Here is a 144179-nt window from a genome sequence, read left to right as displayed (position 1 = left end):
CCCGATGATGAGTTCCAGCATTTCTACCGCTGGACATCTCCACCGGGCATCCTCAAGATCATGGCCATCATCGCCATTGTGATGTGCGTCGCCATATTCGCTTGTGTCGCCTCCACTCTGGCCTGGGACACTCAGGGAGGCCTGTCCGGCTTTGGCGGAATCGGCGGCGGCGGCGGCTACGGCGGAGGTTACGGCGGAGGAGGCTACGGGACCAATTACGGGGCTGGCTCGTTTGGAGGAGGTGGGTATGGCGCTGGAAACAGCTACGGCTACTCGAACCTCGGAGGCAACTACAACGACCCCCGATCGGGCAAAGGGTTCATCATCGCCATGGCAGCCATCACCTTTATCGCGTGCCTGGTCGTCTTCATCATCATCGTATCCCACCAGAGCCTCTCTGAGAGCAGGAGGTTCTACCTCGCAGTTGTGATCATCTGTGCCATCTTAGCGCTGCTCATGATGATCGCCGCCATAGTCTACTTGATGGCAGTGAACCCTATGGCCCAGTCTTCGGGATCAGTCTACAGCAACCAGATTGCTGGACTGTGTGCCCAGTACCAGCGCCCACAGCCTTCAGGCATGTTTGTCAATCAGTACCTGTACCACTACTGCGTGGTGGAGCCGCAGGAGGTGAGCACTCGCACATTTGAATCCCAGAATCTAAAAAAACAGAGAGGTTTTGTCCTGTTTCTAACCCAAGTCACATTTCAGGCCATTGCTGTGGTCTTGGGCTTCCTGGTCGCCGTCGCTCTGATCGTCATGCTCGTCTTTGCTCTGAAGACGCGCCAGAAAATTAGGGGCTACGGCAAGAGCAACATTCTGTGGAAGAGAGTGAAGGTTATTGATGAGACGTCGCCACCTCAGGATGTAGAGGCATGGGTAGGTTTATCGTTAATGATTGACATTTCTATATTGTTCTTCTAATTGGATTCATCTAAAGCAAGTTGTGTCTGTCTGTGATGGGCAAATCTCGCTGACCGCTAGTCGGAACACCCTAAGACTTTGGATATGGCTTGAGCATGGCCTGATGGTGTGCATCCTTGATTTTCATGTTTTTTGGAGTAATTTTCGCTGATTTATCACGCTACACCAAGTGGTAGGCAGCGGCTCATCAGCAGTAGCTGCGCTGTCTGGAGCGGGGAGTTGGGAGTGAAGAGGCTGTGCTCGCGGTGGGTGAGACATTTTCACACGGTTCACCGCAGAACATGTATTCTGGTGTCCATTCACCAATACGCGAGCACATGTTTATGTAGCATTAGCATGCTACTATTTAGCGGATAACTTGGCGAAACTGTTTCCAAAGGTAAGCTAGCGAGGCCAGGATTAGCATTAGCGTGGGGTTGACATAATACAAACACTGTGCAACCTCATGTGGCACAATGCAAAGTTTAAAAAAAAAAATTTGATTAGCGTAGCGAGCTGTTTTATCGTGCATTTTCATAACTTAAAAATCTTCTTCACCCACTATAGGAATACATACTTCCTGGGCACTGCGCTAGTTATAATAAATTGATGTAAAAGAGTGGGGTCACAAGGCGGAGTAAAGGCTAGCACTGCAAAAAGACCTGGGTTTGCGACCCAATGGCTTTTTTTAGCTACCAGCCCTTCAATATACCTTGAGGTTGTTTTGGGCTTTGCAAACTTTATTTCCCCCCCTTGGTGTGTCCAGAGTGAAATGCTTCTTCTCAAATGTTAGATATATTTGGGCGGGAGCTTGTTAAATCCTCCAATCTACTGCAACTGCTGTTCACTGCATGTGCGGCTCCCAGTAGAGATGGGTAGAAAGTGAGATGTATCACTACATGTAAAAGAAATTGTGTCGGTGATACCTTTCACCCAAGGTCAGTTGCAGCGGTGATGGCTCTTAATGTGATTTCCGTAGCAGCTTCCTCTTTAAAAACCAGCTGCGACTGTTTTGGGACAGCACAGAATTTTTTTTTTTGCTCTGGACAGAGTGGTTTGAAAACTGAAATTAAATTCACCGACTTAAAATGTAGACATAGCCGCAGAAAAGAACCGGTTAGCTAATAAGACAAGACGGAAATTGACCGAACACATTTTGCAAAATAACCTGTAGATATATTGATCATAATAAGCTCCTGTCAGTTAAATTTTATGTCGTCAAAGTCATGGATTAATCAAGTCTAGACACAGATTCAATTTCACAAGCATTTCAAAATCAAAAGGCGCCAACTTTAATAATCCTAAATACTTGTTGCAGTTGCAGTGAAAAGCTGTGTGTGTGTTTTTTAATTGTCCTGAAGTTGTAAAACCAGATTTTCAGTGTGGGAGGGGGATGTTTTGAACAAGAATCTCCTTCTTTATAGAGTGCTTGGTTTCAGGGCGCGGCATGCACTCTTCAGTGGTAAACGACAGTTTCAATCCCATGCTGTCCTGTCACGGCGTGGGGGGGGGGGGGGGGGAGTGCTGCAATAAAAACCTGGTCTTATCGCTGTCACCATGTCCCTGTTTTTAAAGTTTAGTTTCACTCACTTTAGATGACTCACGCTCTCTGGAGCTATTTTAAGAAGCGTTTTGCAACAGTTACTCTCATAGTTGACCCGACTGTAGTAACGCGGTGCAATAGTCGAGAGCTGGTGTGAGTCACTGCATGTGAAGTTGACACTCGGGCTATGCCGTGTTCTCAGAGCAGGGAAAGAGGAAGAGCAGGTCGGACCGGCCCGCGACTCAGCACACATTCAGCATGATACTGAGAAGCACGGGCTTTTGTCTCACTGCAGCCTGTGAGAACATGTCTGAAAGTGCTGAGGCAGTGAGTCGCCCCGCAGCACATGCATGAAGATGATGATGTGATGTTGTGTTGTGTTGTGTGTACACTGTGCGGCAGGGTGTAGGTCGCTTCATGTGCCGTGTTTTCAGAGGACAAGTCCGTGCAGGCAGATCATAGCAGACATTGTTGACACCAGAGGAAGCCACTAGTCTGTCAGTGGTCATTATTGTAAGAAGTGTGCTCGTTATCTTTTGTAAGATTGTGCTTCAACAAACGTCACAGGTCGCTTAGTGAGAAGATCTTTATCATTGGAAATTAAAGGCACAGTAGGTGGGATTTTCTGCGAGAATGTTTTTTACACAGTTGGAGAATTGTCTTTGAAATGGCACCTTCATAGTTTAAAACAGTGGTCTCAAAGTTGCGGCCCGCAGGCCACATACAGCCCCCAAATCAATTGCATGTGGCCCGCCACTTAACATCAACTTATAATGAGTTTAGAGCTGAAACGATTAATCGATTACTAAATTAATCGTCAACTATTTTGATAATCAATAATCAGTTTGAAGCTTTTTTTTCATGATTAAAACCAAATTTCTGATTGTTTTAGCTTCTTAAATGTGAATATTTTCTTTGTTTCTTTGCTCAACGTAACAAAGAAATCATTAAAATTCAATCATTTTGGTTTGTGGACAAAACAAGACTTTGGAGAACATAGTCATTTGCATCTCTAAATGAGTTATTTGTGCATGTTTTTATTACGATGTTAAATTATAACAATATATACGTTTATATTGTCAACTTTTTTTTCGTTCCATATCAAAACAATCACTTTTAATGTGAAATTATATGAAAAATCATCATAAATATTATTGTTTCCATGTCTTTTTCTCAAAAAGTTGGCCTTTTTTGACTTCACCAGCCCCTTACTGACCAAACTAGGCACTCACTAGTCCCTGAGCTCGATTTCGTAGTAATGCCATCAATAAAGAAAAAATAGGCAGTGTATGTTAATGTATTTTTTTATTTATTTTTTTTCTCTCCTGAAGGTGAACAATGTGTCTGTTCCCGCTGAAGAGCTCCCAATGGCAGAGTACCCCGATAAGCTGAGAGGCTCCAGGAGCCATCTGGATGACGAGAGCACAAACTATGACAAACCCCCGTACAACTACACACCACAGTGAGTATGCAGTACGCAGCTGCACCGACAGCGTGGGATTTACACAAAAAAAAGTCAGTCAAATGCAATAGCCTGGTTTTTGTAGCTTGTTGGCTTGAAAACTGGTCTCAAAATATGTCCATTCAACAAAAACTTTATTTCTTGTCGTTTCAAATGGAAATGAATCAGTGGGGCGACAGTAGCTCAGTGGTAGAGCGAGTCGTCTTTCAACAGGAAGGTTATGGGTTTGATTCCTGGCTCTGCTAGCCTACATGCCACTGTGTCCTTGGGCAAGACGCTTAACCCCATGTTGCTCCAGTTGCTCTGAATGGGTATGAAAAGATGAGTGATAGAATAGCTTTGAGTGGTCACCCACAGTTTCCTTTCATAAAACTATGAGGTTATGAGGCCACTGTTGAAATGCATAGCCTATTTAACTTAATCCGTTAAACGAAAATATAAAGTATAAAGCATAAAATCACTCTGAAACCCCCCTAATTAACCTACTCTAATGTTTGCAGCATTAACAGCCTACATGGGAGTTATGTAATGGGAGGTTTAAAAAAAAAAAGAAGAAGAAAAAAAGTCAGGCTTGATTCAGGTTCAGGCCTGAAAAATCTGAAAACCTGTTGGGCCAGACTCGAGCTCCGCCCCCTATAGCCAGGGGCCAGATTCTTGGCCTGTGCAGACCACTAAACTATTTAAATAACACTAATAAGGCTCTGAGATACTTCTTTTGGAACATGATGTCTTTTTTTTTTTACAAATCCCAATTTTTATTCATAGGTCATGTGATTTCACTCTTTTTGGTAATAAAAAAATAAAGCTAACAGAAAACCTACATGATACACACAAAAATGAAACTTCTGAAAACGTTTGTATCATCAACAATTTCTAAACTGGAAAGTCTGGTATCGTTTGGGGAGGTGTGAATGCGCAACCGAACTCTGATCCGCACCAAAAAAGTGAACTCTGGTCCTCCTAAAACATAGATCTCTGTTCGCTTCAAGTGAACCAAATAAAAGTGAAAGCGACCTGACTGTGATCGTCTTTTGTCCCTCAGGCCTCCAGTGGAACACGACGTGCCTTTGAATAACGGCGTTCCTTACAGCAGTAACTCTGAGGTGGCCAGCTCTGCCGGACGGCCCAAAAAGAGGCGCCCGGGTCGACCTCGTCGCACCGACGGTCAGGACTACGACACCGACTATAACTCGTCAGGAGACGAACTGGACGACGACGAATTTGACGGGTACAAATATAACGGAGAAGATACTTTGATAACTGATGGAGGCAGAAGTTGATCAGTGTGTATATATATATATGCATATATATACACATATATATATATACACACATATGCATATATATATACGTATATGTATATATATATGTATAAAGTACTAGTGTGTCCACCTCCTTTTCATCTTGTAACAAGTATCAGGCTGTTTCCACTTAAACATGCGGCTGGTTGCTGGTTGTCAGACTCGATAATAGCCACAAATGTCAAAATTAACATGATAATAACCCATTAACACAGATTAATTTTAAAAATACGTCAGCCATGACCAGCGGGTGATGCCGCAGCTCACCTGCCCAACCCTACAAACGATAATAATGACAGATCTAAACATTTAAGTACAAATGAAGTCCACTAAATGACTTCAATTTCCAGGATATTGTACCTCGCCGTTCACGGGAAACTGGACGCATTTGTCTCTTACATGTCGAGCTGAAATTTCAAGTTAAAATTGTTTTGCTAATTTAAATTACCCCTCTCACCGCCTCCAGTGAATTTCCTCCAATAACAAATGACGCCGATCGCAACGACTACAAGCGCGAATTCGACCACGAACACCAGGAGTACAAGGACCTGCAGGCAGAGCTGGACGCCATCAACAAGAACCTGTCGGACGTGGACAGAGAGCTGGACGGACTGGAGGAGGGAAGTCCACAGTACCTGGTGAGAGCTGACGACACACCACTGCATCCTTCTGTCTGTTCAACATTTGAACGTCTGCATCTCTGATCATTTGTTGTTGTTGTTGTTGTCGTCCGCTCTATCAGGATGCCTTGGATGAGTACAACAGGATAAAGAACTTCAAAAAGGTCAGTTCGGTCAAGAATGTATCCAGATTTGCATGATAAATCGTTCTAAAAAAATCCACGTAGGAGACACAATATAATCCTCACCATGTCTCATTTATTCCTCTCACCCTCACAGTCTGCAGATTACCAGGTGAAGAAGCGCAGGTGTAAATATCTGAAGTCCAAGCTGAACCACATCAAGAAGTTGGTGAGCGACTATGACCGCAGGGCCTGAACAAAAATAATCTGGGAGGATTATATTCCCGTCTGAGTTTGGACTGATGTGTTTCACCACTGTGGGTGTGAGGGTCGGAGCCTTTTGGGACCACATCGAACACAGGAGCTACATGGGTCTGTTTGAGCTGTAGAATATTTAGCTTGTTTGGAAGGACGCGGTGTCGACACTCTGTCTCGTATTAAGCCGCTGTTTGTATTATGAGCCTCGCACGACATGCATTAGTTACTGTTCTATGTATTTATTTTACTAAATGTGATCTTAACGCAACAGTAGACGACTTGTTCTACTTTTGTTGTGGAGTTTTAAAATTGCTCTTATTACTCTTTTTAATACACTCTTATCGTTTATTTTTTTTAACCAGCGACATAAACATGTAAATATGTGGGAAACACTTTGTTTTTAATGTTTTTAGCCGTTTTTGGAACTCAGTTGACCGTGTCTTTCGAGTGTGCATGTTTGATGAATATTGATGTACTTTGACAGTGATTTGTAATGTTTTTATTAGAATAAAATCATTTCTCATACACTTTATTCTTACACTAGTGTCGTACACTGTCCCAAAACACTTGAGACACAAACACAAGTTTACAGTGGCCTTCACATAGAAAAGGATGCGGCACATGATGGCAGTGTCTGTAAAGCTTAGTGTAAATGTATTGCACATACTAATAACACCAACATACACTGGACCTACAGTATAAGCCAATAGTATGGCATTTTGCTGACTGTGATCAAGCCGTGTCTTGCCAATATACCAATTTAACCATTGTGAGTTAATATCGGTCATTGAAAACCATCTCATTGTGATGTTAAATCCAGGTTTTTATAGCTTTAAGTAACGAACCAGACAAAGCGCAGAGTGCAAACCTCCGCTACCCTTACCTATTAAAGCTGTTTAATAGCAACCTTATTTAAAGGGGTCATATTATACCTCATTTCCACAAGTTAACCTAGTTCCCTGGTGTCCAAATGAACATGTCTATGACATGCTTTGGTCAAAATACCATAAGGATGAAGCACCACAGCAGTTCAATCACCCTGCCAGAACAGCCCCGTTCAGAACGCTATGTTAAGTAGCATCACCACCTTAAAGATCCACCTTAAAAAAAAAGGGACAGGAAATTACATGAGCCACAGAGGCTACTGGGAGCTAACGGCAGTTAGCATTTGGAAAAGTGATCATTTGCTAGCTCTAGCAGGCCCATTGCCGTCGTATATAACATGTATCCACTGGACAGATAAATCCTCTGAGTCTGGAAGTTTGTGTAGAACTCTGTGCTGCACTGTGGAGACAAGAATAGAACTTCAGGTTTTCGGATCGCGTGTTTTACGAATTGTGACGTTCCAATGAGTGCGGAAGTCAACATTGCGTGTTTCATCTCCTGAGGAGGACCACAAAAACACGAGTGAGTCATCTTTTTTCACACTTTGCCGACTGATAGGGCCTCCAGAGTCCCAAATATAAGGATTTAAATGACTAAAAAGTTGATTTTGCATAATATGTCCTCTTTTAGTCCTGGATCCAAAAGGTGTCTTTTACTTCTTGAGTTATGTTGCTCATTGGCAGACAATAGCTAAGGTTATAACTACTGAAAACCAAACTATTCAGAAACTTTGGTTGGAGAAGTGACTTTATACTGCAACCAGCCACCAGGGGGTGATCAAGATATTTTGTTTAGGGACAGTCAAAGCACCAAGGTACATGGATGTATGCAATGCAGATTTTGAAAGAAAAAAGTTTAAGGATAAAAGACAACCAAAAAAATGTACAGATTGAAAGCGTTAAGTGTATTTGTTACTTTTATGTCTGCTTAACTTTTAAAATCAGCATAATTCAACAAATAAAGGACAGATTTTTGTGTAAAGTGTAGATAAGTATTCATTGATTGAGTAGCTACCACAGACCTTTCTCTTTAGTTTATCTCTTATCTTAACATGTTGCTTTTGTTTTGACCCTTCACAGTTTACGCTTATTTACCCTGTTTTTCAATAGAACATTTAGTATTTACCTTCAATATCTCCCAAATGAAGAAAAGCCTCGTCCAAAATTGTACACACTCGACCTTAAAGTGATCTAGGAGCATGAATAATGGATCTACATGCAGAAAGGCCCATAACACAACACAGACACCTTGATACAGTATGTTTTTGTGAAGGTTTTATAGCTATGAAATGTGCTTTCTGCTTGTTTTGCTGCCCCCTAATGGACAAAAAACATATTTATGCAACTTTAAGGAACGTCACAACAACACATTTCACATGAAGGTCTCGCTCAGATCTGGTATAAACGTCCATCCTCAGAGATCTGATTCCTTAGCACTGTTTGCACCTGGCTTTAAAAATTATATATGAGACCTGCTTTAACCTGTGATTTATTCTACTTTATGTCATGTCATGTTAGTGAGAACACAATGATGTTATTGATTGTTCATATGTGTCTGATGTCGACGTGTGAGGCTGTGTGAGTGACTGAGACAAAGCTCTACTTGCGCTGCTGTAACATTAAATTATGTTGTATACCATTAGAATAATATAAATTATGTTACAATCGGGGTTAATGGTGAAAAATCTCAATTCTGATTGGTTTTCTTGTCGTTGCATGAGAAGAAGTATTCGCCAATTTGAGTGATTGATGCAAAAATGTCCCAACCAACATGAAATGTGCACAAATAAATCTGCACTGCATCCGTTGAGGCCGCAGATGAAGCTTTCGCACCTGTACTTGGCACAATCCAGATTAGATTGTATCACTCAGGAAGGACCTTAATACCAGGTCTAACCAGGGTCGATAACACATAGGTGAACTGAATTTCAGACGGTGGTTTTAAACTGCTCAGTCTGCATGGAGTGCCTCCTCAAAAGCATCTTCCTGGTCAGCTCGGTCGGATGTCCAGGTGGAGCAGAAGGAAGGAACTTGTCCTCAGAGAAAGCGCCTAAAGCTCCAGGTCCAAAGTTGTAAACGTTAAGGTTGGGAGTGTTGGTGGAGTTGATGGTCAGAGGTGGCAGAGACCTCGGCTTAGCCTGAGAGCTGTGGTCCAACAAAAAGGCACCAGAGCCTCGTCGCTCGTACCTGGACAGCACTCTGCTGCTTGGACCCAGGGCCAGCGATGACTCCCTGGAGCACAGTGTGCTCGAGCGATGCAAAGAGGCCGGCCTCTTGCCGTCTGTCGGGGGATTCGGGATGTCTACGGTCAGCTGGGGGTCGGAGTTGTAGATGTCCGCACCCAGCTTGCGCCTCTGGATGATGCTGTGAAGGCTTGACGAGGCCATGCTGTGGAGCGAAGTGCTGTGGAGTTTGGCGCCCGAAGCAGGTGAATCTGTTCCCAGGTTTACCGAGTGGAGGTTAGGATGGGAGACGGAGTGAGGTGATAGAAGACTGGGTAAAGATATCTTTTGTCGGGCATGTTTTGTGCAGTTTTTCCTGTCTTGTCCTTCTACTCCATTTTCCCTTCTTCCTTCATACCATTTGCAGCTGTTCGAATGTGCATTGATGTCCCCTTCCAGTACGGGAACACTCACGGAGAACTCTTCGGGGTGGTTTGAGTCGTTCTTTGAAGGCGAGGCTGCGTGAGGCGGCTGCTGACCGAGCTGGGAAGTCGGTATCTTCAGCCAGGGCTCGGAGTTCAACCTCAGGAGAGGCTGCTGCAGTCTGTTCGCCGCCTCTTGGCTGAGCCCTCGTAATCGTGATGGGGAACATGGGTGGGAGCTTACGCCGCAGGACTTGACTTCTTTGAAAGAGAACATGGGTTTGGGGGGACACGAAGAGGAGGAGGTGGTGCATTGGGGCGAGGTGATGAGCTGAATTTCAGAGGGCGATGCAGGAGCTGCTGAAGCCATTTTGTCCGTCTGCTCAAGAGGACCAAGGGTAGGTGGAATGCTGAGGTACCGCTGGGCTTCTAGTCTCCCATGAGGGAATTTATCAGTTGCAATAATGATCACTTCCTTCCCCTTGGCTTTGCAAGTGTCAAGCAACAGCTTCAGGACGGTCCAATCTCCTGCCATGACCGCGTAGACCAACGCCGATGTGCCGGATTGGTCCTCCAGGCTAATGTCTGCTCCGCTGGCCAGGAGCGAAGACACGACCTCGGCACCAGCCTGCTCCTGGCAGGCATGCATTAGAGCAGACTGACCCTCCTTGTCCTGGATGTTGGGGTCTGCTCCTTTCTCTAGCAGAAACTGGACCAGTTTGACTCGACTGGCGCTCTGGGCGTCAGTGTGCTGGGTCCTGCAGGCCACCATCAGGGGGGTCTGGCCTTGGCTGTCGCTCTCATTGACGTAAGCTCCGCCCTCCAGGAGCAGCCGCGTGAGTCTCAGGCGACGGAAGAAGACCGCCCTGAGTAAGGGATTCGCTGAGTCCATCGCCACCCCAGGATTACTGCCTTCTCCTTCCATCCCTCTTGTGGTCACTTGGGTGGTTTGGGTAAGATGCCACCTGAGGTTGTTGGCCAAGTTTCTGAAGATAGTAACAAAACACACATGAGTCATTTTGTAAAGGTAAAAGTAGACAGCAATTAGTTTTTAGCCTGGCTAACACCAGACTACCATACTCATCATTGAGTACACTCTATAAGGGTACAAATAAGGGTTCCAGAAGGGTCCTTCTACAAGGGCTGAGGTTCTACCTGGAACCATTTGCTTCTGGAAAAACGGAAAAACCCGTAAGAACCATTTTGATCCAGAGAACCCTTTAAAACCCCTTTCCTGGATAAATAATTTTAAAAGGGTACTTGTTGGAACCCTCCAAAAGGGTTCTTAGTGGAACCATGATAGAAAGGTTCCACCTGGAGCCAAAAAGGGTTCTCCTATGTGGACAAGCTGAAGAACCTTATATGGTTCTACTTAGAACTTTTATTTCTAAGAGTGTAGGAGAACCCTTTTTGGCTCCAGGTAGAGCCTTTTTATGAAGGTTCCACCTGGAACCCTTTTGGAGGGTTCCACCAAGAACTCTTACAAAACCCTTTATTCTGGAAAGAGTTTTTCAGAAGCAAATGGTTCCAGGTAGAACCTCAGCCCTTGTAGAAGGACCCATTTGGAACACTTATTTCTAAGAGTGTAGTTTGTTGTAGAACCTCAAGCCAAAAAGAGTTATCCTATGAGGACAAGCCGAAGAACCTTATATGGTTCTACCTAGCACTTTTATTTCTGAGAGTGTCTCTGAATCACAATAATAACCATAATTCAAATATGACCTCTAACCTTAACCACAACCTCAGAAATGAGGTTCTGCCTCATTAGGACCAGGATTTGGTCGCCATTAGAACTACAGGTCCTGGAGAAAAGACGGTGTTTATGTCAGAAAAGGTCCAAAAGAGGTCACAATTGTCCTGCCTCACCACGCATGAAACAGATAAATTAGTCATTTGCAAGTGAAAAATGAAGTATTTTGTGATTTGAAATAAAGAAGCACCACCAAGTTCTTGTCTCCTATATATAGTGCAGATAGGATCCATTCAGCGGTTGTGTTTTCGTGGTGCGACTGTCCTCTGCAGCACAGGCAGACACTTTCTATCAGCCTTTGTTCTGTTTGTCCTTGGTTTTCTCTGTGAGAGCTGATAAGGTGGCACTTTCTAATGTCTGAGACAGTAACATAACATTTTCCTGCATGAGTCACAGACTGCAGAGCTGAAAAAAAAAAAAAACAATGACAACCACTCGCATTTATAAAGGATGGAAATGATTGTGCGTTGTAAGTTGTTGTATGGGGTGAATCTATTTGCATTTCAGGTTGTTGTTCTTGTTTTTGTTGCCTCTTCAGGACACTTTTCTGTCACAAACACTGACCTTGTCAGGACCAGTAGTCCTTATAGTGTGGCAGACTATCATTTCTGAGGAACTGGCTGAGATTTGTGGTTAGATTAAGCTTAGGATTGGTCATTATAGTGTTCACGCAGCATGGATCTGTGCCGCAGGTGCACCCATGGAAAATTGCCATGGGAATAATACACAACTCCTTATATGGACATCCTGGGGTGTGTGTTTATAGGTCATATATTCAGGTGTTTTTTTTTGTCTTCTTATGTGTTGTTGAGTCAATGTTATGATTCATAATTTCATCCACAGTCGGAGTGCGTCATCCTCTTATCAATAAAATTGTAAATATACAATTCATTTAACAGTTTTAAAACGTTTTTAAAGATGCCAAACTATCTCAAACCATCCACAAGAGCAAATTTGCGCATCATGTAGCTACTAATATACAGTCATATTTGTAACACCTAATATTTTGATTTGATAAATGAATCAAAATTTTATTTTGCATTTTTTTGTATCCATTTTGAAGTTTAAAACCATAGTTCACTAAAAAAAATATAAGTGCTTTATAAATAAAATTAATTATTATTATTATAATAATTATTGTTAGTCCATTTATCTTTTATATTACTGTTTATATACTTTATTTTGTTACTCATTCATTCAGTTCTTGCACATTATGTATTGTAGTAAAGTAAAAAATCAGGTTACTAACCCTGTGTATGTTATTTAGACACCTTTAGTACCCCCTGTAGGGGGCAGTGTTCCCCAGAGAGTTTCCCCGTGAGCTTGAATCAGGTGTCACGTGATTCTAAACCTGTGTGCAATGACATTTCCGGTCACGAGGGAGACGATAACAAACAACAACACCTGCAGTGCAGACCCCGGTAATCACAGACAGATCACAGGATAACTCCCCTCCTATGAGAATTCGTGCTTGATGAAAACTCTGGTGAGTTAGCACATTGTTAGCCGGTTTTTCACTAGCTGCTATAAAGGAAAACACGCATATATTGTGCTATTAAAGTTAGTCTACATGACTCAGTACTTGTCATAAGATATTTACCAATGTTTTTCCATGACTTTTGTGCCCTTAATATTGTAGTTTAATCGCTAGCTAAATGCTAATCACTAGCGCGAGTTGCTAATTGCTTCATTGTTGTTGTGCTTAGCTCATGCTAATGGTAAGTTAGAACTATGTTACGTGTTTTGCAATGAGAATATGTATTTCATTTAGTTCTTATGCCATTTGAATGATTCATTTTGTGTTATTAGCCCCTGCAATGGGTAATGGTGCCATTAAGGTGTGGTATATTTCATTTTCTATTGAAAAATTGCCCTATTATGTATAAAAAATTGTGGTTTAATTGAGTTAAACATTAAAAAGGATATGCATAAATTATGTATCAGTTTGAAATACTATGGTTACTATAATAGTATTGTATTTCATGAATAATTGGTTACATTTATGGTTAAAACTAATTGTTTTAATTCATAATAATTCTTATTTTTTATTAGGGATGGGGCCGCTCTGCTTGGGACTGCCCAGGAGGCCCTACCACAGGGCTTAGCATGTTTTCTGGGGGAAACCCTGAACTGGCCCTGCGATGGACTGGCGAACTGTCCAGGATGAACTCCGCCTATCGCCCTATGTCAGCTGAGATTGGTGCCGCTCCCCCCCTCGAGGAGGATAAAGCAGTAGAACATGGATGGATGGGTAATTGAATACTTTTATATGTGGATACTTGTTTTCTGTGCTTGGTTGGAGACGCTCCAACACACCTGATTCACATGAACAGGTCGTTTGCAGAGCTTGACGACAAACCGATCGCCTGGATCAGGTGTGGGTCTCCAGGATTGAGAAACAGTCATTATTGACATAATGAGTCAACAGATGACCCATAGAAGGATTCAAGTATGCCCCCCCCCCCCTCCCAATAAATGACGAGTCATAAATTAAACCACCCCCACTTCATGTGTTAAACACGGTGCAGGTGGTGTGTGTGTGTGTGTGTGTGTGTGTGTGTGGCTGCCAGCTAAAGCAGCTCAGTCATGTTCAGTGATGACGTGTCTGCAGCAGCAGCAGAAGCACGGTGAAGCAAAAGCAATGTCATACAATGACAGTTACCTAAGACTGTAAGCACATACAGCCACACACAAATGAGTGACTTTTAACAACACCTTAAAGAAGCGCTTTACGTACCTGTAGGTACACATTTGGAGAGTGCTCTGTCATGGGTACAGTATTGTGCTTGGAGATGCCAGAAATTAAATTTTACATTTTGACTATCAGAGAGGGTACAAGGGGAATTAAGGGTACATTGTCGACCGCTGTATCCTCCACATGAGGGTCACTGGGCTGCTCGTGCCAATTTCAGCTGGCATAGTGTGAAATATAGTTCTAGCACAACGTGGTTTGGTAGCGATAGTAGCTGGTGTTTTTTTGTTTTATTACCAGCTCTGACGAGGTTCCAAGTGAGCTGAGCCAAAAATGTGACGTCAACAGACTCAGGAAAGAGTCTTTCAACAGACTCATGATTGCGACGTCCGACACAAGAATCGAAGCGAAAAAATGGAGGAAGTGCTGAACAAATCTTTTTAATTAACTGGTTCTGATGATTCAGTTACATCGAAAACAACTGCTTTACAAGTCACTAGTTTGTGTGTTTGTGTCGGTTATAATAAGACGTCACGGCAGTTTCACGCAGCCGCGATATGACGACCACGCTCACATTGAGGAGGTTCTATGAAGTCATGGAAAAGTGTTAAATACCGAACCAATTAGAGTCGAGTAGAGCTAGAACTGTATCATGGATAAGTGCCAATCAAGACGAACAACCATTGACTATCACGCACACAATTGTTTATTTTTGTCTCTTTAACAAAGGAACAGAATTGTACTCCTCCAGTGCATTTTTGTATCGCAAAGTTATCGTGAAGGTACTAATGGCGCGTTTCCACAGGCTTGACTCGCCTCTCCGCGGTTATTTTGCGTTTCCACTAGCGATAGTACCTGGTATTTTACTACCTGAGGTTCCAAGCGAGCTGAGCTTGATACTATGTGTGACGTCGTCAGACTGCCGGCCACCGATTGGTCACTGAGTGTACGGTGGCAGGAAGAGGCGTGATCCTGACGTCCGACACAAGAAGAATCGAGTCAAACAATGCCAAACTCTAGATCAGTTATCTGGACAGAGACGGGAACGAATCGGTTCACGAAGCGATTTTTAATTCAGTTAGTTCGCGTAAAAGATCTGTTCGTCTGAAATACAGAACACTACAGTGAATAATATCATATGGTATCGTATCGTGAGTTACCCTGTTCACACCCCAGTTGCATTTCTCAGCTTCTTAAATGTGAATATTTTATGGTTTCTTTGCTCCATAGAGCAAAGACATCATTAAATCCGAATCATTTTGTTTTGTGCAGTGCATCCCTGTTTGTGGTTACATAATTATAAACCATTGTGTGGCTAAATAAACAGCATCACAATGTATATTTCTCATATAGAAGATAAAAAAAGCCAATAGTATATGTTAAATGTAGCACATTAGCACATGACTGACCTAGATACAGCAGATTTCTTCACTACTTATAATTATTCGATGTTTGTGTATTCCTACACTGCCCCTCAGGTGTGCACGTTACCTGTTGTTGTTTCGAAGCAAGGTCCTAATATATTTAATACGTGATACAGTATATTACATGCTACATCCAGTCGATTGGACTGTTTTGTTTCCACGCAGCCTGCAGAGAGAAGATAGAAAACTCACTTCATCTCAACAGGCTTACCTCGGCACTCATCGTTCACAAGAGCTCAATAACAATCACTGTGTGTGAGTGTGTGTGTGTGTGTGTGTGTGTTATTTTATCTGTGGACTCTTTTGGACCTTTTCTGACATAAACGCTGTCTTTTGCCCAGGACCAGTAGTTCGACCAAATGGCGACCAAATCCTGGTCCTAATCAGGCAGCACCTCGTTTCTGAGGGTTGTGGTTCAGGTTAGGGGGTCATATTTGAATATATTATTTATTTGTTATTAGTCATATTTGACAAAGGCTTTGTTAAGGCTGCCAAAATGAGTGGAAACCAACGGTGTGTCCTCTCAAGAATAGCCGTGTGTTCCCTCAGAGCACACGATCAAGTCACAAAATATACCATCACAAAGCAGAACATCGTCCGTACGACCCATACAGATACCGATCACATTCTCCCGCGGTATAATATCACAGAATGAAGTTGCAAACTTGATGATTAAGTGGCTGATGATGATGATGATGATGATGATTTCCCTGCTTTGTGTTTGTATAACTCACCAGTCTTCGGTCGGGATCAGTCCTCTGCTGTAGACATTTATGTTCCTGTAGAGGAGCTTGCCACTGATGTTCTCGGTGTCCAGGCAGTGCCGAGTATGTGTGTGTGTGTGTGTGTGTGTGTGTGTGCGTGTGTGTGTGTGTGTGTGTGTGTGTGTGTGTGGAGACAGGAGCTGCAGCAGTCAAGCTTCCTCAGATTGTTTGCTCTTTGTACAAAGTATGTGATGAGAGGGAGGACTGCAGGCTTTGTTGTCAAGCAATTCCAGGAAACGGTTAATCCGTCGCCGCCGCCATGTAACAGCAGCAGCAGCAGCAGCTGAGCTCAGGACAGTTACTGAGGGTGACCAGGAAAGGTTTACAGAAATTAATGCACACACACACACACACACACACACACACACACAGTGAAGCGCTATAGCAACCTTTTGCTTTTCGGTAATTAAAGACGCTCTGATTCAGCACCAAGTCCATTAATGACACAACTGCCTCGCGGCACTTTCTTTACTTGTGCGAAGAAAGGGAAATAATTCAGTGTGCCTTATCAATGACATCTCCATGGCAACCGTCAAGGAGGCCGAATGACGGCACATGTTGTAATTGTGCTGGAGGAACCGTTCTTTGTCGAGTGCTGAGTTGTGTGTGGGGGTGCGTGTGCACCTGTGTGAGAGGAAGAGTCTGCTCAAAGACTGCTGCACCTTTATGAATCAGCTGATCATAACAATACCAAGACTGACTTAAATCTCAGCAACGACAGTAACCGCAGGTATGACTGTAGAACCGTTTGTCCATCCTACAATGCAATTAATTAAAAAATAATAATCCCACAGTCCCACAGTGCAATATGGGGATTAGGTAAATTGGTCACTCTAAATTGAACGTGTGAATGGATGTTTGACTTTATATATGGCCCTGTGATGGACTGACAAACTGTCCAGGGTGTGCCCCGCCGATTGCCCTATGTCATCTCAGCTGAGATTGGGCAGAGCGCCCCCCCGCGACCCTCCTGTGGAGGATAAAGCGGTAGAAAATGGATGGATGGATTATTACCCCAGATTTCCACCGGGCGTGCCGCGGCACGTCTCAGCAGCAGCAGCTTTGCGTGCCGCAGCGCTATCAATCCTTAGTAGTTCTTTTTTTGACGGCGCTTAATCGCGTTAAGCTCAACATCGTACCAGACTTCCGCCCCCTTTCAAAATAAAACGCAATGTGCGGGTCATATAGCCTATCGCAACTTCACATCAACATTACGTCATAACCGGTGCTACCAAGTCAACAGTCGATTGATCGGAGGGTCTCGAAGAGAAGGCGAGAGACTGATTGTGTAAGTGGAACAACGCAAAAAAATGTATGACGCAACAGATCCTTCCATGTCAGCGAATAAAATAAGCTTTGTTGTTGCGGGAGCAAAACTGCGGCGCTGACGCTCCCGGTGGAAATCCGGGGTTTAGACTCGGAGTGTATGGTCATCTGCCTCGACTGGTCGAGGTTAAAAGAGGAGAGAAATAAGGGGGAAGGGAATTTTGTCAATTTCAAACATTACCCACAATCTGCTCTCCACATACGTTGCGTTTCCACTCGCGCGAATCAACTCGCCTCCACACTGTTCTGTATGGTCATTTTGCGTTTCCATTAGCGATGGTTAGAGTTCAGACCGGTCCCGGCATCACAAACAATTGTTGGATTGCTGTGTTGTCCATGAAATGGTGTTGTTTGATTGTATAGTATTGTCTGTCTCATCTGTAAATAATTATGAACCAGTGTAATAGGTTAGATGATTCGGGATGATTAGAATAAATAACATTACATTATTTTTATCATGAAAAAAGTAATATATGATTTTATAAAAGAAACATGAGTAATAAATGAATGACAAAGGCTATAATACAAATTTTATTTTTTATTTTTTTACTCAACTCATAACTGCACAGGGTTTCCATCATTTTTCCTGTAGCCATAGAAACACCTGTGGTTTCACAACACAGTTTGCGACTCCGACCACAAGGTGTCAGCATCTGACAATAGTTTTCATCATCTATGATCGCTGTGATGTCTCAACAGTTCTCACAGTGTCACATGGTGTCATGAAGTTTGGAAAGTGATTTCGAATACAGGTGAATTAACGGCATCCTTAAATTGCCATGGGAATAATACACAACTCCTTATATGGACATCCTGGGGTGTGTGTTTACACTGTAGGTCGCATATTCAGTTCATACAGAGTTCACTGCGTCCCAGTCAAGAAGTCAGAAAAAAAACATGGACTCACATGTATCTTGGGCTAGCTATTAGTTAGCAATACCAGTCAACTAGTCTAACAACACTCTACCTGGTATTGTGTGCACACAAACAGTGTAGCACAGTGTCTACGGTTAAAAATCAAACATTACTACGTGAACGACTCATTAACAAATGCGACAGAAGTGCTATAATTGTTAAAAGTAACAGTGTTTTGATTTCGGCAGCCATCTTGGAATGCCTTGTCGGTTAGCATTTGGAAAAGTGATCATTTATGTATCCACTGGACAGATAAATCCTCTGAGACTGGAAGTTTGTGTAGAACTCTGTGCTGCACTGTGGACCACAAAAACATGAGTGAGTCATCTTTTTTCACACTTTGCAAACTGATAGGGCCTCCAGAGTCCCAAATATAAGGATTTAAATGATTAAAAAGTTGATTTTGCATAATATGTCCCGTTTAAATGGTTTGTTTTGTACTTTCTGATGTTCTAGTTTGTCTGTAATGTTTTAGTGTGTGTATTTTATCAGCACTGTATATTTGTCTTATAATTGTGTGTATTTCACTATACTTTGTAGTTGATAGGAACGCGCTTTACAAATAAATGTATGACTATAATTAGGGTTCAAACACGACTGTGCAACCCTATTGCAACTGAAGGAGTTATTCTTCTTCTTATTTTTATTTTTCCTCAAAGTAAATTGCGTTTTTGAGGGCCTGAACGTACCCCAAAACTCATGGATTTTTGCAACTTCATCAGACCTGGTGTAACTTTACGTTTGGAAGTTGTTCGGGGAATATGCGTAAACAATTGGAAGTGTGAGGGGCTTATGAAATGAAAATCAGCTTTCATTAGGTGAATTTTTGTTGTGTTTCACGTACATTAATGAAACCTGGTACACATGTTAATCATGTCAGGACGGTCCAAAAAGTCAATGACGACTTTGCCGTAAGTCCTACTGGAAGGCCACCATCTTGGGCTGAACGGCCATTTTTGGGCATTTTCCTGCGAATTTGTACCAATGCTACAAAATCTATCTAGTTATTATTATTATTATTATTATTATTATTATTATTATTGGTGTCCCTGTGATGGACTGGAGACCTGTCCAGGGTGTGACCCCGCCTATCGCCCTATGTCACCTGAGATTGGCACAGCTCCCCCCCCCCCCAACGACCATCATGTGGAGAATAAAGCGGGTTCGAATATGGATGGAAATTCCGTCCTACAAAACAAAGGGACTGTTGCATAGAAGAACAGCCTGTATAAATAACCACGACGGCTATATTTGCAAACCACTACACTGGAGCACCGCAGCGCTGTGGAGGAGTCGAGGGTCTCCTTTGACCTTTGCTCGATTCCACATAGGCGCTCTCTCCAAAAATAACACGACAAAGAGTCGGTTCGTCACATGGATGCAACAGATGCAGAGGCAGTAGTTGAGCAATACAGAGATCGCCCAAGGAAAATAATCTATACCGTGAAAGAGTCTTATATATTTATATATATATATATAAAACAGGGTAGATCATGGTCAGTGTTTAGTGAGTCGTGTGTGTGGCAGACACACAGTAATAGTAATCCTCTATAATCCTTTGCTGGTTATATCTCCAGATGAAAGCACTGTTATTAAAGCGCCTCACAGGGCCACACATTATACATGTGTTCTTAATGTTCTTCATCGCATTTTGAATCAATTATTATTACAGTGCCCCCCCCCCCTCATCGAACCTTCATCACTCATACATATCTTGGAAAAGTAGTTTATGTCTTTGGTTCTTCTGACCGTTGTCCAGAAGACGATCATCAACTCCCTTCACAAAGAGGATAAGCCCAAAGCAGAGGCGTAGCTTGTGAACAGGCAAGGCAGGCAACTGCTTGGGGCCCCGAGCTGATAGGGGGCCCCCATGACACTCGTAGCCTGAGGGCTGTTTTTACTGAAATGTGCAGTGACCAGCCGCCTCCCCGTCCCCCTTAAAAAACAATGACATCTCAGTAGGAAACCTCCCTAAAGGGGCCCCACCTCACTTCAACCTCTGTGAAGTTATTGTTCTGCAAGTTGGAAAATGAAGAGGATTATTTACAGTGTAATGCACATCTTTTTTACTCAGTTTATATATGTTTTTTTCTGTTATTAACAGTATTTTATTGTTTTATAATGTGGGTTCTTTACAGTGTAATGTATTTTTTTTAATAAGTTTATATAGTTTTATATATAGTTATAAAGCTATTTACAGTATTTTATTGTTCTTTACATTTATATTTTCACATACTTTTTAATTACAATTTTTTTTTTCATGATATTTCATTCATGTTGAAAAAAATATATTTTGAAGTCATACATTTTTTTGTTGGTGTCAGATTATTTGTAACATAATGGTGATGAACACTGGTTGGAAGGAAGGGCCCCCTAGGAATTTTTGCCTAGGGCCCCTACAGACTCTAGAATCGCCTCTGGCCCAAAGAAGAGTGCTGTATCCAAGCATGTTGAGTGGAACGAAAAAAAAGATGCACAACCAACCGAGAGAACGTCAGCTTTCAGAGGCCTTGTTGAGCAAAAATCGATTCAAGAACTTCACAAGGAATGGACTGAGTCTGGGGTCAAGGCATCAAGAGCCACCACACACACACACAGACATGTCAGGGAATTTGGCTGCAGTACAGAGTCGTTTTCCTCATAATATGCCACAAACCTGCCTTGTATGCCAACTTTTTTGGGGGGTTATTACTTTGTCCGTCCCTCTTACGCGCTCTTGCGCGCACCACTGCGCCACAGAGACGCTCCTATACGCTCGTGCGTCCCAGCGTGGCAGACAGACAGCAGCGCGTGCCTGGCTCACTGACAGACCGACAGACCTGTCTCTTTAAGTTTTAGATCAAAGCCGATTATCGCTGATCTTCCGGCGCGATTCTCCCTCCACCGTCTGTTCCCTGGATCCGTGTTTGTGCCGCGCCGCTGACGCCGGTTTGTTTGTTTTCATTCTTCTTCACACAGTCTCGCGGTTCGGATCGCGCACAGGTCGCGTGGGCGTGGGAGCGTGTGTTCCACGGTCTCTGCAGATGTGGCGAGGTTAGACGCGCGCTGCGCCGCCGACACTCCACAGCCTGGATTACCTTCCTCCTGTAGACAGAGGCATTACGCGCGTTCTCTGCGTTAACCATCCGCTCCAAAGGAGCAGCGAGACAGAAAACAGGACGGGATGTGACTGTTTTTGAAGTTGGCACGAGAATAATAATTAAAAAAAAATTTGTAAAATGCAGAAGAGCGTTCGTTACAACGAGGGCCACGCGCTCTATCTGTCGGTGGTCGCGCGTAAAGAGGGAACCAAGCACGGCTTCCTGAGCAAGAAGACCACGGAGAACAGCCGCTGGACGGAGAAGTACTTCGCCCTTCACCAGAACGTGCTCTTCTACTTTGAGAACGAGCAGAGCGCGAGACCCTCCGGTATTTACCTGCTGGAGGGGTGCACGTGCGAGCGCGCAACGGCGCCAAAGGTCTCCGCGATCAGCAAGGAGCCCGCGGAGAAACAGCAGGTGCGTCTCACACTTTACTGCGGCCACTCATTAAACTTACTCAGCGATGCACTTTTTTAATGTTTATTTATTTATTTGTTTATTTATTTATTTTAGGCTTAACGAACAGATGTGATGCCACTTCTGATGTGATATCTGGGTTCTTTAAGGACCTTTTTTTGAAGCATTGTTTTTCCAGGCTTCCCTCATAGGTGTCCTAACACACAACAAACTACACTCTTAGAAATAAGGGTTCCAAAAGGGTTCTTCTACAAGGTGCTGAGGTTCTACCTGAAACCATTTGCTTCTGAAAAACCCTTTCCTGACTAAAGGGTTTTAAAAGGGTTCTCCTACACTCTTAGAAATAAAAGTGCTAAGTAGAACTATATAAGGTTCTTCAAATTGTCCTCATAGGAGAACCCTTTTTGGCTCCAGGTAGAACCTTTATATAAAAGTTCCACCTGAAGCCCATTTGGAGGGTTCCACCAAGAACCCTCTTAAAACCCTTTATTCAGGAAAGGGGTTTTAAAGGGTTCTCTGGATCAAATTGGTTCGTACTGGAAACATTATGCATCAGGTGGTGACTTGAGTGTTCTTCAGAAAGCGATGTATCCCAGAATGCTTTTTTTTTTTTGATCAAGGTATTTTTATTTAGTTTTACAAGTTATAGTTTACAATTTAACATAAGTTCAACAGAACACACAGGAAGAAAAAACAAACAAAACGTAAATCCCATCGCCCAATCCCCCACAAATACCAGACATACAAAGTACACAGTGTGAAATACATAGTTCAATATACAGAACTCATATAGCCAGATAACAAAAAACAAACAAACAGTAATTATAACAAAAAAGAGATACAATAATAAAGATGACTGAGGACAACAACAGAGGATTACAGTACTATATTGTCTGCTTCCATATCTTCAATAAACATTAAGAAAGGCTGCCATATGTTATAAAATTTTCTAGTAGACCCCCTGATTGTGTATCTGATCTTCTCCAACTTGATATGGGACATGATTTCCCGGACCCAATGACTGTATGTTGGAGGTGCTGGATCTTTCCATTTCAATAATATCAGTCTCCTAGCTAGGAGAGAGCAGAAAGCCACCATAATTCTTTCCCACGTCTCTAGATCGGAGTCTATCCGAGTTACACCAAAAAGTGCAATAAATGGAGACGGTGCCAGCCTTTTCGCAAAGATCTTAGAAAAGGTCTCAAAGATGCGCTGCCAGAAAGTGCCAAGCTTTGGACATGTCCAAAACATGTGTAGGAGAGTGGCTGGATCTCGCCCGCATCTATCACAAGTGGGGTCTATATCAGCATTGATCTTAGAGAGTTTTACTTTAGACCAGTGCAGACGATGTACAATTTTAAACTGAATGACAGCATGTCTAAGACAGATGGAAGATGAAAAAATTCCCTGTATTATTTTGTGCCAAATGTCGTCTGTGATTTGCTCATTTAAGTCTGTCTCCCATTTATTTTTGAGGAGGTCCAAAGGCATCAAGTTATGAGAATATAGTATTTCGTATATTGTGCTAATAGTTCGTTTTCTGACTAGTTTACAATCAAAAATTGAATCCAACAGGCCAGCTGGAGGACGTAAGGGAGAACATATAAAGTTTGAGAATACAAAATTCCGAAGTTGCAGATATCGATAAAAATGTGATTTGGGAATGTGATATTTTTGTACCAACTGTTCAAAGGAGGCAAAGCTGCCGTCAATATACAGATCAGACAGTGATACCATACCTCTTCTGGACCACATATCAAAGACCCCATCTATTAATGATGGGACAAACATATGATTCAGTGTAATTGGGGCAGTCTGAGAAAGATCTGTAAGTGCAAAGGATCTTCTGAATTGGTTCCAGATCTTGATTGAGTGCAAAACAACAGGGTTAGAGGTAAAGTTAGAAATGGGCTGTGTAAATGGCAACTTAGAACACAATAAGGCTTTTAAAGATGTGGAATTTACAGATGCCCCCTCCAGATTTAGCCATTCAATGTCAGTGTTATCATTATCGTTATCCATCCAATATAACAGTACTCGAATGTTAACCGCCCAATAGTAATACAAGAAATTAGGGAGTGCCATTCCTCCCATTGAGCGAGGTCTCTGAAGTACACTTCTTTTTATCCGGGGCGGTTTTTTATTCCAAATGAAACTTGATATCTGATTATTTAATTTTGTAAAAAAAGATTTAGTTAAGAAGATGGGAAGACACTGAAATATATATAAAAACTTGGGCAGTATATTCATTTTTACTGTATTAATTCTTCCACCCAGAGATAGAGGCAGGGGATCCCATCGTTCGATATTCTGATTTAAGTTTGATAACAGGGGCTGATAGTTAACAGCATAAAGATCTTTATGTTTATCTGTAATCCATATGCCGAGGTATTTGAATTTTTTGGGGCTAATTTTAAAGGGGAGTGAATTTAAGGATGTCTCATCATTACTAGTGCCAACAGGCATCAGCTCACTTTTTTGAACATTGACCCTGTAGCCGGATAGTTTGCCAAATTCTTTTAGTAAGACCATTAGCTTAGGAAGACTCAAAAGGGGTTGTGATATATATAGTAGCATGTCGTCCGCGTAAAGCGAGACCTTGTGCTCCTCCCCTGCTCGGTGAATTCCTCTGATATCAGTATTTTGCCTCAGAGCTAAAGCTAGTGGTTCCATTGCAACCGCAAAAAGAAGCGGTGACATGGGGCATCCCTGTCTTGTACCACGTTTAAGCTCGAAGAAAGGGGACAAATTATTATTAGTACGAACAGCAGCCACCGGGGAAGTATATAAAAGTCTGATCCATGATATGAATTTATTGCCAAATCCAAACCTCTCCAGTGTGCTGAAAAGGTAGCCCCACTCCACCCGGTCGAACGCCTTTTCAGCATCAAGTGAGAGGACGACCTCTGGCACACCAGGTGGAGAGGGGCTATAAAGGATGTTAAAAAGGCGTCTGACATTGAAAAAAGAGTAACGGTTCTTAATAAAGCCTGTTTGGTCAGGCGATATAATGGAAGGAAGAACCCCTTCTAGTCGGCGTGCCAGAACCTTAGCAAGGATTTTTGCATCCGTGTTAAGGAGAGAAATTGGGCGGAATGAATTGCACTCTAGAGGATTTTTTCCTTTTTTGAGAATTACAGAGATTACTGCTTGGCGCATGGTCAGAGGTAACGTCTTAAGTGAAAGTGATTCTTCAAAAACTGACAATAGTAAAGGTGCAAGTTGGCCTGAGAATTTTTTGAAGAAATCTGTCGGATATCCGTCCGGCCCTGGGGATTTGCCGCTTTGCATAGATCTGATTGCAGATATTATTTCCAGGGCCGAGAAGTCTTTCTCCAATGAATCAGCCATGCTTGGGTCTACGGATGGAACATGTAGGGATCTTAAAAAATCCTCGAACACTGAGGGTGCAGTTGGACATTCTGATGTGTATAATACTTGATAGAAATTTTGAAAACAGGAGTTAATTTTGAGGCCATCTGTACACTTTGAACCTTGTTCATCATTGATTGCAGGTATAGTCTGATTGGCAGTTCTTTGTCGTAACTGATGTGCGAGAATAAGTCCAATTTTTTCCCCATGTTCATAGCATCCATGTCTAGATTTGGAGAGGAGATATTCTGCCTGTTGCGTTGATAGGATATCAAATTCGGTCTGCAAAGACAGACGTTTTTTCACTATGTCAGGAGATGGTTGATGGCTATATAACATATCTAGTTCCAGGATTTGATCTGTTAGTTCTTTAAGGCGTACTGTATTTGTTTTCTTCTTATTTGCACAATAAGAAATGATTTGGCCTCGTAGATAAGCTTTTAAAGATTCCCATATAGTTAAATATGACATTCCTGGCGTTTGATTAATTTCAAGAAAAAATTGTATTTCAGATGAAATGAAGTTGGTAAAAGACTCTTCTGATAAGAGAAGGGGATTGAGTCTCCAAGGGCGGTAACTATTTTGTGTGTTAGGAATGCTGATTTTCGTGGTTAGCGGACCATGATCTGAAATGACTATGGCATCATAATCACATTTAGTTACAGAAGATAGAAGTCTTTTATCCAGGAAAAAAGTATCTATGCGAGAATAGCTCTTATGCACTGGGGAGAAAAAGGAGTACGCTCTAGCAGTGGGATTACGAAATCGCCATACATCCACTACACCATATGTTTTAAGAAAAAGCTGGATTGCTTGTGCTGATTTAGACAAGGACGTCTTTTTGGAGGAACTGCGATCTAAGGTAGGGGAAAGTACACAATTTATATCACCACCAAGGATAAGATGGTGTGATGTCATGTTTGGTAGACGAGAAAAAAAATTTGAAAAGAATTCTGGATTGTCCCAGTTTGGTGCATAAATATTGGCCAGGATGACCGGAAATGAAAAAAGTTGCCCTGTCACAATAATGTAGCGCCCTGCAGAATCAGAATCGACATTAGCCATTGTAAATGGTATATTTTTATCAATGAGGATGGCTGCCCCCCTAGTCTTTGTGTGGAAATTAGAATGATAAACTTGTCCTGACCATCCTCTTTTTATTCGGAACAGGTCCGTTGTGCGCAAATGCGTCTCCTGAAGAAACACAATATCGGTCTTAAGTTGTTTTAAGTGTGTAAATACCTTTTTTCTCTTAATTGGATGGTTAAGTGACTTCACGTTCCAACTCACTAAGTTCACTGATGAGAGTCCATCCAGCCCTCTAGTAGAATTAGGATCAGTCATAACCTACTGAGTAAGAGATTTAGTGCACTTGAAATTTACATCTGGCTGAGCCAATAGAAAGGAAGAAAGACATACATAAAATAAATCCAAGAAGTAAACAAGTCTGGTATAATCCCACCCTCCCCCACCCCACCTAGTGCCTAGAGAAACAAGGCGAACATGGTACCCCTCAAGAACAAATCCACACATATGTGTTTGTGTTGGGGAACTCTATAGAGCCAACTGTTCAGGCTCACATCGAACGCTTCATGAAAACCAATTCAGCGCATTGTTATTGTAGTATTACAACATCTGCTATGTGTTTAAGTAAGAGAAAGGAAAAAAAAAAAAAAAGTAAATTTAAACCCCACATCTCTTATGGAATCAATAGTTTAAACACTTTGGATTAGCCCTCATATAACATTTAAAAAATTAAATTTTGTAATCAACAGAAATATATTCAATCCGACAAACCCTTTCACTATAAGGCAACCTTTAAGTTGTAAGAAAAACAAAGAACTATTAGGCTACAGTAAGCCTATGAATAAAGGTAATCAGCATTGACAAAGAAAGGAGAGAGAGAAGGGGTCTCTTGGTCCAGTCATTTTACATTTGTTTTCCACTTTGAACATTGACAGCAGAAGCTGGTGAAACTGTAACAGTCTAACAACAGCGACATTAGTCCACTGGGTGCAGCCAGTTTAGTTTAGTTGCCTTTCCACGGATGAGAACAAATAAAGTATTGTCAGAATAGTTGAAAACACGAAAACAGTCTCACTCACGCTCCTCGGCGGGGATGATGTGGTTCCTCACGTAGGTCATCGCTTTTTCTGCGTCGGTGAATTCCTTTTCTTCCCCGTTGTGTGTGACACGGAGACGGGCTGGGAACAGTATGCCAAACCGGACGTTTTGGCGGTTGTGGAGCAGCTTTCTGACCTCGGTGAACGCGGCTCTGGCTTTGGCGACTCTTGTAGTATAATCCGGGAAGATAGCAACTGACTCTCCGTTGTACCGAAGTGGAGCACGGGTGCGCGCCCGGTTCAGTACCTCAACACAGTCTTGGAAATAGTGAAGTTTGGCTATTATCGCTCGTGGTTTCCCGCCGGGTTTTCTTGGAGCCAGACTCCTGTGTGAGCGATCAATGAGCACATCCTTGTTCAGCTGCAGCGCCTCTCGTAGCAGCTTTGAGACCGATGACGTTGAGCTTGATCCTGGCGTCTCAGGCAGCCCAAGTATTCTGATGTTACACCGCCGCGCTCTTCCCTCCATGTCCTCGCACTTGTCTCGGAGCTCCGCCACCTCCGTCTTTAGGGTGTTCACCGTGGTCTGCAAAGTCACCACCTCGTCTGACCATGCTGACAATCCGGTCTCCATGTCTCGGACTGTGGTTTTCACTTGGTCGATCTCCGAGTGAATCGCCGCCGTGCTATTTTTAACTTCTGCTTTTAATGCCTGCAGCTCATTTTTAAGGAAGTCGAAGTCGTCGGCAAGTGCATTTTTCATTTCTGATTTTATCACCGCCGAAATTTCTGTTTTCAGCGAGAGAAGAATCTCCGACTTCAGGGACTTGGCGTCCATCTCTGGTTTAACGTTAGCTGACCGTAGATGTGGTGGAGATGGTCTTGCCGCGGTGCTAGTAGCAGTGTAGCTCCCGGCGGTGTTGGGCCTCGTGTTCGCTGCTCCAGTATATTGAAATTTTTTCAGCTTCAGATTCGTCGCCATTCACTCTGCTGCTGTTTCTCAGCTTCGGAAATGATTTCAGAGCAGATTAGTCGATGTTTTAATGTACTGCGCGCTTATTAACTTAAAATAAAAAAGAAGTTCGACGGGAGCTCAAACAAACACGTCCTACTCCATCGCCAGCTCAACAGCGCCCCTCCCAGAATGCTTTTTGCCGGAACAAAGCAACAGAGAAAACAAATATAAACTGAAATATTTGTGTCCCAGAATGCAGTTTTAAGATCATTTGAGGCAAGAAATGTGTCATTTAGGATTTCATCATGTTCCTGTATCTTCACTGATGTCCATGAACAGTCAAGGAAATTAGTGGATTTAGCGATTAATAAGTTGACAGGCAACTATTACTAATATTAATACTTTTAAAAACACTATTTGGGATAGAAAGAAGACACAATGGCCAAATAAAAGTTATTGTAAATAAAAAGCTGTTCTACAATCAACTACTCATTATTGGGTTTTCTGACAATTTCAAGGTTCTATTATAACCTTTGAAAGATTAAGAAACCAATTGATGACTAAATTCACAAGTTGGACAAAAGACAGCAGAACTCATTCTTTGAGAGAATATCACAAAGAGTCTACAATCAAGTTATCAATAGTGCCAACACATTCAACCTTTTTATGGAAATATTTGTTCTACAAGATCTGATGCTAATTTTTAAATGAGCCGTTTTTGCTGCTGCTACAGAATATAAAGGCCTGGATTACAAGAGTTAAATCTGATCTCAGGTAATCTGTCAGGCCTTGGTGGACACATGCCACCCGTGACACCATGACCCAGTCACCACTTCATACACTGTGTTAACAGATGTGTGTTCACGCCTTCAGTGTGTGGTTACTGAACATCAGGTCGTTTCTCTTATTGAACACATTTAGTCAAACCTCTGTCTTTCAGAGTTGTTGTTATTTCTGAATGCCTTGGATATCGTCAGTCATTTCAACTGCAAATTGAAATGATTTTCATCTTTTTGGAGGAGAGGTCATCAGAGGAAATAGGGCTGGGTGTTAATCGTATAATTGCTTTGAATGATTTCCAGCAGGTGACCTGTTTCTCTGCTAAAGTCAAGTACAGTCAATTTTATCTATGGAACCAAACATCACAGACACAATTTGCCCCGTAGGGTTTTACTGTCTGTACAGCAAGTAAAACGCAATGAACTGGTTTATTGAAGGTTCAGAGTGCTGGGTAAACACAACCAAAACATACGCACATAAACCCTTTCTGCGGGGAAAGGGTTTTTCAGAAGCAAATGGTTCCAGGTAGAACCTCAGCCCTTGTAGAAGGACACGTTTGGAACCCTTATTTCTAAGAGTCTACATACCCATATACGCTGATATCACCTGGGGAAAAAAGTGGTTTAGGACACTTGGATGAGTGATGAAACTCCTCAAGTATCTACAAACACGTCCAGCTGCTCTGGATTCAGCTGTTCAGTTTTCTTGGATAAACAGGACGACCTGAACATAAAGTAGGGAAGTTAATGTCGTAGTTTCAGTCTCTATTAAGCACCATTAGGATAACTCACTTGACTGTGAGCTCTTTAAAATATCAGGTCATATACATATACATATACCTAAACCATCAACAATTGATTGTAGACACTGATGAGTCGTAGAACATGTTGTGACCAACACACGATCACATCCTTAAATCTATGTAGGATGATTTTTGCCTTGATAAACATCCAGCTAACACACCAGTCCTGTTTCAGGAAACCCGAATTATTGCAGTGCACCATCTGTTTCCACCAGCTGCTGAACTGGCTCCACAGTGCAGCACAGAGTGCTACACAAACCTCCAGCCTCAGAGGATTTATCTGTCCAGTGGATACATGTTATATATGACGGCAATGTGCCTGCTAGAGCCTGCAAATGGTCACTTTTCCAAATGCTAACTGCTGTTAGCTCCCAGTAGCCTCTGTGGCTGATGTCATTTCCTGTCCCTTAAGTTTCGTTTGACTTTTTTTTTTAAGCTGGACCTAAAGAGATACTACTAAACAGAGCGTTCTGAACAGGGCTGTTTTGGCAGGGTGATTGAACTGCTGTGGTGCTTCATCCTTATGGTATTTTGACCAAAGAATGTCACAGACATGTTCATGAGGACACCAGGGAACTAGGTTAACTTGGAGAAACGGGTCATAATATGGCCCTTTTAATAAAAATCAGAGAGCTTGTTTTAATTACTGACACACTGATTAGTTACTGTAGTCCTAGTTTAATGTGTGAAGGCTGAAAATGTGATGATCTGTGTTTGTCAGTTTGTATGTAACGTGTGGTGGTGGTGGTAGTCTCGGTTGATGCTGCTGTGCTTGACTAAGAATAGCATCCTTACTGGTGCATTTGCCTGCAGTCACAGTCTGAATAACACAACCGCACTTTACTTACAGGCTCTGCTACACACTTCTGGTACCTGTGCTGTTTGTATGTATTCTACTGTACCTGGTACTGTACATTCACAGGACAATATAGTGGATCCCAGGACTGTCACTATTTACAAAAATCTAAATCAAACAAATATTCAAAGGTGGAAAGAGTACTGAAATATTCCACTCAAGTAAAAGTACTACTATTTCGGTCAAATTGTACTTAAGTACAAGTTAAATTACTGGTCTAAAAATGTACTCAAGTTAAAGTTTAAAAAAAAGTAGCTCGTTTAAAGTGTATTAACGTAGCTCTGATGTGGGCTTAAAACGAAGTGGAAGATGAAATTACCCACGATGCTTTTGCGAATTTTTCAACAAAGATGGCGGCCACATCTGCCGAGGAACAATTTCGTTGTAGTATATTTTCGCAAATAAGCACGTTACGATGTCGAAGTGTGTTGGAATATGTTGATTTTATATACATCCAGAGGACTGTTGAGCTTTGAACACTAATGTAAGAAAAAAACCGACGGTTTAGGAAAGCTAACTAGCTAGCTGGCGGCTATTTGCCGAGTGCTTCGAGAGCGTATGCTACATGACGGGCATACAGAATTGTTAGATTTCAATCGCATTCACACAAACACAGCTAACGAAACAGGCAACACAACAGTAGAATTGTCAACATGTGACGTAGGTTAGCACGTTCGTTACGTTCACTACGCTAATTTGCGTATAGTGGTGTCCCAATTCCATAGGGAAGCCACTTTCCTCAACGAGGGGAATTTAGGTTGAGGACACTCCAAACCAAGTGGAAATTTTATGGGGGAAGTATTGGGACGGGGCCCTAGTCTACAGTAGTGTAAAGCAGCTTTGAGTGCAGAAGTGCTACATACTGTAAATACAGAAGATTTACCATTTACTGTACTTCTTGCCCACTGTTCTCTGTAAGTGAAGAAGGAGAGAAAAAAAGAAATAATGCAGATATAGTACCGTCGTCCTGCAGGTCATAAGTCCCTCTGAGAGCTCAGGCTGTAAGTAGGAACATACCAGACAAATTAACTGATTTTTTTCATCTCTGTGATGGGACGTAATGATGCTTTGGTGCAGGGCAAAGCTTAACTCTCCCTCTGTCTGTTTCTCTGTCACTGTCGTTATGTTATCCTCTGGCTTTAAGCAGGCTTGTGGCCAGGGAAGCCGCATTAGCAATGCAGGGAGAAGAAGTACAAGCCCTGGTGGTTATGTAAACCCCTCATTCCTTCCCTTCCCCCAACACACACACACACACACACACACACACACACACACACACACACACAAACAAGCCCTTAAGCTTCTCCCGGGTCCATAGCCGGGACACGCAAGGAAGCGTCTCTTACCCGCTTAGCGTTACATCATTACTATACAGGCCTTCTTGTGTGTTGTTGTCATGATATGGTTTTTGGCTGAACTTCACCAACCGCGCTGGCAAAAAAACATGCCACCGTTCCATGAACTATCCTTATCCCCCGGATGCTTGCTGTCACATAGCTGCTATCAGAGACACTGTTTAGCCACTTAACAAAAGGTTCACCTAATGAAATTTCATCATCTTCATCTCACAATTAGACAACTTTTCCAGGCTGGAAACTCAAGTTTGTAGTAGGAACATGCAGAGTGGCTGGTCCACTGTGGGTTTCAAACTTACGACATTGGAGCTCCTCTACAGTTATTGGTGGCTGGCCAACCAGGGTGGAGTTGATCTTGTGACCATGATGTCGCTGCACACAGGGTTCCGGTCTTAAAGGTGCCATATTATGCAAAATGAACTTTTTAATCATTTAAATCCTTATATTTAGGAGGCCCTATCAGTCGGCAAAGTGTGAAAAAAGATGACTCACTCATGTTTTTGTGGTCCTCCTCAGTCTAAGTACAGGAGATGAAACACGCGATGTTGACTTCCGCACTCATTGGGATGTCACGATGCTTACAACAATAGTACTTTTACTTTATTTACATTAATTGCTGAGCAGAAAGTAGTTTGTAAATTCAACACTGATTGTTGTTTTTTGTGTGTTTTGTCTGACACAGCACCGTTTCCTGATCGTCTTCGGCCATGATGGACAGAAACCGTTGGAGCTTCGGACAGAGGAAGAGTCGGACTGCAATGAGTGGGTGGAGTGCATCCAGCAGGCCAGGTACATGATATTTACCTTTGTGTCATTAAAGGCATTAGAGGCGTCTTTTCTTATGTTACCTTTGTTACACAAGTACATTTAACCATATTGTGATGGGGCATATCTCTTTTTTTTTTTTTTTCAAACATTTGCGTTGCGTGCCTAATGAGGTTGCACAGTGTTTGTATTATGTTAGCCCTACGCTAATGCTAACCGTAGCCTCGCTAGCTTACCTTTGGAAACAGTTTTGCCAAGTTAGCCGCAAAGTCGTAGCATGCTAATGCAAAATAAATATGTGCTCACGTATTGGTGAACGGACACTTCGTCGTTTCAGTATAACACCATGTTCTGCGGTGAACTGTGAGGACACCCTCTTCACTCCCACCCCCCCCGCTCCAGACAGCGCAGCTGCTGCTGATGAGCCGCTGCCTGCCTGGTGTAGCGTGATAAATCAGCGAAAGTGCCGCATGATAAATCAGCGAAAAATTAAAAGTCCTCCAAAAAAATGAAAACGGGCCATGCTCAACCCATATCCAAAGTCTTAGGGCGATCTGATATCAGCGAGATATGCCCGTCGCAGACAGTAAAGTAAATAACCTAAAAAAAAACTGAGAAAATCAGAGACTAACAAGAGCCTCAGAGTGTTTTTTGTGCTTTTGACACAGCTGTTCTTTCTCTTCCTCTCTGTAGCTTTTGTGTGTGTTTATACATGGACGTGTTCTGCTCACAGCGGTTCACATTTAGGTCACACCGGTGCTGTGTTGCCACACTGATTACATCACGCAGACTTGATCTCACCACGCGACCTCTATTTCCCTCAACTCTCCTCTCTGTTTGTTTGTTTTTTTTCTTCCCGTTTTCGTCGTTTAACTCTTAACTTAAAATATGATGCACCTCAAACATCTCTGTGTCACCTTCAGTTACTCTGACATCATTATCGAGCGCGAGATCCTGATGCAGAAGTACATCCACCTGGTCCAAATCATGGAGACCGAGAAGATCGCGGCCAATCAGCTTCGCACTCAGCTGGAAGACCAGGAAACCGAGATCGAGAGGCTTAAAGCTGAGGTATGCATGAGCGCATCCCACATTTGTGTGTGTGTGTGCATGCATGCGCGAAACCACCTACTGTCCCTCACACGTGCACAGGTTTTATAGATACTCGCATGCAGATCAAAGCATGCAAATGCAGCTGGCATGATGGGAAAACACTCGAGTGTTCGAGTGCTTGTTCCTCTCAAATGAAAGCACTGCTGGGATCTGGTGGCTCCGAGACCAGTACTTCTTTATCATGCAATGAGATATTTGTCGTTTTTAACCCTCTTAAGTGGTGTGATGAATATTTTATCCTCTGTGCTGGTGTATTTACATGGAGACTATTGTTGTGGTTGTGCCAGATTGTAATGCTGAACAAAACCAAGGAGAAGCTGTGGCCTCACCAGAACAACCAGGAGGAGGAAGACCCAGATATTAAAAAGATTAAGAAGGTAAAGTTGATAATGACACAGTATGGTTGCGCTCTCCCACCTCACCAACTGTCTCCTTGAAATAAAAATCCTGGTTCACCTCAAACTTCTTAAAATCAAACGTTTTCAGCGTTTCAATCCATTTTATCCCAAACTCCATAGTTCCTCCATATCCATCCTCCTCCCCTCAGGTAAAGAGTCTCTACTAAGTGCACTCATGGTAATTTGTTGTGTTGTGTTGTGGCCGTGCAGGTGCAGAGTTTCTTGCGTGGCTGGCTCTGCCGCAGGAAGTGGAAGATCATTGTCCAGGACTACATCAGCTCCCCTCACGCCGAGAGCATGAGGAAGAGGAACCAGATCGTCTTCAACATGGTGGAGGCGGAGACGGAGTACGTCCACCAGTTGTCCATTCTGGTGAATTGTTTCCTCCGGCCGCTCCGCATGGCCGCCAGCTCCAAGAAACCGCCCATCAGCCACGACGACGTCAGCAGCATCTTCCTCAACAGGTGCGAGGACCGTCTTCTAAACTTTGTGATTTAGTAACTCTGGGGTTAGCTGTACGTGCTTCATATGGATCAGTGCAGTGCTGGCACTTCACACACTGGTTATAGTTGATTGTGAGTTTTCTAAAACTGGTTCTCCTTCTCAAGTGAGACCGTCATGTTTCTGCACGAGATCTTTCACCAAGGTCTAAAGGCTCGGATCGCCAACTGGCCCACTCTGGTTCTGGGTGAGTAGCTGCACAGAGTTTACGGTTCGATCGAAAACATACGCTCAACAAAAAAATAACACCACACCAGAGCCACTTCATCCACTACTTACTCAGCTATTAGCATAACCATTAGCAATGGCTGTTTTTAGTGCACCTTTCCTTCTCTAACAACTGAACTTGGACCCAATTGCAAGACTCAGGCGACAAAGTAAAAAACAAACAATCTTTTATTATGGAAGTGCAACTAAAAACCACTCGTATGGGGAAAAACTACAAACAAAAAAGAGTGCTAAAGCTAACAAACAAGACCACTCTTTCGAGGAACGCTAACAGTCAAAAAAACACTCTTTCAAGGCAAAAACTACTAGCGAAAAACAAAGGATTGACAAAAGTAGCAAACAAAAGTTCAAACCTTGACAAGATGATGGCACGGGGTTAGGGTTAGAGTGAAATTTCAAAATAAAACAGGAAACCACAAGACAACTAAAGACTACCAGCTTTCTTGGTCATGACACCTCTGATTTGTTGGTGACAGACCAACTACTACAACTAATGGGAATCGGTTTTTAGCAGGTTCACCCAGGTGATCTTTATTTTTTGATTATTATTTGATAATAAATGAAAATATAAATCGTAACACGATAAAAATCTGTGCAAAACACTCTAACATTTCTGTCTTTTCTGCCATTTCTGTCAATCGCAACTGCAATTTATGCATTTTGATAAAACAAACTTACGAGTCTGTAGGAATGACTGGTAAAAACAATTAAACAATAATAAGATATTCATTTCTCAGTTCATTAAAGCAGCTGCAGCTCACAGTAACTAATTCCAAATTCTGACTTTAATTTCAGAATTCATGCTGTTTTATTTTATTTTTAAATATTTATATATGTGGCCCGAATACTCTTCCGTAAATACCAGCCACTACTTTGCTGTGATGTTTTTTCTTTTGGTCATCTAAAGTGACATGTTGTCTTTTCTGTTCCGTACCCAGCCGACCTGTTTGACATCCTGCTGCCCATGCTGAACATTTACCAGGAGTTTGTCCGAAACCACCAGTACAGTCTGCAGGTGCTGGCGAACTGTAAGCAGAATCGAGACTTTGACAAGCTGCTCAAACAGTACGAGGCCAACGCTGCCTGTGAGGGACGCATGCTGGAGACGTTCCTCACTTACCCCATGTTTCAGGTAGTGTTCGCTGTTTGTTAGGGCTGGGCATCACCAGAGGCTTCATGATGCAATGTTATCATGATATTATGTAATAATGAAAATACTCTCACACTTTAAAAGCTACTTTATATAATGTTTATTATATAGGTTATGTATTCATTGGCATGGATTTATCTGTCATTTTAAAAACTTCCTGTCTACAGTTTTTGACCGTTCAAACTGTAAAGGATTAAATAAGATTCAACTTTGGTCGGAAACTGATGATGTCACCAAAACTATTATATATACTTGTTATTAATCAAGTTTGTTGACTATAAATAGTAGTGCTGTCTAACGTTAACGCACAACACGTTTCCATGACGACTGATGGGAAAAAGACGCGCGTGAAGTCATGTTTACGTGACTCCGGATTGTTAAAATGAGTCTCTAAAGTAGCGCTAAACTTTAAAAACAGAGGCACAGATACACAGTACACAGGTTACGCTGGTTATTTGTAGTGCTGCTCTTTTAGTTTAATAAACAGACCGCTCCAGTTCCACTGTAGGCACGCTAACGGCGCTAAAAGGAGCTAATGCAGCTAACGGAGCTAGCTGGTAAACGGTGCCTGGACTCGGGTGTTGCGGAACGTAAACATGACGTCACTTTTCACGTCTTTTTCCGGTCAGTCTTCATGGAAACGTGTCATGCGTTAGCGCGCGTTAACCTAGTGCACAGCACTCATAAATAGTAATCAAAGGCTGAAACTAAGTTTCACCAAATTTCACGAAACCAAGATGAACCGAAACATCGACTTCCTGTTGGCCTTAACTCGACAGGAAGTCGGCCATTTTGAATTTGGAGTCCATCTTGGCAGTTTCCTAAACGAACTCGTCTGAGCACGTTAATCACACCAAGATTAAATAGGCGTCAATTCGAACTAGATGCATCAAAGATGAAGATTTTTCAAGAAGTTACGCAGATTCAAAAACGGCGTTGCCACGGCAACCATCGGAAATTTGGTTTCCACCATTCGCCACCATGATAAAAGGAAATGGCCTATAACTTCACCATACATTGACCGGTTGGCTCCAAACTTCATAGGTGACACGAGACCGACCCTGAACGCATCTGTGAACATGACCCAACAGGAAGTTAGCCATTTTTAATTTAGCTACCACCAGAGACCTGGCCAGAAAACATCAGCACATGAAAACTGAGTATAGTGCCAACTACTGGTGGCTGTGGGGGCCCGCATTGCTGCTTGCACCTTTTAATTATTTTATTTTATTTTTTTTCAGATTCCACGTTACATAATCACCCTGCATGAGCTGCTGGCTCACACACCTCATGAGCACGTGGAGCGCAAGAGTCTTGAGTTTGCTAAATCCAAACTGGAGGAGTTGTCGAAGTGAGCAGATAGATGGATATATGACACTTGTGATGACGATGATGATGATGATGATGAAGGTGTTCACGATTGTTGGTTGTGATGATGTCAGGATGATGCACGACGAAGTGAGCGACACGGAGAACATCAGGAAGAACCTGGCGATAGAGAGGATGATCGTTGAAGGCTGTGACATCCTGTTAGACACAAGCCAGACCTTCATCAGACAAGGTGAGCGTCCTCCACGACGACAAACGTGTCCACCCACTGTGACATCACTGACCCCCGAAGCCTGAATATACTTGCCCAACATGTTTGATCACTGCAAGGTTAAAATATTGTGTGTATATATGTATAAGTGAAAGACGATTCTTTTCATAAAGTTGTCCTATCGCACATATATGCGAGTTATGGAGGTCTACTTACATACATTAACTTGTTTTCGCTGTTTTGAGACAAATATTGTCAATATGTTTTATACGTATACAAATTTAACACGGAAAATCTGTTTATGTACAACTGCACTGTTTTCATTTTGAATTGTTAAAACAGTATTTTAACATACAGTAAATTGTAAATAGGAAGTAATACTCTTTTGCCCATCACACACTCTGTGTGTGTGTGTGTGTGTGTGTGTGTGTCCAGGCTCTCTCATCCAGCTGCCGTCCAGCAGTGAACGCGGCGTGCTCAGTAAAGTCCGCCTGGGCTCGCTCTCGCTGAGGAAGGAGGGAGAGAGACAGTGTTTCCTGTTTACCAAACACTTCCTCATCTGCACTCGAACATCTGGAGGAAAGCTCCACTTGCTGAAGGTCAGTCTCACCTGTCCACTCGTGTTTATCATGTCACTCCACTGGAAAAATCACAGCTGCTTTATTGTCCTCATGTTCTGCTGCTCTTCTGAGATTGTTGTAAATATTGAGAATATTTTAGCTTATACATTTAAACTTATAAGACTCTTCTGTATGTTTGATATGAAATCAGTGCAGAAATACACCAAAGTATTACAGGGTTTTGGCTCTGACATGAAAAACGTGTGATAATTTAGACATAACTTAAGAGGTTTGCAAATATTTTCAACGGATCCTTGTTCAGGGCGATGCCGACTATTATGATGGTAAATTTCAAGTCATTCCGAGATAGTTTTTGTTTTTGAGATAAAACTCAGCTCACTGTCAAAGTGCATCAGGGCAAATGGATCATTTCCTGAATTTCAAAATTTCATTGAAATTATTCCTTAAGAGGTTTACAAATATTTTCAACAGATCCTTGTTCATGGCGATGCCGACTATTATGATGGTAAATTTCAAGTCATTCCGAGATAGTTTTGTTTTTGAGATTAAAGTCAGATCACTGTCAAAGTGCATCAGGGCAAATGGATAATTTCCTGAATTTCAAAAATTCATTAAAATTTTTCCATGAGTAGTTTGCAAATATTTTCAACAGATCCTTGTTCAGGGCGATGCCGACTATTATGATGGTAAATTTCAAGTCATTCTGAGATACTTTTTGTTTTTGAGATTAAAGTCAGCTCACTGTCAAAGTGCATCAGGGCAAATGGATAATTTCCTGAATTTCTAAAATTCATTAAAATTAAAATAAAATAAAACGAAACAATCTTTAATCTTTTCTATTGTCTCATTTTTTTATGGTCATCAGCAAGGAGGAGCATTGTCTCTGATTGAGTGTACTCTCATTGAAGAACTCGATGCCAACGATGAGGACTGTGCGTATCCTTATATCTTATCAAGTTTTACCCTGAACTGTGATGTGACATATTTGACATGTACTGTATGTCCTCTGTTGTGTACGTAGACAACGCTGCCGGTCAAGGTTTCAGCCATTTGGAGTTTAAAGTGGTGGTGGAGCCCCCTGATGGTCAGCCCTTCTCTGTCATCCTGTTGGCGCCTTCTCGCCAAGAGAAGGCTGCGTGGACCAGTGACATCAGCCAGGTAATTTAAAGCCGTACGGTCATCTGTGGCTACGTTGTTCTAACGGCACATTAAGAGACTAACTCAATTCTCTCGCTCTGCCAGTGCATTGACAACATCCGGTGTAACGGCCTGATGACCAGCGTGTTTGAGGAGAACTCCAAAGTTTCTGTGCCACACATGATCAAGTAAGCATTTTTCATCCTGCAAACACTAACGTATGAAAGCAGTGGAGATGGTAGAATCTGATTAACCCTTTATTTTTCCACCTTAAAAAAAAAGTAAAACGAAACTTAAGGGACAGGAAATGACGTCAGCCACAGAGGCTACTGGGAGCTAACAGCAGTTAGCATTTGGAAAAGTGATCATTTGCAGGCTATAGCAGGCACATTGCTGTCATATATAACATGTATCCACTGGACAGATAAATCCTCTGAGGCTGGAAGTTTGTGTAGAACTCTGTGCTGCACTGTGGAGCTAACTTTTTGCGGACTTCCGGTTTTCGGATACGTTGCCCACCAGCACAAAGTAAAAGAAACTTCGAGTGCTTTTCTAGTTTTTCATTGAAATCTGTTTTTACAGATACAGGTTATCTCCTGTATAGCTCAACATCGTGAATCACGGTTACCTTTCACCCTCAGGTCCGATGCCCGGCTGCACAAGGACGACGTGGACATTTGCTTCAGCAAGACGCTCAACTCCTGCAAGGTCCCGCAGATCCGCTATGCCAGCGTGGAGCGTCTGCTGGAACGCCTCACAGACCTGCGCTTCCTCTCCATAGATTTCCTCAACACCTTCCTCCACACGTACAGGATCTTCACCACGGCCGCCGTGGTCATTGACAAGCTGGCCAACATCTACAAAAAGCCTTTTACTTCCATACCTGTCAGGTACGTCTCACAACTGTAGGTGATTTATGTCAAGGTGATGGTTCCAGCTTTTTCAATTGTGCTTTGACACAACACATAGTCAGAACTGAGCTGTTCACTGAGAGGTTAAGTGTTTAACTTGTACCATTTTTATTAGTTTGGATGGACCCTCCACCACTATTATGTTTTAAATATTTTACCTGATACTGGAGGAATTGGCTGTATCTCAGACTGACCGTTGGTCAGATCGCCCTAAAACTTTGGATATGGTTTGAGCATGGCCCGATGGTGTGCATCCTTGATTTTCAAGTTTTTTGGAGTAATTTTAATTTTCACTGCTTTATCACGCTACACCAGGCAGCGTCTGACGGCACGTCAGGATTGTCAGTGTCAACAACGGGTTCGGCGGAGGCTCATTTCACACAGTTCACCGCAGAACATGGTGTTATACTGAAACGATGAAGTCGGTGCCCATTCACCACTAAGCTAGCACATATTTATTTAGCATTAGCATGCTACTATTTTGCGGCTAACTTGCCGAACCTGTTTCCAAAGGTAAGCTAGCGAGGCTCTGATTAGCATTAGCGTAGGGCTAACATAATACAAACACTGTGCAACCTCATTAGGCACAACTTAAATTTTTTAAAATTTTCGATCAGCATTAGCGTAGCTAGCTTTCTTGTGTTCATATAAAACTGCTTAAGCTTCTTCTTCTTGCAGAATTTTAATCCACAAATGTAAATTCTTAATCTTATCCCTGCTTAAATAATATAAAGAGCTGTGTAAGTCCCTGTTGATATTAATTAATTCAAAAGTTTCTCTCATTATGTCAGAATTATATCTTATTTTTTTATTTTAGACTTTGGTATACAATTATTCAGGCTCAACCAATGCTCTGTCACTGGCACATGGTCTGTGTCTCCTTTACCATTGAGCAAATTCAAAAGCTGTGATGCATTTTGACAACGTCCAGATGATCAGAAGACACCTTTTGCGTCTCCTCTGCTTCACAACTTCACCTCAAACGGCCTGAACCATCTCTCTAATGTCATGTTTGTCCACACTCACGTCCTCCTGCTCCTACTATCATCACTCACTCCATCTCACTATTTGTGTTTTTCGACTCTTCTCGTCACCAACTTCCTGTCTTCATCTGTCGTGTCACCGTCCCAGGGTTGAGCAGCATTCTTGTGATCGTCTGTCCATCATGTCCCTCTGTCCTGACTACAGTCTGAAGATTACGCAGCTCGCTCTGGACCAGTCCAAGTAAACATGAGTAGGAGACTCATAACCAACTTTTTGCCTGAGACGGAGCGATGCATCAACTCTTCTTTTATTTCTCTCTCTCTCTCAGGTCTCTGGAGCTCTTCTTTGCCACCAACCAGAGTGCGTGGGGAACAGACCCATTGAACACCAAGTCGCCGAGGCTCTGCCGCAAGTTCTCCTCCCCTCCTCCCCTCTCCATTCCCTCTCGCGCCTCCTCCTCCTCCCCCGTCCACTGCCGCAAGCTCTCCCTCAATTCCCCAATCGGTGCGAAAGCGGGAGCCTTGGACCTGACCACGTCTCCCTCCTCGTCTACAGCCAACTCCCCCACCTCCAGCTACAGCCCCTCCATCTCCTCTCCGCCTCCCACCTCAACCAGGCCGCCCTCTGGCTTTTCCTCACCTCCGCCCACTGCTACGCGCTCACCCAGCCTCCCCCAGGCCTATGGGGTGACCTCGCCGCCGCCCGTCGCTACCAAGGCCGCGCTGGACCTCAGCCGCGGTCCCAGCTCCCAGAGTCCTCCACTGAGCCCGGCTGCCGGGGACGACGTCAGCGGGGAGCTGCCTCGCATCGATGCCTTCTGTGGGAAACTGAGGCGAAGCATCCGCAGGGGTAAGTAGCTAGAGTTTATTTTAACTTCTAATCTATTGTGGTTCATTTTCACAAGTCAGCAACAGGTGGAGATGGAAAACTGACAGTGTGTCTGCTTCATTATAGCCATGGATAATTATCTCACAATAAGAGATGAGTGACAATGAAGGACCGTAGAACAGTTCTCTGTATTTTAATGCATCTCCACGACAGATATCTTGTTTTTTTTCTTCTCATGGCATGCGATCTTCGTGGGTACAGGGGTTTTTATTTAGATTTCTGTTTTTCTCTGTCCTAACAGTTGTGTTAGAGTCGGTATCTCTGGACAAGTTCATACCTGAATCACCATCCAGCAGTGAGCCAGGGGACACGTCTCCCTGTCGCTCCCCGTCCACGCCCAGGCATCTCCGCTATCGACAGCCTGGAGGTGCGACATGGACACGTGCTTTTCACACAAACAATGTTTTTCTCCGTCTATGGTCTTTTATGTGTTTTTTTTTTTTTTTTTTTTTTTTTTTTAATGTCATGCAGTCACACCAGGGGAGAACTCACGCTGTGCAATGTCGCCGGCGTCTGCTTTCGCGATTGCCACTGCTGCTGCTGGACACAGCAGCTCCCAGGGTGAGTACAGCGAGCAATGTGAAGGTCAAATGACTCACAGCTGCAGGAGAAAAAAAATGTCTTTGCTGTAACACCTACTATTATGTTTCTGGAATTATGTTGCAATCAAAAGTGCATCACACCTTAAAGGGGACATATTGTGCTAAATCAACTTTTTAATCATTTAAATCCTTATATTTGGGACTCTGGAGGCCCTATAAGTCGGCAAAATGTGAAAAAAAAGATGACTCACTCATGTTTTTGTGGTCCTCCTCAGTCTAAGCACAGGAGATGAAACACACGATGTTGACTTCTGCACCCATTGGGACGTCACAATGCGCTAAAATCCTGGAAATGTTGTCTCGCGGAGCTCCGTAAAACAGGCTAGAATGCTGACGAGGGCAACTGTATCCCAAAACCGGAAGTCCGCGAAAAGTTCTATTCTTGACTCCACAGTGCAGCACAGAGTTCCACACAAACTTCCAGCCTCAGAGGATTTATCTGTGTAGTGGATACATGTGATATATAACGGCAATGTGCCTGCTAGAACCTGCAAATGATCACTTTTCCAAATGTTAACTGCTGTTAGCTCCAAGTAGCCTCTGTGGCTGATGTCATTTCCTGTCCCTTAAGTTAGGTTTTACTTTTTTCTTTAAGGTGGACCTAAAGAGATACTACTAAACAGAGCGTTCTGAACAGGGCTGTTTTGGAAGTTGTGATTGAACTGCTGTGGTGCTTCATCCTATTTTGACATTATGTTCATTAGGACACCAGGGAACTAGGTTAACTTGGAGAAATAGGGTATAATATGTCCAACTTTAAGAGTTGCGGCTGTTTCCTGGCCTAATCTGCGAATATTATTTTCCCACAGGATTCACTAATTCTGAAAAAGTCTGCGACAAAGAATTCATCATCCGCAGAGCTGCGACGAACCGAGTTCTCAACGTGCTGCGACACTGGGTTTCCAAGCACTCGCAGGTGAGTTCGTGGCGCCGGGTTTCTTCAAAAAGTATTGCAAATTTTAGCCACATTTTGTGTTTCCATCAACTGCGTATTCCATTCAAACAGCTGTCTTGAATTAGCAACCGAGCAGCCAATCAGAAAGTCCCTATAATGTAAATTATTACACTTTAAGACAACAAGTCATGTTGTATGGTTAAGGTTAGGGTTAAGCCAGTAGTAGTGATGGTTAAGGTTAGAGGAAGTCTTCAGGAAATAAATGTTAGTTCATGTAATGTCTGAAGTCCTGGAAACCAGACTCTCTCTCTAACAATATTGAGTGTATGTCTTATTAAAATGTTTATAGTAGGAGGAGTATGAGTATACTGTAAATGTCCAGCAGAGGGCATCATTTTAGAACTATACATGATACTCTGTAGTATGCGTTTTTGCTTCAGGACTTTGACATGAACAGTGAACTGAAGATGGGTGTGATCGGCCTCCTGGAGGAAGTGCTGCGTGATCCAGACCTGCTGCAGCAAGAGAGGAAAGCCACAACAAACATCCTCAGGTGCTTTTTTGTTCATTCAGTAGTGATTGTGTGGTTTATACACTCTTAGAAATAAGGGTTCTGAAAGGGTTCTTCTACAAGGGCTGAGGTTCTACCTGGAACCCTTTGCTTCTGAAAAACCTTTTCCCGAAGAAAGGGGTTTTTCAAGAGTTCTTGGTAACACTAATGGTTCCAGTAAGAACCATTTTGATCCAGAGAACCCTTTAAAACCCCTTTTCTCAATAAAGGGTTTTAAAGGGGTTCTTGGTGGAACCCTCCAAATGGGTTACAGGTGGAACCTTTATGAAAAGGTTCTACCTGGAGCCAAATAAATACAAATAACCAGCATACCTGTGTTCTGCGTATGTGTGCCTCGGTTTTTAAAGTTTAGTCCGTAGTCACGTAAACATGACGTTACATTTCTTTTTCCAGTCAGTCGTCATGGAAACGCATCATGCGTTAACGCCGCTATCGCGTTAGTGTGCCCAGCACTAAAATAATTACATTTTATACTGATTTTTAACTGTTTTATACTGTTAGAAACAGTATATTATTGGCTATATACTGGAAATTGTACTATAGCCCATGGAAAGCAGTGAAGGAAAAGTAGAATCTAATAATTATTTTCATAGTTGATTAATATAATAAAATATATTCATGTAAAAAATCCAAATTTATTCAATATACCGGCAGCAAATGTTGACATTAAAGAAGCTGAAATCACAGAACTATGACGTGATCATTCGACAACATTGATTTTTTCTTGGCTGGAAAATGAGCAAATAATGCTAACGTGAATATTAACGGCGTGTCTTTCTCTCAGTGCCCTTTCTCCAGACGAACAAGACGATGCTCAGCTGAAGATAGAGGACATTTTACAGATGGTCAGTATATGTCAGACGGAACACCCGGATTCTTTCAATCTAAAAACATAACACTATAACATAAGTTTAAGCAGTCGTTGAAATTGTTTCTCTCCTGACGTCGGAGCAGAAAAGCTGTCCGCTGCTTCACTTCATCGTGGTAAGAAATTGTAAATATTGCTTTTGTAGAGGGCGCTGTTAGTTACTATGGTGATCTCTGTCACAACCCTCAGCAGTTAGTTAGCAGAGTTGACGCCCCACTGTGTAAATGTGTTTATGTGGTGGTGCTGTTGTTATTCGCCGACATAGAGCACTGTGCAGAAGTCTTATGGTGCTTTTCCACGACATCGTCCCAACACGACTCGGCACGTCTCGAATGACCAAAAGTCTTTGTGTGTGTGTGTGTGTGTGTGTGTGTGTGTGTGTTCTAGGCAGAGAATCCTAAAGCAGAATGTTTTGAGTCTCTGTCAGCGATGGAACTGGCAGAGCAGATCACTCTGCTGGATCACATTGTTTTCAGGAGTATTCCCTATGAGTGAGTTCTTCAACAGCACAATGTAAAACAGCAACATGTACATGACAAAAACATGCAGTTTAGAGATGAATGAACACTATCAAACATCTGGAGGTTACAGGTCCATACAGTACGTATTTTCATTAGAATTTCCAAAAAGAGTGTTCTTTGCTCATAACACTAGTAAAAAAAAAGTACATGCATACATTTAAAACGTCGTAGAACATTTTCCTAGGGGAAAATATTCACTTTTCCACATTCATTTTGTGCTTTGTAGCAAGATTGTGGCAACTTTCAGTACTTTATAAAGAACCAGTTTTTAAACAATTAAAGATGAATGAATGCGTGTGTGTGTCCTGCAGAGAGTTCCTGGGACAAGGCTGGATGAAGACGGACAAAAGTGAGAGGACGCCGTACATCATGAAGACCAGTCAGCACTTTAATGACGTAAGTCCACATTTACTGACCTGACAACAAGACCTTATATATTAATATAACAATAATGATAGAAATGTGTTCATTAATACTACAGACGTTAAAGTAGTAGTAGTAGTGGTGGTGGTGGTGGTAGAGCTATTTAGGATTATGAGTTTACATAACACGGAATATTATGAATAGTACGGAATAGTATTTGGAGCACATGTAAAGAAAATATATGTATATACGTGTATATATGTATGTATATGTATACATATATACACATGTATATATACGTATATGTATGATGTGCATATGTATATGTATACATACATATATATGTAGTTAGTGCTTGGCGCGTTATCGTTAACGCATGATGCGTTTCCATGAGGACTGACTGGAAAAAGACACGTGTGACGTGATGTTTACGTGACTCCCGATTGTTAAAATTAGTCTGTAAAGTAGCGCTAAACTTTAAAAACAGAGGACACATACGCAGTACACAGGTACGCTGGTTATTTGTTATCTTTTCGTTTAATAAACAGAGCGCTCCAGTTCCACTGTAGGCAAGCTAACCGGAGCTAAAAGGAGCTAACGCAGCTAACGGAGCTAACTGGTAAACAGTGTCTGGACTCTGGCGTCGCGGCACGTAAACATGACGTCACGCGCATCTTTTTGTGCGTTAACCTAGTACCCAGCACTAATATGTATATGTGTGTACATATATATATGTGTGTATATACACATATATGTGTGTATATACTATGTTCTGAACCCTGCGTCTCCTCCTCCTCATCCTCTCGTCACAGATGAGTAACCTGGTGGCGTCTCAGATCATGACGCACACTGACGTCGGCTCCAGGGCCGGCTCCATAGAGAAATGGCTGGCGGTGGCAGACATTTGCCGCTGCCTCAACAACTACAACGGCGTGCTGGAGATCACCTCTGCTCTCAACCGCAGCGCCATCTACAGGCTGAAGAAGACCTGGGCCAAAGTGTGCAAACAGGTGCGTATCCGCCCCCTTACTTTATCTTATAAGTAGTGTCATGTACGGTGTATCATTTTTTGTGTGTTTTGTAGACAAAAGCTCTGATGGACAGACTGCAGAAGACCGTGTCATCAGAGGGACGGTTCAAGAATCTCAGAGAAACGCTGAAAAAGTAAATCCTGCTTCTTAAACATCATTTGGATGTGCAGTGATACAGTGCAGTGTGTTAACCCACTCTAATATTTGTCATGTGTGTGTAGCTGTAACCCTCCATGTGTGCCATACCTGGGCATGTACCTCACTGACCTGGCTTTCATTGAGGAAGGAACACCCAACTTTACAGAGGAAGGCCTGGTCAACTTCTCCAAGATGAGGATGGTAATTATGAAATATCCCTCAAGTTCTCCTACACTCTTAGCAATAAAAGTGCTAAGTTGAACCACAAAGGTTCTTCGGCTTGTCCTCATAGGAGAACCCTTTTTGGCTCCAGCTCTTTTGGTGGGTTCCACCAAGAACCTTTTTAAACATCCTTGATTCAGGAAAGGGGTTTTAAAGGGTTCTCTGGATCAAAATGGTTCTTACTGGAAGGGTTTTTCAGAAGCAAATGGTTCCAGGTAGAACCTCAGCCCTTGCAGAAGGACCCTTTTGGAACCCTTATTTCTAAGAGTGTATAGACCTAATATGAACTTGTTGGTTGTAACTAAAACATTTTCTGTAATTAGCTCTGGAACAACCTGTCCCAGGAATTGAGACCGTGTCATACGTTTATGTCTCCTTCTTGCAAACTTTATTCCTTGTCTAACTTTTAGCCCTTTAACAAAATGCACACTTAATACAATATTATGCCTGCTGAAGTCCACGATACAGCGTCTTAAGCTAACGTTTGCTCCAAAGTCCATAAAGAATATCAACGATTTTACATAGCGGCACTCGTGAGTTGTTGATCCACTGTTTGCCTCCATTCATAAAGTTGAAATGTATTATTCTGTAAGTTATGTGTTTGAAATCTTTAGAATACAAGCATAAACTGTTCATGTGATCTGGTTTTGTATCTTCTCCAGCGCACACGTTGTCTATCATCTACTCATCTTTGTTTTCTCAGATTTCTCACATCATCCGCGAGATTCGTCAGTTCCAGCAAGCACCTTACAGAATAGAGCACCAACCTAAGGTGCGTCCATTTATTGCGCTTTAACCTTTCAATAGTGTCTCTTTAACCCTCTGTTATTTCAGTAGCTGCAGTCAAATGTGACCAGCGTATTTTAACTTCATCATCATCATCATACACTACATTTTGTGTCTAGCTTTTTAAAGCAATAGTATCTCTTTAGGTCCACCTTAAATGTCCACATTAAAAAAAAAAGTAAAACGAAACTTAAAGGGACAGGAAATTACATCAACCACAGAGGCTACTGGGAGCTAACAGCAGTTAGCATTTGGAAAAGTGATCATTAGCAGGCTCTAGCAGGCACATTGCCGTCATATATAACATGTTTCTAATGGACAGATAAATCCTCTGAGGCTGGAAGTTTGTGTAGAACTCTGTGCTGCACTGTGGAGCCAAGAATAGAACTTTATATATATATAATAAAATAGATTAGTAATAGTAAAAAATGAGTGTGCACCATGAAGTGACTGTGATTTTTTACCCGTCGTCTCCCTCCAGGTGACTCAGTTCCTCCTGGATAAGACGCTCGTGATGGATGAAGACACCCTCTATGAGCTGTCGCTGAAGATTGAACCCAGAGTTCCACCTGGCTAATTCCAACTGTATCTCATCCACAAACACAAACGAACATGTTTCCACTGTAAACAGGTGGAGCTTTTCTTCATGGAACAGCAACCGTGTCTGTTACAGGGTTTTGTGTGTCTGAAACTCAGGAGAATTTGTGCCTTGTGTGATTATGTTGTGTATATTCAGTGTGTCTGCCACACACTCGTACTGTAACTGTAGAAACGACCCTGTTGGCGACTGAACCTACTACACTGTAAATAACAAACAACGTCAGCGTGGCTCAGCTCAACCTACTATAGGGAAAAATTACCCACTGTTTATTTGTTAATTAATTTATTTTATTTATTTCCTAATCCGCTCTGTGTGTTTTGTACATTGTCCATATGCTGCATGGTATTAGGGTTGCATTTTGTTTTCTCATAAGCAGACATGGGCTGTTAATTCCTTCATTGAACAACAGTAACATGAATAGTAAGGAATATTTTACACAATATTAGTTAACTACAGTAGTTAACTAGTTACAGTAAAATGCAAGCTAGCTACCTGAAATATGATGCTATTTATTCTGCCCCCTGCTGGACGGTTTTCTATAACCATACAAGAAATGATACCATTCCATTTGTTTTTTCGGCTAACTGCCATAAGCTAGATGTAGATAAATAGTTATACATATCTTTCTATACAAATGAATGTGTGTGTGTGTATGTATGCTATCATTTAGCATACATGTCTGCTTATAACAACAAAATGTTCATATTTGTATGTGACTCACATGTACCTTAGCTCATGCTGTACTTATTTCTTATAACCGCCCCTCTGGTTCCAGCTCAAAGTCCAAAAATAATTAATTAATTCACCGCGCTCGAATTTGACTGTATAAAACGTGGATGTAGTCACTAACCCGGGTGATGAGGTATGGCATAATGACTGAGCTATGCTTAAGGCTAACAACAGTACAATATAATGCCTGCAGTTATGGGTTAGAGATACTGTAACTAGGCGTATTCATATTGAAATTGTACCGTATATTGTTTTTCTATGTTTTAGCTGGATAACTGACGTTATGTCGCTGTTCTGGTGGCTAATTATAGTCAATAGCCCAGTAGTACTAACCTGCTGAGGCCATGATACGCTATCAATGATTGCGCACCTTGTTGTTGCTAGCCTCTCACAATTTTTACAATTTTTCTAAAAGTTGGAGACTACTCCGCCGTGAGTCTCCTCACTTCTTGAGGGTTCAAGCATCGCAAGACGGGAGAATGTTAGTTTTTGCTGCTAAGTTTGTTTTCCGTTGTCATCCTCAATTTGCTTTCTTTTGGTTACTAGCTTAAAATTAGCGATGCACCACGCTAGATTATTCTGATAAATTAGTACTTGTTCTATTTTTCGCGAGGTAGACGGAATTTTTGGTTTCGCACACAAAGTGCACTTAACTATAATTCTTATCCTTCGTATCCTTGTCTCTGACTAACTGAAAATAATGAGCGCATGTCCAATCTCGCGAATGTAATAGTTCTCTAGCCCTAACAGGAAGTAAACGCGTGACCCCGCCACGCCATTGATGGAAAGCTTAGGAATCACACTGTCGGAACCTCTAAATAACTCTAAATGTCCCTGAGCCGACTTGTTCCTGGTTTTTTCAAAGCCTGTATAGAATAAACTTGTTGATAGCATGCTAATAACACAAGCTCCTCCTCTTCCCTACACATGACTGTGATCCTGCTATGAAACTGTGACTCTATCTTAGGTTTATTCATTTATTTTTATTCACACACTCATGTGACAGGAATCTTCCGAACGCTGCTGTATTTGTTTGAAATTCCAGTTGTGCTTTTTTTCCCTTTCAGTTTTTCGGTGTACTGTACATATATTTATTTACACATTGCAGGTTTAAAAATAAAAACTACAATGTGACTTTTAATGTAGTTGCAAGTTTTCCTTACAGCTGAAGAAAACATTTACTAACACAGAAAATGAGCTGGGATTAGAAAAAAATTATATTTGTATTTATTTATTTATTTATATATATATATTTAGTATACTGAAAATCAACTGTTTTTCTGTTGTATTATTTATCCAGCCCATTTACACCTTTGAGTTTCGTTTTAGTTTGTCCTAGTATGCTTTCCGTACCTACGTTACGTCATATCCTCTTAGCAATGCGGTATTTCGAGATGTGGAGAAACTATGGTGTATATCAGCCGTGTGCGTACATGCTGAAACGTGAGTTTACCTGCCTTGTTTGACAGTGAATACTGTCAAAAATAAGTTAATAGTCTTGTTTTCTTACTGTTTGACTGTTTTATTTTCGCTAGTTTTAATATGTTAATGCAGAAATTCGTGTTTTGTTTCCCCACCTGGTCGTCTCGAGTACTGCAGTGATTTATTTTGCCCGCTAGATGGCGACATTGACCATAAAACACTGTGTTATTGTTCAAGCTAGTTAAACTGGTGATTAACCCAGGATGTTTAAGTCAAACTTTATTTGTTTATTTTTGGTGATTATTTAAGATTAATAATCATGTTATTAGTAGATTACGATGACTGGATACTACAATTATATATGGAGAACCCGGAGAAAACCCATGCAAACCACCATCACAAATACAATTTGCCTCAAAGGATTTTTACCATGGATGTATTATAAGATCTGGATAGATCTGGATCACCTCGAGTTGATTAGTATGGTCTGACTCAAAATTGACCATAAACGTTACTCCTCAGCTGGTAAAGCTCTACAAATTCAAATTCAAAAAAACTTTATTTGTTCCCAAGGGGCAATTGAAGACAGACACGTAGAGCAGCAGCATTAGGCCTACACAGGACAAGCATAAGTGCAACATAAACACAACACAAGTGTTGTTACTAACAAATAAAACACAAGGCATAGTTACGTACAAATATACAGAGTAATATATATATAAATTATTTTTTATAAATACGAAAAGAGGAAGACTGGAACTTTTGGTCAGAAGATGGAAGACGTTTTAAAGGCATATACGGAGCAGGTAAATCAATGTTTTTATTCATTAAAATGATGGATCTTTTGTTTTGTTTTTGCTGATTTGTTCACCAAACAGGACAAACAATGACATCACTGCAGCCAGAACAGCAGCCCTAGTCACTATTTACCTTTATACAGGTGAAATACATTCTTTTGTTATGACCACTAGAGGGCAGACTAACATTTGGCTTGGCTGCCAATAAACATATTTAAATATGGCAGCTATGTATATTTTAGCATGCATTGAGCATCAGAATAGGCAGAAAGGTGTCTTCAGTGACTTTAGTGAACATGTCAAAGTTGCTGGTCGGAGTATTTCAGAAATTGCTAATCTACTCAGATTTTCCTTTACAGAGAACGATCGAACAATCAGCGAGGGTCAGTTCTCTTGGAGGTTGGAGGAGAATCACCAAACTTGTTACAAGGACTCAGATATTGTAATGCTAATGTAAATATCAAGGTCAAACTGGACAGTGACATAAACTGGAGAGTGATATCTGACCCACTGGTCACCCTGGCTCATCACGAGTGTCACTGTGCCACTACTGTGCAGCTCATTGGTTTATAACGGTGTGGGTCTGACCTTGTGATTGGCCTGAAGTTTTTAATCCCACGTGAGGAGGTGGAGCCCCCCCCTCCCCAACACCACCACCACCACCATCCACTCCCGAGAGTGAAAAGCTCTTTACAGGAGACCTTCAACAAGAAGCCAGAGCAGCTTCCCTACAGGTAATGTGGTTTCTTTTTTATTTCGCTTTTGCAGAAACACCTCAGTCGCTTCCAGAACTTAAAAAAACATCAGTACCTGAACATGTACTGAAGAAGATATTATAGATCATTTTATGCATTGCATGACTTTTAACTGAAACATTTCTGACTGCATGTTTGAAAATACGTAACGTACTATATCAATGGTGCTGAATTATTTTTTTTATATATAGTGGTTTTATTTTGACAGGATGCAAATTGCTTGTTTCAAATAGACCGATGGTGGTTTTTACGCATCGCGTTAAACCATTTCCTCAGGTGTTAAAAGGTCACACAGGTCAGAGGAGGAGGAGAAGGCCTGTGAGACGTCTGAGTCGATTTAATCCTCGGCCTTTAAGACCACACGACTCGCAGAATCAGTTCTGTCCTTGATTTTCAAATGTCCGTCGTTCTCCGCCCTGACCCCTGTCCCCGTTTCCGTCCGTCCCTCCGGCCGACTCGGCACTCACGAGGGTCTGGGGGGGGTCTTGTGACCGGATCATAATGTCACCGAGAGCTGAACCAGAGACGGCTCAGGTCTTGGCAGTGGATCCTGGCAACTCCAGCGATCTATAAATAATATTACCACTGACCCAAAGCAGTGCAAATGACCGACTCTGGCTCTGTTTCACCTCTGACCAGGATTAACGGGGCGTAGTGATGTCCACACAGCATGGTCTCCGCCTCCCTCTGCGAAGGAGACGTTGGAAAATGACCTTCCAGTCACAAAGAATAAATGATTCTATTTCGAATATCAAATTGAAAGCAAATCTTTAACCCTTAGAACATGTTTTAACATAGTAATTCAGCATTATTATTCTGTTTTCTGTATTCTATTACATGTAAGTCGTGGTCATGTAAAACCCGTGCTTCTGCAGGTTTCTGTGCTGTGCTAATGCTAATGCTAACGAGAGGCTAAAAGCACCTGACTCTACACCGTCTACACTTTAATCTCGTTACTGTGTTGCACAGAAAGCTGCAGCAGTGGGAGGAGGGGTGACGGTGTTACTTTAATCAGTGCTGGAGGAAGTACTGAGTCTCAGTACGCAAGTAAAAGTACAAATAACCAGAGAATTATTTACTTTAGTAAAAGTACACTCTTAGAAATATAAGTGTTAAGTAGAACCATATACGGTTCTTCGGCCTGTCCTCATAGGAGAACCCTTTTTGGCTCCTTTTTATAAAGGTTCCACCTGGAACCCTTTTAAAACCCTTTATTCAGGAAAGGGGTTTTAAAGGGTTCTCTGGATCAAAATGGTTCTTACTGGAACCATTAGTGTTACCAAGAACCCTTGAAAAGCAAAATGGCAAATGGTTCCAGGTTGAACCTCAGCCCTTGTAGAAGGACCCTTTTGGAACCCTTATTTCTAAGAGAGAGTAGAAGTACCAAAATGACAACCATACTTAAGTAAAAGTAAAGTACCTGATTTTAAGTGTACTTTATTAGTATTAAAAGTAACCGTAACTTACGGTTGCTATATCATGTCAAGAAGATGCATTTCGCAGGGTTGCAGCATAAATACCACCAAAAAAAAGGGGTTTTCAAGGGTTCTTGGTAACACTGATGGTTCCAGGAAGAACCATTTTGATCCAGAGAACCCTTTAAATCCCCTTTCCCGAATAAAGGGTTTTAAAAGGGTTCTCCTACGAGGACAATCCGAAGAACCATGTACGGTTCTACTAAGCACTTTTATTCACTAAGAGTGTATAAAAGCGGGACATTAACTATCACAGTACTAACTTAGCTAACGTTGATGTTAGATAGCTAGCATAACAACAAGCTAGCATAACAACGTGCTTCAAATTTGAAGGAGAGTTCTTGAAGGCCAGCAGCTCGGTTTTTTTTTCTGGGAAGGTATAATTTGCGTTGGTACCTCCACGAGTCGTTTTTTTTTGCTCCTTTAATTTTCGAATAATTCTTGTAAATACGGCCACGGGTGACTTATTGATTCAGACTCTGACTCCATGCTCTAGAATCTTTGCTTAGCAGGATCATACCTGATAGCTTTCCATATCTATGGCAACCAAACGTCACATGTGAGTCATATTATATGTGCTGCTGGCCAGGGGGGAAATGAAAAATGGAATTGTGCCTAACTCTGACTCTTTCTCTCCAGCTCTTCTGTTACTGACATAGACTCCCTTGATAATCTGCGAGATGGCGAGCTCTTTCACACGTTTGCTCTCTGGCCGCAACACGGCCGTGCTGTTGGCCAGCCTTGGTGCGGGATCCATGGCAACCGGCTACTTGTTGAGTGAAAACAGCTCCCTGGTTGCTGAGGCGAAAAAGAAGCTCTATCCTCCCAGGTAAGAGACGTGTTTGTGGACCCCGGAAAAATGTTGTGTGCTTTTGCCCATTTTTCAAGAATAATCATAAAATAATTGAAAAGACATTTAAAATAACATTTGTTTGAGTCCGAAATCAGGCCAAAAAATCCAAACTACGTATAGGTCTTTTTTCTAACTCTCTCCTCTCTGCTGACAAATACACTGATTCGCCAGCTTCTTGCACGAGTGCAAGTGAAATTACCGTAATAACCACATTTTGACGTGGAACTTCTCGGCTTTCGGGAACCGCGGGAATTCTTCCTCTAGCAAAAACCGCAGCGCAAGTACGGCGATGCTAAGTGTCGTCTGCGATAAACTTGGTGTTAAAGAGCATTTTAATTTTTAGTGAATCGTAGCCAGAACACGCGAGAGTGCTGGCGAGGGCAACGGTATCCTAAAACCCGAAGTCTGCGAAAAGTTCTATTCTTAGCTCCACGGTGCAGCACAGAGTTCTACACAAACTTCCAGCCTCAGAGGATTTATCTGTCCAGTGGATACATATGACAACAATGTGCCTGCTAGAGCCTGCAAATGATCACTTTTCCAAATGCTAACTGCTGTTAGCTCCCACTAGCCTCTGTGGCTGATGTCATTTCCTGTCCCTGAAGTTTTGTTTTACTTTTTTTTAAGGTGGACTTATAGAGATACTAAACAGAGTGTTCTGAACAGGGCTGTTTTGGCAGGGTGATTGAACTGCTGTGGTGCTTCATCCTTATGGTGTTTTGACCAAAGCATGTCACAGACAATGTTCATTAGGACACCAGGGAACTAGGTTAACTTGGAGAAATAGGGTATAATATGACTCCTTTAAAGCTGCAGATAAAGATAACAATTTTTTCCCTCGTAGCTCTGACTTCCCAGACCTGAGGAAACACAACAACTGCATGGCCACCGCTCTGACGCCGGCCATTTATGCCAGACTGAGGGACAACGTCACCCCCAACAACTGGACCCTGGACCAGTGCATCCAAACTGGAGTGGACAACCCTGGCCACCCTTTCATCAAAACAGTGGGCTGTGTGGCTGGAGATGAGGAGAGCTATGAGGTAAGTTTGTGTTTTGTTTTTTTTGTCAGAGTTCCGTTTTACCTTTAGGTGGTTGGAGAAAGGCATTTAAAAGTGACTTAAAGGTTTTAATGCCATTTTATAACACCATTAATTAATGTACCGTTATTGTAAAGTGTTACCATCAAAAACTATTTTCCAAAACGACCTTTAACCTTCTGCCCTTGACGTCGATTTTCCTGCAGGTGTTCGCCGACCTCTTTGACCCCATCATCAAAGACCGCCACAACGGCTACGACCCCAAAACCATGATTCACCCAACTGACCTGGATTCCTCCAAGGTGCCCGCACACACGTCACAGCCCCCCCCCCCCCCCCCCCCACTGCAGTATACGTCCACCAACTCTGCTCCCACACCTGCAAAACTGTTTCCTTTTATCATTTCTTTATCTTTATTCCAGATTACCAATGGCGTCTTCGATGACAACTACGTCCTGTCGTCCCGTGTGCGGACTGGCCGCAGCATCCGCGGCCTGAGCCTCCCCCCCGCCTGCTCCAGGGCCGAACGTCGTGAGGTGGAGAGGGTGGCAGTTACGGCCCTGGCTGGTCTGAAGGGAGACCTGGCCGGACATTATTACAGCCTGGGAGACATGACAGACCAGGAGCAGCAGCAGCTCATTGATGTGAGTCACAGCACTTTAGGACTTTTAATTTGAAAGGTGATGGTCGGAAGTAATTGTATCTGCTGTATGATTTCTGACCACTGTGAGTGCTGAACATGTGGTTGGTTGTTGGTAGATATCAGTCTCGGTGCAGGTCATGGTGGTTCACTTTCACTGACCCTTTGTGCTCTGACCATTTCACGCTGCAACCACACAAGGATCACTTCCTGTTTGACAAGCCCGTGTCTCCGTTGCTCACCTCGGCCTTCATGGCCCGAGACTGGCCCGATGCCAGAGGGATCTGGTAAGGTTGACGTGTTCAGAGAAATCCACGTAGAGACACATAGAAGAGAGAAGTATTTCCACTTTTTGACATCATGACCACACCCTTTCCCTGCCCCATAGATCTGTGAAGTGTATAGTGGTAGTCTGAGTTTGGAAGTAAGAAAGTCAGAGCAACCTCACCAAGCCCTACATGGGATTCCAAGATGGCCACCACAACAAAGATTGAATGTGTTCAGGAAGGAAGGAAGACATTCGCTGCCAAAGTTACCGGGGCAGCAACCCATGCAGCACTGCAGATCTCAGGCTCATAACTCAAGAATTGGGATTTCCAACTTGGAGCAACCTTATGTACCCTTACGAGTTAGGATTCCAAGATGGCCGCCGCCGTACAAACACTGTATCGTTTCACATAGTACTGTTGTTCAATCTTTATCTGTGGGAATGTTGCTAAATTATGCAAAATCCTATGCAGTATATGGGGAATGCCGATTGTGAAGTTGCGCATGCTAAAATAGACGAAACTTTTTTTTGCCACATTTAGATAAAAAAACATGTGAATTTTTTTGAATGTTAGTTTTGACCAGATTTACAGCAATATTTGTAAACTTTGTAATATATACTAATATCACACATTTCAATGTTTCATCTGAATAAAAAATCTAAATCTAAATGTTAAATATTAATGTTAAATTTAACTATAAATGTTATAATATTATATAATATAATATTAATATAAATATTAAATGTATCAAAATATTAAATGTTAAATATAAATATAAATGTTAAATCTCAATATAAAAGTGCTAATTAATTAATTAATTATTAATTAGCACTATAAAAGTGCTAATTAATTAATTAGCTAATTGATTGATTAATTAATTAATTAATTAATTAATACTGGGCCACTTTTGTGATTTTACTGCCCTTTTAGGGTAAAAAAACCGATGAAACAATGAAACAAATGATGATGTTGATTTAAATACAAACCATTTACTCTGAAGCTGTTCAATTAGTTCCTGCATAGTTCTGCTTTAACATCATATCCTTACCTATCTTCTTCAACCTGTTCCTCTCTCCCTCCCTCCCTCCCTCAGGACCACTTCCTGTTTGACAAACCTGTCTCTCCATTGTTGACATGTGCCTTTATGGGCAGAGACTGGCCAGACGCCAGGGGCATCTGGTAGGGTCTGCTGCATGTGTGTGACCACATCATACTGACCCATGCCCACTTTTCAATATCTTTCCGTAGAAATATTCTCTTACAGCATGTAACATACTTGCACAAATGAATTCTGCACTGAATGTGTCCTAATGTACAGTATGTGTCTCTCTCTCTCTCGCCCTCTTCAGGCACAACAATGATAAGACCTTTCTGATCTGGGTGAATGAGGAGGACCACACCAGAGTCATCTCCATGGAGAAGGGAGGCAACATGAGGAGAGTGTTTGAGAGATTCTGCCGAGGTCTCAAACAGGTAAGAGTATTTTTTTTTTTATTTTTTTTTTTTAAAGAAAATCAACTTTAAACAAATGTGAAGAGATTGATCGACTCTTATGATCACCCCCCATAGGTGGAGCATCTGATCCAGGAGAGAGGCTGGGAATTCATGTGGAACAAGCATCTCGGCTACGTCCTCACATGTCCCTCCAACCTGGGCACTGGTCTCAGGGCTGGTGTGCACGTACGCCTGCCGAAGCTCAGCAAGGTAACGCACGCACACATGCACTTACACATGCACGCACCAGTTTAACAGCTACAATTTAAGCAAGGAGACAAGAACAGGGTCACCTGCATTCATTTCACATGATCGTCAGCAAAGGCAGCCAACTCATAAAACTGGTGGAGGTGAGGAATTTTGACCGGATTGCATAGCGCAGACCTCCACCAAGGCAGCTAACCCTCAATTTCATCCAAATCCGTCGGTGACTTTTCGAGTTATGTTGCTAACAGACAGACAAAACAAACTCTGGCGAAAACGTCACCTTATCTTACCTTATCTATGATGATATTTGAGTTTTCTGCTCTTGAACACAATGTTCTTTTAACCCTTTATTGACTGAAAACAATCCACAGGATCCACGTTTCTCAAAAATCCTGGACAACCTGCGGCTGCAGAAAAGAGGCACAGGAGGAGTGGATACGGCTGCTACCGGAGACACCTTTGACATATCCAACAACGACCGTCTGGGCAAATCTGAGGTGACGATCGGTCGGCCATATTGTCTTCTACATCTGTTTTTTTTATTGCCCCCCCCCCCACTCCTGATTGTTGGATTCTGTTTCTGACCCTATGCAGGTGGAACTGGTCCAGCTGGTCATCGACGGCGTGAACTTCCTGATCGACTGTGAGAAGAAGCTGGAGAAGGGCCAGGACATCAAAATCCCAGCTCCCATCACTCAATTTAGGAAATAAAAGCTCCCTCGGTGTCATCGCTGTCAGCAGGAGGTCAGCGCTAACTCTGAAGAGTCTGAAGAAAAACCTCAGAGAGATGTCTGTGGTTTCTCTTTAGAGTATAGCTCAAACTTAGACATGGTTTGCTGTTAGGAAAACTCTACCTCATGTGAAGGTTCTTACTGTAACCCTGAATTTTCAATAAATCTAACATAAAAAAAGTACTTCTCATTGTGTTTGTTGTTCTCAAGACCAGACTAAAGCCTCTTTCAAAATAAAATTAGCACCAAAAACAAGACGAATAGAACAAACACATTTGGCCCTGTACATCGAGAAGTGCAACGCTGCCCTCCTCAGGAGATCGACGGTCAGCTTCCTCCTCGGGTTCTCTGATGATGCACTTTTTGTTCTGTAGAAAAATTGATTTAAAAGGCAGATCAAAGGAAGGAGAGGTGTATACAACACACACACACACACGGCATCACCTCTAAACAAACCAGAGATCAGAACCACAATGTCTGGCACTAAGAGGCTAGCCAAGGTTAAAAAAAATTCTACTCTATATCAAATAACTGTCCAACAATTCACTCGACAAGCCTCAAACTTGGCAGGCGACTTTCTAAGGACACTAGCGTACGCAGTGACAGTGTTCAGACGAAAAACTTTAAGAGATATCGGATAGAAATGAGACGTATATATTGCTAAATTATCCACTTCCACACAATCTCATGTGGCGAAAAAGTGTGGATGGCAACTTTGATCTGTGTTGTACCACTTCAGGCTATGTTTTTGGACTTCGGGGTGTCGTTAGGAGCAAAATTGTGCTGTGGGGGGACAAGAAATTCAAGAGATATCGGTAGACATGTGGCAGATATCTATCTATAAAGCAAGTTGCGTCTGTGTGTCTGTGACGGGCATATCTCGCTGACCGTGAGTCAGATCGCCCTAAGACTTTTGGATATGGGTTGAGCATGGCCCGATGGTGTGCATCCTTGATTTTCACATTTTTTGGAGGAATTTTAATTTCCACTGATTTATCGCGCTGCACCAGGCAGGCAGCGGCTCATCAGCAGCAGCTGCGCTGTCTGGAGCGGGGGAGGTGGGAGTGAAGAGGCTGTCCTCACGGTGGGTGAGACATTTTCACACGGTTCACCGCAGGACATGGTGTTACGCTGAAACGACAAAGTCGGTGTCCGTTCACCAATACGCAAGCACATATTTATTTTGCATTAGCATGCTACTACTTTGCGGCTAACTTGGCGAAACCTGTTTCCAAAGGTAAGCTAGCGAGGCTACGAGCATTAGCATTAGCGTAGGGCTAACATAATAACAAAACACTGTGCAACCTCATGGCTGACAGTCACAACATCTAGCTACGCTAATGGTAGCGCTAATCGAAAATTAAAATATTTGCGTTATGAGGTTACACAGTGTTTGTATTATGTTAGCCTTTATGTTCCTTATCATGCATTACCATAACTGAAAAATCTTCTTCAGCTCCCACTATAGGAATACGTACTTCCTATGGGCACTGCAGTAGTATTGCTAAAAGAGCCTTCCTATGATCAGTATGCGGGTTACCGTAGAAGCCTTGGTAGAAACTTCAATGTGGATGAAATTGTCAGGAAATGTCCGCAATGGGGCCAGGAAGAAGTGACGCCATCCCTGTTTTTATCGCTATTTTGTGGGGGGGGGGGGGGCTGAGATGCCTTGGCGGAGGCCTGCGCTCTCCGAGTGCTTTTCTAGTTCTATTTTAAATCAGCTTGTGTTTTCTGTCGGTTCTTGTAGGAGCTCGATGAAATCCACAGCAATGAGCAGAAGCATTTCCGCATCGTTGAAGTAGATGACCAAAACATCTCCACATGGCAAGGGCTCATCGTTCCTGTAAGTATCAAAGTGATGCTAACTGTTGTGGAAATGTCTCTGCTGCTGGTGAAGAATGAAATAGAGAACTTCTTATTTTCGTTGCAAGGAAAAGATCAACCTTCACCGGCGTGATCCTTGCTGGAGAAAGGCCTTGAGCAAAGAGAGCCCTCCACATTTATACCTGAGCAACTCCCCTTTTGCATTCCTCCAATAGACAAAGAGTCTGCCATTGAAGGCGCTGTTTTCGCACCTCTTTGTCTACTGGAGGTATCGGGGATCCGACTCAGCCGACCTGCAGATGTTGTAGGAATGTGTCAGTTCAGGCTAGACACAATACAAAATATACAATACACTATACACAAAGGACCTGGTATTCTATACTGGGCAGGTATAGGGTGATGGGCAGTTCTAGCTCTGAGCCAGAGAAATTGAATGTACCATTACACTACTTACACCTGAAACTGAGAGCACAGCATTAGCCCATGACCTTGGCCCCATGAAACTATTCAGTTCATTTGTCTCAATGTCTAAATTGAGTAATTTAGTTAGTTTTTTTCATCCAAGGACCGTGCTCCATATGACAAAGGAGCATTCAGGATTGAGATCATCTTCCCTACTGAGTATCCCTTTAAGCCTCCCAACATCATCTTCAAGACAAAAATCTACCATCCCAACATCGATGAGAAAGGTCGGGTCTGTCTGCCCATCATCAGCGCGGAGAACTGGAAGCCAGCCACAAAAACCTTGCAGGGTGAGCTTTTTACGCCCCTTGGGTTTTGGGTTTTCTTCGAGGCCAAACAATTCAATGAATGGGGAACTTTTGTGTAACTAATGAACTAAATATAGTCTCTTCTCTCTCCTAGTGATTCTGTGTCTCATTGCTCTGGTCAACTGTCCTGAGCCCGAGCATCCACTGAGAGCAGACCTAGCAGAGGAATACACCAAAGACTGCTCAAAGTTCATGAAGAACGCAGAGGAGTTCACGAGGAGACACGGTGAAAAGAGACCCGTGGACTAACACTGACGCTCTGCAACCACTCCTTAATAGAGATTTCTGTTTCACGTCAACTAACAAGTGAAACACTGGCGTCTAGGTATCACTGACTAGCGCACTGCCCGTAGGAAGTATGTATTAGCATGCTAAGACCACGCTAAGACCACTGCAACGTCTAAAGCTAAATCTCCGCATTAGCATGCTAACGCCTGCAGCGGTACGCACACCATCCAGCACATTGAGCGTTGATATTCGCTGGAAACTGTTCGAACATCGAACCACTCCGCAAGCTAGCTAGGCCAAATAGACTTACAGGTGAGATGAGATTACTCAGGCGCGGAAATACCGATAGCGCTAGTGTGTTCCTCTCGAATATTCGGATATTAGCATATGAGATGTGATTACTCAGCCGTGGAAATCCAGAATTGGGTTACCGATCGTGTATTCCTGGCGTGACGATCACCAAAGTGAGACATATGCACCGATCCGCCCAACTAGACATGAGGTGGAGCTCCCCTGAAACGTGTCCCCTTGGAAACAGCGAAGTGCTGCGATACACGTCCTACGTAAATGAATTAAAAAATCAACTGTCGAGCTATTTGGGCTAATGAAAACTGTCGGGTTGGCTATGACACACGTCAGTACCAGACAATGCTATTGTCTACAGAGCAGTAGGCTATTAGCGACCTGTAGAACCGTGTCTTTTGTGGCCAGATCCATGCATTTTTCCAGCACTCACTCACGCTAAAACTATGTTTTGTCACAATAAAATACTCATCAGTCCTTAAAGTTATCAAAGTCATTTTTGCAGTAGTAGTACATTTTGACACACCCTCCATACCAAATGGTGGCGCTAGTGCACCAAGTCGTAGTTAAGCTAACCGCCATAAAACCTCAAAAAAGAGGAAGTAGAGCAGATATTCTTTAAGAGAAGATCTAGTTATTGAAGTGAAACACTTATGATTAGCTAATATTAGCTAATGTTAGCCTTAATTCAACACTGCAATTATTAGGAAAAAGCGATGGTCTATGTATAGAATGTAAAATTAAGGAAGATGTTGAGCATGTATTATTGTACTGCACAAAATATGATGTTTTCAGACAGGAATGGAGTGAACAGGAAGTATAAACAGGAATACACAACATACTGGATGAACATGGTATGCAGAGGAAAAATCCCTTACTTAAAGAATACAAAATTTACCCTTTAAGTTACTACTCAACCATTTGGTCGACCACACTGTAAGTCACTATATCTCATTGAAAAATGCATCAAGCTGAACTCACTAACACTAAATCAATGTGACTTGATCTGAATGTTGTACTTTATGAATTATGCAAACCGGGTTTATTAGGAACAGACATCTCAACCGTTAATGGAAATAATTAAGTTAAATATATTTACTTATTTATTTTTATTTTTATTTATTATTTTTGCGTTATTTTCCTTAAAAAAATGAGAATGTGTTCTAGTCTATCCCATTCAGTCCCTTTACACACTCCTCCTGTACAGTAGGTGGCGGTATACGCAAACATAAGCTGTAACCAACCACCGCCATGAATAAGAAAGACGAAGAAGAAGAAGAGCGGACAGAAACAGGAAAAAGAAGACGGCATCGGTACCACACCACAATGGCTGCGAAGAGGCTAAATAAGGTAAAAGAAACAATATTTATAACGTAATACGATTCAGTTGTTGTCCCTAGAGGTGGTTCAAACTACTTTTTGTTGTTGTTTTGTTTTAAATGTGTGTCGGTACAGACCGTAGAAGTCGGGACATTTGCTTTTGTGACAGCATATTTGACGTCCGACAGACGGTGACTGAGGTGTAACTAGTTAGTCGGAGTGATTCAGCATTTAACCGCACAGCAGTGAGTCAGATAACGTCTCGAAGGCGGTGAAATGAGCCTCCTGTCGCCGTTTGAAGGAAGCGGCGCTTCCCCGAAAACATGGAGACTTTTTTTACGCCCGGGGTGTGACTTCACAACCTCAGTGAGATAATATTCAATCCTCGCGAAACCAAAACTAAAGTCTATTCATCGAAAACGGGAGAATGAATCGACGTTGAAGTCATTATTCAAGTGAAATATTACGATAACATATTTGAGTAGATTCGTCCGCGCAATGTTATTTCAGGTCTCTAAATGCTTCTATTATGGTAATAACACATTCATTGATTAATACGTACGTAACATACACCCGTTTCGATAAATGTAGCATAGCAGGGTTGTTGATTAAATATGATATACTGAATGTTTTTCAACGTTAAAATGTATTTTAAAACGTGTTTAATGACTGTGTGCGGCTACTTTCGGTTTCACTGAAACACAAGGATTTGCTTTTGGTTCCTCTGCGTCGGGAATTATCGTCATTGGTCAAGCTATCCGGTTAGCACTTCGGCATTCTCCTCCATGCAAACAGGAAGAACAAGTGTTTGGACAGACGTGCTCCTCCCCCTCCGTCACTGAGCCTGAACTAGTTCTTGCTCGCATACTTTTAAATGTCATATGTCAAATAACAAGCTGAATTGATATTTGCACCTGCCTGAAACAGGGTTACAGCCTGTGTTTTAAAACATTTGACATCTTAGTAGAGAAATAATAATGTACTTTACTCTGATTTGTATTATTTTTTATTTTTTGCAAAACAGTACATTTGAAAATCATGGATAATATCATTATATTTTAGCATTAAAAATATAATTTCGGTTTAAGAGCTTCTTCGTACTGGTGTATTAACCATTACAGAAACATAAAAAAAATATTTTGTTACTAGAAAAGTAGAGCTGAAACGATTATTAACCGATTACTAAATTAATCGGCAACTATTTTGATAATCATTTTTTCATTATTAAAACAAGATTTCTGGTTGTTTTAGCGACTTAAATGTGAATATTTTCATGGTTTCTTTGCTCCACATAACAAATAAATCATGCAAACTGAATCATTTTGGTTTGTGGACAAAACAAAACTTTCGAGAACATCATCATTTCCAGCTTTGACAAACACTGATCAACGTTCTTTTTAACATTTTCTGACATTTTCTGGACCACACGATTCATCGATTGATCGAGAAAATAATCGACAGATTAATCGATAACGAAAATAACCGTTAGTTGCAGCCCTATAGAAAAGCACTCGGAGAGCACAGACTTCCGCCAAGGCAGCTCAGTGCCTATAAAATACACCCTGCCGGCATGCAGCGTGTTGTATGGATCACACTCAAAATTCAATCACTTGTTCCTGGTCCCATTTTGGACATTTCCTGAAAATTTCATTCAAATCCGTCCGTGACTTTTGGAGTTATGCATGTGGTGGTCTAATACATTTTTTAAGCACTGTATATTTAAAACAACAATTTAAAGAAACACCATAGAAACAACACAAATACATGTGCAACCATTTGAGTAAAAAAAAGTTAAGAAAGTTATTAAAATAAAGCTACTAACTACTAAGTTACTTTTTCTTTTATTTTCTTAAAATATTTTTAAATGTAAAATGGAGACAATCTGGCTCAGCAGGTCATACCAGAGTGACAGGGTTTCCAGAGTCAAACAGAGCAGGAAACACTCATCCATCAACAGAACATCAACCTGCTGCACACATACAGTGCTTAACAAATGTTTTAGACCAAAAAGTAAAATACTAAAAATATTATTGTTATTTATTTGGAAAATAAACTGAATTCATCTTTTTATACCAACATTTGAGCTGGCTCACTATATATATATATATATATATATTTCACTGCTGTGAAAAAGGTAGATTGGGATGGAATAAACATGGAAACAGGAAAAAACTGACAACAGGAGAAAGCACCAACAGCTTTTATGTTAATAGTCAAGGCACAAAGCCCAACTTTTCCACATTCTGGTTTTTGTATACCAGTCTTGCTATATTTGAAAAATACGTCCATCCATCCATTATCTACCGCTTTTTCCTCCACCAGAGGGTCGCATAGGGTGCTGTGCCTATCTCAGCAAACATTGGGCGATAGGCGGGGTACGCCCTGGACAGTTCGCCAGTCCATCGCAGGGCCACATATAGAGACAAACAACCATTCACTCACACACTCACACCTACGGTCAATTTAGAGTGACCAATTCACCTAATCCCCATATCGCATGTTTTTGGACTGTGGGAGGAAGCCGGAGAACCCGGAGAAAACCCACGCACACACGGGGAGAACATGCAAACTCCTTGCAGAAAGGCCCTTGTTCCGAAGTTGTTCCAAACGGGGCTCGAACCCAGGAACCCGGGTCTTCTTGCTGCAAAGGCAAGAGTGCTAACCACTACACCAACCGTGGGAAAAATATGTATCATTTAAAAAAAAAAAAAATCAGTCGACATTCTCAGTAAGCACGGTCATTACGTTGAGCTATATGCAGACTACCTCAATGACCATAGCGGCTTTAGGATGTAACAAAATGTTTATTTGTGTGTTTTTGTAGGAGCTCCTTGAGATCAAGAAAAATGACCAAAAGACATTACGCATTGTTCAAGCAGATGAATCAAACGTACTACTCTGGCAACTGCTCATAATTCCTGTAAGTATCAACATTCTGCAAGTAACATTCCTGCTGAAACTAATATTTTGTTTTGTTTTTGAGAACACAGCATTAACCTGTGATTACTGCACTCAGGATTCAAGATTATATTATATATTGTATAATGTATAAGCCTTTATTAAAGAAATGAGAGCATGAAGCACAGACACCGATAAACACATTCAGTTGCTACTAAGAAAGGATATAAAACATAAATTAAATGTATTTTTAATGACCCTGAGTACAAACTTGATGAAATCAACACACTGTTTTCTTCCCCCAAAGGAGAGTCATCCATATGACAAAGGAGCGTTCAAGATTGAGATCGTCTTCCCTACTGAATATCCTTTTAAGCCTCCCAAAATCACCTTCAAGACAAAAATCTACCATCCAAACATCGATGACAAAGGTCAGGTCTGCCTGCCCATCATCAGCGCGGAGAACTGGAAGCCAGCCACAAAAGTCATACAGGGTGAGTTTTACACGATTCAATGAAGGGGGACTTTCACATCGAGTCTCTAAAAGCATGTGTTTTGCACTTCTGTCACAGCTTTTGTTAAAAATCAAACAAAACCTGGGAGCTGCTAACTAAAAAGATAAAAAGAGTTAAGACAAAGATAGCGGATTACCCCAGCTCTGCTGTTTAATATGATGGCGACGAGGTGTCCATACGCAAGCACATATTTATTTTGCATTCGCATGCTAATACTTTGCGTCTAACTTGGCGAACCTGTTTCTAAAGCTAAGCTAGGCTTACGATTAGCATTTGCATTAGCGTAGGGCTAATATAATACAAACACTGTGCAACCTCATTAGGCACAACGCAAATGTTTTCATTTTCGATTAGCGTAGCTAGCTGTTGTGACTGTCAGCCACGCTAGGTTGCACAGTGTTTGTATTATGTTAGCCTTTACATTCCTTATCAGCTTGACATCTTGTTCAGACAAACGGCCACAAAACAAGCAAAAAAAAATAGCTGCTGGATGTCCAGAAGCCTGACCTAGGGTCACTCCAAACAACAAACCATTCCATGATTAACAAAACCAATAGTATATGACACTCATCTCCATTGGAAATAATGTACTCGCGTGTGCAATAGATGCTGCAGCTAAATGGCCCCAACAAGAATTTTTGCATGAATTTAATCTATCGTCTCATATTCCCTTTTGTCCTCTAGTAATTCAAAAACTCATTGAGCTGATGGAGACTCCTGAGCCAGAGCATCCACTGAGGGCAGACCTGGCAGAGGAATACACAAAAGACGTCAAAAAATTCAATAAGAATGCCGAGGATTTCACGAAGAGACACAGTGAAAAGCGACCGGTGGACTAACGACACGACACTGACACTGACACTGATGGCTGCTGGCCTGCTTCCTGTTGAAAGAGGTCACTCTGACTCAGTTTTTTTTTTTTTTTATCTTTAAACATCTCAGAAATGTCCTGATCTCCTGTCCCTGCGTTGTTTTCGCACTCTGTTACCACTCATTAATCAGAAACTTGTGTTTCTGTTTCACTTGGCTAAAGAGAGAGAGTAAGCAGGACTTTTTGGTGAATGGGAAGCATCCGGCCCCTAGGTGTCACCTTTTTATTTTGTCAATGACTTCTTTCTACTGAACAAACAAACAAACAAAAAAAGTCTAAAGTTGGTGAATGTTTTCTCAGAGTAAACGTGATTTTAAGCAGAGTTGTTTACAGATTTGTCTTAAAAGGTTATCATGACACAGCATCTAATGCTGTTTTTTGTTTTGTTTCCTCTCTTGTTTCCATTTTATCCCTGAAGATGCACCAAAAAAAAAAAAACACTCCCATTGTAATACCAACAATACAACATTGTTAGTCTAAAAAAAACAAAACAATGAGCATTACTTTCAGTTTCCAGCAGATTGGATGCTACGACTGGATGCCATAATGTGTGGTTAGTGATTGTTTTGCAACTTGTTCAAACACTGGTGACCGAAATAAGAAAAACATTGGCCTTCAAACGTCTAAAAAAACAATCACACAGGGTTGCTGTTTAAGTTCACCCCGTCATCCAATCGCAGCACTGATTATATTTTCAGATTAAGAGTAAGAAATCTATTCTTTTTTTTTTTTTTGCACTTTAATGGTTTTATTTGAACTTGCATTGTTCGTTGTTTAATGGCAGCACCAGCCGTATACATGTCCACACATCCTGTATAAGGCGTCATCCGACGGCAGGTGAACGACAGGTCACTGAATAAAGATTTGTGATGGATGCTTAAAAAAAACCTGTGTTGCTGTCGATTATTTTCACCCAATGTACCACAGCTCAGAGTCAAAGAGATATGTGATATGTCTTAATAGGACCCCTCAATGATATACAATGGTTGACTATCATGTTTCCAAAAAGAGTATTTTAAGTGTTCAGGACAGAGAAAGGGAATATTGACTAAACACAGTCGAATTCATATATTCAAATCATAGTAAATTTTAATTTTTATGGCCTTATGTCCTGTTTTACAGATGTCTCTTTTACTATTGTGATCAATGGGAAAATTGCTTTTTGGGCTGTGTGAGTATTTTTTGTTGCAGTACCACGAGTGGCCACTGGTAAAAAATTGTCTTCAAGACAGTGGGGGGGACCTCTATCCTACGGTGGCCCTGAGGTGCAAAACACAAATGCAAATCAAAAAACACAAAACTAAAAACACGAAAGCAAATCACAGAACGCAAATGCAAAACAAAAAACACAGCAAAACACAAATGCAAAACAAAAATCACAAATCACAATACATGGTCACGGCTATGGGCTGGTGTTTAGCTCAGTTTTTGTTGTTTTGTGATTTGCGTTTGTGTTTTTTGTTTTGCATTTGTGTTTTTTGTGTTTTGCACCTCAGGGCCACCGTACCATCCAGTTCTTATCATGGTTCTAAATTAATATCGTGACTTTTCCAGTGACGACACTCTCTGACCAATCAGCGGCCGGGAGTCTGTTGACGTCACATTTTAGTATCGACTCAGCTGCTTGCTGGAAGTTGGAACCTTGCCAGAACAGCTACTAAAAAAACACTTTATTAAGCCAAGTCATGCTAGTACTGGATCAAGGTATATTAGGAACTTTCCTGAATATGTAAAGGTCTTATCACACCCGTGTCCCCTGTGTAAAAAGTCACAAATCAATTTCCTCAGAAAGTTAAATGCTAAGTAACACTTATTCGTTTGCGTTGGAAATGTCATATAAGCTTTGTATTGACCAAACTCAAACTACCATTTGTATTTACTTCGGGTTATTTACTTATTTAAACATGAGTGAGAGCATCACCGCCGTCTAACTAAACTTTAATCCTAGCAACGTACAGTTTGTGCAGCGGAATTATTGTCCCCCCACCACCACCACCACCACTAGTCAACAGTCTGCGCAAGATGGCGGCCTGAGAGTGCACAACATCTTCAACAAAACTCCAACAGTGCTGGCTTTCACTCTCCACTGTCAACGCTACGTGTCAACTCGGAGGATGAGAGAACGTCCAACGGACATTTCGAGCGGAGGACGAGCGTGAGCATCACCGAGGACCAGTTATGGAATAAAACGCCGCCGGGTAAGAGACTCCGAAACAAACCGGGTGAACCCACTGACTGCGAGCTAGCTGCCATTATTAGCTAGCGTTCACTAGCAGCTAACAGGCTACGTTTAGCTTCACCTGCAGCAGGTAAATTACGTTTATTATCGACAGCTGGTTATAAATGACACTCGCTCCCAGTGTGTGCGATGTGGGGAAGTGACAGTGGCTAATATCAACAACGGCTTCATGTGTTCATTTTAGCTCACTCCCCAGGTTTGTTAGCTAGTTAGCTAGTTTTTTTTAAGTGTACGTCTTTATACTGAAATGTCAACACAGCTGCTCCACTCAGGTGGAGTGTGAGCATTTAGTTAAACGTTCTTTTCATGTCGGAAATCAGTATAAGTATGTTGTTTATCGTTGTTAGAGTGTCGGTGACTTCAGTGAAACTGCTGCCCGTCATTAGTAAACACAAATACCTAAGCCATGGTTCTCAGACTGAGCTTCCTCTGGTGGTACTTGGAGGAAAATCACAAATACTGTTATACTGTATATACCAGTGATCGGAGAGTGTAGAAAATTAAACAAAAACAAATATAAATTCAGTAGTAATAAGAGTCAGTGTGTTTCTCGCTCCATCAGAGGTGCACTATGTAATAAATCTAAAGCAACTGGCCATAAAATCCTCTTAATATGTCACAGAGACTCAGGGATAATGTTCATATAACAAACTGAACTCACCAACAACAACAGTACAGCCAGAATATTCGCATTAAAAAAAATCTTTTGCAGACTGCAAATCATGTTTATGTTTTGAAAGCATGTTTTGGCCGTCTACCAATCATTGCAGTCAGTAGATTCTCAGCTGCCGAGCAACCACGGGTTGCCAGTTACGTCAGAAAACGAAACCTAAAAGACCTCGGTATTTTGAATTTGAGTGCAGTAACCGTTTTTGGCCACATTCTTACATATGGCGCCTTTAATAAAATGCCACTATACCAGTGTCTGAAGTATATGTGAGGAAGAGGAGGATGGTAATAAATCCGCCTCCTGTGAGAAGTCTGTAGCTGTAGCTCGGCCTATTTACACCACTGTATTATTAAATTAAATTAAATTCAATTCAATTCAATTCAATTCAATTCAATTCAATTAAATTAGACGTTGGTGATAATGGTGTTACTTCAATATTTTCTCAGGCGGTACTTGGTATAAAAAGTTTGAAAACCACTGTCTACAAATTTACTATTGTATTATATTAATATTATTAGTACTAAAGACTTTGCCATAATAAAATAATAACTTTAAAAAATCAAGGTAAACGCACAGAATAATATACACTTACCCCTTTTTGAATAACATATTAATCAAACATACCAGAGTAGTACCAAAATGAACAAATAAAGTAAATATATTCCACACATCTGAGGTAAAATATTGAAAACAATATATGAGGATATTACGTTTAGGGCTGCAACAATTACTTGATCAATCGATTAATTGGTTTGAGTGTTTTTAAAATAATTAAAACAAGTTATCTTTGCTCCATATAACAGATAAATAATTAAAAACTGAATAATTTGTCATAATTTTCAGGGAGAACACCGATCTGACGTTTTACAACAACTGATTGATTTGTTGCAGACCTATTTATGTTGAGCTTTTGATGTATGTAACTGAAAATGATTTGTTGTCGTTGTTTTATTGCACATGTACGCTGAGGTACCTGGTCCTCTGTAAAAGGACAGGGAGCAGGAATGTGAGATTATATTGACGTTTTACGGCTCTGTGTTGACATACAGCAATATCTATAGCCTGTCAGGCTCCGTGACTTTGGCTGCAAGTGTAAACATCAGAATTTCCGTGTTTAAGTCTCCAGTGCTTCCTCTAACTTGAAGACAAAGGAAAGCAGGAAGTTATTTTAATAGCAGACATTTCTGGAATGTCAGATCAAACCTTTGATGATTGATTTTTTTTTTGTTATCAGTAGTTCAACTAACATTTTAAGACCTTGTGATACTCTTGTGTTATCAGTCTGCACATTTAAATTCATGGGTGTTATTGTGTTAGCACCCTCTTATTAAAAACAGTTAACTGCCAGTGACCCCCAGTGCCTGATACTTAACCTCCTGACGGCTGTGCCAGCAGTGTGATAGAAAATGGGCTCTATGAATGTGTGAGTGAATGGATAAAATGTAGTGTAACGCTGCTTTGAGTTGTCGTCAACACTAGAAAACGGCTACATAAATACATTTACCATTTAACAGCACAGAATGTGCATTTGAACTGTATAATAACCAAAACTCAGCGGCTCATAAAACATCGTAATTTAACAAATGCTCCCCTGATAGTATTTCTTGTCAGATCCCATTTTCAAATGATGGCCGCAGTAAAGAAACAAACTTGAGTTGGGTGGTATGCTGAGTTTTAAAATGTCCTTTTCTTGTGCTAAACTTGCTTGCTAAGATTATTTTTCTTGTAAGGCATGAACGGTGTCCCAGAATCCCTTTTTTTCACCTTGAAAATCAATGTTTGCAGAAAGACAAAAACATACTGAAGATGTTTTTCCACTGAAGATGTTTTTCCACTGCAGGCTGCAGGCCATCTGACATCAGCCAGTGTTAGTTCCGTACAGAATGGAGAAGGAAAGTCACAGGACACAAAACAACAAATGCTTTTCTCAGTCAAGTCTTCATTTGAATTGTGTTGTAGATGATCCTGGAATCAACAAGTGTGTCATTTAAGTCAGAGTGAAAATAAACAAAGCATAAACTTTTCTTACCAAATAGAAGAAACATAAGTGGCTGGTGTTGATTACTGATACATGTTTTCTGACCGACGATAGAAGAAAATCATATGATGCAGCACACTGTGTTTGCAGTGAAAGTGTTTGGTATAAATATTGTGTTTCCCAAACCCTAACCTTACAAATGTTGACCCTCTCAAATTGTCTTGTTTTATCCACAAACCTAAGATTCAGTTTACTGTCCTCACAGAGCAAAGAGTCCAGAATGTATTCACATCGTGTCTGATTTGATTAGACCGTTATTATTTGCTTTAAACCTTCAAACTGTTTTGCTGTTTCATTTCGAGTAAACATCAAAGCCAAGATGGGTTAATGTGTCAAGATGTGACCTAGATTCTTGCCTCCTATGCAAATGTCTTAGCCAAGAGAGGTTACACTGTTTGAAATAAAACCTTTTCTTTTATTTTTTACAATGTCTTTTCATTCCCCTTTTAGGAGTTGAAGGGCAGTAAGGAGCCCCTTTGTTTTAGCCCAGCATGGACAGCTTCTTCAAGGCAGCTGTATGTGATCTAGACAAACTGCTTGATGACTTTGAACTCAACACAGGTAAATTCTAGGGCTGCAACAACTCATCATTTGTTCTTCTTAATATTGAATCTGATAATTGTTTTGTCAGTGGTTTGTTTGGTCTGCATTTCAACCAGAAACCAGCAGTATGACTTCATTGGAAGGTAACTTGGCTTATAAATTGGAAGGTTGCCGGTACCAATTTCCTACAGGTCAAGGGTTGGGTGGCCCCCCTCTGAGCAAGAAGCCCAATCCCCGCTCCACATTGATTGGGTTAATTGAAATTCACCCATAGGGGCCACATCCTCTGGCATTAAAAAAAAATAAGGAAATGGGTGGAGTAAGCTGCAGAAGATGGGGTTTATTTACACTTTGATAATTTGTGGGAATGAGATTTGTAACTCATGGCCACACATTAGGCAGACAATCTTCTTAAATAATGGTAAAAGCTGTATGATATTTGTAGGAAGTTTCCTGAGTTTTTTTCCCCCTCTCTTTTTAATTACAGAAGAACTCGATAGCAAATCGGTTTTTCTGAAGCCCTCTGCATACACTTTCTCATCACTGGGCTCCCAGTCTTTATCCTTGGAGACGTCCACTGTCCCGCCAAGCCTCCCCGACCTCAATTCTCTTCACTATGGTTCCGCCACCAGCTGTCCTGACCTCCCCAGCAGCCACAATTGCAGCACAAACGATGCAGAGGTCAAACCTGAGCCTCTCACCGGAGTGGACCTTCTATCTTCCGTGGATCACCGGCCGGCTAACAGCTCTGCCCCTCCCTGCCCCGATCGAGCTCTGAAGCCCGTGTGCGACCTTGTGAACGACACAAGCTCTGCCATCCTTAACAGGGCTGGCAGCCATGATGCTTTCAGTGAACTGGACCTGGTGGAAAAGCAGATGGAGGAAGAGGAGGTGAAGGAGGAGCAGGAGGAGGAGACCCTGCTCGTTGATTTTGACAGCCCCGTCGTCATGGAGGAGCAAGGGGGGCTAAGCCGGAGTTCTGGCTGTGCAGACGCAAACAATGTGCAATCCTCTGCAGGAAAAGACGAACTGTTCAGTCTTGATTTCCATGATCAGAGTGGTACATACTCTTCCTCACTCAGTCTACTGGATGTTATTCTCCCTGCAGCTGTGGAAAGGGGCTACGAGTCCTCAGATGATCCTCCATCGCCCAGGACCACTGAGTCAGCCAGCACAGAGGACAGGGACTACGAGGAGAGGGCTTCTTCAAACCATATGGTGGCTAACACTGCACACAGCTATGAACTAAAGGACAGTATTATGGCTGAGAAGACCACAGAAACAACAACCTGTGTGAATAAAGAGAACACACAATTACAAGAAGGGTCAGATGAAGGTGAGGCAGAGTCACCTGAAGGTCCTAAGTCTGGGGCCTCAGAGAGTGAACCAGTGGGCTTATCATGCTTACCTCTAGCAGTGTCCATGTGTGGAGCTTTGGTGCAACCAAAGACCAGTGAAGAGGAGTCGGGACAAGCTACAGAGCAGTATGCTGAGGCAGACGTGTCTGAGAGCACAGAGGCAGACTCCCAGTCAGCACTGGAGGCCAGCGACGAGAGGTCACGTTCAGACGAACTAGCTTACCCATCTGTGCTGCCTGTGACGGTGTCTCAACAGCTCACAGACGGCAGACTGTCCCCAGAGGGGCATCATGTCTCTGTTCAACCTACTGCCACTGCCTCTTCTACAAATCAGACCTCCTCTGATCGCTCAGAGCCCAGTCCAGTGGATCCTCCAGAGTTTGGCTTTGAATATCTGCCCGAGAGTGACCAAGCTGAGCTGTTGGTGACTGACGAGGAGTTGGATGCATTCCTTCAGACGCACACAGAAGCAGAGCAGGCCAGAAGCATCTCCTATTGCGGCAATTCTGGGGATTGTTCTCAACCTGAAGGTTTGTTGGAAACAAATGGAAACTTAGACAAGCCCCAAGGTGAGGGTCTAAGGAGCTGCGGTCAAGCTCGACTTCAGGAGGAGGGTTTTGCTTGTCCAGAAAGTGACAGAACAATGTTTGTGTCTGTGGAAGGAAGTTTTAACCCCAGTGGTCCACAGCCCAATGACTCTTGTGGACCTTGCCAGGAAGAGCCAGATACCAGCAACAATCTCCTATCCCAGCACAGTAGTAGCCCTGATCAGCAGCACTCCTATGGAGGTGCAAGACCTAAACAGCTACACTGCCAAACTGCAAGATCTCCACCAGCAAGAGAAGAAGACGAAGGGGGAGACGAGCTTCCAAATCTTTCAAAGTGCCCAAATGAAGCAGAGTATGAAGAGAGTTCGCCTATAAGCCCAAGTCTTACAGAAGAGCATTCCAGCATTACGGGTTCAAGCCTTATTTACGCCAATCAGGAGCCTCAGGATTACAGCGTGGAATACGACGAACTTTCAGAGCCCCCACCGTACCCTGGGGAGTCGCCCACAGAAGGTGCTAGGTCAGTGAACTGGAGGAGAGAGGAAGTGGAGGAGCTGGGCAACAGGCAGCCTGCATGGGTGCCCGATTCTGAAGCCCCCAACTGCATGAACTGCTACCAGAGGTTCACTTTCACCAAGAGGCGGCATCACTGTCGAGCTTGTGGCAAGGTATGTTTGGTTGTGGATGCATTAAAAAAAAAGGAAGACATTTAACTTGAACTTTTTACTGGTTGATATGCTGCAGCTTTACAAAAAAGGCCTTGTTTATGTTTTCCAGAGCAGAACTCTTCCCACTTCATGTCATTTCAGATAATACCGATTTCAAAATAAAGCTTCTGTTAACAGTTTTTTTTAGCAATTATTTCAATTAAATCAGAATAATATCTCACTTTCACAATAAGTTTCTTGTATAATTTAAATGCAGTTAGTTTAATTACTTTGTAAAATCCCTTATGCTAGGTGTAAGTTGTAGGACTTTGAGGAAAAAGCTACAACCTGCTACTATGTTTTATCCTCCATACTAACTACGAAGGACCTTCACATGCAGCCTCTAAAAATGTCTGAAAAATGCATTAAAAGCTGAATAAATATTTTTGAATTGCACCAAAACCTGGGGGATGCTCAGATTACTCAATTTGCTGGTGCCTCACTGAATTAATTAACACATTGACATGAGAAAAAACAAAAATAAAATACCTCTGCTAATATCAGTGCCATGTTTTCTTTTCAAAGTCAAACAGATTATCTGTTGTGACAAGAACTATGTCCAACCTTGGTAGCTAGTAAGGGCAGTAGGTCTATAATTATCCATAATAAATCCCTAGGATTAAATATAGCCTGGTGAATTCATGTAAAAAAACAAACAAAACAAAGAGCATGAGTCAGCACTTCTTTTTCTAGATCCTCTGTAGTCTGCACTGATTTGTGTGTCCTAAAGCTGGAGCGTAATCCTTTAAAGGCCTGTAACTGCAGCAGCATTAGACTGTTTTAGTATCTAAGTCCCTTGGTGAGTCCTGTAACCTGTATATTGCTTCACATGTGTTATTTATGAAGATCCGCTCTGCTGTTTGTGGTGGATTCCTCTCATAACACGTCTCTTACATCAGTATCGTGCTCTCTCCAATGTGGCAGGTTTACTGTGCCATGTGCTGCAGCAAGAAGTGTAAGCTGAAGTACCTGGAGAAGGAGGCTCGCGTGTGTGTCCTCTGCTTTGACGCCATACATCGAGGTAAGTTGTCTAATCGACTGGGGGCCTCTAGCTCCACGGCATAACTCTGCAGCCACATGAGGAAATATCAAATCAGACCCACGTGTCAAAATTAAACGTGTCCTCATCATAAGAACTGTATCATAATCCCACAATAATATAATTTGTGCGAGGAACCTATTGTTATCCTTCAGAATATTATTATTATTATTATTATAATAATAATATCCGTTGCTTTACTCCTTAAACTTGGCGTGGAGGTCAGGTCTGGCCAATTGCGATATTGGCATAGTTACCAGACCCGTGCCTTGCTTAAGGGCTGAGAATTGACTCGCTGAACTTCCCAAAACTTGGTGGGAAGATGTTAAAGACCGAGACGATCAAAAAAGACGACCGTAACCATGGCCTCAACTCAACAGGAAGTCAGCCATTTTTCCATTTCCTACAGAAATGAGTGAACTTGTTATTATTATTATTATCAATATCGATAATAATAGAAAGGTGTAATGCTGCCACCCACAGTTTGAATTCTAAATCACAATTCTTGATGTCCATTACTTTCCTTCTTCAACACAGTTCAAAGTTCTTTATCGCAGGTCTGTAACATATATGTATTTGCCTCTCTTGTTGGTGTCACGTAGGGGTGGGGAAAAGAGGGTAGGATAGAAATGACATGTGATGCTTGGACGTCTGTTGCCTCGTATCGTACATTACCATAACTGCGCACATCACCGATGACTGGAGGCTAAAATGTCACGTGCTCTCAAACAAGAGCAATGAATGAGAGCCACACGGGTGCTAATGATCAACGTATTGCACATTAAAGCAGGATTCTGTTTTTGTCTTAAATATGTGAATTTGTGATTCGAGATGTTACTTCTTTACAATGCAGTCGTAACCTTCCAGTTTACACATTTCATTTAGTTTTATAAAAGATAATGGAAGTAAATGAAACTATTGTTTCTCATTACAAATGCACTGTTGTTGGGCTAAGTGGTGAGTGATCACAGCGTGTTTGTCTGACTGTTGGCAACATAACTCAAAAAGTATCAGACGGATTTGGATGAAATTTCCAGGAAATGTCCACAATGGGACCAGGAACAAGTGATTCAAATTTGGGTGTGATCCATAGACCCTATCACTATTTTTATCAACTTTTTGTGGGGGGCTGAGCTGCCTTGGTGGAGGTCTGCGCTCTCCGAGTGCTTTTCTAGTTTTATAATCCAATTGTGGCCCCTGAATCGTAATCCTAATCGAATCGTGAGGCACCTAAAGTGATGAACATGTGCATGTTTTTTCTATTTGGTTAGCATTGATGCCTCACAGCAAGAAGGTCACTGGTTCAGATCCTGGTTTGACTGAGGGCCTTTCTGAGTGAAATTTGCTTGTTCTCACTGTGTGTGTATGTTTGTGGTTTTTCCGGTTTCCTCCCACAGTCCAAAAACATGCAGATTAGGTTAACTGGACAGTCGAAAAAAACTCACTTCCTTCTCTTGTTCCTCCAAACTTATAATGTAATATTATGACGACTGATGGGAAAAAGACGCACGTGACGTCATGTTTACGCGCAGCGACACCGGAGTCCAGGCACCGTTTACCAGTTAGCTCCGTTAGCTGCATTAGCATTTAGCGTGCTTACAGCCGAACTGGAGCGGTCTGATTATTAAACAAAAAGAGCAGCGCTACAAATAACCAGCGTACCTGTGTACTGTGTATATGTGCCTCTGTTTTTAAAGTTTAGCATTACTTTAGAGACTCATTTTAACAATCCGGAGTCACATAAACATGAAGTCACATGCGCCTTTTTCCGGTCAGTCGTCATGGAAACGCATCATGCGTTAACACGCCCAGCACTAGTAAAATTCATAATATTCATAAATTATCATGGCTTTTTACTCTCAATTTAGTCGGAGCAGAAATAAAGTTCAGTTGGTTCTATTTATGTACTTTGAATGCCCGTCTCAATGATAAACAACATGTTCAGAGAGGCACCTTTTCCTAGACTGCAGCATGGACATGGAGAGGGAGACCAGAGATGGGAGGGGGAAGGGGGAGGGGGTGGGGTTTGGGATGAGGGGAGAGGGAGGAGAGTTATAGCAGGACACTGGCATTTGTCCTTGATAGTGTGTGTGATTGAGGACCCACCTAATGCAGTAGTGCAGTAGGTATGTGATGCTCACACGCAGTCTAAATTAGGAAGAGAGCTGGCAGGTGCTCGAGCACTGTGATGTCATCCCTCTCTCTCCCTCCCTCCCTCCCTCTCTCTCTCTCGCCATCTCTCACATCGTGTGCTGAGCTGCACGTGAGAATCGCCACATTCTCCCCAATCTCCTCTCGCGATTAACAACACGCATAGACTGGCGGAGCAGCTTCAGCAGCGACTGGGATGCGAGTGTCTAAATAACAGATGGAGGCATAGCTTTGGACAGTTTGACTTTTAAGTAGAGGGATGGTGAAGATGAGGTAAGAGACGCTTGACTGAAGTGTTGCCACTGTGCGTCCTGCTGCTGCTGCTGGTTTGTTTACATGTGTATATTTTCATTGCAAATGGTCATTTTGTCTTGATTTTAAAAGGGACGTTTGTTTTTGGTAGTGCTATATGTGAAATTGCGTCACTTGTAATTTTTTTTGCATTTTTGTACTTTGCCGGAAGACCTGGATGACTTTTTGTGCTTCGTCATGCCTTTCTTTTTTTAGAGCGAGCTGAAATAGCTTTTCTCATAATGATGCTACAAGGAATTTATTTTCCACAAACAAGGCTGAGGATATCGGTCATATGTCTTTGAGGTGTTTGGCTGTGTTCCAGTTTGCCCCTGTAAATCACATTGTAGCTGCTGTCGGTACACAAACCAGATCAATAAAGATCTATGATGCTTAATCAATATAATGTGGACGGGAGCCACGTCAGCATTTTCTTTGAGTGCAAACAGAAGGCGTTAAGAAAGCATTTCACATGGAAGCGGCTTTCCTGAATGCCAATTTTCCTTGTTGGCTGTAACTTTTTGCAACATCCTATGCACGAGGACCGGCTATCTATCGTTCCTTATGAACTGATTAGTTGTTTCCTTCATAAAATGTCCTCAGAATGACGATGTTCTGAACTGTCTTGTTTAGTCTACAAACCAAAGACATTAGCAGAACATTTTTATATGTATAAATGTAATTTATAAATTTTTGCCAATTTATTGTTTGTAATTGGTGCAGCCCTACTTTATTGAATAATTTTCAACAAACACTAGTGCAGTGCCCGTAGGTAGTATGTATTCCTATACTGGGAGCTGAAGAAGATATTTCAGTTATGGTAATGCATGATAAGGAACGTAAAGGCTAACATAATACAAACACTGTGCAACCTCATTAGGCACAACGCAATTTTTTTAAATTTTCCATTAGCATAGCTAGCTGTTGTGACTGTCATCCACACCTACGCTAATGCTAATCGTACCCTCGTTAGCTTACATTTGGAAAACGGGTTTGCCAAGTTAGCCCAGCCTCTTCACTTCCACCTCGCTGCTCCAGACAGCACAGCTGCTGCTGATGAGCCACTGCCTACCGCCTGGTGAAGTGTGATAAATCAGCGAAAATTAAAATTACTCCAAGAAAGGTGAAAATCAAGGATGCACACCAATAGGCCCCACCAGCCCCATACTAGGGCTGGATAAGTTGATGATGTGTCTTGACAAACTAAAGCCAAGTCAAAAAATGCCTGAAAAATTACCTGGACGACTTCAAAGCAATTATTGATGAAGTACTAGCTGAACAAATAGGTTTGACCTGATGACAGCACTGACAAATGAAAGGATCGCTTAAGCTATTACGTTTCATTATGTTATTTCAAGTGAGCTACACCACCGTTAAAAGTTTGGGGTCACCTATACAATTTTTTTGTGTTTTCCATTAAAACTCACACTTTTATTCATCAAAAGAATTAATAGAAAATATAGACAAGACATTTACAAGATTAGAAATAATGTTTTTTATTAGCAATTAGCGATTAGCAAACACAATGTACCATTAGAACACTGGAAATGGGCCTCTATACACCGATTTACATTTTCCATTAAAAACCAGACGTTTGCAGCTAGAATAGTTGTTTACCACATTAACAATGTATAGATTGTATTTCTGATTAATTTAATGTTATATTCATTGAAAAAAAAGTGACCCGAAACCTTTGTAGTAGTGTACGTTTTGTGGCAGTGGTTCAAACCCCGAGTTCCTCTGTGTGCTAGTGTCCTTAGACTCGACAGTAAAAACCACTGACAGTGGTAAATGGTATAGATGTGCTGTATGAATATGTGTGTGTGAATGATTATAGGGCAGGAGTTTTCCTTATTTCTATCTGATTTGATGCCTGTGTCGAAAAATGTCCACAGGTTTTAATAATCACATGTGTCTCTTTGTAGTCCAGGCCCTGGAGCGGATGATGAGTCCCACAGGTCCCAGTCCAAACCCCAATGTGCCATCTGAATACTGCAGCACCATCCCTCCTCTACAGCAGGCCCGTGCTGCCGGCACTCTAAACTCGCCTCCACCTACCGTCATGGTGCCCGTGTCCGTTCTCAAACACCCAAACAACGACAGTATGATCACTCTATACTCTACTGTACACAGTAGCCGTGTCTCATTTCAGGGTCTAGATCCTGCGACGTGTGGATTCGTTGTTCGGTTGTCGTCCAAAAATGCGTCACAGTGCCGCGGCATGAGCGTGTCCCAATTGCCAAAGGGGATCGTTGACTCCTTCTTCTCATGTGGCCGATGTTTGTGAAGGTTATACTTGTGTCTCCTTCACAGCGAAGGCTATCCCAGAAATCAGCGCGCCAGTGTCTTTGTTAAAATGTTATTAACAGAAGTACGGCGTAGCGATAGTCATGATTTTAATTAGATATAATTTTGAAGCTTTTTATTAGTGCTGGGCACTAGGTTAACGCACAACGTGTTTCCATGACGACTGACCGGAAAAAGATGCGTGCGACGTCATGCCGCGACACCGGAGTCCAGGCACTGTTTACCAGTTAGCTCCGTTAGCTGCATTAGCTCCTTTAGTGCTTTTTGCGTGCCGACAGTCAACCTGGAGCGGTCTGTTTATTAAACGAAAAGAGCAGCGCTACAAATAGCCAGCGTACCTGTGTACTGCGTATGTGTGCCTCTGTTTTTAAAGTTTAGCGTTACTTTACAGACTAATTTTAACAATCCGGAGTCACGTAAACATGACGTCATGTGCATCTTTTTCCAGTCAGTTGTCATGGAAACGTGCGCTAACGCGATAGCGGCGGTTAACGTTGACACCATTAACCCACGTTAACGGTGTCAACGTTAACCCAAGTTAACGGTGTCAACGTTAACCCAAGTTAACGGTGTCAAAGTTAACCCAAGTTAACGGTGTCAACGTTAACCCAAGTTAACGGTGTCAACGTTAACCCAAGTTAACGGTGTCAACGTTAACCCAAGTTAACGGTGTCAACGTTAACCGCCGCTATCGTGTTAGCGCACCCAGCACTACTTTTTATCCAAGTAGTTTCAGCTGATTCTTCATATTATTTCATTATTATTCCTTTGTGGATTAAAGAGAAGGCTTAAAATACTTAACCAGATTTTATTTTAAAATTGTTTGTCTTGTCCAGTATGAGATGCATCACATTTACTCCAGTATTACATGAGATATTTAAATAAATAATATTAACCTAATCATAAAACGAATAAACTGGTATAACACAAAAAACACGAAAATACTTCTACTATTAGTTCTACAAACTAATATCCATCCATCCATCCATTTTGGGGATGTTTTTGCTGATTGGCACTTAAATCAAAAGTCAGACTTCGAGGGGCAAGAGAACTGTGATTCAGGACTTTGAACTGTAGAGGGCAGTGTTAAGCTTCTTTGTGTAGACGAAGGGAAACCGGTGACTTCTGTGGTCTAGAATGTCTCATTTCAACAGCGCATCACTTCCGTCTCATCCTGAGTGAGCAGCCGACGGAGTCATCTCCTCCCGAGGCTGTGCACTCCACAGGATCCAGCCCCTGAAAATGAGACATGTCTAGTGTGTACTTCACTGGTGGGAAAGTCTCCTTCCTGACTAGGATGTTTAAAATTACCATTTTTTTCTCTCCCTGTGTGTGTGTGTGGTCAGGTTGTCCTCGCGAGCAGAAGCGTGTCTGGTTTGCTGATGGCATTTTGCCCAACGGAGAGGTGGCAGACACGACTAAGCTGTCGGTGACGAGCCGCAGGAGCTCACAGGAGTTCACTCCAGACCAGAATACAGTAGGTCATGGATATTATAATCTCCCTCTTTACGACCTCAGCAGCAAAGCCAGCTAGTGACCTTATTTTGAGTGTAAGTTATAGTGGCTTCTAGTGATCACAACCATTTAAAGGGGACATATTATGCAAAATCTACTTTTTAATCATTTAAGTCCTTATATTTGGGACTCTGGAGGTCCTATCAGTCGACAAAGTGTGAAAAAAGGTGACTCAGTCATGTTTTTGTGGTCCTCCTCAGTCTAAGTACAGGAGCTGAAACACGCGATGTTGACTGCCGCACTCACTTGGACGTCACAATGCGCTAAATTCCTTGAATTGTTGTCTCGTGGAGCTCCGCTTTGTCTGTAAAACATCTGTGCTGGCGAGGGCAACGGTATCAGAAAACCAGAAGTCCGCAAAAAGTTATATTCTTGGCTCCTCAGTGCAGCACAGAGTTCTACACAAACTTCCAGCCTCAGAGGATTTATCTGTCCAGTGGATTCATGTTATATATGACGGCAATGTGCCTGCTAGAGCCTGCAAATGATCACTTTTCCAAATGCTAACTGCTGTTAGCTCCCAGTAGCCTCTGTGGCTGATGTCATTTCCTGTCCCTTAAGTTTCATTTTACTTTCTTTTAAGGTGGACCTAAAGAGATACTACTAAACAGAGCGTTCTGATAGTTACACATATTTCATGGTTGTAAGGAATAAACATCCATTATAGTTTGAAATACAGATACAACACAGATGTACTCTCTCCGTTCAGCCCAGCCCAGCAGGGTCAGAGGGAGAAGTCAGTATCTCCTCCTCCCCCGAAGCCTCTGGAGCAGTTGAGGTGGTTCGACCTCCGGTGACCGGACCCTGGGATTACGGCCTACTTTCTGGAATCGGCTCTTCAGTGAAGAGGGTCCCCAGTCTGCTACCAGAAAACAACGATGAACTCCCTCCTCTGCTCTTCACCACCGGCGAGGATGATGGAGGAGGTGTGTGTTTATTTTGTGTTTATGCTGGACAAGTCCCCTGAGGAATCCCAGCCCGTTCTTTGGCAAATCTCTCAAACTCCTCCAGATTTGATGGCCGTCTGGCATGGACCTTCGTCTTCAGTTCACCCCATATAATTTCTGTTTTCCTTTGTAGATGTGTTGGTGGAGGACAGCCCTGCCCCATGCCAGATTCTGCACTTATTAGAGGAAGGAGGACCCCGACCTCTGACATTTGTCCTGAATGCCAACCTGCTCATCAACGTTAAACTGGTTACATGTGAGTAGAACGTGTCTTAAAACCACAAATCATAGCTGTTCTTTGGATGCATTGCACATACAGTACATATGGTGTATAACTGAGAATCATGCATGTCAATGTCAATTGTGATGTTTTTGTTTTGTTTGTTAGACTGTGGTAATCAGTGCTGGTGTTTCGGCTCGAACGGTCTGCAAGCTTTGGGACAGAGGGAGCTGGTGTTTTTGTTGGAGTGTTTGCCAGAGGAAAAAACTCTTCCAAAAGACCTCTTCACACTCTATCTCACCATTTACCAAGATGCCCAAAAAGGTAGAAAAGCCACTTATTTTTAGCTTTTTAACATCAGCATGTTTTCCTGAAAATGAAGACGCATACAGAGTCGGTGTTCTCTGTCACAGGGAAGTTTGTGGAGGAGCTGGACAACGTGACATTCACAAGCAGTTTCCTGGGCAGTAAGGATCACGCTGGGATGCTCTTCTTCTCTTCCACCTGTCAGCCTCTAGATGGCCTCAGTCTCCCTCCTCAGCCTTTCCTGTTTGGCCTTCTCGTCCAGAAACTGGAGGTGCCCTGGGCCAAGGTCTTTCCGCTCAGGCTGCTCCTGCGGCTTGGTGCCAAATACAGTGGTGAGTTAAATGTTGTTGGTCGGCTGACTATATGACCTTTCAAGTTTCTTAATCCTAGCTTTCATAATCATAGCTGGAGCTATATACCTGAGCAACTCCCCTTTTGCATTCCTCCAATAGACAAAGGAGTCTGCCTTTCCCGGCCGTGTTTTCACACCTATTTGTCTACTGTAGTTATCGGGGAGCCGACTCCCTGCGGATGCTAGCTCTGAGACAAAGAAATTGAATTTGCCATTACAATGCTCATTGAAAACATATACCACAGGAGCACAATTAACAGTGAAAGTATTGGCGTCTGTATGGTGGCAGCCATCTTGGAATCCGAACTTGGCGTACATGAGATTTGACCGTGTTTTGGAGTTGGAAATTCCAAGTTCCCACTTCAAAAGAACTCGCTGGAATATTGTAAATACAGTTTTAAAATGAGTCGGTAAGCTGGATAATTTTGTCACAATGTTCCTAACCAGTATTTTGTTGCCTTAATGTTATTATATATTGACATGTAAAATGTTCTATGTTTTCAGTCTATCCCACTACGCTGACTAGTGTTCGTTTTCGAGAGTCTGCGTACCGAGAGACGGGACACACCATTATGAATTTACTGGCTGTAAGTTGTACAATGCAACCACGTGCACTAGATGGATTTGTTGTTGTAAAAAATTGTCAGCTTTGGAAATAACAATCTTGACTGATGGGTTTGTATAGAGTATAGTAATCCCACCAGAAACCATGTCACTTCTTAAATGAGACAGACGAGTTGAAATAGTTAAAAGGGAATGTTGTTTACATTTGCTGGCAGCCATTACTTGACTCGGTCTCTCTGAAATGTTTTGTTCCCAGGACCTGAGGAACTACCAATACAGTCTGTCAGTGGTGGAAGGCCTGACCATCCACATGGAGATGGGCCACAGTTACATCAACATTCCCAAATGTAGCTTCAATGAGGTAAGAGACGGCTTTAAATGAATAATTCAGATTTCTGCAGAAACTCTAAATATTTAATTGCTAAGAGTGAGAGAAGATAGACCAGCCTTTAAAACCAGTCCTCACAGAATATGATGTCACGATATAGATATAATATATATTATATTATTATGTATAATATAATACATATAGGAATATGCTCTCCAAAATAAAATAATTAAAAAACCAAAAGAACTTCCCCTCTGCTTTTTTTTCTGCACACACATCTACAATTGAGAGACTGGTGTAGAGGTTATTATTGATAATGTTGTTTAACTGTGTTCCGCAGATGCAGAAGGTGGTAAATGCATCTAATGAGCATGTCATCAGTATTGGAGCAAGTTTCAGCTCGGAGGCCGACTCTCACCTGGTGAGCATTCAAAACGAGGACGGTAACTACCAGACCCAGGCTAACAGCATGCCTGGAAAGACCCGCACAGGTAGGAATCACATTGATAAACACTGCTTACTCCTCCGTTTGTGACCAATTAAAGCAAACAAACAAAAGAAATGACAATAACTACAGACGGTTAACTCTCTCCGGTGGTGTGTGTTCTGTTGCAGTGACTGGGGCAAGTTTCGTGGTGTTCAACGGAGCTCTGAAAGCCTCCTCAGGCTTCATCGCAAAGTCCAGCATCGTCGAAGGTATCGTTGTTAAGTTTCGGTTCATCTCGTCAAAACCATGAACCAAGTTTAGAACACAGCTGCTGTGTCTCAATTCAGGGGCTACAAAAACATGACTGAGTCATCTTTTTTCACACTTTGCCGACTGATATGGCCTCCGGAGTCCCAAATATAAGGATTTTAATTATTAAAAAGTTGATTTTGCATAATATGTCCCCTTTATAGATCTATCATTAAATACTCAATTGTATCTACTTCCATTGGAGTTTAGCAAATCTGGTCGGTTTTTCACCTTTTTCTCTGCAGAGCTCCCCCTTGTGTCTACCACTTTAAAGATCACTGCTGACTGAGTTTGCAGCATTGTATTACTGCTTTTACTAAATTACTAATAAACATAACAGTATTTAAATATTTGATCTTTTTTGTGTACTGTTAGGTATTCAGGTGAACCCGGGTACAATACTACAATTCATAATATATTAAAAATATATAAAACAAATATTGTTATCAATGATTGCATTCATAAAAACAACTCAAATAGCTCCAATAACAAATTTATGGAGCATCTATTACCACAAGGTGGCAGCAGCAAGCATGTTGTTAGTGGACATCATTTGGAGGTTTCTTGTCTTCTTAGTTGTGAACCCTGCATTAATTTCACTAGCTCTCATGCGCTGGAGTTTAGAAATATTCAAATAGCTTCTTTTTTTTCTCGGGTACACAATGAGTCCGGGGTAAGTTTGGGCTTGTGAAGGATCCACCCAATTCTGTTGCTTGACTGCAATGAGTGGAATTTGTGTTTCTCTGTCAGATGGGTTGATGGTTCAAATCCCTCCTGAGACGATGGAGTCTCTGCGTTCTGCCCTGAGGGATCAAACAGACTTTCACATACCCTGCGGCAGGAATGACGGAGGGCAGCTCCGGGAAAACGTCACTGTCCGCTGGGTCGACTGGAGTTCACCCGTCAACACGGGGTAACGGCACACGTGCACACAACTATTTACGCACACACTTGTGCAATCTGTTCTAACGCTCACTGAATCCTGCTGCTCATCCAGGGAGTAGTTTTAGGAGTAAAATCAGATCAGTTTTTCCCTCTTTTGTTATTTGTGGAGTTTATTTGAATAAATCTGATGATTGTGGCAACAATATTGTCCTGTAGAAAAACCAGTGGTGTGGATGGCAGAGCCCTGGATGGAGTGCGCAGTGTGAGGATGCAGCAGGACACGGAGTTTGAGTCGGATGGTCGAACCATCACGTGCACTGAGGTGAATTCTCTTCTCTGAGCTGATGGCTTTGCATTGTGTCTTAACTCTAACAGATTTAAAGGTACAGTGTGTCCGAAAATGTACAACACGCCTCAAAAGACTTCTTGCCTGAACGTCTCCCTAGGTTTTCTACCAGCTGAAGAACCCCGACAGCAGCCTGATGTCAGTGCTGTCGTCCTGCAGTGTGTTTCAGAAGGAGATGGCTCTGGCCGCCTGCAGTGCTCTGACTCCATACCTCACTGTTCTCACCTCCAGTGGCATCAACTCCATCTCTCTCCGTGTCTCCACGCAGGCTGATATGGTAAGAGATATAGTTTTGACTCAGGTCACATCCGATATTACGTTTACCCTGAGGGATATGATCAAGGGCAGTTAATGACCAACAATCCATCCTAAATGTGACAGGTGTCTACATTCTTAAACATGCATAAATGGAATACACCAGTGGTAGTTTTTATTATTTTATTATTCAGGCCCTAGCCACAAATGGCGGCAAGAATTTGTGCGAGGAACCTATTCTTATCCATTATTATTATGTATGTCCCGAACCTGTGCGTTGCTCAAGGGCTCTATAGGGCCCCCTAAGGTGAAAACATAGGCAAAATTGAGTTTCACCGAATTTCCCGAAACTGGATGGAAAGATGTTATAGACCAAGACGAACAAAAACGTCGACCGTAACCATGGCCTCAACTCAACAGGAAGTCAGCCATTTGGAATTTTAGTGTCCATTTTGGCCATTTGCACCCCACATAAATGAGCGAACTCCTCCGAGCGTGTTTGGTAAGTTAGTCCTTTATTAGTCCGGCAGAGGGCTAAGAGAATATTGACAGTAGCAAAGACAGATAAGATAATAAATAATAAACATTCATTTTCAAAAGTGTTGCAGAAGTGTTTTTGTTTGCTTTCACACAACGTTCATAATGTGTGGCTTTTGTCCACCTCGCTTCTTTCCCGGATTTGACACTTTAGCATTAGCTCTCGCTCAGCCGTCTTTGCTGAAACTCACACGCTTCAGTTTTGTTAAAATGCTAAATTATTCTTAGTTTATTTTTCCAATTGTGGCTGTTACATAATCGTCAATGCATTGGAAAATAGACCTCTATCGGACATAGTTTAATGGCAGGTTTTAACGGGCACTAAAGGTTGTCTAGATGTGATGGGATCATCATGAACAGATGTTAATACCAGGTCTGAAATTCTGAAATTCTGATCATCAGTCATCATGTGTGTCTTGTATGTGCTCGCTCTCAGGTGGAGTACCAGGCCGGCTCTGGAGGCAGGCTCCTCCCTCAGCGCTACATGAACGAGCTGGACAGCGCTCTCATCCCCGTCATCCACGGAGGTAGTGCTAGCGTACCACAGACCGCCATGGACATGGAATTCACCCTCTACATCACACACACCATCTAAACGCACGTACGCAGACGGCGTCACACCGGCGCAAGTGTTGAATAATTCTGAGCACAGACGGATAAGCTGCGTGCTGTAGCTGGACAATGCTAATGCAGCAGCGGCTGGCAGCCGATTGCTGAGGACGTGTAGCGATTAGCACTGCGTTCGCACTGTTTGTGCGTTCCGTGCTCACCAAAGCTGCTTTAACGCAAGAAGCCAAACACTAAACAAGGGGACACAACCAAATGCAACCAAATCATTCACACCGGTTTCCTCGGATCTGCCTTCCAGGCTCCATGCTGGCCTCCATCAGCTCGGAGCACCTCGGTGAATGTTTCCCACTGACACTCAATGGAAATGTCTCTCACTGACTAGTCCTTTAAATGTCGTCAAAGCGAGGGACGTCGGTGACAACTGCATTCACTACTTCATATGATCCGGTGCTGATGTACAGACACTTTTATATCAGGCTCTGTTCTACAAAACAAAAAAGAAACTAATTGCATAACAGGGATGAAAAGAAATTTAATCTCGCGTCCTTTAATGCAGCTCTGTTTTCATCCCAATGCTTTTTTTGTGACACTGCAGAGGAAAATACAGGCTTTTTTTTTATGTTCTTATTCTAAATCTCTGTGTTCACGCCCCCCCCACAAGTTCACTGCAGATAATTTCTTTAACACAACCAATGCCTCCTATTCATGAAGCAGTGCCCCTTCGTGATATCTGATCATAGCATAATCAGCACCTTCACAATGAGCCACCTTTTGTTTATGTTGTCAGGTCCTGAAATACGATCCACCGAGTTCAGAACGTTCGGTTTAAGGCACAGCGCTTTGTTAGAGCTTTGCAAACGTACAAATGCAGCAACCGTTTTACCTCTGGTAGCTATGACGGGACAAAGGCATGACATCGTTTATAGTACGGACAATTGAATTGACAGGATTGCGACGAGCATCATCATACTACTTTTTCTTTAAAATACATCAACAACAAGGGGCTCTCCAATAAATGACGGGAATTCTATCAGTTCACACCACTTTAAAGGACCACTGTGTAAGATTTAGTGCCATCTAGTGGTGACGTTGCATATTGCAACCAACACTCCATCTTGTAAGTGTATGTAAGACATTTTAAAGAGGAAAAATACGGTGTAAAAACATAGCAGCACAACATGGCCAACTTCATGAAACAGGACTCCATAAAAAGTTCATTCAGAGGCACCAAAAAAAATCTTTGGGGCCCAGAGATGTGTCGTAGATGTTTTCTGAAAAAAAGAAGTTTGTTTTCATAATTTGTGTTACTATAAGTCTCTGCCAGGATACTTCTATACTTCCACCAACTCAACTTTCTCTCTGCTTGATCGCCTGCTAGTATTTGTCAGTCCAAGCTCAAAAAAATCATTTTCTTTCCTTCAGGATTGTCTTCAGGATCTCGAATGACATTCATTGTCTATATTCTGGCAAATGCTTATTCACTTATTGAGAATCGGATGAGAAGATGAAGGCGGCTGCTACCGCCTCGCATCGAGTTAGCTTAGCATGGAAATTGCAAAGATTTAAATTCTAAGCTTTGCCTTAAACAACACCTCAATCTAAACGAATGCCAGTTTAATCTACGGCGAAAGTCCTGTAAAAACACAATTGATCGTTTTTACTCTACTGACTAAATGAGCTTTCCACTTGTATCCAGCTTTAGCTTTAGCGTTAAGCTAAGTTAATCGTCGAGCTGTCGCTCTGAACTCGGCGCACAGATGATCTCAGTCATTTTCTTCCTCAGGTACCGACTTCTTTACTGAACAGTGAAAAATCTCAAAGAGTTTTTTTTTTTTTTTTATGTTAAGGTTAAATCTGTACTGAAACGAGTAGAAACCATCACCTAGCATTCAGGCGCGCTCATGAGAACATGACTCAGCTTTGTAGTTTTACTTTAACAAATTCAGGAGAAAACTGTTTTTCCTCTGAAGTAAATCCACAAAGTTGCCTTCAACTCAAGGCTTTAAACCACATTCTGCGTCTACCACTGGCTCATTATTAGCTGTGTTCAAGCCGAACTGCGTTAGCTCGTAGTTTACGGGAGTTAGTGGACTGGACGCCGTGAAGTCGGCACTCAAATTCAACTTCGACGGTCAGATTTTAAAACTTAAAAACTTACTTTGCTATGCATTCACAGATGTACCATTTGTTTTGCCAACATCTTGTGAAGCTGAATGTTGCATACTGGCCCTTTAAGCCACTTTAAAGTCATTAGTCATGTTTTTGAATTGAATTTTCCATCTTTTCTTCACCAGCTTCTCATCGTTCCTATACTGCCAATGTCCTCATACCAGTGCTGCGGTCACAGGAGGGTGATGGGGTTAATGAATTTGCATCAACCGGGTTAGCATGCACTGTTTGATGTAGCCTTGTCCAAACGGTTCTTGCTTATTGGTCAGGAGCATCTGTCAGCTTTCTCACATACATATATAAGATGCACCATAGCGATTGTATGAATTGTTTCCTTTTTTATTAATATCCAGAGTTATTTTTTTTGAATCGCTTAAAAAGAAGAATGAATATTTTTGATAGGACTGAGGCCACATTCATTTAGCAGGTTGTGTAGCAAGTTCCTCAAACAGCGAGGGGAAAAGAACACTAGACACATGTTTAACGAAAAACTCTTGCTTTTACATTAAAGCTGCTGTCGGTAATATTTTTATATCGTCCAATGCCTGGTCACGACATAAGAATATTTCTGACAGCAGCTTAAAGTAGCCAATACAAACACACATAATGCACATTTACAACATCAACATCGACTTTCTGGTTTATTGTATTGATCATTCCTCGACATAACACTGTCCGTCTGTCCATGTTGGAGTCCTGTCTTATCAGTAGGTTTAAACAGAGCAGGTAAAAGTTCAATGCGAATATTTGTTTTGTCTTTTTTTTAAAGTCCAGTTTGTGACCAACTTCGAACGTCATCTCTAGAGAGTAGAGGTGATGATGTATTGGGCTCAGAAAAAAATTAGTGTGTTAAAGTTATTATTCTGCCTCTGTTTGGTCTTTGTGAGCAGAAAACGATGTCGTCTTCCAGTTTGAATGGTGACGCTCAGGTAGTGGCAGTGGTGGAAGTGGCAGTTAGCCACCAGGGGGAGTCTATGGAAAATTAACTTCTTGGTTTTTGGGGTTTTCTTCAATAGAACATGAACATTTTGTAAATGATGTTCCCAGACACCAGTGTGAAAACAAGTGTGAAAACCGGTGTGAAAACCGGTGTGAAAACTGGTGTGGACACCGGTTTGGACAACGGTTTGAACACCAGTGTGAGTGTGAACACCAGTGTGGACACCACAGTGTGAACACCAGTGTAGACTCCAGTGTGGACACCAGTATGGACACCAGTGTGGACACCACAGTTTGAACACCAGTGTGGACACCAGTGTGGACACCACAGTGTGGACACCACAGTGTGGACCCACAGTGTGGACACCACAGTGTGGACACCACAGTTTGAACACCAGTGTGAACACCAGTGTGAGTGTGAACACCACCAGTGTGAACACCACCAGTGTGAACACCAGTATGAGTGTGAACACCAGTATGAGTGTGAACACCAGTGTGGACACCAGTGTGGACACCAGGGTGGACACCAGGGTGGACACCAGGGTGGACACCAGGGTGGACACCAGGGTGGACACCAGGGTGGACACCAGTGTGGACACCAGTATGTGTGTGAACACCAGTGTGGACACCACCAGTGTGGACACCACCCCAACACATTGTGGACACCAGTGTGAGTGTGAACACCAGTGTGATCGTTGATTACGATCGTCCACAGTCTGAATTTCAGGTTTCAAAAACTGACTGATGGTCTAATCTCTAATCTCAAAGCTTCACTCTGGGGCTTCTTATTACAATTTGAAGACCGTCCATTTTTATTTTACAGTCTATGGTATACATCGGGAGAGAGCGGGCTTGGGCGGGAACAGGAAGCGTAGATTTCCCACCAAATTGCTGTTGAGTTCACTCGACATTCTTTTACCATCACAGTCCAGGGCCCTTTTTTTTATTATTATTATTTTAATGTTGATTTCCACTCTCACCGTCTTCACTTTGAACTGAGATCATCGTAAAAAAAAAAAAAAAAAGTTTCCTGTCCCTCTGAGGTTAAAAAAATTCATGAGATGCACTTTTGAAAACATGAGAAACTGAATGATTAAAGTGTTTCTTTACGGTTCCTGTTGTTTTCCTCATAATCTATCAGGGCAGTGATATTTTTGGTATCGGCAAATAAATGACTCTTATTTTCTCGATTATTGATGATTAAAAAAAAAGCAGCTTTCCTTCATGTTAGAATAAGAAAGACTTTTACGCTTCATCATGATTGTGTTTATGAAATGTTGTTCTGTGTAAATCATCTATTTATTCATAAGCACCAGCTTTATTTTTTTTTTGGTGAACCTGGTATCTGGGTCCTAATCAGTTTTCTGAGGAGCTTGTGTATTTAAAGAATAAATTGAATTTTATGGAGAAAGAAAAGTGTCTGTAAATGTATGTGTGTGTCTGTTTTTATGAATTTAATTTAACATGAATTTGAACAGAAGGAAGTAAATTGTTGTATTGTGGGAGTAAATGTTATTATTATTATAGTGGCTTAAGTGACATACAGTAAACGCACCGCTTTAAAATGTCTTACTCCCTGTAATATTGTTATTATATTATGATATATATGATGTTATTGTTATTATATGACATTAACCTTGTTCTTTCTCTCCCTAGTTTGTGCCCCCCCCCCTCTCTATATCCTCATTTTGCAGGTTGCAGGATCCAGATCCACTTTTGAGGCTATTATTTTCTTTTTTTTTATCTTCTTGAAGATAGAAGGGTCCTGCAAACATGCTTTTTGACCACTACCGTCGTTGCCGCGGTAGCCTGCATACATCATCATCTTCATCATCATCATCATCATCATCATAGGAAGGTGAGGGCGGGGTCTGTCTTAGGGGGGAATGCTAGAAAAATGTGAGAATGTGTTATTTAAATCATTGGATCGACCCTTCAAACGTGGTCACATGGTGATTTAATCATGTTTAGTAAGTGAAAGAAAATAGAATAATCAGACTGGATCATTGATATTTTCGATTTTTGTTCCGTTAATCACGATTGTGCATCATTTCAATTTCTACCTTGTGCCAATTTACGGACATTTACTCTCTGAACTGTCAGCAGCGTTTTATTTTTAAAATGAAGATTTTCAAGATAAAAGCTCTATATTCTGCATGTGATTGTCTTTTTTTGTGGGTATAAGCAACTATGATTATATGATAGAGAGTGAGACACTCACTTGAAATAATTAGCTAATAAGCTAATAAATGTCTCCTTTCAAGATGAACCAAAATCTATTCTATTTATCTATGTATTATAAAACGTTCATACAGTGTTAACAGTTAATGCTCTGATGTGTTTTTCTCTGGCTAAGCTGATTCATGGGGCCACACAGTGTCAATAGCCTTCAGCTCAAAGTCCAAGTGTGTGTGTGTGTGTGTGTGTGTGTGTAGGGGCGGAGTGGAGTGGCAGTGGGATGGGATGGGGGGGTTGGGTTGGGTTGGGGGTGGATGGTGTTTTCTCCTCCATTTACCATTCCATTTGTCTCAAGTTGCGACTCATTCCCAGTCCCGGTCTTCTGTCAGAGCAGGACACGACATCAGCTGAGACATGAGTGGACGAGTGGGAGACCTGAGCCCCAGACAGGCTGAGATCTTAGCAGAGGTAAGACGGTGAAGTGAGTCAGTCAGTCGGTCAGTGTCGTTCATGCGTTCGTACTGGTTTGTGATGTGCCAGGTGACACTGCTTTGTTGCGTTTGTTGTGGTTTCACTCAGGGTGATACTTACGGAAGAGGATTAGGGCCACGGAGGAAAGAGTTCTGACTTTAAAATCAGAATTTCTGTCTTTAAACTCAGAAATTCTGACTGTAATCTCAGAATTTTGAATTTAATCTCAGAATTCTGAATTTAATTCTCAGAATTCTCACTTTATTCTCAGAATTTCTGACTTTAATCTCAGAATTTCTGACTTTAATCTCGGAATTCTCACTTTAAACTCAGAATTTCTAACTTTAATCTCAGAATTCTCACTTTAAACTCAGAATTTCTGACTTTAATCTCGGATTTCTCACTTTAAACTCAGAATTTCTGACTTTAATTTAAGAATTCTCACTTTAGTCTCAGAATTTCTGACTTTAATCTCAGAATTTCTGACTTTAATCTCAGAATTCTCACTTTAGTCTCAGAATTTCTGACTTAATCTCAGAATTCTCACTTTAGTCTCAGAAATCTGACTTTAAAATCAGAAATTCTGGCTTGATTCTCACAATTCTGACTTCATTCTCAGAATTCTGAATTTAATCTCAGAATTCTCACTTTAGTCTCAGAATTTCTGACTTAATCTCAGAATTCTCACTTTAAACTCAGAATTTCTGAATTTAATCTCAGAATTCTCATTTTATTCTCAGAATTTCTGACTTTAATCTCAGAATTCTGACTTTTCTTACAGAAATTCTGAGATTAAAGTCAGAAATTCTGAGATACTGTTGTATGTCCACACTGCCCTCTCTCTCTCTCTCTCTCTCTCTCTCTCTCTCTCTCTCTCTGTCACTCTCTCTCTTTCTCTCTCTCTCACACACACACAAACTCAAAAACTGTTTACACACAAATTGGAGATTATTTGCACTTCAAACTGTTCCTTTGCTGCGTCTTCGGTGACGTTTGCTCTGTCCTCGTCTGTTCCTGCTCAAACACATTAAACACATTCATCACAGTAAACCGGTTAAACCACAGGTTTCATCGTGTCTCACCCAAAACATCTAACCCTACAGATAAAATAATAATACTTGATACTCTGATACTTAAAAATACATTTTTGTTTAGTTTTACCATTCATTTTCATCTTAAAAAAACAAAGTGTAAATTAAATTTGAAATGTTCCCTTAATCATGATTTAAATCAAAAACTGGGGATAATAAGCTAAAGGTGCAAACTCTGCATAACAATATAACATTTTGTTAATAAGTCATTTTAGTTATTTAAAATTTATATTAGCAACAACAAAAAAAAACAATTCAGTGATGAATTCATGGATTATTCACAATATGCGGGTAGGACCGGTACTTTTAGGTACTGTTATCGGTACGTAGCATCCCGGCTAATGCTAACGACTGCAGTGCCGTCTTTACTATTACTCAAACACATTATAAACTTATAAACAAAATAAAAAGTATAGAAGTTAAATAGTGTTCTTGGGGGTACTGAACCCACAGCAGGAAATTCCTCATCAGCACCTTTGAAGCACTGCTACTACTGGTTAGCGTTAGCGTCAGCTAGCGTTCTGACACTGTTAGCTGGTGTTCAAGTCGGTATGACATCCCTATTTGGCGCTATACAAATAAAATTTAATTTAATCAAATTAAACAAAGAAGGAAATGAGTGGGGGCACTGCTCCACCAGGGAGGAAAAAACCCAGGATGGCTACTAAAGCTAAGGCGGCTAATGCTAGTGGCGACTGGTCAAGTCTCCCACCTGACCTGGAAAAGCTGCAAAGGCGAGCTAAAACGACTTTTAAAAAACGACTTTTTAATACTTTTACTCGAGTCGCATTCTAACGAGTGACTTTAAAGCTGCAGTATGTAACTTTGGGGGACTTTTGTTGTTATCATTCTGCCTCTGAGCGTATGTGTTTGTGTTTAACATCCGACTCTTCCTCCAGTTTCGGGAGAGGATCCAGGACGTCCTCCCTAACCTGCCCGCACAGCACGACCATTACCTGCTGCGCTGGCTCAGAGGTGACACACACACACACACACACACACACACACACACACACACACACACAACCCACACATTTGAACCCACAACCTTCCAGTTGAACGCTACTCGCTCCATCAAAGCCCGTCCCTGACCCTTAACCTTAAAGGTGCATTATGTAATGTTCATATAACATACCTTCAGTCCTTAGTCCTTCAGACTAAATACCAATTAGGATTGAAAGTAAAGTTTGTTTTGTTTTATTTACAGTAGCTCATGGTCTGACCACATTTACCACATTTTCCGTGCTTTTACTTTGAAACTTTTACTGTCATGGTTTAGCCCCTCTCTTCTTCTGTCACGTCCACGTCCTGTGTGTGTGACACTTTTGAAGAAGTGACCCACAGAAACTTGGAAACACGCCGGTCGACTTTCTTTCACCTGAAACAAACACACAAACAAACAAAAGAAAACAAAGGCTGTGTATTGCCAGCACACACACGCACACACACAGACCCACAAACCTGTTCCCATGTGTTTTACACTGCAGTCAGTTTCAGTTACAGTCTCTTTGTCGTCGCACGCTTTTCATGTTATTTGTATTTTTGTCCAAAAACATGCAGATTTGGGGATTAGGTTAATTGGACACTATATTGACCGTAGGTGTGAGAGTGACAGTGAATGTTTGTTTGTCTCTATAGGTGTCCCTAAATGTATTTATTTAATTAAATATATAAATACTTAATTAATGTATTTGTTTATATATTTATTTAATAATTAATTAACTAAATATATATATAATTAATTAATGTATTTCTTTATTTAATAATTAATTAATCGATTAAATAAATAAATAAATAAATTGCGATTTCTGGTCCCCAAAATCACCAAAAATTGCACACTGCAGCTTTAAATCTGTGTGTGTGTGTGTGTGTGTGTGTGTGTGTGTGTGTGTGTGTGTGTGTGTGTGTGTGTGTGTGTGTGTGTGCTCTTAAATATTTGCATTGACTGTTCACCTTGACCTTGACCATGTCCTGAAAACAACACAAAACACAATAACAAGTGAGTTCAAATCACGTCGTCTAATGTTGGACTTTTTGGTTTGTCCTATTTTTTCCCCCCAGCTCGGAGTTTCAATGTCCACAAAGCTGAAGCCATGATCAGAAAGGTGAGCGCTGAGTTTCTATTAGTAGTAGTAGTATTCTATATCTATTTGGGACTGTGCTGTGTTCAAGGACACGGCTCACAGAGGGGAAAGATTGGAGGCGTTTGCTTAAGATTTCTTTTTGTTTGTTTAAGCAGATATGTACACATTTCTGAGGCTGTGCGTTCATTCTGTAAATATTGATTATTAGTGCGCAGAATCGGAGCATATTTCAGGGACGGCTCAGGTAGAATTATTTGGAGATAAAGTATATGAGAGTCAAGGTTGAGACGGTGGAAACGCAACATATTTACAGTCTACAGTGCTTTAGTCTTTCGTTTAGTCTCAAAGCTGCTTTACATTTTTTTTCATTCATAATCGGATCTGACATTTTTAAAAAACGTCAAGCATTAAAGCGAGCATACATGGCTGCTTCAGCATTTTATCCCAATAAATGGACAATAAAGATTTGAATCATATGTGTCATGACAGATGTTTTAATTTACCTGTGTATTACTCTCTCTGTAGCATGTGGAGTTCAGAAGGCAGATGAACATAGACAACATCCTACCTCACTATCAGCCACCAGAGGTGAATACACAACATGCTTATTAATATACATGTTTTTTGTCCATATCACCCAGCACCGGTGTCAGGTCATGATCTTCCTCTACTTCCCGTCAGGTGCTTGAGAAATACGTGTCCGGGGGAATGTGTGGCTATGACAGAGAGGGGAGCCCCATCTGGTACGATGTGATCGGCCCTCTGGATCCTAAAGGTCTGCTGCTGTCGGCCACCAAACAGGACTTTCTGAAAACCAAGATCAGAGACACAGAGATGCTGCAGAGGGAGTGTCGGAGGCAGTCGGAGAAGGTCAGTATGAGTCTGAGTTTTCCTATTTTCCTCTAATTTTGTTCTACCTCTTTTTAAAGGGGGACATATTATGCAAAATCAGCTTTTTAATCATTTAAATCCTTATATTTGGGACTCTGGAGGCTCTATCAGTCAGCAAAGTGTGAAAAAATAAGACTCGCTCATGTTTTTGTGGTCCTCAGGAGATGAAACACGCGATGTTGACTTCCGCACTCATTGGGACGTCACAATGCACTAAAAGTGCCGGAATTGTTGTCTCGCGGAGCTCCGTCAATGGTATCCGAAAAAACGGAAGTCCGCAAAAAAGTTTTATTCTTGGCTCCACAGTGCAGCACAGAGTTCTACACAAACTTCCCACCTCAGAGGATTTATCTGTCCAGTGGATACATGTTATATATGACGGCAATGTGCCTGCTAGAGCCTGCAAATGATCACTTTTCCAAATGCTAACTGCTGTTAGCTCCCAGTAGCCTCTGTGGCTGATGTCATTTCCTGTTTTTTTTTTAAGGTGGACCTAAAGAGATACTACTTAACCGAGCATTTGTCTGTGGTTTCTATGGACCGGCATATTTTGCCCGCTTCAAGTCTATGCCCACTTAGTGTCCTTTCCAGGCTATCTGGATCCCGAAGTGGGCAAACATGGGTGGGGTCTCCATGGAAACTGTGGACAAACTGGTCCTCTTCCTCCTCCATTTTGAAAAAAAGTTCTTCAACTTCTTTTTCAGTTGGGGAAGAACATTGAAGCCATCACTCTGATCTACGACTGTGAAGGACTGGGACTGAAACACGTATGGAAACCTGCGATTGAGACCTACGGAAAGGTTTGTCATGGATTCGCACAGAGGTTTACACCTGAATCCACTGTAGTAGCATCATCATCAACATCATCATCATCATCATCATGTCTTCCTGTCTCCTGCAGATCCTCACCATGTTTGAGGACAACTATCCAGAGGGCCTGAAACGAGTGTTTCTCATTAAAGGTACCTCAGTCGTCACTTCGGTTTCACCTCATTTTCAAGCTAGTCGTCATGTATCCTCCTAATCATCTGGGTTTCCTGCATTTGCTGCAGCTCCCAAAATGTTTCCGATGGCCTACAACCTAATCAAACACTTCCTGAGCGAGGAGACGCGGCGCAAGATCATCGTTTTAGGAAGTAAGTTCCCTTTTTTCTTGACTGTTGTTTGCTAAGTTTGCGACACTTCGGTAAATCGACCTACTTTTGTTTAAAAAAAACAAAAAACAAAAACCCAGCAGCCCTGACTGTTCACACGTCACATTCGTAGGTAACTGGCAAGACGTGCTACGTCAACATATTGACCCCGAGCAGCTTCCTGTGGTGTACGGAGGAAAACTGACGGATCCTGATGGAGACCCTCGCTGCACAACTATGGTGAGAGTGAAGATAAGAAAACCGACTGGGTTATTTTCTCGTCGTTCTTGTCTCTCAAAGGTGATGAATCCTCACACGCGTGATCTTAGCTGAAGAAAGACTCAAGAAGCATAGTGAGCCCAAGCATTTATACCCCTTTCGCATTCCTCCAATAGACAAAGAGGTCTGCCTTTCCAGGCCGTGTTTTCACACCTCTTTGCCTACTGCAGGTATCGGGAAGCCGACTCTCTACGGATGTTGTGGGAAGGTGCGAGTTGGGTCTAGACATCCTAATTTGAATGCACAAAAAGGACCTGATATCTTGTGTTAGAAAAAGAGTGTTGGGCAGTTGTAGCTCCGAGACAAAGAAATTGAATTTACCATTACAAAATGAAGGATTTTTTTTGGTTGCAGATCAAATACGGCGGCACGGTGCCGAGGTCCTACTATGTTCAGGACTCTGTGAAGGTTCAGTACGACAACAGCGTCACCATCAGTCGCGGCTCTGTCTTCCAGCTGGAGTGTGATGTTACTGCACCAAGCAGCCAACTGAGGTACAAAAGACGGCTGCAAAATTTGAATGACGATGTTAAAATGTTCACTCAAAGAATCTCTGACCCCGGCTTCTTTCCGCGCAGGTGTCAGTTTGCCAGCGACGGAGCCGACATCGGGTTTGGCGTGTACAGACGGACCAACGAGGACAGTCAGAAGTTGGCCGAGATGCTGGAGTTGCTGCCCAACGAACGATACAACGCACACCTGGTCCCCGAGGACAGCTGGCTCACCTGCCCTGAGCCTGGAGTCTGTGAGTTCATCGACGATATAAACTGTATAACCCAGCCAGCATGTGTCCATGTGGGCCCCCGTCAGGGCTGTTTGTTCATGCTCCCTGAAGAACTGAACCCTTTGATTGAGCCATAGCACAAACCACTGTTGTGCAATGATGTGCTTAGCTTGGTAATGCTCAAAACCTATTTAAAACTGAGGGTTATATCGCAATTTACCCAGTAATGGTTTGAGCTGTCACCTGGGCAAGCCAAAAACAAAAGAAATCAGTTTAGACTTGGGAATAAGCATGACAATGTGGGTCAAGCTCTACCTACCGATTTACAATCCTGTCTGGGCTACTTTTACAGAAATGATTTATAACAACAATCCTGCTGCATTTAACCACTTTAAACCATCCCTCCATCCCTCTCTTTGCAGACGTGCTGTGTTTCGATAACAGCTACAGCATCTTTCAGTCCAAGAAGGTGAGCTACAAAGTCCAGGTCCTTCCTCCTCCTCTTGATGGATAGACGCAGAATCCACACGGCAGGCCTGCAGTGACCGAGGCCTCACAAGGAAAAACGCAGATCCCTGATCGGTGTTCTTGACTCACGTTGCGTTCCATTTGCATCTGGACTTGGGGAAATGAGGAAACGGGAGTGACGTAACTCAGAGTTCAGTGCGTTCCAGTTTAGACGTCAAGCATAAACATGGACGCAAATGGGTAGCCGCTATTAGCAATGCTAGTCAATAGCAACACACACAAAACAGAGTAGCAAAATGTCTACACTTACAAAAATAAACAGTACTTTGTGTACAACTATACTGTGAAACAAATACGACAGAAGTAATACGTGTACCTTAATGTTGTTATGTTTATAGTACCAGGCCTTTTTTTGTTTTGTTTTTACTACAAATGGAACGCACCAAGATGCTACATGTTAGCTGTAGCTACCACGCTTACCCTAATGCTAACATTTGGGTAAGCGTAAGCCCTTTTTCAGACATGAGAGGTTTCCTAGCGTTAGCATGCTAACATGAGCCCGCTTTTATCACTTCTTGATAGTGTGTCACTTGGGGCTGTCAATTATTCTCTATAATCCCATTACTTATTATTTTTAATATTGGAATTATATTTGTTTTGTTTTTTAAATTAAAGGCGCCATATGTAAGAATGTGGCCAAAAACGGTTACTACACTCAAATTCAAAATACCTTTCCACTAAGCCCTGGACATCCTACCACCTTTAGAATCAAATCATCTTGTTGTCGTACGTTGCCCATAACCTGACTGATTACTTGAGTGAACGTAAACATGACCACATGACGCTGACAAACCACAGATTGACCAAAACAAAAAAGTATTTTTTTGTTTTTTTTATATATAAACCATAGCACTTCATGTACAATTCTTGTCGCAGAACCCTGAGAACGTGTGTCATTATACTAACTGTGAAGAAGCATCTGTTTATTCATATATGAGATATTTCATTTTAATAAAAATAATGACACAGATTGATAGGAATGTATTTTACTTCTTTGCCTAATTTTACATACATGATGTAGAAAATGTCTGTATTTTTTTTATGACTTTTTTAATTTCAAGCAGTGTGCTTGAAATTAAACGTATTTCTTCCCTTTGAGAATATTGTGAAAATGTGCAGATTGAGATAAATGTAAATATTTCAGTGATGCACAGTCTAGTCCACTCCTCTCTCTCTCTCTCTCTTTGTCCTCGTCTTGCAGACTGCAGGATCCAGATCCAGTTTTGAGGTATATGTATACATATACATACATGCATACATACATACTACTGGAATATGCAGCAGACAAGTAAAATATACATACAAGCACAAAATGTGTACACCATTTCAAAACATTCGGATTCCCATTTTCACCAGTAGATGGCGCTGTAGACGAGGACAAGAGGTAAAGGCAGCATTACATAACTGTGAGTCCGTGAATAACAGGATCTTGTCATGAGTGAAGATGATCACACCCTATCAGAAACCAATTTGGAGACACATTATTATTTATTTTTTTGTGTGTGTGGTGAAGGTGAATATTGCAGCCAGATATCTCTGACTTTCCCCATCCATGTGTGGTGTGAAGGTGGTCAAAAGTCAGTAGATTTGTCCTTCAAAAGTGAGTGTGTCAACACACACTTAATCAAATAACCGACACAAAGAGCTCATTCTGTGCTAATGAAACCACAGATCAATATCAATGCAAATGATGTCACCTAAATCTTACACGGAGGATGTAATAGTTATAATAGCTGTTGTTGTTGTTGTTGTTTTCCAGCTGCAGAGTGCCTGCCCCTGAGTCTAAATGCTGTGTTATGTCTCCATCCAGCAGCAGCAGCAGCATCCTGGAGCCTGGGCTCTGTGCCAGAGGGATGCGGGAATGGTGCAGAATGTGGACGGGGAGGGAGGGATGGGTGGTGGTGGTGGTGGTGGTGCACAGATGCTGTGTGCCTTTACATAACAGCAGACTGTGTGTGTGTGTGTGTGTGGAAGACAGAGAGAAAGAGGGAGTGCTGCATTGCCTTGACTGAAGCTGTCAGGGAGGATAGTCTCTCTCTCTCTTGTTTGTTTGTGTGTGTGTCTGTGTGTGTGTGACCTTTTCTGACATACACTCCACAGGACCAGTAGACCACATAGGGGTGCAAAACCTGGTCCTAATGAGACAGAAGCTCATATTTCTGAGGCAGCTTTAGGTAAAGGTTAGAGATGTGAATGATGGTTAAAGGTGAGACAGTAACTGATGATGATATATATACACACACATATGTATATATATATATGTTTGTATATATACATATACATATATGTATATGTATATATATGTATATGTATATGTATATATATATATATATATATATATATATATACATATATGTATATAAAGAGAGAGATAAAACTATAGAGACAAGTGTGTGGAAGGAAAAAGGGGGCGTGTCTTTGTTTCATAGGTAGACGCTTCTGTTTGTGTGCGCGTGAGTTTGATGACGGGGGGGCGGGGCCGCTCGGACATGAGTAAATGACGTCAGCGCCCAGGTCGCCGAGCAGTGAAACAAACATGGCGACAGAATGGAGCGGGCAGCAGGGTTACATTCTCACTGTCGTTATCTGCCTGTGGAGCGCGGTGGTCGGTGGTCGAACAGAGGCGGCGGCGGCGGCGGGGACCGGCGGCAGGAGCGGCGGCACCGGCGGCGGCAGCGGCGGCGGCGGCAGCGGGAGCCAGGTGCTTGGCATGCGGCTGGAGAGGAGCGACAAGCCCGCCGGCACCAATGACGACGGTGTCACCCAGGTGACTGAGCAGAGCTCCGTGGTGCTCCGGTTCTACGGGCTTCAGCTCCACTCGGGCACCTGGACGCACATTCGCTTCACGGAGCTCATGGACGGTGGAGGAGGTGGAGGAGGTGTGGATGAAGAGGCGGGTGAGGAGGCGGCGGCGGCGGCGCCGGGGGCAAAGAACGGCAGCGGCTTGATGGACGCGCCGGACAGGACTTGTGCCGATTTCACGAAGGACATCAGTGTGGGGACCTTCATGAATGTCAGCAGTCCCGGCACATCGGGTCTGCTGCCGGTTTACATTAAGCCGCTCCGTAAGAGCGAGCCTCAGAAGGAGTATGCCGTGTGCACGCTGAGCGCGGATGGGAGCAGGTGGCTGCAGCTGGGCGACAGTGATGGGAGGCTGCTGGTTGTGGAGGAGAAGAAGTCCTTTCTTCCCGTGTGGTTCCAGGTCATCCTCATCTCCTGCCTCTTGGTGCATTCGGGCATGTTCAGCGGCTTAAACCTGGGACTGATGGCGCTGGACCCCATGGAGCTGCGCATCGTCCAGAGATGTGGCACCGAGAAGGAGAAGAAATACGCGCGGAAGATCGAGCCCATCCGCAGCAAAGGGAACTATCTCCTCTGTTCGCTTCTTCTGGGCAACGTCCTGGTGAACACCAGCCTCACCATCCTCCTGGATGGTCTGATCGGTTCGGGTCTGGGAGCAGTGGTGGCCTCCACCATTGGCATCGTCATCTTTGGTGAGATCGTTCCTCAGGCACTGTGCTCCCGCCACGGCCTCGCTGTGGGTGCCAACACCATCGTGCTGACCAAGTTCTTCATGCTCCTCACCCTCCCGCTGTCCTACCCCATCAGCCGGCTGCTGGATGTGATGCTGGGTCAGGAGATCGGCACGGTGTACAACAGAGAGAAGCTGGTGGAGATGCTCAAGGTGACGGAACCCTACAACGACCTGGACAAGGAGGAGATGAACATGATCCAGGGAGCTCTGGAGCTCAGGACCAAGACGGTGGAGGACGTGATGACGCCGCTGAGGAACTGCTTCATGATGCAGGCGGACGCCGTGCTGGACTTCAACACCATGACGGAGATCATGGAGAGCGGCTACACGCGCATACCCGTGTACGACGACGAGAGGTCCAACATTGTGGACATCCTGTACGTGAAGGACCTGGCGTTTGTGGATCCAGACGACTGCACCACGCTGAAGACCATCACCAAGTTCTACAACCATCCCGTGCACTTTGTGTTCCACGACACCAAGCTGGACGCCATGTTGGAGGAGTTCAAGAAAGGTGTGTCATCATCATCATCATCGTCATCATCGTCATTATAGCTACACTGATTTAGAAAGTAAAACCTGCAGCCAGGGGTGTTTCAAGAAACTTTGAGGGCCGGGGGAGGTGGGCGGGGGGGGGGGGGGGGGGGTGTTTCAAACTGAAATGAAGCGAACTAGTGGTATTTGACCGATTCATTCCAAACATTTTGGCCTCTCGGAAATTTGTTACTGCCATGGACGACCCCCCGCCCCCCACACACACACACACTCAGTCTGATTTCCATGACTTCAGAGGACATATATATGTAGACTCATATTCATTTCCTGGATATTCCATAACTACTACTAACTTAACCGTACGCTAACCTCTTCCTAACCCATACAACTTGTCTTCATCTTAAAATGTAATCATTTACATTGCGGGAGCTTTTTGTGTCCCCACAACATGAGAAACGCAAACACAAACACACACATACACAGAGGCTCAGTATGTGTCGATCAGTATTATTGATCAGTGGAACATACCAGCATGCATTTATGTCGCATTCACACCCGCCCTTCTAATTCTAGTCCGGTCCGTTAAAGGAGGTGTGAATCCGCAACAGAACTCTGGTCCGCACTAAAGAAGTGAATCCTGGTCCGCCTAATACACAGGTCTTGGTTTGCGTCAAGCGAACCAAATGCAGGAAGCGGACTACAACGCAGGGCATTGTGGGTACAAAGCAGGGACGTTGTGTATAAACAGTAAACACCATAGATATATAAAGGGTAGATGTCTCATCCACGCTGCTGGCTAATGGACTCCACTATAACATGTGTCGTAGTGGTACATGGACTTTTTAAATAACTTGCTCAATTTTCTACCAATTTTCGAACGGTTTGGTTTGTTATAAAGTCAGAGATGCAGTTATTATGACACTGCATATGTATGAAAAATTATAGTCACGATCATCCTAAATATAAATCATAATATTCCAGTATCTACGGCGGTCACAGCATCTGTCGGCTGCACAAAAGTTTGGCATCTTCCCTGGTCAAAGTTGGCAATTTCCAGTATAAATCATAATGTAAGATTTTTTTTAACAAACCAACCCGATTGGAAATCATGTGCAGCTTAAGTTCGTTATTGTGGTTAGTAAAACCTAGATATATAATGGAAAATATCAACCTTGATAAGTTGCGCAAGTAGGCTTAGAAAATGTAGCCTAGCCGTATAGCCGCTACACAACAAAGCTGCACGATTTAGTCGTTTTCCGAAGCGAAAAAGCTGCAATTTCTACATGTTGACCAACAGATGAGCAAGTTTACTTGTCCATTGTTGTCTTGTCTTCTTCTTCTTCAGTAATTCTTGATGCAGCGCCGCCTCAGGCGAGGAGGGGAATACGTTATTCAAATTCGAGTCCTCAATAGTACCGAGCCTAGCAGACTATTAGGTCAGGAAGAGAATAGTCTCTGAGCTGGAAGGTTGGAGTTGGTGGTGTTTTAGCTCCTGAAATGCCCTTGAAAAAGTCACTGACCTGAAGTCGCTGTAAGGGGTTTGCTGACTGTGATCTCTGACTTACCCTCTCGCACACATAGGGCTGCAGGGACAAAGGTCTGAGGGCCAAAAAACTAGCATCGAGGCGGCTGCTGCTGTGTGCTGTGTTATTACGAGTCGTTCTCCAGGGCGCTGTCGCAACGACACACACGGATTCCAGGCCTGTTGGCACTGTCGTCTGGAGGTTAATGAAGTCTGTGTCACGTTGTAAACAATGAACTCTCCTGCACCAGATTCCATAGAGAAATTCACTGAATGACATGATAAACTCACTGATGGAGCTGCAGTGGAGAAAAATCCTGATGTTTGTGCCATGATGTAAATTAATTGATTTTCTTCATGTAGTTTGGTGCAGGGAGTGAGTGGTTTAACAAGCCAAGCTATTTTCTAAAATACTGCTGCATATTCTAAGGATTTTTTTTTTTAATTGAGCAGGTGTAGATTTTATAAAGTGAAGCCCTTGGTTAATTCATTCATATCTGTTTTGCCTGGTGTACCAACTTTGCAGACATGTTTTCAGTCAGAAACCCTTGACAACGTTTGGTGGCGGTAGACGATGTATGGATGGATGTTTACGGTGTCTCCGAAACTGTAGGGGGAGCTCTAGAGAGTTCCGTCTCGTACGTTTGGCTGGAGCACTAATGAATATTTAAATAGCAGTTGTGCTTGAAATGCCGTTCCCTTACATGTGATCTACCTTTTGGCGTTTTATGATGGACTAGGGCTGGGCGATATATCGAAAATGTATCGTTATCGAAATTTACAACGATAATCGACGTCATTTTGCCGTTATCGATACATTCGATAACAAAATAAAAGTAGTTTTTGACTGTGTGTGTAGCCAGGCGGGCTACCTTTATGTTCATGTCCCTTTAAGACACTCGGACACTTATATCAGATATCAAATTAGGCGATGATGTCATTTAGCAACTTCAAACTTATCGTTCATTCATCGTTATCGAGGTGAGCTGCTCAATATATCGTGTTATTGATTTGAGGCCATATCGCCCAGCCCTATGATGGACGCAGATGAGGATATAAAAGGCTTGCATGGACGCATTGACCTATCCATCGTACATCTTTTCTTAAATGCACCTACATGGACACATACTTCACTGCTGCCTCTCTGCTCTTCATCTGGTTTTGGCAGCTCCTTCAATGCTCTTATTCCAGTCTGGGCTATATTAAGGCATCAGTCCGTCCTCTCAGTAGTCGGAATGAATCCGATGATGGGTCGAACGATGCGATGACTGACGCTGCAGGCAGGCCTCTGAAATGGAAAGAAAAAAAAAACAATCTAGATGAGAGAGAGTGTTTTGCGGTGAAGCAGCAGCAGCAGTGGAAGTGTTTTCATGCCGACCTACTTTCCTGGCACTGGATTTCTTTTTAACAGCCTAGTTTGTGAGAACATGTAAAACTTAATAGAAAACCTGACTTCCCTGTCTCTCTTCCTCTATCTCTTCCTCTCGTGTGACCAGGTAAATCCCACCTGGCCATCGTCCAGAAAGTGAACAACGAGGGGGAGGGAGATCCCTTCTACGAGGTGCTGGGTTTGGTTACCTTGGAGGACGTCATCGAAGAGATCATCAAGTCAGAGATCCTGGACGAGTCCGACCTTTACAGTGAGTCAGCGCTCGGTTGGTTGCCAACAAGTACCAACAAACCAGGGATGAGTATTGACGCCTGGTACAATATTGGCACTGATTTCATTATTGGTCTGTACAAAAGTATCGATGAGCGTCTGGGCGAAAGTCATCTGCTACTGATGTACAAGAACGTTTCTTGTTTAAATGAGATTGTGGCTAATGTGTCATTTTAACACGGTTATTTTCTTTTTATCGGGAACGTGTCTCGATTTAATGTAACACTTTCTCATTTTACGGAGATAGTTTCACTTTTTAACAAGATTGTTTTCTCGTTTTAACAGCAAAACTACTGGCTAACTGCCTTATTAGAACTAGTGCAGTGCCCGTAGGAAGTATGTATTCCTATAGCAATGCATGATTAGGAACGTAAAGGCTAACATAATACAAACACTGTGCAACCTCATTAGGCACAACGCAAATGTTTTCATTATCGATTAGCATTAGCGTAGCTAGCTGTTGTGACCATCAGCCACGCCAGCCGACCGCGTGCCTAATGAGGTCGCACAGCGTTTGTATTGTGTTAGCCCTACGCTAGTGCTAATCGTGGACTCCCTAGCTTACCTTTGGAAACAGGTTAGCCGCAAAGTAGTAGCATGCTATTAATAAATATGTGCTCGCGTATCGGTGAACCGACTGACACCCCGACTCCCCTACCCGACGGACCTTTCAGCCGATGATCCGCTCAAACCAGACGCATCCGATGGAACCAGTAGCATCGTTCTCTTCTTCTTTGGAATGCAACCTATTCCTGGCGTCCAGACTTATACCGCCACACGATGGTGAAGTCAGATACTACAAGACCCTGACGCTCGAGTATACCAGGGATCCGCGATACGTGATGCGCAATGCGACGCGTGTCTAGTATACCGTGAGCCGTGTTTCGATGCGTACTTATGTTTTCATCGGCCCGTCTTTGTGTCTTTGTTTCCGCAGCTGACAACAGAAACCGGAAAAAAGTGGATCCCAACAAGAGCAAACGGGACTTCTCGGCCTTCAAGCAAGACGGCGACAGCAAGGTGAAGATCTCGCCGCAGCTCATGTTGGCAGCTCATCGTTTTCTGGCCACAGGTGAGTCGTCAACTGAGTCATAATTACAGACAACTGAGTCATAATTACAGACAACTGAGCCGTAATTACTTGCGGTGTTGTGAACACTGTCCACTGTCTCGCTTTCTCCGCTGTTGACGTCCTTGTCCTTGAATTTGATGTCAACCAAGGCGTGGGAACTCTGTTGTTCATTCTATTGGATTGGACTTAAAATGATGGTCTTTGCTATAGTTATTGCTGTGTGACTCAGATTGTTGAATTGTCTTCCACAGTATTTTGTCATGCTTGATGTATACTTACTGTAGTTTAATACCTAAAGCTAGGTATTTGACATGGTCGTCTTTGTTCCCTCCACAGAGGTGAGCCTGTTCAGCCCGCTCCAGGTCACAGAAAAAGTCTTACTGAGGATTCTCCGACACCCAGACGTTATCCAGGAACTCAGGTTCAATGAAAACGACAAGCGCTCGCCGCAGCACTTTATCTACCAGAGGGGCAAACCTGTCGACTACTTCATACTCATTTTGCAGGTAAAAGTCCACGTATTCTCTCTTATTTACACATACTAAGATATGAAGTTATTGTCAAGCAGTCCAAAAAAAAAAGCCACAGTAATCCAGTGTTTCTCAAAGACTGGGTCAGGACCCACAGATGGGTTACAGGAGATTTTTAGACTAGACTATTATTGACATTGACGAGACCAAACCAACGCCTTTGCATTGATTGAATTGTTGCTCATTGCTGTAGGATTTCAGATCTGCTCTTTTTTTTTCCAGACTTATACATTTAAATACTTTTCACATACATCTCGTCACCACGGTGTGAGTGTGTGTTTTGACAGTGTCAGTCCTGGGGGAAGGGTCATAATCAAGTCCGATTGGATAACACTGGCCTGGCTGACCTGTTTAAACACAGGTTTATCCCAGGTTAGTCTGGAGGGAGTATTAGTGCGGAGCTAAACACGTCAACGTTTTAACATGACGTGAGGTATTTTGAAAGTATAATAAATACATTCTAAAAATGACTGCACATTATTTTGTTATTAAATAGGATTTTATCTATTTTTTTTAGATTTTTTTATTTGTTAATTTTGATTAACAAATCATTCGATTATTAACTACTAACAACTATTCTTGATGACTTTCATATGATAATTGCCTCCTATAAGTCACAGGTTTGCCTGGACACTCTAAAAGTCGTTTTAGTAGATTAATATATTTTTTAATAGATTTTATTCCTGGTTAAATAGAGGTTAAATAAAAAATATGGAATAAAATATGAAAGAATGAAACCCGAAGATAAATGTTGTATGATGTATACCTGAAATTCCTCATAAAGGTTTTTTTTTTTTTCGTGATCATAAATTATAAAGGGGATTTAAATAAAAAATAATAATATTGAATATTCTTAGTAAAGAACTTTTTACTAAAAGTATGAATGAATCTAAAAATAAATTGTTTTTAAAGCAACAGCTGTCATTTACCACACAAGATAAAGAGTGAGTGATTCATATACACAGTTCTGTGTGTTTGTGTCTCAGTGGGGGGGGGGGGGCTCCTCCCCGCTTGCTTGACCTTCACTAATAGGATCCTCTTACGTAAGATGAAGACCGATCGAAGGGGGAGAAAAAAAGGATTGAAGGGTTTAGGAAGGATGGAAAAGAAGAAAAGCAGATGAAAAGAAAGAGATGCTGAGAAATGGCAGCAACTCCCTCCTTTTGCATCAGGAGAGAGAAACAGAATAGGAAAAGCAAGGAGAGAAGAAGTGGCATACAGTGCACTGCACTTAAATGAGTCATATTATACGTTGTTTCTCCAAGTTAACCTAGTTCCCTGGTGTCCTAATGAACATGTCTGTGACATGCTTTGGTCAAAATACCATAAGGATGAAGCACCACAGCAGTTCAATCACTCTGCCAAAACAGCCCTGTTCAGAACGCTCCGTTTAATAGTATCTCTTTAGATCCACCTTAAAGGTCCACCTTAAAAAAAAAAAGGAAAACGAAACTTAAGGGACAGGAAATGACATCAGCCACAGAGGCTACTGGGAGCTAACAGCAGTTAGCATTTGGAAAAGTGATCATTTGCAGACTCTAGCAGGCACATTGACGTCATATATAACATGTATCCACTGGACAGATAAATCCTCTGAGGCTGGAAGTTTGTGTAGAACTCTGTGCTGCACCGTGGAGACAAGAATAGAACTTTTCGCGGACTTCCAGTTTTTCGGAGCTCCGCGACACAACAATTCGAGGAATTTATCGCATTGTGACGTCCCAGTGAGCGCGGAAGTCAACATTGAATTTAAGAATTACAAGAAAATAAATGTTAAATAAAATAAGAATATGACAATCAATTAAATGTCCTTAAATAAACTGTAGAAAGAAAAGATGCACATTTGTATTTTTACATCAAAATCATGACTTCCTTGGGTGGGACTAACCCTAACAGATACAGTATTCAGGTCCTACTTCATTTTTAGAATATCCCTTTTCAAAGGCTGGGTGACATGGCTTATAAATCATATCTTGATATTTTTAGACTATATCCCAAAATATACAAGATGTGGGGATATAAAGCTGCACACAGCCCTTTTCTCTGGACTCTTTCTTTTGACATGTTTGTGATTCTGAAGGGACAAAACACTGTAAGATAAAATCGCTACGTTTATGAATCTGTATTGCACGATCTTAAAATACACTTATTACATTTCAGATAATACCTGCTTATTTTCTTTGTTTTTTTTATGATAAATCAACGGTATTTACGTGTGTTAGAAACAATGATTTTAGGCTTAAAATGAAAGATGTGTATACTTATATCGATTCCAAGTACGTTTTCATACCATTTCGTGTATAATATTTGGTGCATTATCAATGTTGGCAGATTTTAAAACCAGGAAAAGTCATCACAGGAACAGATAACTTATCTAAGGTCATAATATGTTGCCTTATGTCCAGATATACAGTAGATATAGAATAGATATATAGCCCAGCCTGACCCTTTTTCAGTGGGAAACACTGTGCATCATCATCACGGCCGCTGTTAAAAAGTGTGTTTGTTGTTGACACCTGAGGTGTTGATGAAGTAACTGCAGACACTCAACCAGCAACCTGAGCTCAGCTGCTCCTGTTCCCCTGACAACTACGTATATGTGTCCGTGCATGTGTGTATGTCTGAGACAGACACATTTATTTCAAAATCTGTCTTTCTTGAGACATTTTGACCCTGTGAGGACACTTTTGACATTTTTAAATTGCCTTTTTTTTAGGGTTAAGACTTGGTTTAAGGTCAGGTTTAGGTTAAGGCATTTAGTTTAGGTTTAGGGTAAAGGGCTGGGGAATGCATTATGCATGCGAGTGTCCTCACTAAGAGTGCTGTACAAGAACCCGAGTGTGTGTTTTGAGGTAAAGGGACACTGGACCCTGGACGAGTGCACCTGTGGCGCAATGTAATATTCATGGGGTGTCAAAGTGCCACAGGAGATGACTCCTATGTTTTCACACAGCAGAGCTTGTTCATCAGCTGACGCACAAGTGCAGTTTAAAGTGTCAGTTAATAACAAAATGTCCCCCCGCTCTTTCTCTTCCTCTTGTGTGTGTGTGTGTGTGTGTGTGTGTGTGTGTGTGTGTGTGTTCCTCTCCCTTTGTGTGTGTGTTTCAGGGCCGAGTGGAAGTGGAAGCTGGTACTGAAAACATGAAGTTTGAAACCGGTGCTTTCTCCTACTATGGAGTCATGGCTCTGAGTGCACCGCCGCAGGGTGAGACAGTGTACACACCTGCACAAAGACAAATAAACACAAGCTCACACCCGACACAAGTCTTTAACACACACAAATATAACAACTTCATAATTTAATATACTTTTTTTTTCTGCTGAGAGAGCAGACGTACTTTGACTCTCGAGCAGTGAGTGTCAAACTCAAATCAAATTTGAAATGAAAGATGTGTCATTAATTAATTATTATTTATTTATTAATTTATTTATTTATTTATTTATTTATTTATTTATTTATAAATTTATAAATTTATTTATTTATCTATTTTTCTATTTATTTATTTATTAATTGATAATTCCCCATACATATTAATTGATTTACCGTTGGAATAGCCTCAGAAGGGCTAAATATCACATTTACTTACTTTATTTATTTTGAGGTAACTTGATAGATGTGTAAGTGCAAGAGCAGGAATGACATAACATGATCTCACAAAACAACCCAAGTTGTACCTTTTATGCTGCTATGGCAAATAAGTGGTGTGACAATATATGATTTTATTGGGCGTTTCAATAAAAAAAAAAAAAAAAAAAAAAGAATTTTGTTTATAATATGATAAATTGCTATAATTTTGGGCAGGATGTTTTATTGGTGACTCGTGATAATGTCATATTATCCCATGCCAAGTTGCAACAGTACACAGTAAATGTAAGATAATCCTAAATAAGCTGTGCCATGTGTCTCTTGACGCTCTCACACAAAGTGCTCTGACTGTCGGTCGGTGAGCTCATGCTAAAGTCGACAGGTCAAGAGGATTTAGTCCAAATAGGGAAACACTTACTTAGTTCGTCTTCTGTCCTCCAGGTGGACAGATGACGCCTGACAAATTGAACTGAGAGGGAAAAAAACCCACATAATGACTTATGACTTATACCCAATGTATATATATTGTTTAGCTGTCCTGTTTGACGTCCAAGTGGTTTTTATGCTGCGTTCCACTAACATCGGAACTCGTAAATCGGAAAAAAAGGGAGCGACGTCAACCCCGAGCTAAGTCGGAAGTCCAAAGGTATCTGGGGCTAGCCATTATTAGCAATTACAGGCAATAACAGCGGTACTCTGTGCGCACAAACAGCGTAGCGACCCGTCTACAGCTACAAATGAAACGGTACTATGTGTACGAGTGATTTACTGTGAAACAAATAAGTAGTGGTAGAACTGTATAATAGAAAAGCGCCAACAGATGGCAAAGGGTGGCACCAAAATGTAATTAAAGATCATTTGGAAACAAAAATTATGCAAAATATGAGATAAACATGACAGAAATGCATACATTAACAAAATAAACAGTATGAAGGTGACGGTATGTGCAGTTTTGTTTAATGCAGTATAGATGCAAAAAAAGCTGTCTTTGACTTTTAGGTTGAGCTATTAGTCTGTGAGTGCAGTTGTTTTGTACAGTCTGATGGCCGATGTACGGCTGATGTCCTGCAGCTCACTGTCTGTGGAGAGGAACATTGATTTGTATTGTTTTGCCCAGTCCCACGACCTACTTTTGGGTCCTGACCTATCAAGACTGAACCATACTGATCAATGATGATTGATAAAACAGCCTCTGTGTTTCTGATGACTGGTCAAAGTTATGGAGAAAGTTATGGTCATATAGAAACCCGTGCGGGACAGCCCTGACTATTCCCAGTGAGATGTTCTACTTCTACTGAAGTTACAGCGCGTACATGGCGTCCATTTTCTGAGAGTTCATGATTTCTTCTGTAACGCAGCAATAGACGCAGCGAATGGCAGAGCTGTCCTGTTTGACGTCCTCCGTCTCCTGCTGGTTGTTCTCCCTCTGTTTTGCCAACTCGACTTGCAGGTCCAGTCTTAAAGCAGACTCCTCCTGCACCTTAGTGGAAAGACAAATGTTCGTTTTCCTCTCCGTCTCCAGCCTCCGCTGCTCCTCCTGCAGCACTTTGGCGAGGCACTCGTTCTGTTTGGACAGAGACGTGTTCTCCCGAGACAGCCTGGCGTTCAGAGCGTGGAGGTTACCGATGAGCTCTGCCTCGCTCTGGAATTTGACGGAGAACTGGAGGTTTGCCGCTTTCAGGACCTCCAACTCCTGAAATAGAGCCTCTTGGACAGCGCATACTTGTTTGACGGCCTTGGCCTCCTGCTGATGGTCCAACTTATGCTTCTCCAATTGACTCATCAGTTCCAGTCTCCAGCTGTGCTCCTTCTGCAGCTCGTTGGCGAGAGACTCCTTGACTTTGGACAGCGACTCGTTCTCGTTGGTCGCTGTGACGATGTTGGCCGACAGCTTGTTGTTTTGGACCTTGAGGTTGTAAGTGGTCTCCTTCTCCACGTTTAGTCTCTTCGACAGCCTCTGGTTGGCTGCTTTTAGGGCCTCCAGCTCCTGACACAGAGCCTGTGTCATGGCGTTGGTCTGTCTGGACTCTTTGAGCTCCTGCTGATGGGCCACCTCATGCCTCTCCAACTGATCAATTGACTCCAGTCTCCAACTGCGCTCCCTCTGCAGGTCTTTGGTGAGAGATTCCTTCTCTTTGACTAACGACTCGTTCTTTTCGATCTCCGTGGCCACGTTGGCTGACAGCTTCTTATTTTGCGCCTCGAGGTTGCGAGCGGCTGCGTTCTCAATGCCGAGTCTGTTCGACAGGTCGCGGTTGGCGTCTTTCAGGGCCTCCAGTTCCTGGTGGAGAGCCCCAACCTCCCGCTGAAGGATGTCTTTCTCTTTTCGTAAGCACTCCCTTAGATCGAGTCTCAAGGTGTGCTCCCCCTGGTGCTTGCTCTTTTCCATCTCAGTCTTGAGCCTCGTAGAGAGCCTAGCGTTCAGAGCCTGAAGCTCACCGCCGTGCTCCGTCTCACTCTGGAGTTTCGCGGCGAGCTCGAGGTTTGCTGCTTTCAGGACGCCCATTTGCAGATGCAGATTCTCAACCTCGTGCTTTAGGCCACCTGTTGCTTTCTGAACGGCGTCGGTCAGCTCCAGTCTGAGTGCATGCTCCTTCTGCAACAAAGTACTTTGAGACTTAAACACCTCTGAAAGACCCTTGTGGGCATGCTTCTCTATCTCCAGCTTGGCTCGTTCCTCCAGCAGTTCTTTGGCAAGAGACTCGTTTTCTTTGGACAGAGACTCCTTCGTTCTGGTTTCTGCGGCCATGTCTGCAGACAGCTTCTTATTTTGGACCTCCTCCATGTTAAGTCTGTTTGACAACCTGCGGTTGGCTGCTTTCAGATCCTCCAGTTCCTGATGGAGAGCCTTCAGCTGCTGCTGATGAGCGTCCTTTTCTTTTTGAAAGCACTTGCTCAGCTCCTCTCTCGATGTGTGCTCCTTCTCCAGCTCTTCTCTGGAGGTGGGCTCTTTCTGCTGCGTACCATTGAGAGAATCCCCCAGTTTGGTCAGTGACTTTTTCCTCTTCGTCCCAGTCTGCAGTTTGGCATAGAGCTCTAGGATTGTTGCGTTCAGAGCCTCCAGCTCTCGACAGAGGGCTTCTGTTGCAGCACTAGCCTGCTGCTGTTGGTCGTCCTGCTTCTCCAGTCTCAAGGTGAGTTTCTTCTGCAGCTGAGCAATTTCAGGCATTTTTGAACGAACGGGAGATGTATTTTCTTTGAACGGAGACTCCTCGTTCTTTCGCTTCTCTGTAGACATCTTAGCAGACGGCTTCTCGTCCTTGATGCTAGACAGCCTGTGGTCGGCTGCTTTCAGGATCTCCAGGTTTTGATGAAGAGCGTTGTGCTTCTGCTGATAGGTGTTTTTCACCGTTTGCAGGTAATCATTCATCTCCTGTCTCAAGGTGCGCTCCCTCTGCACCTTAGCAGTGAGACACTTGTTCTCTTGGACGAGAGAGCGATTCCTCTTGTTCTCTTTAGCCAGACTGGCGCTCAGCCTCTCGGACTGAGCGTCAAGGTTATAAACGAACTTCTCCAGAATGTTCAGCTTCTGTCGCAGACTGACGTTGGTCGCTTTGACGGCCTCCAGCTCTTGATGATAAGACGCTTTCATGCCCCTCTCGTTTTTGCACTTGTAAGCAGGCATTTTGCTCAGTGTCAGGTCTGTTCTTCCTCTGTGTTTTACGGTTGGTTGTCGTAGTGTTGTGTTCTGTGTTGTTTTGTTTATGTTGTTGTTGGCAGGTGGCTTTTCTTGTTTGTTTGTTTTTTACAGCAGATAGCATCCATAGTGTTGCATTGTTCCCTTCTAATGATCTCCTTATCCTCTCACCTCAAAGTCCTTGTCACCTTCTTCTTCTGTGGTGTTTCATGACGGTCGAAATGCTGCCATTCACAGTACGAAGTTCTTATTTCCTGTACACGTTCATTTATTTCCTTACTCTTATTTCCTACTCCACTTTGATCTGCCTTGATCAAAGGCAGATTTTTAGCATGGTTGCTACAGGAGCTTACGTACAGATCAAAGACAGTTGAGAAGCCTGATGCAATTCCTGCCAATGTCACCATTCATCCATCCATCCATTATCTACTGCTTTATCCTCCACCGGGGGGCGCTGTTTTTGTCACCACAGAATACTTTGAGGAGGATTTAGTGACCCAGGAAGGGACAGAAAACCAAAGAATCACAATTCAGACTTCAAAATAGGGGTGTGGATATAAATTAGCTATGTAATATAGTCCTGCATTGGGTTGATGAAACTGCTATGTTGTTCTATAACACGTGTCAAACTCAAGGCCCGGGGGCCAGATGTGGCCCGCCACATCATTTTAAGTGGCCTGTGACGTCTATGCTGCTTTAAGGTGTGTGTGTTGACCATAAACTACTATTTCCCACAATGCATAGTGATTGTGTTACCCGTGAAGTGACGGCATCCCGCCTCTAGTTTGCAGTGTAACATTGTATATGCATCATTCGACGAATAAAAATTGAGATTGAAATATCCACAAATGATCCCAAAATGTCCAGGAAGAGAAAGATTGACGCAGATGGAAGGCAGTTTCAAAATACAACAATCTGCGATCGCAGCAGAATGTGTTCACAAAAGCCATAACCAAAAAACGATGCGGCAGTGAAAGCTAGCTTTATTGTGGCTCAAGAAATCACCCATGCTTTTCTGAGTCTTTTTCTGAGGCTGTGTTTACATTTAGTTGCATTTATTCTGTCTTACAGTTACATCAGGCCCTTTGAGGGCAACCATTATGCTCATGTGGCCCTCAGTGAAAATTAGTTTGACACACCTGTTCTATAAAGTCTATAAAGTTCTAGCACTACTTGTCATGAGTTGACCTGGTTTGGGTATCAGGCAGGTCATTTTCTTGGTGGTAGTTGTTAAAATTCTTTTGACCTTTCGTTTTTTGGGGCCAAAAATCAATCACTTCCATCTTGTCTGCATTGAGATGGACAAAGTTCTGGTACATCCACTCATTGATTTGATGAATACACTTTACTCTGTGAAAGACTGTAGTCATCTGATGACACTGAAATATAAAGTTGTGTCTCATCTGCATAGGTGTGATAAGAGATGTTGTACTTATGTTATAAGCTGAGCTAGAGGCAGCATGTAGATGTTGAACAGAAGTGGTCCGAGAATGGACCCTTGAGGAACTCCGCATGTCGTTTTTGTAGTTTAAGACTTTGATAAGTGCAGTCTGTGCTGTTTGATATTGGCCTGTAGTTACTTATTGCTGAAGCTTCCAGATTAGATTTTTTTAATCACAGCAGTTTTCAAGGCCTGGAGAAACTGCCCAGACTGAAGAGAATTGTTGTCTGTCCGTCTGTCTGCAACCAATACATCAATGCAATGCATACATCATTGATGTGAGAATGATTTGCCTGCTAAAGACCTGATATTTAAGAGAACTAAACTGAATATGCTAAAACCCTTATCTTTTCTGTGTTCCGAGACAGACTGTGGCTGAAGTGTAATGAATATTAGATTTGATAATGATGTATTTCTTGAAAGAAGGGACTTTCTTTCCTTTTTACCTATCAAAACGTGACTTGATGAAGCCTCCGACACATTGGCCCTGACTTTACCTGGGAAACAATAGTGAGGATGCTAACTTAGCATTCACATAATAAACTACAAAATAAAGGCCGTTTCGTGCAAAGTTATATTTATATACGTTTTTACGTATATATATATATATATATATATATATATATACAGTATATATATATATATATACGCGCACACATGTTAAACACCCAGTCAACAACAAGTCATAATGCAGCTAATAGTCAACAACTAACCGTGTCAAGTATTTAGTCATTCTAACACAAGGTTGTGAAATTGTCCAATTGTGCCCTTTTTATATATATATATATATATATATTCATGATGTATGCGTTGTCTTGTTATCCATGCATTTACATGTGTTTCTGTCAGAAATATACCTGTACATATTTACATTTTTGTAAGTAGCCCCTCTGTTTTTATGAACAGAACACATTTGCGCTAACAAATTTTGTGAAATTTGTTAAAATCCCACATACCTCGAACCTGTGGGAACCATGCAATGGATCAGTGACTGTTGCCAATATTTTCACCACAACAGAACACGACATTCTTTTGTTGCCTAAGAAATGCATCACTGTGGTGGACCTCCAGAGATAGATGTCATTTTTACACCCTGAATTTCTACAAGACGAAAAACCAAATGAACGAGCTCACCTCTGTTTCTTTGCCCTCTTCCTGCCCCTCCTCTCTCTCAGCAGTCACCCCTCCGCTCTCCCCAACTGTGGCATCACCCCCTCCGCGACGCCTCTCTCTTAAGAGGTTTTCTCTGTTCTCTCGTTTCCCAGGTAAACACTGACTCGCATGAGTTTCCTCCTTTAACCCGATCTCCACCATTTCCTCCTCTTTTTCATCACCTTCTGAGCCCCACGATCCACAAAGTACATGCGTGTACGCAGCTAACAAAGAGTTAGAGTTTAACTTCGGCTTGTGTCGACTCGTATTTTGGTGTTCGAGTGTGATTCTCGACGCACAGACGTGAGTAGACATTTCGCCGCGTGGAAGAACTGACTGAACTTGCTGAACTCCATGTTTCAGGATAGATGTGAATGCATACAAAAGATGCACAGAATTAGCACAAAAATGCAGCATTGGTGGAATAGACCAATGCATGGTAAGTTTACATTAAAAGTCACCATGCAAGTCAATGGCTAGTGGTTAGCGCCAGGAGCGCCCGGCCCAAGAGCACCCGGCTCTAGCCCAGACTAGGGCCCACTTTACGTTACGCTTTTCGCGACATCGGGACTGGCGACAGCGGGAACTCTGTGGAAAGAGAATTCCCGCTGTCGTAGTCCCGCTGTCTTCAAATTTTCTCCCGACAACTTCAAAGTGCGTTGAAAGAGAACGTGCCGGGCTCGCGACAGTGGGAGGTCAGGGTTTGGGCGATTAGCATATAGCGCGCGCTAATTAGCATATAGCGCGGGACTTTTGTTCCAAAACAAAATGGCAAGGGGGTGAAGCAGGGCGCTGGACGCTATACGTGGAGCACCTCCGAAACCAAGTGCCTGATCGGTATCTGGTCGGAGGACGAGATCCAGAAGAAGCTGGAGTCGAAGATGGCCTACGTAAAAAATGCAACAGCGGATGCGGGAGGCCGGCTACGATCGTACAGTCGAGCAAGTTAAGAGGAAAGTTGTAAGCGCCGCGGGTGTCTAAAGACGTCGCGACATCGACGAAAAGGGTAATGTAAAGTGGGCCTTAGTGTCGTCCGAAAGCATGGTGCGGTATATATACAACTATAAGCAAGATAACAAAGGTTTCCTAAAATGATGTGCTATTCCTTGAAGCACAGATGCTCTTCTGAACGAACTGGGTTTCTCTGATCGTCTCTGGCGACTTCTATCTCTACCTCTAACTCAAAATTCCCGTCCTCATTGCAGGGACGACTGTCCTGTCCCTGCGTCACCCCCCATGTCCACTATGTCACTAAAAACAGCCAATGAGAGAGAGGTTCCTCTCCTCTGAACTCACTCTGCGCTGCTTTGACAATGCACTTTGACTCATCACATTGGCATGTTTTTCGCTTCATCACCAACACTCAACACTCACTCACGCCATCATTATTGACACCAGTGAGCTGCATTCATGTTCCAATCTATTTCTGACTTGTTTTCATCTCGTTGATTTGTGTGTTGTTGTTTTTTTTTAATGCCCTAGAGTCACTTGCGTGACGACTATTTCTACGGTGGCCATGAGAGCTCAACACACGGCAGCGCCGGTTCACGTTTCCTGAAGTGTGATTGTATGATGTGACTGATAATAAAGCACCAGACATATTCTTGATATATTTTAGGTGTTAAGCAGACTTAGATTTTGCTTGGTGAACCCTAGTCAAATACTGGTCAAAATCACCAGATCGGATACTGGACAGATAAAAATGTAAACTCCGATTCATTTTAGCCGAGTCATATTGTGGACTGTTTACTAAGAATATTATGAGATTATGATGACTTACGTGTTTGTGATAACAGTATCGTGCCGTCCTAAGTCTTAAAATCAAATAACCTTGAATGTTTTTGTTTTTTTCGGAATTAGCTTGTGTAACTGCATATTTGCCGTGTTCTGACCTCTCCGGGCCACCATACACGTGTTTTAGTATTGTATTTAATCTTCCCCTTCTCTACCCCCCCCCCCCCCCCCCCGCTCACTCTCTTCTCTGTCGATCCCAGAGTTCCGTTCTCCGTCACACGGGGGAAACCTCAACCGCTCGGCGTCGCTGAGCTGCACTGAGCGCGCTCTCGAAGGCGGTTCAGTGAGCGGGAGCAACACTCAGATCCCAGGCACGCCCCTACAGTACATACCGGACTTCTGCGTGCGAGCTCTCACTGACCTGCAGTTTGTAAAGGTAACTTGAGACGTCACTAATGGTGCTTTTACACTACATAGTCCTGGCACGCCTCTACTCGGTTTGCTATGGTTTTCCATTATTATAGTACCTCCTCAACGTGGGCGGCGTCATCGCTACACGGCTGCATGAAACTGCTGTGACTTCGTTTTATATGCGACATAGACAAACTAGTGACTAGCAGTTGTTTTCAGTATAATTGAATCATTAGAATCGGTAAAATAAAAAAAAGTTTTAAAGTAAAACGAAACTTAAGGGACAGGAAAGAGGCTACTAGGAGCTAACATCAGTTAGCATTTGGAAAAGTGATCATTTGCAGGCTCTAGCAGGCACATTGCCGTCATATATAACATGTATCCAATGGACAGATAAATCCTCTGAGGCTGGAAGATTGTGTAGAACTCTGTGCTGCACTGTGGAGCCAAGAATAGAACTTTTTGCGGACTTCCGGTTTTCGGATACCGTTGGCCTCGTTAGCGCTCTCGTTTAGCGCATTGTGACACCAGTGAGTGCGGAAGTCAACATCGCATGTTTTAACTGTACTTAGACTGAGGAGGACCACAAAAACATGACTGAGTCATCTTTTTTCACACTTTGCCGACTGACAGGGCCTCCAGAGTCCCCAATATAAGGATTTAAATGATTCAAAAGTTGATTTTGCATAATATGGGACCTTAAAATGACTACTAGTGGGTCAGATTTTTATTTGTCATTTCCTCATAAAGACAAATGAAATTACTTTTCTCACAGTCCCACCCGCTAGCTATGAAGATTAAAAGGAACAACAAATGGACAAAGTAGTGCAGAAACTAACACACACACACATCACTTGCAGTAACAACGCGCAGATTAGGACTTAACCAATAAAACGATACCGACACCGGGAAGTAGATATTCTAACTTTTTGCACTGGACCAAGTTTTGGGCAAAGTTGTCCCTAACTATTTGTGTTTTGGGCAGCTCTTTTTGGCAAACCTCTTTAAACTTGTGTTTCAGTTGCTGTTTGTATGTATTTTCACCTGCAGATCACTCGTGCTCAGTACCAGAATGGTCTCCTGGCCTCCAGGCTTGACAGCACGGCGCAATCTCCGGAAGGTAGCCACACTCACCTGGACAAGTCCGTTCATTTGCCCCCAGTCACGCCACCGGGGACACGCACTCCACTGCTGCTGGCCACGCCTCCTGGGAAGCGGCCACCCTCTAACGCTCACCCGACGCCACCCGGCGGCCGCTCCGCTCAGCCGCAGACTTCCTGCTCCTCCAGCCACAGGCCGAGCCATCCTCCGACCCAAACCACTCCCTCTCCAAACAGCCACGCCTCCCTCTCCCAGAACCCCTCGTCCACCGTGAGTACGGCACCGTTCGCCCTCAACCCACACCCCAATCTGGCCTCCAAGTCCCAGCAGTCACCAGAGAACGGGCTGGGTGAGACCACGGCTCTGCTCAGTGAGCAGCAGAACTGCGTGGGGCCCCGTAAACCCAGCCACACCCAGGCACACCCCCACCCACACACTCATGCGCACACCGAAAGCACCATCTAACTAATCTGAAAATCCCTGGAGGAGAAACCAAACTAGCTACATCACATAAAATCCCCCGGCACAACTTCCCCTTCCTGTTTGCTTGCCGTCCCCCTGAACTTCTTTCTGCAGACGTCGGGGGTGGAGCTGCGGATCAGCACATGGTGTGACTTTTATAAATTACAGATCCTCCTTTATCTACTTCGTGCATGCCCCCACCCATCACCCCACCTCCAGTGAAAAAAGATGAGGAACAGACGACACAAAAGAGCGAGTATGGTGGGAAACTTTTGCGGTGTTTCTATCATGGTTTGGTTTGGAACAGTACGGTATGGTTTGGAACGGTAACACCCATGGGTCAGGCTTGCTTGGTAGGGTCAGGGTTGGGCTGTGCCCGATGGCAGCATCGGTGAGATATACGTAGCATGACGACAACAAATGACGGCATCGAATGTGACACAACAGACAACAAAGGAGGACACCCAGCAGCTCTTTTTTTTCCTGCTCAGTTTGTGGCGGTTTTTCTCAACAAGACAAAGTCAAACTTTGTATAATGATAGACTGCGGGGTGTTGAAATGGAGTTACATTTTTCTGTCGCCCAATCAGCTGACTGTCATGGGTGGAGCCGGTCCAACTCCACCCCTCGAGTCCCCCAATTGGGTGCCAAAAAATGGAACGCTTAGGGCCGGTTATTTTGGTACTAATCCTAATGGAAACGTAAGGTCACGTACTGTCCCAAACCGAACCGTGCCGAACATGGCTATAAGCGGTAGCCGAGAGGTGTGTGTGTGTGTGCATGATTGTATGTGTGTGTCAGTTCACCCAAATGACAAAAAGACAGGTTTTCTAATTTGGTTTTTTAAAATATTTCCTCTTATTGAAAGTCCTGAGGCTTATAGTTTCCACTTGATGTGAAATTGTGGTCACTGGATCATTTGTGGTGTAACTAGGGCTGCAAGTAATGATTATTTAAATCTTTGTCGATTAAATATCAGAAACAAATGTCATACCTAGTGTTTTTAAAACCTCGAAATGATGACGTTTTCCAAAGTCAAACCAAAATAAAAAGTTATGTGAAGCAAAGAAACCGGGAGCTTGAAACAAGTGACACAAATACTGTATTTTCATTCATTCGGTTTTACAGCCCCCCCTGCTGGCAGCCACGTTTGACTGAATTGATTTTTAAAATCTGAACAATTCCTTTAAATACACAAAACTTAATTCCTGTTTAATTCTGTTCCTGCTCACATCATCAGCATTCATTCGACCAAATAGTTTATTCTGGAAGCTCATCTGGTGAGGTAGCTACTATAGGCCACCAGGTGGTGCTGCTGCCCTCTTTAGCAAACATCAACAAAAACAAGCTGTTTTCTAGCTTCTCAAATTGTCTTAATTTGTCTAAGTACATATTTTTACACATAATAAAGAGCATTATAAAGTTTTTTTTTTTTTTGTAACTCATATAAAATTTTACACATTACAGAATTAGTTGCCAGCTATTTTGATTATGGATTGATTAGTTTTAAGGAGGTTGTCTTTTTTTAGAATTAAATTAAGCTCCTTTGGATTTTCAGTTTCTTGAATTCTACATCAGAAAGAAATCATTCAAACAAAATCATTTGAGTTTGTGGACAAATCAAGACATTTCAGAACATCGTTTCGGAGGTTTTTGAAACTTACGAACGTTTCCTGGACCAAGCGACAATTTGAGGAAATAATGGATCGTTTATGAAAACGGTCATTAGCTGCAGCCTTTGTTTTATTGTACTTTGTGTGAACTGACCCTGCTTAGACAAAAACACAGAGTTTACATTCCCTCCTGGTGCGTCCAGATCACGACTGAGAGATGTTTTGCATCCATTTTCCAAAGAGTGAAAAACTTCCACAATACGATGACATTTTACAGTCAAGGTTTTTATTTTCAAGTGCGTGGGAACATTGGGAAGATCGCCTGTTTTTAATGTCGTATTCTCGTTGAAGTTGAGCTTTATTTCGTCCTGGTGTGAATAGATAAATATATCCAATGTGTCTAATTACACCAGTGGGAACTTTTAATTATTTCTGCAAAAACATGCAGATCAGATCATTTTCAATATGTTTTATTAATTCCTATGCTTCCATTTATATTCATCTCTACATTGTCAGACTTTTCAAATGTAGTTTTGAATAACTGAATTATAATAGCTTTTTTGAAAATAATTTAATTTAATTTAATTTAATGACAACAATTGAACACTGTTGAAGTCTGTAACACTTCCAGTGTCTGGAAGTTCTTTCAGCACACAGGAATAAATGCAAACCAATGTAGTGTCTGAAAAGCAATTCCAAATTTTAAATTCCGCAGCATGGAATGGGAAGTACTGACCAAAGCAATATGTCATGTTAATTTATTTCATTTCCAAATGTGGTATCAAATTTGAGATATTTATGATATGTGAAAAGTGATTTATTTATGTGACGGTTTGTCGTTTTTATACTTTAAAAGGGTTAAGTTTGTTTTAGTTTTGCAAATATGACTATGTTTCCAGTTTCCACCAAATGTTCCTCACTGTGAACCGATGAACGACTGACCCCCGAACTGGACCGGACTTTAGCTACAATGCTTTAGCTCAAATCAATAATATTTCTGTAAAACAAAAGATTTAGCCTGTATCTGCCTTTTTACATGTTTTGGCGGGAAAATCACACTCGTTACAGATTACAGACGTGAATTGACAATATCCACTTCCTGGTTTTCAATCAGCCAGTCTGACTATTTGTGGTAAGCTGTAGTTAGCCAATTAGTTAGCGACGATACAGCAAAAATGCTGAATTTTCATTTTTGTTGAATCGCACAGGGCGAATTACCAAAACAGCTTCTTAAAAAAGACAACATTTTTGATATATATATATATATCATAACATTACCTTAGGGAGCCAGAGTTTCCCCTTAGCAACAACTGACAAAAGGTTTAAGAGCTAGCTTATATTTTGGCCTTAGGTGTACGTGACATTCTGTACATATAGTCCATTGGTGCCTTCAAATGAGAACTTGTGTTTACGATGGGACGTTTTGAACATGCGAGCTTGGTGTTCTAATATTAGCGTACTTACAGCACCAGCAACACCAGCTAGCATGTGGGTAATGCTAACAAAATGTAGACAAAGGGGGGGGAGGAATCAATTTGGAAAGCATTCCCAAGATATAATAAACAACTCTTTTCAAATTATATTAATTGGTGTCTGGTAAACACTATAAACATATCGGTTTCAATTGCTATCGCTTAGCTTTGTCATTATCGTCTTGTATACATTGTAATGTATACTTATTTGAATAAAACCTTTGCGCTAGGTTTGCGCAACATCTCTCTGTTGGCAACATAACCCGAAAAGTTGCGGGCGAATTTGAATGAAATTTTCAGGAAATGTCCGCAATGGGACCAGTAACAAGTGATTAAATTTTGATTGCTTGGGTCTTTTGGGGAAAAACCGTGGAATATATGAAGTGGGAGGGGCAAGTAACTGCTCCGCCACACAAAAGAGGTCGGCCAGAACATCAACTTTAACGTACATGCACGAAACTTGGTAGACGCGTTCATTAGGTCAGGACGGTCAAAAAATCTAGTGAAGACCTATGCTCTAAAACGAACAGGGAAGCCGCCATCTTGGATTGAACGTTCACTTATTGGCGTTTTTGGCTAATTTTGCACCAATGCTACAAAATCTATCTCGTCCTACAGTTTTTGTTTGGTTTTGTCTCCATGTGGATCGTGTCTAAAGTTACAGGCATGCTAGATTTGCCTAGCAGTGTTGGTTGAACGTCAACTTTGTTGCGTTGAAAACTTACCGTGTCGCAAACACAAGTTCACGAAGGCTCCATTTGAAGGCTCATAGTGTGACCAAGAACATGTCTGCAGTTAAAACAAAAAGGTCCTGTTAGGTCCATTAAAGAGTAGGTAAGCACAGTGTATTGATTAACCCTTGAGCTAACACGGAGCCTCGGGGTTAGGGATTAAAACTCGAGGCATTTACAGCACAATCACTTATTTTGGCTTTAATGGACGACAAACTTTCCACATCAACATGTCTTTGACTACAACTACAACTGTATGACATTTTTTCACACAATTTCTTTGTTTGCGTGAGAGTGTGTGTGTGTGTGTGTGTGTGAAGGGATTATTTCATAAACATGGCACTTTGAAGAACATTCTGACGATGTTTGGAGGATGTTTGCTTGTTGTCCAGTGGGCTGACAATGCAGCAATAAGGAGATAAACGCGAGAATGACCGAATGAAGTGGCTCGGACGGAGCCGAGCTGAGACTTTAAAAGCTGCTAGCATGCTAAGCTACCTGTATCCCCCCCCCCCATGTATGCCGTGACACTGAAATTAAGCAACTGTAAAGAGAAATTATTTTGTTGAAATAGCAGAGGATATTTATTTGAGCAGAAACGAGACGGAAACGCTATCTTGATGTATAAGCCAGCACTGATTTGAAAACATTTTAAAGGTTGTGTAGCATAAATCTGAAAAAGTGCATATTTCCTTTGTTTTGCTTTTCGAGAAACGATATATTCTGAAATGAACAAGACTGGACTATACCAACGGGCTCCTGCACTGCAACGTAAAAGAGCCATAATGTTGTTCACTGTATCATCGTGTTCAGATGCACAGTACATTTAAAGGGGGCTTTGGCAAACCCCCGGACACAAGGGACCCTGGTGGGCGCCCACATTGAACCAGACGCCACATTCCCAGAAACCATCATTCCAAACCGAAATTGAAAAAACGACAGATGTCTGCCAGTGCATTTACAGTCAATAGAAGATTTTTCTAAGTTGGCCAAAATGGGGATCCTCACCTGATGGATCGGTTAGAATCGAGGGGGGGGGGTGCCCTCGAAAACCCCAGGCATCTATTTTGGCCACCTTTTCCAACATCCGTGCATCGGCTGTTGATGGTACTATAAGCTAGATCCTCCGCTAAAGCCACAAATCAACTGTTCAGGGTGCAATGGATTATTTATTTTGTGAACTAAACACGTGTCCACGTGTTGCACACTGTTATTCATGGTTTATGAAATGACTATATATTAAACCTATGGCCTGGAGTTGTTTATTAATAATAATAATAATAATAATAATAATAATACGAATATGCATATATTCAGCAGGTCAATCTGCAAAACACACATTCGACATAGCCTTACCTTTATTTTACGGAGAATGAATATAGACCTGCCTGCTGGTTCATAGAGGTCTCATGTAGCAATGATTTGTCCCGTACTGGTTTCCAGTGAAGCCACTGGCTGGCAAATGTTTTATGTAATAATGTTATTGTATTTATTATGAAGCGTTTTATTTATATTTATTTGCTCTCTTTTATTTTTTTCGATGACACGCGCACACACCTGAAGGGTGTGGTTTGTGTGAAACGGGCTTCCAACTGATTTGGTCACTTTACCCTCAAACACTGTGTGCATTTCATTTCTCGGATTGCTGTTTGTGTGTGTGTGTTTTTTTTTTTGTTTTGTTGTGTTTTGACTTTATATATAATCTACACATGAGGCATTTCTGTGAAGCCGAGCGAGAGAGAGATGTGGACGATAGTTCTATTTATAATGACAAGATGGTGATATTTTACATTTATGTGTTTCTGTTGTTTGACTCGGAAAAAGGCGTTGCAGAGCAATAAACGTTGCACAGAGTTGACCTCAAATCATTTACTCCTCTTATCTTCTGTGGCTTCAAACTTGCCACCTCTCACTCCCTTTTTCTCATCTAGCTTTCACTCTGCCCTAACCTGGACTCGGCTCCCGCCGCGCAGCAATAACGAAATTCCTCAACTCTCACGGGCAGAGCTTATTAGCGCCTCCCGTGGTGCAGCAGTGTGATGATTAGACCTGCACAGAGGTTCAATATTTTCTGATGCACAGTTTCTCAGGCCGCTGGGGTTTTTTTCCACGGTGTTTCATTCACAAGTGATCTTGCAGGTTTACATAGATACGTGGGTTCCAACGGATCCTTGAAATAACCTTTTCAAGGCCCTTGAAAGACATGAGTCAATAGACTTCTTGTGTGCAAGAAAGAAGTTAAGTGTCATATTTAGGTAAATGTCTCCCTTGTTTATTACGAGGAGTATTAGGGCCAACCAAAAAAATAAAATAAAAATGTGGCACAAGAAAAAATATCATGTAAAAAAAAAATCTGTCACAAGAAAAAAAATTTGTTTATGAGCCAAAAGAGAGACAATTTCCTTATTATTATAGCCGATTCTGGAGTACCGCTTAATCAATGCGTCTGTAGAGGCAGCCGTAGCCGTTTTGCCTGACTTTTTTTGTGCTGGTTTTTTTTTTTGTGCCGATTTTTTTTTTTTTCTGACTTTTTTTGTGCTGTTTTTTTTTTTTTTTTGTGCCGATTTTTTTTTTTGCCTGACTTATTTTGTGCTGGGTTTTTTTTTGTGCCGATTTTTTTTTTTTGCCTGACTTTTTTTGTGCTGGTTTTTTTTTGTGCCGATTTTTTTTTTTGCCTGACTTATTTTGTGCTGGGTTTTTTTTTGTGCTGATTTCTTTTTTTTTTGCCTGACTTTTTTTGTGCTGTTTTTTTTTTGTGCCGGATTGTTTTGTTTTTTTTCCAGACTTTTTTTTGTGCTGTTTTCATTTTTTTTTTCATGCCAATTTTTTGTTTTTTGCCCGACTTTTTTTGTGCCGGATTTTCTTTTTTTTTTACTGACATTTTTTTTTCTTGTGCCACTTTTTTTTTTTTTTTGGGTTGGTCCTAATACTCCTTCGTAGTTTCATGCCCTGCATTACTTGAAAATTAATAAGCTGCAAATCAATAAAATTGCACGACATATGGGATTTCCAGGAATTGGTCCTGGAAATCCTTGAAAAGTCCTTGAATGTGATGGCAACCAAGGTGTGGGAACCCTGCATGCAGAAGAATATTTCTTTTTTCCAGATTCAATTAAATGCGACCCGCCACTTAAAGGTACAGTGCGTAAGATTTAGCGACTTATTTATTTATTTAGCAACTTATTAATTTATTAGTGAAGCTGCATGTTGCAGCGGGATATCCCTCACTTCACCCTTCCCTTCTTGCGTTTGAGAACCTATAGCCTTCAGTTAGCATCAAAGCTAAAAAGAAATTTAGTTTGTCCATTGTGAGCTATTATAAAAATATGGTGGTCCACTGTTGGGCTGACCCAGCTCCTGATATAAATATTAAAGGGTAATTCTGTGGAAAAACAACAATTTATATAATCAGGTGACATTATAAATAATATGAAATATGTTTTTTGGCAATACTTTTATAATAATTATAATAGATATTCAGTTGTAATGATCGTGTTATTAAATGTATAACATTACATGCATAAGCCTGTTGTCCACATGTTAGTATTTACTTAATTTTAGTCAAATAAATATACATAATATAAATTAGGGGTTTTTGTGTGAAGTATATGTTATACTATATAATGTAATATTTCTAATATATGTAAGTAGAATGTAAATAGAGTCTTTTTCAGACACTTAGTGGGTCGGGATGTTCTATGGAGTTTGCGTCCTCATCTGATGTATGCAAAGTGAGCCTGTGTTCTTATTTCCAGAGATTAAACAACAAAAATGGCAGGAGAATTTCTGGTAAAAGAGCGACACCTCAAAGGGATTTACAGTCTTTTGAGGGGGAGGGGGGACATTCGGGAATTGGGGACCTCAGGAAGAGCCACAGCCGAGGGACCCAGGACGGACAGAAGTGCAGTAGGTGTTCAACAGATGACAAAAATGACCATTTACAAAGAGTAGAAAGACAAATCTATTATGGATTAAATTATATTATAGAGCTATTTATCACAGTTAAAACTGAAGGAATTCATTGGCAGCAGCTTTAAAACCTATGACATAAAACATTTAAAAACCTGTTTAATGGTGAGTACAGCAAATTGTGTGTACAAAAATGTACGTGTGAACATTTGTGAGAATATTACTTTTAAATATCAACGTTTAATATTCCCTTTAAAAGTTTTTTTTTTTACAAATATAGAAATCATAGATTAATGCCATTATTTTACTGTAATGTATGCTTTTTATTCACTTGTCTTTGAATAGTAATCTTTTATTTGCTGCATTATAATGCTTGGACAACAACAACTAGCTAGCTAGCTAGCTCAAGACCCAGTTGAACTTTAATATTTTGTTTCTCTCTGATATTATTTGGTTGAACTTTTATTAATGTCTTTATATTATTGTAATTTTTAAGCACATAACGTTGGTGTTGACTTGTATTTTATTTATGTCATTGTTATTGTTCTGTTGAAAGCTCAGGATATAAGCTAGCTAGCTCAAGACTCAGTTAAACTTTAATGTTTTGCTTCTCTCTGATATTATTTGGTTGAACTTTTATTAATGTCTTTATTTTATTTAAAAAATGTTTAGCACACAACGTGGGTGTTTACTTGTACTTTATTTACATCGTTGTTATTGTTCTGTTAGTAGCTCAGGATAAAGCCTGGAGCCAAAATGGCCGCCGCACTGCAGCTCAGTTGCAGCGAGCTCGTTTGTTTTGCCTCCTCCCCCCCCGCCGCACTTTTGACTCCTCCAAGTGGGCGGGGCTCCTGCGGGGCAGGAGTCACATGATTCGCGCAGAGCCAGGCTGACCAATTCCAATATGGTGGCCAGCTTGGCAGGTCTACGGTTCCTGTTGATGATATTGTTGTTGTGCGGGATCAGGTACGGCGCCTGCAGCCAGGAAGCTCCGCTGGTCCTGGGGCTGCGACTGGAAGAGCCGGCGGTTCTGGTGTGCATGAAGGACCGGATCATCTCGGCGCCAGAAGGAGCCACGTTCAAGCTCCGTCTCTTCGGGGCAGAACTGAATGGAAGCTGGCCGTGGGTGGCGTTCGCAGGGGCAGCGGTTGGAGCGGCAGTCGGGGATGCGACCGACCCGTGCGGACACGAGTCCAGTCGCCTGGAGTCCGCGTTCCAGGTGACGGGGAAGTTCATTCCGGACGAGGATTACAGCGGACTGGTGACGGTGGAGGTCCAGCGACGGAGCATCTCTGCCGCGGGGGCAGCTGGCGTCGAGCAGATGTACCACCACCTGTGCGCGCTGAGCGGGGGGAAGTGGGCATCCGTGGGCCCGGACAGACTGCGGGTGAACACCGACAAGTGTCAGCCGGCAGACTACATCCCGCCGTGGGGTCTGGCCGTGCTGATCGTGCTGCTGCTGCTGGTGTGCGCGCTGCTGAGGACAGTGAACCTGAGCCTGTTGTGGCTGGACCCCGTGGAGCTCTATGTTCTCCACAGCTGCGGCTCCGAGGAGGAGAAACGGGCCGCCAAGCGCCTGGAGCCAATCAGGAGGAGGGGAAACTTCCTGGTAAGTTCCCGTGTTTGTGGAAATAACAGTGGACGATCCACATCCACTGCTCTGCGGCTTCGTCGTGCAGGGCCGTTGCTACAGGCGAAGCAGGCAATAGGGGGGGAGGGGGCCACACGCTGAAAGGGGGGGCCTTGAAAACAGCTGGGACTGGTGGTACTTTTTCCATAGTTCTACCACTACTCGGCTATAGTGCACTCTACTTGGTGGTGGTATCGGACGCGTTGTTTTCCTTTACTGTATAGTACCTAAAGTAGGGCTAGGCGATTCATTGATTTGGATTAGTGGTGGGCACATTAACGCGTTAACGGCGGTTAATGGCATCAACATTAACGCACAATGCCGTTTCCATGACGACTGACCGGAAAAAGACGCGCGTGACTTCATGTTCACGTGACTCCCGATAGTTAAAATCAGTCTCTAAAGTAACGCTAAACTTTAAAAACACATATGCAGTACACAGGTACTGGTTATGTGTAGTGCTGCTATTTTCGTTTAATAAACAGACTGCTCTAGTTCGACTGTAGGTCACGCTAACCGGCACTAAAGGAGCTAACACAGCTAATGGAGCTAACTGGTAAACGGTGCCTGGACTCCGGTGTCACGGCACGTAAACATGACATCACACGCGTCTTTTTCCCGCCAGTCGTCATGGAAACGGCGTCATGCGTTAACGTACGCTAACCTAGCACTCACCTCTAGTTTTAACAATTTCAAAGACATCTCAAATGGCACAGATGGTGCCAAACTGTGCCAAGCGAGATAACGCCGAGACGTCTCTTTACTAAAACCTCTGTCATTTTACACTGCTTCACAATTGAATTGAATTGAATGGCACCCACCAAAGAGCAGCTGTCTTTCAATTCGGCTCTTACTTCCATCTTAAGTGACTTCCCCACGCAAACGTCACGAGGTGCCATTACTAGATAGCCATTGCTCCCAGAAAACTACAACAGGCATGTTTGTTGACGAGTGTTCTGATGCTTTTTTGAGGTCATTGATCTGATGAAAAAGACAACACGATATGATATCATCGTGATATTTAGGCCACAATAAGATATAATCACTATTCCACTCTCTTTTCAGACATGCTCTCTGCTCTTCCTGTGTGTGCTGGGACACTCGGTGCTGGGCGTCCTCCTGTACCGGGCTTTGGGCTCTATCGTCTCCGCCGTCTTCACCAGCGGTTTCCTCATCTTCTTCCTGGCCGAGCTGTGCCCTCACATCGTGTGCTCCGGTTATGGCTTCCAGCTGGCCCCGGGTCTGACCTGGCTGGCCCAGGTTTGTATGGTGCTCACCTGCCCCCTGTCCTGTCCCCTGGGGCTGATCTTGGACCTGGCACTGAGGAGGGACATCAGCACCTGTGGAATAAGGGAGAGGGCCTTGGAGATGATCCGCTCCAGTGTCAATGACCCTTACAGGTAAATTACACCTCTGCCTGCTCAAACACAAAGTCAAAGTACCTCCTCTGTAGCATGCTATAAAGTCATAGTTTGGGGTTTTTGAAGTGTTGTTATATGAGGTAATGACACAGTAGGTAAAAACATGACTGACAGCAGGAACCCAAGGAGAAACAGGTTTTACCAACTTAGCAGAAGGTTCACTTCTGACAAGTTATGCTGGCTGAAAGTGTGCATTCTCTGTGTCTGCACATTTGGTCCTTGAATTTGAGATAATTGGTCCTGGAAAGCGCTTGTAAAGAAAAAGAATTATATGTAATTGAATAATATTAAAGTAGTAATTTTAACAACTCTAACCCTTTTTTTTTTTTTTTCATAAATTTACCAACATTAGCTAGCTTCTCTACCTTTACCATAAAATGACAACTCAACCGTTTGGTAGAGCATGTTTTGAAAAAGATATTTGACCCTTACAAGACTTATTTTTGTTGAATTAAGTTGCATAATTCTGTCTAACAACTCCTCTGAAACGATAATATGTCAACAAAATAGTTGTACCTTTGAAAGTCCCGCCGATATGCGCCATCAAAGGACGAGTGAATTTTCTCTGTGTCACTTTGCTGTTTGAAGTTAACCCTTAAAAGGCATACTGCTCACAGACACTGTGCCATCTAGTGGTTTTTTTTCAGCATTGCACAACTACATCAAACGGTAGCGATGGCTCATTCAGGTTGAGTTCAGCTCAATGCTTTTTTCAATGAGATATAGTGACTTAAAGTGTGGTCGACCAAATGGTTGAGTAGTACCTTAAAGGTGTGTGTCTGTGTCTGTGTCTGTGCAGTGAGTTTGTGAAGGAGGAGTTCAGCCGTGGGATGCTGCGCATCAAGACGGTGGAGGACATCCTGACCCCTCTGAAGGACTGCTTCATGCTGCCCAGCTCGGCCGTCCTGGACTTCTCCACCATGTCTGAGATCATGCAGAGTGGCTACACCAGGGTGCCCATTTACGAGGAGGAGAGGTGGGTCACAGCGGCTTTCTGCTCGTGATCTTTCGGTTGGGAGTTCCTCACATTTGTGCTGATGCGATGGACCCTTTGGAACACTGTGTTTTTCTTTCTTTCTTTCCTTCTTTCTTTCTTTTTTACAAATCGAGCATGCGTTTGGTGTTTCAGGTCCAACATTGTGGAAATCCTGTATGTGAAGGACTTGGCCCTGGTGGATCCAGAGGACTGCACGCCCATGACCACCATCACCAAGTTCTACAACCACCCACTGCACTATGTCTTCAATGATACCAAACTGGATGCCATGCTGGAGGAGTTCAAGAAAGGTGCGTTTGTTGACCTCCGCCAAGAGGGTGTATGTTTTCGCCGGAGTTTGTTTGTTTGTCTGTTAGTTAGCAACATAACTTGAAAAGTCCTGGATGGATTGGATTTGCCTTGGTGGAGGTCTGCGCTCTCAGAGTGCTTTTCTAGTTGTTGTTGTTGTTGTTGTTGTTGTTGTTGTTGTTGTTTTTTTTTTAGTGCAGCAGGAAAAAAACTAAACCAGCACAAACCATCAATTTCTTTCAAATTTGGTGCAAATGTTTACTTGGATTGAAGGATTAAATTGTGACTTGTAATCTTATTGACCTCTGCCAAGGAGGTATATGTTTTCGATAGAGTTTGTTTGTTTGTCTGTCTGTTAGCAACATCATTTGAAAAGTCACAGACGGATTTGGATGAAATTTTCAGCAAATGTCCGCAATGGGACTGGGAACATGTGATTCAATTTTGGGCGTGATCCGTAGATGCTATCACTGGTTACAACACCCGATGTCCGACCTAGGCGTGCCGGCAGGGTGTATTTTGTAGGCACTGAGCTGCCTTGGCGGAGGTCTGCGCTCTCCGAGTGCTTTTCTAGTTGTTGCTGCAAGTCACGATTTTCTGGCCTAACCCTAACTACGTTCCCAGAAAAAGGAAAAGAAAAGAAAGTTCTGGCGCACAAGCGAGCTTCATCTGACTGTATTTACTGCGAGCGGAGAGTGGCTCTGTCTGTAGAGAAGGAACACTGTGACCACACAGACGAGAACGAGCTGTGGATGTGCAGCGCAGCTGACCGTGTGCGGAACAATCGCTCATCTGTTTATTCAAGTAAAAATAGTGTCTGTGTAAATATGTTTTGTTTTCTCCTCCCATTCAGTTTCACTGTTAATCTTCAATACTTGTTTTTTTGTTTTTTTACCCCTGTGTCTGAAGTCACTGAGGACGCATTGTGTTCTAGTGATATCTGGTGTCTTTTCAGGCTTTTTCAGACGACTTTTTATTCACAGTAGGAGAAGGTGGTACAGGGTTCAACAGGTCCTTTAAATTCTTCAAAGTACAAGAATCTGAAAAAGAATGTTTCATTTAAAAAAGAAAGAAAATAATTTGCCCTAAATAGACATGAGTCATTGAAAGTACTTGAATTTTATGCACAAAAGAAGTTAAGTTGATATTTAGGTAAATGTCTCCGTTGTTTGTTACGACGCCACCTACTGTTTCATACAGTGGCCCTAAGGTGCAAAACGCAAATCAAAAAACAAAAACGCAAATCACAAAACAAACGCAAAACACAAAATCAAATCATAACAAACAACACAAACTTAATTACTGTTTTTGTTTTCTGCTTTTGCGTTTGTGATTTGCATTTGTGTTATCTGTTTGTGTTTTTTGGTTTGTGTTTTGTGTTTTGCGTTTGTGTTTTTTGTTTTCCGTTTTTCTTTGTGTTTTGTGATTTGCGTTTGTGTTTTTTGTATTGCGTTTGTGTTTTGCACCTCAGGGCCACCGTAGTTTCATGCCCTGCATTGCTTGACATACGTAGACTGTTGTATCAGAACCTGTAAAGTTTTTACCGAGGAACATAAATGTACTAAAGGAATGCTTTGTCATTTTTGTAACTTTGACCTTTCCAATTCATTCCAGGCAACTCTCACATGGCCATTGTCCAGAAAGTGAACAACGAGGGCGAGGGAGATCCGTTCTACGAAGTGCTAGGTTTGGTCACTTTAGAGGATGTCATCGAGGAGATCATCAAATCGGAGATCCTGGATGAATCTGACGGCTACTGTAAGTGTTTTTTTGTTGTAAGAATTAGACATTTGCTTTGGACTTTTTCCTTTAAAAAAAACCTCCTTCCTCCACAGTGGACAGGAAGGTGAAGCGCCCGCTCCCTCAGCTGGAGATTCCGCTGGAGCCTCGCAGTGCCCACGAGGAGTTTTCTCTCTTCAAGCCTCCCGAAGGAGAACCCAAGATCCGAACATCTCCACAACTGCTGCTGGCCACGCATCGCTTCCTGTCCAGAGGTTTGTGTGTGTGTGTGTGTGTGGAACCTGGAAAATTTGTGAGTGAATTTATGCGCCACAACGTCCCTCAAGTCACAGTGTAACGTGTCACATATAATGGTTACGCTGCAGTTATTTATTATCTTCCTCTCCTTTCTTTTGACCCCACACAGAGGTGGAGCACTTCAGCCCCGGACGTGTGTCCGAGAAGGTTCTCTTTCACCTGCTGCGTCACCCCAGTGTCAACCAGGAAGTGCACTTTGACCCCGGCAACCGACTGAGCGCGAGCCACTATCTGTACACCCGCAACCACCCGGTGGACTATTTCATCCTGCTGCTGCAGGTACAGGCTTTGTTCTCACTGTGTTCTCATCCTGGAGTGGAGGTATTGAATATAATAAAACCCATTAGGGCTGCACGATGGAAAACATTTTCAAAATGTTTATTTTTATTGAACAAACAACTAGAAACATTCAATTAGGCATCCAAAGAGCCTAATATATAAATCTCTCTCTATATGTATGTATGTATGTTTGTATATATGTATATGTATATGTATTTTTGTGTATATGTATGTATGTATATATGTATATATATGTCTGTATATATGTGTTTATATATGCACGTATATGTATGTATGTGTGTATATATGTATTTATGTGTATGTATGTATGTACATATATATGTTTGTATATATGTGTTTATGTATGTACGTATATGTATTTATGTGTGTATATATGTACGTATATGTGTGTATATATATGTACGTATATACGTATATGTAAGTATATACGTACATGTATGTATGTGTATATGTATGTGTATATACATATATGGCGTCAAAGTCATAAAACCGTATCTAACAAATTAATAAATCAGCACCGTCTGTTCTCAGGGTCGCGTGGAGGTGGAGATTGGAAAAGAAGGGCTCAAGTTTGAGAACGGGGCGTTTACGTACTACGGCGTCTCTGCTCTAACGCTGCCATCTTCAGGTGAGGCGGAGAGTTGCAGGCGATCGAAATGCATCACACATTGAGCCTGAGAAACCAGCGCTGTTTCAAAAAAAATATTTATAGAATTTTTGGCCTATTTCTATGAGAGCTGTTTTTGTAGGGTAAAGGCTCTAACTTCAAACTAAACTAAACTCCCTGCAGTTTAATTTTTTAATTCCTTATTCATAGTTTCATGTTAATCATTTCATTCTTTCCTGCCCTGAAATTAGGATTATTTTAGCAACACTTCAGTGGCCTGTCTACCCTGTCGCATGCTTTGCTGCCACATATCTGCTTGTGTGTGGTAAACATAGAAAGATGGCAATGATGAAGGCCAACCTACGCTCACAGCGCCCTCTGCTGGAGAATTGGATGCTCTGAACTTTTTACCCATCCATCTTCTACCGCTGTATCCTCCACATGAGGGTCGCGGAGGTAACTTTCTATAACTTTTTATCCTTAATACCCTGAACGGGTTTTTATTGTTCAAGCCTGAATTATCACCTACGACTGTATGGTGTCATTTAATGTGAATACTTTGTTGTTAAATGGTTATGGAAAGCAGACGTTTAAGGACACACTAGGTGAGAGAGACCCACATTTTTTTTTTAGTTAGTACTGTGAAAATACCTTTCATAAACAAGAATTGAACAATCTCTAAATGAATCGATTAATTGATTCAGGAAATCAGCAGTGATACCGTGCCCTCATTATTGCGTGGGTTGCAGTTGGTGGATCAAAAATGTGTCGATACACAGGCTGCATTTCTGTGATCATGTACCACTGTTTTTCACAAAATGGACCTTTTATAGAAATAGGTCAATGTGTTTTGTGCTCTCTGTCGCTCACTGTGTGTGTGTTTTCCAACAGTGCACCAGTCTCCAGTGTCGACTCAGCGCCGCTCTTCCAGGGATCCGTTTGAGGCAGCGGACGCCACCAGCCCGTCCAGCTACTGTCCCGACTACACCGTCCGAGCTCTCACTGACCTGCAGCTCATACGGGTGAGTGCTAGTGTCTGATAGCACCACTGTTAGCCGACACACACAGTTTCAGTACATCGGTTATCTGGGTGGGGACCCACAGAGTCAGACTTTGTAATCTAGGTCGTTTTCACGCCTAATAGTCCACTAGACTCGGTACGATCGGGGGTTCGTTCGTTCGCTCTACATGCGCTATATGTTGTTGTTTACCCACATTGCCCTCCATTGTAATACGCTTCCTGCATTCGGTTCACTTGAAGCTAACAGAGACCTATGTTATAGGCGGACCAGAGTTCGCTCACACCTCCCCAAAGGAACCGGACTTTCCGAGGCAAACGAACTAGGATCTGAACAAGGCACTTTAACGTATTAACAGCGTTAATGGCGTCAACGTTGACGCATGGCGCGTTTCCATGACGACCGACTGGAAAAAGGCGCGTGTGACGTCATGTTTACGTGACTCCCGATTGTTAAAATGAGTCTGTAAAGTAACGCTAAACTTTAAAAACAGAGACATACATACGCAGTACACAGGTACGCTGGTTAATTGTAGCGTTTGCATTTTCCTTTAATAAACAGACCGCTCCAGTTCGACTGTTGGCGCGCTAACCGGCGATAAAAGGAGCTAATGCAGCTAACGGAGCTAACTGGTAAACGGTGCCTGGACTCCGGTGTCGCGGCACGTAAACACATGACGTCACGCACGTCTTTTTTCCAGTCAGTCGTCATGGAAACGCGTCGTGCGCTAACGTTCGCTAACCTAGTGCCCGGCACTAGATATATTACACAATGCACTTTTTAAGGGTTGTTGCAACAAGTTACAGAAGAAGTCTTGTTATCCCCGGTTTCATCATCGCTGCGTCAGTCTGAGGAAAACTGTCTGGGATCTTTCTGTTGTTGCAGGTGACGCGTCTGCAGTATTTGAACGCTCTGATGGCGTCACGCGTGGGACAGAGTCCGGATCCTCCCGAGATTAAGATTCTGCCCAGCAGTCAGACAAAGCTGCTCAACGACAGAAACGCCACACAAGGTAGGAAACGTTTACCGCCTGATCCACACTAACACTGACTAACACTGACGGCTGATGAAAACTCTCTTCTTTTCTTTTTTTTTTAAACTGTGGTTTTTAAAAAAAGGCCTTTGTTGGATTGTCAGGAATGTACTTCTCTGTTTTCTTTCAGCTGAACTGAAATGATTTCCTTTTCTCTCTCTCTTTTTTTCCTTCCTCCTTGTGTGCCTCCGTCTGTGTCTCTCTCTCTCTCTTTCTCTCTCCTCTAGTTTGTCCAGAGTTTCCTGTAAACTTTTCATTCTTTGATACCATTGAGAACTACTGTTAGTTTTCTGTCTTGTGCATGAGGTAAATGAAATGCACCGTCGGGAGCATGACAGCACACACACACACACACACACATACATACACATATATACACACACACGTACATGTACACACACGCACATGTACACACGCATACACACACACGCACATCCACACACGCATACAAATACACATAAACACACATACATACACACACACACGCATACACACATACACACATACACACGTACACACGCACGCAAACACACTCCTGCACATGCATACACGTACACAAACGCACATACATATATATCCACACACATACAAATACACACATACGCACACACACGCACATGCACACACACACACACGCACACACACACACATACACACACATACATACACATATATACACACACATACATACACATATATACACACACACACACACACGCACATGTACACACGCATACACACACGCACACATCCACACACGCATAAAAATACACATATACACACATACATACACACACACACACACGCATACACACATACACACGCACGCATACACACGTACACACACACACGCAAACACACTCCTGCACATGCATACACGTACACAAACGCACATACATATATATCCACGCACACACACATGCACATGCACATACACACACCTACACATTGGTAGGCATACACGCACATACACTTTTACACATAGACATAGACGTTTGTGTTTGTGTGTGTGTGTGTGTTTGTGTATATGTCTGTGAGGCTCTTCCATCATGTGTCATTTTCCCTCCTCCTGAAAACATCTCTCTCTCTGATGGGTAGGTAAACTCTCTCACTATTCATGCCCTTTCATTAACGACACACTCCATTTAAAAGATATTGTTGACAATTGTTATAGATATTGTTGCGACTTGAACACTTAACACGCTAACGTGCCTAATGCACTAATTCCACGATGATGTCATAATCCCACCTCTACCTTGCGCTTGCATTGGCTGACGTTTACCGTCGTCTTCCTACTCTTGTTTGAAGATTGTTTTCATCTGTTTCCCTGTGTCACTCACTCACTCACTCACCCCAAGCTCTCTTCTCATTGGTCGGCTCCCACAGGTGGCAGTAGAGCCCAGGAAAGCTCCACTGAAGAGGAGGCTCATGGGTAGTGCGGTTCTGTCTGGCTGCTGTAAAAAGAGATAAGAAATACTTTTTTTTTGTTGTTGTTTGTTTTTTTTTTTTTAAATATATTGTATATTGCTAAATCATCTATGGCTGGAACGTAGTGATTGGACATAACTGCAGTGATCCACTGCACATGCTTCTCATCTCCGCCGCCATTCCATTATGAGCTTTTCCACACACACACACGCACAAATACACACACTTTATTATAATTAATTTGAATTACCATCTGTAACTTTACTTTTCTGTGTGCCAAAGCTACATGTGTTTATTTGTGGTGTGTGTGTGTGTGTGTGTGTGCGTTTGCTCTCTCAAGCTCATCAAAAGCAGAATTGCACATTTAAAGCTGTGCACCGTCGATCGATTTAAACTGTGGATTATAAGCCACAGAAATTCATCTTTTAATCATTTCTCTTAGTTTTAGAGCAAAGCGCCAAGATCTTTGTGCATTTGCCAGGTTTTTTTTTTTGTATTATGTATTAATTGAAATTGGGAGAAAAAAAACATACAATTGAAGACGAAACACTTTTTTAATAACCTTTTCATAGATCTGATGATTAATAGAGAAGATAATCTGCAGGAAAACTAATATGCTTTTGTATTAGAGTCGGCTTTTATTAATTTTATAATACATGTACAAGTTTTATCGTTTTGAATCCCAGCGTACATCTCTGGAGCTGCATATAGGACGATTATAGTATAGCATAGTGCTAGTATCCGAAACTGGAACAATAAAACAGTCCCATCTGTATGAAAACCACCGTCACTGCAGGAAAAGAAAAAATAACCATGTGCTCATCATGTGCCATTTGTTTTTTTAATAGAAACCCAGTATTTACAAATGGACTTCTCCTCATTTCCCTTCAAACGCTCAGCTGTTACACACTCCCTCTTCTTTTCTTTTTGAAGTATTTCACTGACTCTGTGGTCCAGCAGGGGGTGCTGCAGTGGTGATTTTTTTCCATCTCATGGAACTTATATAAACACACGTTAAACATCCCCATTGTTTGATGACGACCCGAGACTTGATTATTCACATTTCAGCACCTTTGTTTGTCTGTTTGTGTGTTTGTTTTATCCCATATAATAGAGTTGTGTTAACATTCCAGTATATGTTCATGTCATGTGTGAACGGTATATCCAGACGTGGTTACTTCCATTTCTCATGTTTAATGTATTTGTTTGCCCGACGTGCATGTTGAGCTCTCGCCATCCGAGTATTTGTTACATG

General features: G+C 42.3%; 10 protein-coding genes across 10 annotated transcripts in view; 9 read left to right on the top strand and 1 right to left on the bottom strand.

The window, feature by feature from the left end:
• The window catches only part of oclna (occludin a), a 9577-nt gene extending 2908 nt beyond the window's left edge, over nt 1-6669 (top strand). The window contains exons 3-9 of the mRNA XM_083892067.1: nt 1-630; nt 712-879; nt 3778-3908; nt 4951-5136; nt 5676-5847; nt 5952-5993; nt 6109-6669. The exon at nt 1-630 is cut by the window's left edge and continues 34 nt beyond it. Of these exons, the coding sequence (XP_083748193.1) occupies nt 1-630; nt 712-879; nt 3778-3908; nt 4951-5136; nt 5676-5847; nt 5952-5993; nt 6109-6207 (1428 nt within the window). The 3' untranslated portion in view covers nt 6208-6669. The remainder of the gene's footprint in view (nt 631-711; nt 880-3777; nt 3909-4950; nt 5137-5675; nt 5848-5951; nt 5994-6108) is intronic.
• A 2352-nt stretch (nt 6670-9021) lies between these two features.
• Nucleotides 9022-10602, bottom strand: LOC310924900 (ankyrin repeat domain-containing protein 34B-like; the record flags this gene model as incomplete). The annotated part of the gene is made up of 1 exon (XM_083886753.1): nt 9022-10602. The coding sequence occupies one exon, from the start codon at nt 10600-10602 to the stop codon at nt 9022-9024; it is 1581 nt and encodes a 526-aa protein (XP_083742879.1).
• Nucleotides 10603-21766: 11164 nt separating this feature from the next.
• rasgrf2a (Ras protein-specific guanine nucleotide-releasing factor 2a) lies at nt 21767-48998 on the top strand (the record flags this gene model as incomplete). The annotated part of the gene is made up of 29 exons (XM_083886340.1): nt 21767-22045; nt 32911-33017; nt 33917-34064; nt 34394-34483; nt 34715-34968; nt 35113-35192; nt 36172-36365; nt 37625-37734; nt 37826-37944; nt 38359-38522; nt 39370-39436; nt 39526-39662; nt 39747-39829; nt 40283-40531; nt 41684-41776; nt 41865-42385; nt 42666-42791; nt 42896-42985; nt 43836-43942; nt 44362-44474; nt 45277-45337; nt 45447-45476; nt 45748-45851; nt 46193-46277; nt 47057-47254; nt 47329-47408; nt 47497-47614; nt 48339-48407; nt 48903-48998. 29 exons carry the CDS (start codon nt 21767-21769, stop codon nt 48996-48998), a joined length of 3972 nt encoding a protein of 1323 aa, XP_083742466.1.
• Nucleotides 48999-52610: 3612 nt separating this feature from the next.
• On the top strand, nt 52611-59586 carry ckmt2a (creatine kinase, mitochondrial 2a (sarcomeric)). Its single transcript, XM_083899365.1, has 10 exons — nt 52611-52704; nt 54840-55029; nt 55898-56096; nt 56300-56395; nt 56516-56737; nt 58096-58181; nt 58352-58475; nt 58572-58706; nt 59075-59200; nt 59298-59586. Exons 2-10 carry the CDS (start codon nt 54881-54883, stop codon nt 59412-59414), a joined length of 1254 nt encoding a protein of 417 aa, XP_083755491.1. The 5' UTR covers nt 52611-52704; nt 54840-54880; the 3' UTR covers nt 59415-59586.
• A 1377-nt stretch (nt 59587-60963) lies between these two features.
• LOC310930798 (ubiquitin-conjugating enzyme E2 L3-like) lies at nt 60964-62277 on the top strand (the record flags this gene model as incomplete). The annotated part of the gene is made up of 4 exons (XM_083893844.1): nt 60964-60987; nt 61182-61277; nt 61824-62010; nt 62123-62277. 4 exons carry the CDS (start codon nt 60964-60966, stop codon nt 62275-62277), a joined length of 462 nt encoding a protein of 153 aa, XP_083749970.1.
• A 1540-nt stretch (nt 62278-63817) lies between these two features.
• Nucleotides 63818-69026, top strand: LOC310932603 (ubiquitin-conjugating enzyme E2 L3-like). The gene is made up of 4 exons (XM_083895930.1): nt 63818-63909; nt 66704-66799; nt 67085-67271; nt 67977-69026. Exons 1-4 carry the CDS (start codon nt 63886-63888, stop codon nt 68129-68131), a joined length of 462 nt encoding a protein of 153 aa, XP_083752056.1. The 5' UTR covers nt 63818-63885; the 3' UTR covers nt 68132-69026.
• Nucleotides 69027-73563: 4537 nt separating this feature from the next.
• Nucleotides 73564-90118, top strand: zfyve16 (zinc finger, FYVE domain containing 16). Its single transcript, XM_083886662.1, has 17 exons — nt 73564-73671; nt 74141-76227; nt 77191-77287; nt 81673-81849; nt 83401-83531; nt 84279-84495; nt 84650-84772; nt 84905-85060; nt 85150-85374; nt 85899-85981; nt 86215-86319; nt 86627-86777; nt 86902-86982; nt 87773-87935; nt 88124-88229; nt 88354-88530; nt 89482-90118. The coding sequence occupies exons 1-17, from the start codon at nt 73602-73604 to the stop codon at nt 89638-89640; spliced, it is 4308 nt and encodes a 1435-aa protein (XP_083742788.1). The 5' UTR covers nt 73564-73601; the 3' UTR covers nt 89641-90118.
• A 5197-nt stretch (nt 90119-95315) lies between these two features.
• Nucleotides 95316-102088, top strand: sec14l7 (SEC14-like lipid binding 7; the record flags this gene model as incomplete). The annotated part of the gene is made up of 12 exons (XM_083899376.1): nt 95316-95369; nt 97363-97438; nt 98525-98568; nt 99073-99135; nt 99229-99417; nt 100143-100238; nt 100340-100400; nt 100491-100574; nt 100705-100811; nt 101205-101344; nt 101429-101595; nt 101997-102088. 12 exons carry the CDS (start codon nt 95316-95318, stop codon nt 102086-102088), a joined length of 1173 nt encoding a protein of 390 aa, XP_083755502.1.
• A 2511-nt stretch (nt 102089-104599) lies between these two features.
• On the top strand, nt 104600-124443 carry LOC310933316 (metal transporter CNNM4; the record flags this gene model as incomplete). The annotated part of the gene is made up of 8 exons (XM_083896781.1): nt 104600-106151; nt 109151-109294; nt 110252-110386; nt 110723-110892; nt 114025-114121; nt 120756-120845; nt 122727-122902; nt 123928-124443. The coding sequence occupies 8 exons, from the start codon at nt 104600-104602 to the stop codon at nt 124441-124443; spliced, it is 2880 nt and encodes a 959-aa protein (XP_083752907.1).
• Nucleotides 124444-133032: 8589 nt separating this feature from the next.
• Nucleotides 133033-141822, top strand: cnnm3 (cyclin and CBS domain divalent metal cation transport mediator 3). The gene is made up of 11 exons (XM_083896793.1): nt 133033-133773; nt 134860-135194; nt 136015-136191; nt 136345-136502; nt 138115-138258; nt 138336-138494; nt 138647-138816; nt 139369-139465; nt 140336-140466; nt 141349-141475; nt 141724-141822. The coding sequence occupies exons 1-11, from the start codon at nt 133069-133071 to the stop codon at nt 141780-141782; spliced, it is 2262 nt and encodes a 753-aa protein (XP_083752919.1). The 5' UTR covers nt 133033-133068; the 3' UTR covers nt 141783-141822.
• The last annotated feature ends 2357 nt before the right edge of the window (nt 141823-144179 follow it).

Source organism: Microchirus variegatus, assembly GCF_963457635.1.
Source record: "Microchirus variegatus genome assembly, chromosome: 1".
Taxonomy (NCBI): Eukaryota; Metazoa; Chordata; class Actinopteri; order Pleuronectiformes; family Soleidae; genus Microchirus; species Microchirus variegatus.
Note: the sequence above shows the minus strand (reverse complement) of the source record. Positions and strands in the feature narration are given on the sequence as shown.

Excerpts from the sequence above, each read along its gene's own strand:
- ckmt2a (XM_083899365.1), top strand. The coding sequence starts at position 54,881 with ATGGCGAGCTCTTTCACACGTTTGCTCTCTGGCCGCAACACGGCCGTG. Across the intron at positions 56,097-56,299 it reads GAGATGAGGAGAGCTATGAG|GTGTTCGCCGACCTCTTTGA; the intron begins GTAAGTTTGTGT and ends ATTTTCCTGCAG. Across the intron at positions 58,707-59,074 it reads GCCTGCCGAAGCTCAGCAAG|GATCCACGTTTCTCAAAAAT; the intron begins GTAACGCACGCA and ends AACAATCCACAG.
- LOC310932603 (XM_083895930.1), top strand. The coding sequence starts at position 63,886 with ATGGCTGCGAAGAGGCTAAATAAG. Across the intron at positions 66,800-67,084 it reads GGCAACTGCTCATAATTCCT|GAGAGTCATCCATATGACAA; the intron begins GTAAGTATCAAC and ends CTTCCCCCAAAG. Across the intron at positions 67,272-67,976 it reads AGCCACAAAAGTCATACAGG|TAATTCAAAAACTCATTGAG; the intron begins GTGAGTTTTACA and ends TTTGTCCTCTAG.
- zfyve16 (XM_083886662.1), top strand. The coding sequence starts at position 73,602 with ATGGACAGCTTCTTCAAGGCAGCTGTATGTGATCTAGACAAACTGCTT. Across the intron at positions 84,773-84,904 it reads CAACGTTAAACTGGTTACAT|ACTGTGGTAATCAGTGCTGG; the intron begins GTGAGTAGAACG and ends TTTGTTTGTTAG. Across the intron at positions 86,983-87,772 it reads AAAGTCCAGCATCGTCGAAG|ATGGGTTGATGGTTCAAATC; the intron begins GTATCGTTGTTA and ends TTTCTCTGTCAG.
- cnnm3 (XM_083896793.1), top strand. The coding sequence starts at position 133,069 with ATGGTGGCCAGCTTGGCAGGTCTACGGTTCCTGTTGATGATATTGTTG. Across the intron at positions 135,195-136,014 it reads AGTGTCAATGACCCTTACAG|TGAGTTTGTGAAGGAGGAGT; the intron begins GTAAATTACACC and ends GTGTCTGTGCAG. Across the intron at positions 138,495-138,646 it reads GCATCGCTTCCTGTCCAGAG|AGGTGGAGCACTTCAGCCCC; the intron begins GTTTGTGTGTGT and ends GACCCCACACAG.